At 42.2% G+C, this 132,428-nt stretch overlaps 3 protein-coding genes, 3 long non-coding RNA genes and 1 pseudogene across 27 annotated transcripts; 4 read left to right on the top strand and 3 right to left on the bottom strand.

The window, feature by feature from the left end:
• Positions 1 to 11,022: 11,022 nt before the first annotated feature.
• LOC109877082 (uncharacterized) lies at positions 11,023 to 17,984 on the top strand. 2 transcript variants are annotated; one of them, XR_004211238.1, is made up of 4 exons: positions 11,023 to 11,309; positions 11,466 to 11,599; positions 11,900 to 12,167; positions 16,576 to 17,984. It is a non-coding gene; the product is annotated as an uncharacterized LOC109877082 (long non-coding RNA). The 2 variants fall into 2 exon arrangements; XR_004211237.1 differs by having other exon boundaries at positions 11,023 to 11,599.
• Positions 17,985 to 24,144: 6,160 nt separating this feature from the next.
• On the top strand, positions 24,145 to 63,628 carry LOC109876955 (zinc finger protein 501-like). 5 transcript variants are annotated; one of them, XR_004211226.1, is made up of 4 exons: positions 37,478 to 39,342; positions 40,396 to 40,567; positions 41,549 to 43,198; positions 63,388 to 63,628. XR_004211226.1 is itself a non-coding variant. In XM_031833641.1 (3 exons), the coding sequence occupies exons 1-3, from the start codon at positions 24,231 to 24,233 to the stop codon at positions 30,518 to 30,520; spliced, it is 1,662 nt and encodes a 553-aa protein (XP_031689501.1). In that variant the 5' UTR covers positions 24,145 to 24,230; the 3' UTR covers positions 30,521 to 30,962. The 5 variants fall into 5 exon arrangements, 4 of the variants coding, with proteins under 4 accessions (XP_031689501.1, XP_031689521.1, XP_031689510.1 ...); XM_031833641.1 differs by lacking the exons at positions 37,478 to 39,342; positions 40,396 to 40,567; positions 41,549 to 43,198; positions 63,388 to 63,628 and adding exons at positions 24,145 to 24,239; positions 27,547 to 27,847; positions 29,169 to 30,962; XM_031833661.1 differs by lacking the exons at positions 37,478 to 39,342; positions 63,388 to 63,628 and adding an exon at positions 37,227 to 37,271 and having other exon boundaries at positions 41,549 to 43,461.
• Positions 40,357 to 40,818, bottom strand: LOC116375829 (uncharacterized). The gene is made up of 2 exons (XR_004211240.1): positions 40,644 to 40,818; positions 40,357 to 40,510 (listed from the first exon to the last, which is right to left on the bottom strand). It is a non-coding gene; the product is annotated as an uncharacterized LOC116375829 (long non-coding RNA).
• Positions 57,766 to 63,381, top strand: LOC116375823 (zinc finger protein 883-like; annotated as a pseudogene).
• Positions 63,629 to 68,530: 4,902 nt separating the features above from the next.
• On the bottom strand, positions 68,531 to 75,425 carry LOC116375813 (zinc finger protein 883-like). 3 transcript variants are annotated; one of them, XR_004211206.1, is made up of 3 exons: positions 75,236 to 75,425; positions 72,739 to 72,892; positions 68,531 to 71,104 (listed from the first exon to the last, which is right to left on the bottom strand). XR_004211206.1 is itself a non-coding variant. In XM_031833553.1 (3 exons), exons 1-3 carry the CDS (start codon positions 73,805 to 73,807, stop codon positions 69,492 to 69,494), a joined length of 1,788 nt encoding a protein of 595 aa, XP_031689413.1. In that variant the 5' UTR covers positions 73,808 to 74,019; the 3' UTR covers positions 68,531 to 69,491. The 3 variants fall into 3 exon arrangements, 2 of the variants coding, with proteins under 2 accessions (XP_031689413.1, XP_031689416.1); XM_031833553.1 differs by lacking the exon at positions 75,236 to 75,425 and adding an exon at positions 73,799 to 74,019 and having other exon boundaries at positions 72,727 to 72,892; XM_031833556.1 differs by lacking the exon at positions 75,236 to 75,425 and adding an exon at positions 73,799 to 74,018.
• On the top strand, positions 74,155 to 83,318 carry LOC116375821 (uncharacterized). 3 transcript variants are annotated; one of them, XR_004211220.1, is made up of 4 exons: positions 74,155 to 74,306; positions 75,111 to 75,170; positions 75,335 to 75,525; positions 82,268 to 83,318. It is a non-coding gene; the product is annotated as an uncharacterized LOC116375821 (long non-coding RNA). The 3 variants fall into 3 exon arrangements; XR_004211223.1 differs by lacking the exon at positions 82,268 to 83,318 and adding an exon at positions 77,265 to 77,316; XR_004211221.1 differs by lacking the exon at positions 82,268 to 83,318 and adding an exon at positions 76,422 to 76,471.
• A 4,701-nt stretch (positions 83,319 to 88,019) lies between these two features.
• Positions 88,020 to 129,000, bottom strand: LOC116375810 (zinc finger protein 271-like). 13 transcript variants are annotated; one of them, XM_031833463.1, is made up of 6 exons: positions 128,761 to 129,000; positions 127,986 to 128,044; positions 125,362 to 125,521; positions 119,266 to 120,663; positions 104,203 to 104,454; positions 88,022 to 88,654 (listed from the first exon to the last, which is right to left on the bottom strand). In XM_031833463.1, exons 2-6 carry the CDS (start codon positions 127,992 to 127,994, stop codon positions 88,176 to 88,178), a joined length of 2,298 nt encoding a protein of 765 aa, XP_031689323.1. In that variant the 5' UTR covers positions 127,995 to 128,044; positions 128,761 to 129,000; the 3' UTR covers positions 88,022 to 88,175. The 13 variants fall into 13 exon arrangements, with proteins under 13 accessions (XP_031689376.1, XP_031689380.1, XP_031689374.1 ...); XM_031833493.1 differs by having other exon boundaries at positions 104,371 to 104,454; XM_031833516.1 differs by lacking the exons at positions 104,203 to 104,454; positions 119,266 to 120,663; positions 125,362 to 125,521; positions 127,986 to 128,044; positions 128,761 to 129,000 and adding exons at positions 88,907 to 90,136; positions 107,690 to 107,846; positions 111,470 to 111,528; positions 112,245 to 112,485 and having other exon boundaries at positions 88,020 to 88,570.
• Positions 129,001 to 132,428: the final 3,428 nt, after the last annotated feature.

The following is a 132,428-nucleotide window of genomic DNA, read 5'->3' as shown; positions in this document are numbered from 1 at the left end:
CCCCTGGTTACACCTCCACACCTGGTGACATTAATATACTACATCACTACACCTGGTTACACCTCCACACCTGGTGACATTAATATACTACATCACTACACCCTGGTTACACCTCCACACCTGGTGACATTAATACACTACACCCTGGTTACACCTCCACACCTGGTGACATTAATATACTACATCACTACACCCTGGTTACACCTCCACACCTAGTGACATTAATATACTACACCCTGGTTACACCTCCACACCTGTGACATTAATATACTACATCACTACACCCTGGTTACACCTCCACACCTGGTGACATAATATATACATCACTACACCCTGGTTACACCTCCACACCTGGTGACATTAATATACTACATCACTACACCCTGGTTACACCTCCACACCTAGTGACATTAATATACATACCACCCTGGTTACACCTCCACACCTGGTGACATTAATATACTACATCACTACACCCTGGTTACACCTCCACACCTAGTGACATTAATATACTACATCACTACACCCTGGTTACACCTCCACACCTAGTGACATTAATATACTACATCACTACACCCTGGTTACACCTCCACACCTAGTGACATTAATATACTACATCACTACACCCTGGTTACACCTCCACACCTAGTGACATTAATATACTACACACTACACCTGGTTACACCTCCACACCTAGTGACATTAATATACTACATCACTACACCCTGGTTACACCTCCACACCTAGTGACATTAATATACTACATCACTACACCTGGTTACACCTCCACACCTGGTGACATTAATATACTACATCACTACACCCTGGTTACACCTCCACACCTAGTGACATTAATATACTACATCACTACACCTGGTTACACCTCCACACCTAGTGACATTAATATACTACATCACTACACCCTGGTTACACCTCCACACCTAGTGACATTAATATACTACATCACTACACCCTGGTTACACCTCCACACCTAGTGACATTAATATACTACATCACTACACCCTGGTTACACCTCCACACCTAGTGACATTAATATACTACATCACTACACCCTGGTTACACCTCCACACCTAGTGACATTAATATACTACATCACTACACCCTGGTTACACCTCCACACCTAGTGACATTAATATACTACATCACTACACCCTGGTTACACCTCCACACTAGTGACATTAATATACTACATCACTACACCCTGGTTACACCTCCACACCTAGTGACATTAATATACTACATCACTACACCCTGGTTACACCTCCACACCTAGTGACATTAATATACTACATCACTACACCCTGGTACACCTCCACACCTAGTGACATTAATATACTACATCACTACACCCTGGTTACACCTCCACACCTGGTGACATTAATATACTACATCACTACACCCTGGTTACACCTCCACACCTAGTGACATAATATACTACATCACTACACCCTGGTTACACCTCCACCCTAGTGACATTAATATACTACATCACTACACCTGGTTACACCTCCACACCTGGTGACATTAATATACTACATCACTACACCCTGGTTACACCTCCACACCTGTGACATTAATATACTACATCACTACACCCTGGTTACACCACACCTAGTGACATTAATATACTACATCACTACACCCTGGTTACACCTCCACACCTGGTGACATTAATATACTACACACCCTGGTTACACCTCCACACCTGGTGACATTAATATACTACATCACTACACCCTGGTTACACCTCCACACCTAGTGACATTAATATACTACATCACTACACCTGGTTACACCTCCACACCTAGTGACATTAATATACTACATCACTACACCTGGTTACACCTCCACACCTAGTGACATTAATATACTACATCACTACACCCTGGTTACACCTCCACACCTGGTGACATTAATATACTACATCACTACACCCTGGTTACACCTCCACACCTGGTGACATTAATATACTACATCACTACACCCTGGTTACACCTCCACACCTAGTGACATTAATATACTACATCACTACACCCTGGTTACACCTCCACACCTAGTGACATTAATATACTACATCACTACACCCTGGTTACACCTCCACACCTAGTGACATTAATATACTACATCACTACACCCTGGTTACACCTCCACACCTAGTGACATTAATATACTACATCACTACACCCTGGTTACACCTCCACACCTAGTGACATTAATATACTACATCACTACACCCTGGTTACACCTCCACACCTGGTGACATTAATATACTACACCCTGGTTACACCTCCACACCTGGTGACATTAATATACTACATCACTACACCCTGGTTACACCTCCACACCTAGTGACATTAATATACTACATCACTACACCTGGTTACACCTCCACACCTGGTGACATTAATATACTACATCACTACACCCTGGTTACACCTCCACACCTGGTGACATTAATATACTACATCACTACACCCTGGTTACACCTCCACACCTAGTGACATTAATATACTACATCACTACACCCTGGTTACACCTCCACACCTAGTGACAAATTATATTACACCCTGGTTACACCTCCACACCTGGTGACATTAATATACTACACCCTGGTTACACCTCCACCCTAGTGACATTAATATACTACATCACTACACCCTGGTTACACCTCCACACCTGGTGACATTAATATACTACATCACTACACCCTGGTTACACCTCCACACCTGGTGACATTAATATACTACATCACTACACCCTGGTTACACCTCCACACTAGGTGACATTAATATACTACATCACTACACCCTGGTTCACCTCACACCTGGTGACATTAATATACTACATCACTACACCCTGGTTTACACCTCCACACCTGGTGACATAATATACTACAACCCTGGTTACACCTCCACACCTGGTGACATTAATATACTACATCACTACACCCTGGTTACACCTCCACACCTAGTGACATTAATATACTACACCCTGGTTACACCTCCACACCTGGTGTACATTAATATACTACATCACTACACCCTGGTTACACCTCCACACTGGTGACATTAATATACTACATCAACTACACCCTGGTTACACCTCCACACTAGTGACATTAATATACTACCATCACTACACCCTGGTTACACCTCACACCTAGTGACATTAATATACTACACCCTGGTTACACCTCCACACCTGGTGACATTAATATACTACATCACTACACCCTGGTTACACCTCCACACCTAGTGACATTAATATACTACAGCACTACACCCTGGTTACACCTCCACAACTAGTGACATTAATATACTACTCACTACACCCTGGTTACACCTCCACACTAGTGACATTAATATACTACATCACTACACCCTGGTTACACCTCCACACCTAGTGGACATTAATATACTACATCACTACACCCTGGTTACACCTCCACACTAGTGACATTAATATACTACATCCACTACACCCTGGTACACCTCCACACCTAGTGACATTAATATACTACATCACTACACCCTGGTTACACCTCCACACCTGGTGACATTAATATACTACATCACTACCACCCTGGTTACACCTCCACACCTAGTGACATTAATATACTACATCACTACACCCTGGTTACACATCCACACCTAGTGACATTAATATACTACATCACTACACCTGGTTACACCTCCACACCTAGTGACATTAATATACTACATCACTACACCCTGGTTACACCTCCACAACCTAGTGACATTAATATACTACATCACTACACCCTGGTTACACCTCCACACCTAGTGACATTAATATACTACATCACTACACCCTGGTTACACCTCCACACCTAGTGACATTAATATACTACATCACTACACCCTGGTTACACCTCCACACCTAGTGACATTAATATACTACATCACTACACCCTGGTTACACCTCCACACCTAGTGACATTAAATATACTACATCACTACACCCTGGTTACACCTCCACACCTAGTGACATTAATATACTACATCACTACACCCTGGTTACACCTCCACACCTAGTGACGATTAATATACTACATCACTACACCCTGGTTACACCTCCACCACCTAGTGACATTAATATACTACATCACTACACCCTGGTTACACCTCCACACCTAGGTGACATTAATATACTACAATCACTACACCCTGGTTACACCTCCACACCTAGTGACATTAATATACTACATCACTACACCCTGGTTACACCTCCACACCTAGTGACATTAATATACTACATCACTACCACCCTGGTTACACCTCCACACCTAGTGACATTAAATACTACATCCACGTACACCCTGGTTACACCTCCACACCTAGTGACATAATATACTACATCACTACACCCTGGTTACACCTCCACACCTAGTGACATTAATATACTACATCACTACACCCTGGTTACACCTCCACACCTAGTGACATTAATATACTACATCACTAACACCCTGGTTACAACCTCCACACCCTAGTGACGATTTAATATACCCTACATCACTACACCTGGTTACACCTCCACACCTAGGACATTTAATATACTACATCCACTACACACTGGTAAACCCTACCACACCTAGTGACATAATATACTACATCCACTACACACCCTGGTACACCTCCACACCTAGTGACATAATATACTACCACCCTGGGTTACACACTCCACACCTACAGTGACATAAATATACTACATCACATACACCCTGGTTACACCTCCACACCTAGTGACATATAATACTACATTCACTACACCCTGGCTTACACCTCCACCACCTGGTGACATTAATATACTACAGTCACTACACCCTGGTTACAACTCCACACCTGAGTGACATTAATATACTACATCCCTACACCTGGTTACACCTCCACACCTAGTGACATCAAATATACTACATTCACTTACCACCTGGTTACACCGTCCACACCTTAGGTGAACATTAATATACTACATCACATACCACCCCCTGGTTGACACCTCCACACCTAGTGACATTAATATACTACATCACTACACCCTGGTTACACCTCCACACCTGGTGACATTAATATACTACATCACTACACCCTGGTTACACCTCCACACCTAGTGACATTAATATACTACATCACTACACCCTGGTTACACCTCCACACCTAGTGACATTAATATACTACATCACTACACCCTGGTTACACCTCCACACCTAGTGACATTAATATACTACATCACTACACCCTGGTTACACCTCCACACCTAGTGACATTAATATACTACATCACTACACCCTGGTTACACCTCCACACCTAGTGACATTAATATACTACATCACTACACCCTGGTTACACCTCCACACCTGGTGACATTAATATACTACATCACTACACCTGGTACACCTCCACACTAGTGACATTAATATACTACATCACTACACCCTGGTTACACCTCCACACCTAGTGACATTAATATACTACACCCTGGTTACACCTCCACACCTAGTGACATTAATATACTACATCACTACACCCTGGTTACACCTCCACACCTAGTGACATTAATATACTACACCCTGGTTACACCTCCACACCTGGTGACATTAATATACTACATCACTACACCCTGGTTACACCTCCACACCTAGTGACATTAATATACTACAGCACTACACCCTGGTTACACCTCCACACCTAGTGACATTAATATACTACATCACTACACCCTGGTTACACCTCCACACCTAGTGACATTAATATACTACATCACTACACCCTGGTTACACCTCCACACCTGGTGACATTAATATACTACATCACTACACCCTGGTTACACCTCCACACTAGTGACATTAATATACTACATCACTACACCCTGGTTACACCTCCACACCTAGTGACATTAATATACTACATCACTACACCCTGGTTACACCTCCACACCTGGTGACATTAATATACTACATCACTACACCCTGGTTACACCTCCACACCTAGTGACATTAATATACTACACCCTGGTTACACCTCCACACCTGGTGACATTAATATACTACATCACTACACCCTGGTTACACCTCCACACCTAGTGACATTAATATACTACACCCTGGTTACACCTCCACACCTGGTGACATTAATATACTACATCACTACACCCTGGTTACACCTCCACACCTGGTGACATTAATATACTACATCACTACACCCTGGTTACACCTCCACACCTAGTGACATTAATATACTACACCCTGGTTACACCTCCACACCTGGTGACATTAATATACTACATCACTACACCCTGGTTACACCTCCACACCTAGTGACATTAATATACTACACCCTGGTTACACCTCCACACCTGGTGACATTAATATACTACATCACTACACCCTGGTTACACCTCCACACCTGGTGACATTAATATACTACATCACTACACCCTGGTTACACCTCCACACCTGGTGACATTAATATACTACATCACTACACCCTGGTTACACCTCCACACCTGGTGACATTAATATACTACACCACTACACCCTGGTTACACCTCCACACCTAGTGACATTAATATACTACAACCCTGGTTACACCTCCACACCTGGTGACATTAATATACTACATCACTACACCCTGGTTACACCTCCACACCTGGTGACATTAATATACTACATCACTACACCCTGGTTACACCTCCACACCTGGTGACATTAATATACTACATCACTACACCCTGGTTACACCTCCACACCTAGTGACATTAATATACTACACCACTACACCCTGGTTACACCTCCACACCTAGTGACATTAATATACTACATCACTACACCCTGGTTACACCTCCACACCTAGTGACATTAATATACTACATCACTACACCCTGGTTACACCTCCACACCTGGTGACATTAATATACTACATCACTACACCCTGGTTACACCTCCACACCTGGTAACATTAATATACTACATCACTACACCCTGGTTACACCTCCACACCTGGTGACATTAATATACTACATCACTACACCCTGGTTACACCTCCACACCTGGTGACATTAATATACTACACCACTACACCCTGGTTACACCTCCACACCTAGTGACATTAATATACTACATCACTACACCCTGGTTACACCTCCACACCTGGTGACATTAATATACTACATCACTACACCCTGGTTACACCTCCACACCTGGTGACATTAATATACTACATCACTACACCCTGGTTACACCTCCACACCTGGTGACATTAATATACTACACCACTACACCCTGGTTACACCTCCACACCTGGTGACATTAATATACTACATCACTACACCCTGGTTACACCTCCACACCTGGTGACATTAATATACTACACCACTACACCCTGGTTACACCTCCACACCTGGTGACATGAATATACTACATCACTACACCCTGGTTACACCTCCACACCTAGTGACATTAACTTACTACATCACTACACCCTGGTTACACCTCCACACCTAGTGACATTAACTTACTACATCACTACACCCTGGTTACACCTCCACACCTGGTGACATTAATATACTACATCACTACACCCTGGTTACACCTCCACACCTAGTGACATTAACTTACTACATCACTACACCCTGGTTACACCTCCACACCTAGTGACATTAACTTACTACATCACTACACCCTGGTTACACCTCCCCACCTGATGACGTTGTGAACTGATGGAAAGGATGATCAGGGAGAGAGAATTCACCATCAGAGTAGGAGTGCTGATCTGGGATCAGGTCGACTCTGTCCATATAAACACTTGTATTCATTAGTATCTGACCTTTGGTAAATTCTTAGTCTGGATTGTTGTCTTGTGTCAAAATGGACCCTGTACATTCATGAAATATGCTTAATAAATGAGGGCTCACCTGCTACCACTGTAGTAGTACCAATACATATAGAATACTTGTACCAGCTGTTATATATATGCACATTTTATCATGATGAGCTCTTACATTTTCTCCAGTATTAAAGTTGCCTTCCAGTGGCCACCACTCCTCCAGCCACATCTGGAAGTCCAAGACAGACAGAGAAACACACACAGAGTCTGAGAGCTGGGAAAATAGACAAATGTAAAACAAATGTTGCTTATTCATAGGTTGCACCTCAATCAGTGGGTAGCGTCATGTCATTGTTATGAATGTTCTCCAAGCCTCCCCCTGCTGTCGGTGCCATAGACGTGCACAAAAGTTGAAATGGATCGAGGCTCATGACAATATAATAACAAAGGTTTTTCTGTTTTTTAATTTTTGTATCCAACCACAGGAGCTCACTCTCAATTTTCAAAATACATCAGAGAGCATCATTTAGCCACAGAGGATCAATAGTTTCAAAAAATAACTGTGGATTAAGTTTACATTTTATCACAAGCAAATACAGGTAACTGCCGAGCCCTTTCTCAACAATGCAGAGTTAAAACGTTTTTTTGAAATGCTTTGGAAAATAGTAACACTAAACAATAATAACGAAGCTATATACAAGGAGTACCAAGTCAATGTGAAGGAGTACAAGGTCGTTTAGGTAATTGTGGTAGTATGTACATGTAGGTAGGGGTAAAAGTGACTAGGCAATCAGCATGTGTGTAATGTTGAGATGGAATTGTCAATCCTTAAAGCAGAAGCCAAACGGTTAATAAGAACTGTGGTTAAAAACAAATGGCAAGAGTTGTGGAACAAGGAGAGAAAGGGAAGACACCTGGATGAGATCCAGGAACAGGGAGAGAAAGGGAAGACACCTGGATGAGATCCAGGAACAGAGAGAGAAAGGGAAGACACCTGGATGAGATTCAGGAACAGGGAGAGAAAGGGAAGACACCTGGATGAGATCCAGGAACAGGGAGAGAAAGGGAAGACACCTGTATGAGATCCAGGAACAGGGAGAGAAAGGGAAGACACCTGGATGAGATCCAGGAACAGGGAGAAAAAGGGAAGACACCTGGATGAGATCCAGGAACAGGGAGAGAAAGGGAAGACACCTGTATGAGATCCAGGAACAGGGAGAGAAAGGGAAGACACCTGGATGAGATCCAGGAACAGGGAGAGAAAGGGAAGACACCTGGATGAGATCCAGGAACAGGGAGAGAAAGGGAAGACACCTGGATGAGATCCAGGAACAGGGAGAGAAAGGGAAGACACCTGTATGAGATCTGTTAGAGTTGCGTCAATTCGAATCTGGTATCAGGATAAATATGACAATGAGTCACCGATTGTATACTATGTATTTTTTATTAGCTAAGCAATAAGTGGTAAATGCAATTTTCGTATATACGGCCTCTCTGTCCCACCTCGCAGGGCAAACCAGAGAACTGACAAGATGTATGTAAACAGTATTCTTTATACTGTGATAGACAGTTCCAACCCGTCTGTTTGCCTATCACAGTAGAGACTGGGCGTGGTTTAAACTTGCTCAGCCTATTGCAGGCGCTCAGACGGGTCCCCGCCTCTTGGCGCTTCTGCTGATAGATGTAACTGTTGCTGCGAAGAACATCCATGCGCTCATACTGTTATCTCGCACCTGGCTCCTGTTATCTAACAAAAGACCGCTTGTTCTCACAACATCCCGCTCTGAATGTGCCCCCCTCCCAACTCATTGAACAGTTCCTGTCTTCATGCTACTTTTCCATCATGAGAAAGGCCCATGGCCTTGAAACTTTTAACAATGTTTCAAGTCAGCTATGTTGCATAACACATACATACATCCACACAAGCCAACAGCAGATAATATTCAATGATATATATGGTAATGGCTATAGTGTAAAACACAGAAACCTCATAGATCCAGGAACAGGGAGAGAAAGGGAAGACACCTGGATGAGATCCAGGAACAGGGAGAGAAAGGGAAGACACCTGTATGTGATCCAGGAAAAGGTGGGGGCAGCGGGGTCCTCAGGCCGAGAGAGACGGGAGGAAAGTGTTGTCACAAGGCTGAGAAACACAAGGCTCAATAGTACATTGAAATTGGTGGGGAGACATCTGACTGGGAGGTGTGATCATTTTCAGAAATATGTGAGGGAAAGGGAGCGATTGTTATTAGTTTTGAGGAGTAATGGGGTTGATGAGCCAGGATTAAGTGAACTGCTGGAGAAATCTTCAGGGGATGAAGAAGGAAAAAGAGAGCAAACTAGAAGTTATTAGGCCCTAGACAGAGAGGACACAGTGGCAGAATACCTGACCTCTGAGACTGACCCAGAATGAAGGAAATCTTTGACTATGTACAGACTCAGTGAGCATAGAGAAGAGAAGACAGGCCAAGTGCACACTGCCCACAAAATGAGGTGGAAACTGAGCTGCACTTCCTAACTTCTTAATTAACATCCTGCCAAATGTATGACCATATTAGAGACACATATTTCCCTCAGATTAAACAAACCCACAAAGAATTTTAAAGCAAATACAATTTTGATAAACTCACATATCTATTAGGTGAAATACCACAGTGTGCAATCCCAGCAGCAAGATTTGTGACCTGTTGCCACAAGAAAAGGCCAACCAGTGAAGAACAAACACCATTGTAAATACAACCTATATTAATGTTGATTTATTTTCCCATTTGTGCTTTAACTATTTGCACATCATTACAACACTGTATATAGACATAATATGACATTTGAATTGTCTTCATTCATTTTGAACTTTTTTGAGTGTAAAATTGACTTCATTTTTGTATTGTTTATTTCACTTTGTTTATTAACCATTTCACTCGTAAACATGTGTTTCCCATGCCAATAAAGCACCTTAAATTGAAATTGAGAGAGAAAGAGAGAGGGAAAGAAAAGAGAGCAGGGTTGTACACTGAGGTTAGATGGGAATTCAATACGTAAATTCCAAAATGGTGACAAATACTGACATTTAATCAATTACAAATTAAATGACCCTCCCCTGGACTAAACTTTAAAAAACACAAAACCCTCCCCCTGACTGAAATTGAAATAGCATGACCCTCCCCCGTTTTCCTCCGTGAAATGCAGTAATTGCATACATTTCTGCCTGTCTCTAAAGCATAAATGGATTTATACTATAGTATTGGTGCAGTAATGCAAGATATTGGATTACATATGTCAGAAAACGAACTAGTAGCCAGTTGTTGTTGCCCATGGTGAAATAATATCAAACCCACAGACTCCTGAAGCACATATGTCCCACACGAACTCCCGAGTCTAGTTAGCATTTCGCTACCTAGCTAGGCTGTTTTATGACAAAACGGATGATCTGAATCAAACACTAACGTTAGTTAGCCATCCTCGGCGACAATGTTATTGTGGCGCAGGAAATTCATATTTGTGTTTTAACTTTATGTTAACTGTCATTGAAGTTGATGCTTACTATTAGGTTTCAGATTCGAAGTAAGATCAATTGCCCGTTATGTTTTGTGTTTCGTTAAGGACTCAGAGTGCCCTTCTTACGGAAGGAAATGTCGACTCCCGGAACACTTAAAACAAAGTAACTGTACTACTGTAGCCAACACTCTTATTTTCTAAGACAAGTGAAGAAACGCGTAGTTTCCACAATGGATCCGGTAAGTCTGGTTATTTTAACAGTATAGGCATGCATGCATGCTCCGGTCTTTTGAATGCACATGTTCACAAATGCACAAGAGACAAGCACAAGTTATATCGTCACTGATTTACTGTTGCATTGCTGTTTATATGAATATATATTCATGTGAATGGGAATCATGTTCCGAGTGCAACTTTGCAAGGCTAGCCCAGCTACCGTTAGCCTTGTTGCGGGAGAGGGTCTCTTTCAGGTGCAGACATCTTGAGTTTTCTGGTGATTTTCTCACGGGCATTCTGCACTGTCTTTTGTCTTTTATCAGGCAAATATACTTGTAATGGAGTCCAGACGGCAGCATTAACATTTGCCTTGTATTTGTATCCATTCCATGCAGTCATTACTAGAGAGACAACCGGCAGAATTGTGTCCAGAGCCTCGTCTCCCACCTACACCTTACAAGAACACAATGCAGAACGGTACCAGTGCAGAGCCGGTTACATTGGTGCCGTGATCCGGATCAACGTGGATCATTATGAATCGCCGTTGATCAACACCTTCTTGGTCACCGGGAGTTGCTATGCTATAAATAGGTTGGAAGTGAAATCTCTTAAACACACCAAAAAATAGCTAATGGTTTGTTTGGTATATCTCTTAGATTAACTGATACATTTGAAATTGTTGTTACATATATTCCATTTTATTTGTGTATTTTGATAGTGAATATGACTTCAAGTTGAAGTCGGACGTTTACGTACACTTAGGTTGGAGTCATTAAAACTCGTCTTTCAACCACTCCACAAATTTCTTGTTAACAAACTATAGTTTTGGCAAGTCTGTTAGGACATCTACTTTGTGCATGACAAGTCATTTTTCCAACAATTGTATAGACATATTATTTCATTGTCACTATTCCCATGGGTCAGAAGTTTATGTACACTAAGTTTACTGCCTTTAAACAGTTTGGAAAGTTCCAGAAAATGATGTCATGGCTTTAGAAGCTTCTGTTAGGCTAATTGACATCATTTGAGTCAATTGGAGGTGTACATGTGGATGTATTTCAAGGCCTACCTTCAAACTCAGTGCTTCTTTCCTTGACATTATGGGAAAATCAAAAGAAATCAGCCAAGACCTCAGAAGAAAAATTGTAGACCTCCACAAGTCTGGTTCATCCTTGGGAGCGATTTCCGAATGCCTTAAGGTACCACGGTCATCTGTACAAACAATAGTATTCAAGTATAAACACCATGGGACTACACAGCCGTCATACCGCTCAGGAAGGAGACTCGTTCTGTCTCCTAGAGATGAACTTACTTTGGTGCGAAAAGTGCAAATCAATCCCAGAACAACAGCAAAGGACCTTGTGAAGATGCTGGAGGAAACAGGTACAAAAGTATCTATATCCACAGTAAAACGAGTCCTATATCGACATAACCTGAAAGGCCGCTCAGCAAAGAAGAAGCCACTGCTCCAAAACCGCCATTAAAAAAGCCAGACAACGGTTTGCAACTGCACATGGGGACAAAGATCGTACTTTTTGGAGAAATGTCCTCTGGTCTAATGAAACAAAAACAACTGTTTGGCCATAATGACCATCATTATGGTTGGAGGAAAAAGGGATCGGCTTGCAAGCCGAAGAACACCATCCCAACCGTGAAGCACAAGGGTGGCAGCATCATGTTGTGGGGGTGCTTTGCTGCAGGAGGGACTGGTGCACTTCTCAAAATAGATGGCATCATGATGAGGAAACTTATGTGGATATATTGAAGCAATATCAGTCAGGATGTTAAAGCTTGGTTTTTAAATGGGTCTTCCAAATGGACAATGACTCCAAGTATACTTCCAAAGTTGTGGCAAAATGGCTTAAGGACAACAAAGTCAAGGTATTGGGAGTGGCCATCACAAAGCCTTGACCTCAATCCTATAGAAAATTTGTGGGCAGAACTGAAAAAGCATGTGTGAGCAAGGAGGCCTACAAACCTGACTCAGTTACACCAGGTCTGTCAGGAGGAATGGGCCAAAATTCACCCAACTTATTGTGGGAAGCTTGTGGAAGGCTACCCAAAATGTTTGGCCCAAGTTAAACAATTTAAAGGCAATTCTACCAAATACTAATTGAGTGTACGTGAACTTCTGACCCACTGGAAATGTGATGAAACAAAAAAGCTGAAATAAATCATTCTCTACCATTATTCTGACATTTCACATTCTTAAAATAAAGTGGTGATCCTGACTGACCAAAGACAGGGATTTTTTTACTAGGATTAAATGTCAGGAAATGTGAAACTTGAGTTTAAATGTATTTTGCTAAGGTGTATGTAAACTTCCGACTTCAACTGTATATTGTTGAAAAAGGAGACCGTGTTTTCAGTGATGAGCTTCAACTGGGTCTTGGGAGAGGGATGTTTTTCAGGGAGTTGCCTCAGACCCCAGCTAGAACTATAGATGTTGTCGATTCACCACATTTTTGCTCCACTCGGGTGCCTAACGACACACCCTCAGCTCCTTTCATTATGCTTAGTGACACTCAGATACAGTGCCTTGCGAAAGTATTCGGCCCCCTTGAACATTGCGACCTTTTGCCACATTTCAGGCTTCAAACATAAAGATATAAAACTGTATTGTTTTGTGAAGAATCAACAACAAGTGGGACACAATCATGAAGTGGAACGACATTTATTGGATATTTCAAACTTTTTTAACAAATCAAAAACTGAAAAATTGGGCGTGCAAAATTATTCAGCCCCTTTACTTTCAGTGCAGCAAACTCTCTCCAGAAGTTCAGTGAGGATCTCTGAATGATCCAATGTTGACCTAAATGACTAATGATGATAAATACAATCCACCTGTGTGTAATCAAGTCTCCGTATAAATGCACCTGCACTGTGATAGTCTCAGAGGTCCGTTAAAAGCGCAGAGAGCATCATGAAGAACAAGGAACACACCAGGCAGGTCCGAGATACTGTTGTGAAGAAGTTTAAAGCTGGATTTGGATACAAAAATATTTCCCAAGCTTTAAACATCCCAAGGAGCACTGTGCAAGCGATAATATTGAAATGGAAGGAGTATCAGACCACTGCAAATCTACCAAGACCTGGCCGTCCCTCTAAACTTTCAGCTCATACAAGGAGAAGACTGATCAGAGATGCAGCCAAGAGGCCCATGATCACTCTGGATGAACTGCAGAGATCTACAGCTGACGTGGGAGACTCTGTCCATAGGACAACAATCAGTCGTATATTGCACAAATCTGGCCTTTATGGAAGAGTGGCAAGAAGAAAGCCATTTCTTAAAGATATCCATAAAAAGTGTTCTTTAAAGTTTGCCACAAGCCACCTGGGAGACACACCAAACATGTGGAAGAAGGTGCTCTGGTCAGATGAAACCAAAATTGAACTTTTTGGCAACAATGCAAAACGTTATGTTTGGCGTAAAAGCAACACAGCTCATCACCCTGACCACACCATCCCCACTGTCAAACATGGTGGTGGCAGCATCATGGTTTGGGCCTGCTTTTCTTCAGCAGGGACAGGGAAGATGGTTAAAAAAAAACCTTCATAAACCTGGAGACCAAGGGATGGCGCCCCACTGGCCTGTCTATCCACCACACATGGCAGGCAGATATAGCGGCCAAATACCCTCAGTGTAGAGGCTGCTAAGCCCTCATCCAAGCGAGGCTGCAGGTATTGGAGGACATACTGCACCCCGCGTGATCTCAGTAGCATAGTCGCGTTGGTAAGGCGGTCAAGAGAGCAGAGGTACCTATATGTGGCTTTCAAGTCCACATCCAAGATCCTGGGGGGTCCCGGCTTCTGTCGCGGGTTCCGCTCTATAATCTCCTGGTCCGGGAGGACCATGGCAGCTATCATGGTGTGGTACTCCCAGAGGCAGAGGGACAGTACGCCCGCAACAACTCCATGGTCCAGTCTCTGCTGTGAGTCAGAGAGCCCCCTGGAGAGACCCAGCTCTCCTGCAAGGCCTTGCGGAACTCAGCAGAGATGGGGACAGATGGAAAGTCATCACTGGCCACCAGTTTGATGTCCAGTGCAGTGGCTACCTGAGTGAATAGGCTTCGTGATGAAGCCCTGCTGAAGGCTTCTGATGGCCTGTCAGCCTGGTAGCCCTGCCCACTGTGGTTAGGAGTACCAGCATCGTCGTCCAGGAACAGCCTATCACTGGCCAAAAGGTAAAAGCTGTCGTCGCCATCGACGCTATCAACCTCCTGACGCAGGGCATTCACCCTCTGTTCAAGGTGGCCCCAGTGGTCCGACTCCTGCCCCCATCCAGGCCTGGCAGCAGATGGGCACTGCCTGCGGTGGCTCCGGCCACACTTCCTGTGAGGGTTACTGGACCCAGTAGAGGGACTAACAGCTCGCTGGCACACCACTCCTGAGGGAGCTCGTCCCCAGCCTGAGCCCGAGCCTGGCCGACGCACTCGTGCATGTCCTCCAATCGCGCCAGGCGTAGGTGTTCTGAGAACACACAAAACAGGCACCCAGTAGGGTGCTCCACCGCCCTCTCCTTGTGGCTCAAACCCAGGTAGTGCATATACTAGTGCTCCTACAATGAGTGTGTTTACATGCACACTTATCATTTGACGTTAAACTAGTTGTGGCAGTAGGCCGAGTATGGCATTAGTCACCTAAACACCTTACTCTGCTTATCTTAATTGGCTTAAGTTGACAATCGAAGTGACGCTGTTCAAAACACCTGGTTTTCTGAGCAATTTTTCAATATATTAGGCCACGTAAAGGCCTTCATCAGATTCATAGAGGCATATTTAATCTGCACATGTTCTAGTACAAGCAGTTCAGGGAAACTGAAAGTATACATCTTAGAAATAGTTTTCACATACAAACTTAATATGTCTGAAATCAGAATCAAATATGGTAATCAAAAATAACATGGACGCTGTGGTAGTACGTTTATTTTGATGGGACATTGATAAATGCATAAATTTGCCTATCAGTTAACCTGCTATTCATTATCTTTGTTTCACAGCGGTCAGCTCTACCTGTAGCTCTCTCAGTGGGAGGGGCTTATCATAAGGGGAGCCTCAACAACAACATGATGCTGACAAGTCGTCTCTCCAGAAGAGTCTCTCCAGATCAGAACGTCTCAATGAACACCAGCAAAGACTTATAGGAAGAAACCTCACCACCGCTGCTCTGACTGTGGGAAAAGTTTTGCTAAACAGAGAAAATTGGTCATTTACCAGTGGATTCATGCTGGAGGGAAGCCTTATAGTTGTGATCAGTGTGGGAAGAGTTTTGCTTGAGATTTCACCGTGACCAAACACCGACTTATACACACAGGAGAGAGGCCTTATAGCTGTAATCAGTGTGGGAAGAGCTTTAATCAATCAGCAGCCCTGAGCACACACCAACGCATACACACTGGAGAGAGACAGGAGTAAGGTGTATGTGGAAAGAGCTTTGCTCAATTGGGGTCACTGAAAAAAACACCAGAAAGCACAAACATGTTTTCTTTCATCCCTCCTCTTAGGCACCTGTTCAATATATCTAAATACAGTTTGAACAGAAAACATATTGGAAAGAGTCAGCTCTGGAACCATATGTAATCAAGCTTCTTGGAGTAGGAGTGGTGTGTGTGTGTGTGGTGGGGTGGGGATGTTCAGAGCTGTATCTTACTTCAATAACTCCTATTATCTATTAATGAATTGTATAATGTTTCAACAATACAAGGTGTGTATTCATGTATTCAATAGATCAATAAATATATTCCATTATCTGCTCAACAACGTCTGCTTATGACATTAATTATGTGTTTTAAAAAAATCGAATAATCCATTTTTAAAAGGACCATAGTCTTCTTGTATAATTAGTTTGCTCCTAAAAGATGTTCACATATTTATTTTAAAACCTTTCACCAGGTTTTAGTGTAGCTGATGGGACACATAGAAGTACAGAAGATATAGGACTATTAGTGTTGTCAAATTAAGTTGTTGAATTTATTTTAAAGGATTTAATTTGTGATATCTTTGAACTTTCCTTATTGTGTATTAAGTGTGCTCCAGAAAGATGTTCACACATTTTATTGTGAATCGAATGATGTGTTGGTTGTTAGGAAGAGGCATCATGGGGGCAGGAAGCCAGCTCTGCCCATCAGTACCTGTAGGTCAACCACAGACCTCACACTCTTCTGTTTCCTCGCGGCCAGTAAGGTCTCCTACCAAACCTCTCTCTCTTCACACTGGAAATACACTTGATAATATCTTATACCTCACCATTCTACTGTTTATTGGTGATTTGTTATGTGGAACGAATGCTTGCATGTAAATGTCATTGTAAAACATACATATGAATGTGGTTTCATGTTTTCTTTTACATTGCTGATTGGATATACATTTTTTTTTTAAATGTTTAGTTGAATTCTGTAGAAGAGACCAGGATATGTTGTTACCCTGTGTCCCAATACTCAGTGTTGTAGTCCTGGTCCTGAGAATAGAGACCAGGATATGTTGTTACCCTGTGTCCCAATACTCAGTGTTATAGTCCTGGTCCTGAGAATAGAGACCAGGATATGTTGTTACCCTGTGTCCCAATACTCAGTGTTATAGTCCTGGTCCTGAGAATAGAGACCAGGATATGTTGTTACCCTGTGTCCCAATACTCAGTGTTATAGTCCTGGTCCTGAGAATAGAGACCAGGATATGTTGTTACCCTGTGTCCCAATACTCAGTGTTATAGTCCTGGTCCTGAGAATAGAGACCAGGATATGTTGTTACCCTGTGTCCCAATACTCAGTGTTATAGTCCTGGTCCTGAGAATAGAGACCAGGATATGTTGTTACCCTGTGTCCCAATACTCAGTGTTATAGTCCTGGTCCTGAGAATAGAGACCAGAATATGTTGTTACCCTGTGTCCCAATACTCAGTGTTATAGTCCTGGTCCTGAGAATAGAGACCAGGATATGTTGTTACCCTGTGTCCCAATACTCAGTGTTATAGTCCTGGTCCTGAGAATAGAGACCAGGATATGTTGTTACCCTGTGTCCCAATACTCAGTGTTATAGTCCTGGTCCTGAGAATAGAGACCAGGATATGTTGTTACCCTGTGTCCCAATACTCAGTGTTATAGTCCTGGTCCTGAGAATAGAGACCAGGATATGTTGTTACCCTGTGTCCCAATACTCAGTGTTATAGTCCTGGTACTGAGAATAGAGACCAGGATATGTTGTTACCCTGTGTCCCAATACTCAGTGTTATAGTCCTGGTCCTGAGAATAGAGACCAGGATATGTTGTTACCCTGTGTCCCAATACTCAGTGTTATAGTCCTGGTCCTGAGAATAGAGACCAGGATATGTTGTTACCCTGTGTCCCAATACTCAGTGTTATAGTCCTGGTCCTGAGAATAGAGACCAGGATATGTTGTTACCCTGTGTCCCAATACTCAGTGTTATAGTCCTGGTCCTGAGAATAGAGACCAGGATATGTTGTTACCCTGTGTCCCAATACTCAGTGTTATAGTCCTGGTCCTGAGAATAGAGACCAGGATATGTTGTTACCCTGTGTCCCAATACTCAGTGTTATAGTCCTGGTACTGAGAATAGAGACCAGGATATGTTGTTACCCTGTGTCCCAATACTCAGTGTTATAGTCCTGGTCCTGAGAATAGAGACCAGGATATGTTGTTACCCTGTGTCCCAATACTCAGTGTTATAGTCCTGGTCCTGAGAATAGAGACCAGGATATGTTGTTACCCTGTGTCCCAATACTCAGTGTTATAGTCCTGGTCCTGAGAATAGAGACCAGGATATGTTGTTACCCTGTGTCCCAATACTCAGTGTTATAGTCCTGGTCCTGAGAATAGAGACCAGGATATGTTGTTACCCTGTGTCCCAATACTCAGTGTTATAGTCCTGGTCCTGAGAATAGAGACCAGGATATGTTGTTACCCTGTGTCCCAATACTCAGTGTTATAGTCCTGGTCCTGAGAATAGAGACCAGGATATGTTGTTACCCTGTGTCCCAATACTCAGTGTTATGGTCCTGGTCCTGAGAATAGAGACCAGGATATGTTGTTACCCTGTGTCCCAATACTCAGTGTTATAGTCCTGGTCCTGAGAATAGAGACCAGGATATGTTGTTACCCTGTGTCCCAATACTCAGTGTTATAGTCCTGGTCCTGAGAATAGAGACCAGGATATGTTGTTACCCTGTGTCCCAATACTCAGTGTTATAGTCCTGGTCCTGAGAATAGAGACCAGGATATGTTGTTACCCTGTGTCCCAATACTCAGTGTTGTAGTCCTGGTCCTGAGAATAGAGACCAGGATATGTTGTTACCCTGTGTCCCAATACTCAGTGTTGTAGTCATGGTCCTGAGAATAGAGACCAGGATATGTTGTTACCCTGTGTCCCAATACTCAGTGTTATAGTCATGGTCCTGAGAATAGAGACCAGGATATGTTGTTACCCTGTGTCCCAATACTCAGTGTTGTAGTCATGGTCCTGAGAATAGAGACCAGGATATGTTGTTACCCTGTGTCCCAATACTCAGTGTTATAGTCCTGGTCCTGAGAATAGAGACCAGGATATGTTGTTGGCCTGGATCCCAATACTCAATGTTATAGTCCTGGTCCTGAGAATAAAACAGGTTTAAAACAACAACAGAGAAACACGTGTCTTACAGTGCTCCACATCTGTTATGATAGAGACTTTTTCCTGCTTAATGGAAGTATCAGGTGTAGTTTTTCACCAGTTATAAAGTGTGTTTGTTGTCTCTCTTTATGATTCCAGGCTGCATGGAGGGAGATGCAACAACAGCCTTGAGAACATCTGGACTCAAATAGAACTCTGTCCCAAGTGGCTGCCAGGTAAAAGCAGACGATAGCAGACAACAGGATTCTTAGTGAAAGGGGTGTTGTTGAACATTTTCTTGACTTTACTCGACTTTTATTGATCACGTAAAATGTTATCCAGGAACTTTCTGAAGTAATACTAGGCTACATGAGACGTTTATTTGTTCTAACTTACGTTTGGATATTTAAATAGATGTTTGATTGCTCTGGTCTAGGGGCGCATCAGTTGCAGTCTTGAGAATCGAATTTTCTCTCGGCAACTCATTACTAGCTGTCATTATCCGAACACTGCAACAAAGTTGTCAAACTGTACCCTACAACATTTCATGCCATACAAAGAAACAATGGCTTCCGCAATGGATCAGGTGAATCTGGTTTTAACATATGCCCGCTGTGTTGTATAAAATGTATAGGACTAGTTTTCATCACCTTTTATCCTCCACATTCCCGTGTTCGGTTTAAACTGCTGGACAAAAATAAACATGATTGTAAAACTTGTTAGGATATTTTTTCCCTCAGCAAAGTAACGTTAATCTACAGCTATATCATGTTTGGAAATCTGTCATATTACCTAATGTACTACCTACTTCCTCCCAAAATGTGCACTTGTTCACCTCCACTGATTTGAAAGTCAGATTATCCATTATATGACCAGATACTCACTCTGACAATGAAAATACATATTCTTCTTTGGGGTTTATCGGTGGTTGGCATCCAACTTTATGGTACATTACACCACCTACTGTACTGGAGTGTGGGCCAGCAACTAAATCCTATCAACTTTATGGTACATTACACCACCTACTGTACTGGAGTGTGGGCCAGCAACTAAATCCTATCAACTTTATGGTACATTACACCACCTACTGTACTGGAGTGTGGGCCAGCAACTAAATCCTATCAACTTTATGGTACATTACACCACCTACTGTACTGGAGTGTGGGCCAGCAACTAAATCCTATCAACTTTATGGTACATTACACCACCTACTGTACTGGAGTGTGGGCCAGCAACTAAATCCTATCAACTTTATGGTACATTACACCACCTACTGTACTGGAGTGTGGGCCAGCAACTAAATCCTATCAACTTTATGGTACATTACACCACCTACTGTACTGGAGTGTGGGCCAGCAACTAAATCCTATCAACTTTATGGTACATTACACCACCTACTGTACTGGAGGGTGGGCCAGCAACTAAATCCTATCAACGTTATGGTACATTACACCACCTACTGTACTGGAGGGTGGGCCAGCAACTAAATCCTATCAACTTTATGGTACATTACACCACCTACTGTACTGGAGGGTGGGCCAGCAACTAAATCCTATCTCCCAGCCCCGTTCTCTTAAAAGTATCAATATTTACGACTGTATCTAACAATGTTCTTCTTATTAAACTCAATTCCTGCTTGCACACGCTGGAGAGAATCCTTACTCCTGTCTTTGTGGTGTCAGAGAAATGCTATAGGAAGAGAGACTTTTCAAACAATATATTTATTGTAAGATATGCAAAAATGAAGCAATCAACCATCACTAAGAATAGTCCGTGTTGAAAACTCAATGAACAGAGCTGTCTTTTGCCTTTTATTGAAAGTACATCCTTTTTTATCTTTGACAGTTAGCAGATGTTCAGAAACAGACACTGGAAACAGATTTGTATGAAGTAATTTAGCTGGTCTGTGTAGATCATGATGGCTGATATCGCCACCACTCACTCTTCCTCCCTGCACTTCCCACATAGCTACATTCCTGCTGATTGTAAACAGCGGAGGTCACATACTGTGGTAGCACCCAAACAGCTCATACATCTGTACGCTCAGAGTTATGACTAAGTCACACAAGACAAGCCTGTATCAGCAAAGAATATTAGCATATAACAATAGACAATTCCCTCAGTAATATAGTAACATATAACAATAGACAATTATCTAAGTAAAAACAGTATAGTATGTCTAATTTAACAGTATAGTAGAATAATATAAAACTATAATATTAAAATGTCCACCACAGTGGAAGGAGTCAGTGATAAAACACCAGAAAGCACACGTGTGTCACAACTTCCGCCGACGTTGGTCCCCTCTTGTTCGGGCGGCGTTTGGCGTTCGACGTCACCGACCTTCTAGCCATCGCCAATCCACTTTTCATTTAGTCTTGTCTTCCATCAGTGATGACTCTTGCACTGAGATGCTGAACCTTAGAACGCTACGCCACTCAGGACCAATCTATTACACCATCCATCCACCAGACTAGAACAGACCTTCAGGACCAATCTATTACACCATCCATCCACCAGACTAGAACAGACCTTCAGGACCAATCTATTACACCATCCATCCACCAGACTAGAATAGACCTACACATAGTCTGTCTGAAATGGCATCCTATTACCTATATACTGTCAGGTGACATTTCAGATGCAGCCATCCTCTCTAACAATTAGAAGTCAAACAAATGATGTCAGGAACTCCAAATGTCATTAAGTCGCTATTGTGGATTGTCCATGTAATGACGTCTCACAAATCATCATCGCCATGGTGATGCTCCATGACATCATTTATTTGGTCGGTTGAAGTGTTGTAGTGGAGTGGGTGTAGCAGTACTACACTCTTAGAAAGAAAGGTGCTATCTAGAACCTGAAAGGGTTCTTCGGCTGTCCCCATAGGAGAACCCTTTGAAGAACCCTTTTGTGTTTCAGTTAGAACCTCTTTGGTTCCAGGTAGAACTCTTTAGGATTCCATGTAGAACCCTTTCAACAGACCAGATGCTTTTTAACTTTCTGTGGAGAAACCGAACCCGTCACATTAGGAAACTGTTGCATTGAACACATGAGTATGGTGGGCTGAATTTTCTGGACATTCCTACCTTAAATAATACTTTTAAGATCAATTTGATAAAACACTACATCATGCCTTTTCTACTTTTGGTGGCCTTAACTTCATGTTGGTTTGCTATTGACAAAGTTCCAGTGAAGCTCTGCTTTTCATCAGCAGGTTTTCTAGTCATGAACCGTCATTTAGAAGCATAATTTCTCTCCACACGTATATTATATCTGGAATAATCAGCACATATTGTGTAAAAATAAATCTTTGTTTTTAGAATATTGGTTCAGAAATAATATCCTATCCTTATCACTTGACAAGATCCCTATTTCGCCTAAAGAGTTTGCAATTGTGTTATTCTCAATTCCCTCAGGTGTTGCTTTATTATTCAGGAACATGTTAAGACCCTCAGAACCTTCCTTCGATTACAGCTGTTGACTCAATAGTAGTAAAGATTCGTTTTTGTTTTGGTCTGTTCAACAACAGAGTGATACTTGCCTTGTATCAACAGGATTTTGTATCTCTCTATCACCCTATGTAATTCCTTATTGGAATTGTTTTATTGATCATATTTGTTGTCTCACACAAACGTACTGACTAACACAATTAAGGACGTTTATTATAAAATGATCAATTTATATTATCCTGCCAACCACTATATGAAGATTTTTTTTTAAAGAAACACATTCAAATTGTACCGTTTGAAATGACCACCCAGAAACCGTGTTGAATCTTTGGCAAGACATCAGTAGATTTATAATGGAACATATTCATGAAGATTTTACACAATTATGGAGAGATGTACTGCATGAATACGTTACCGACGATATAAATCATTTGGATAGATATTTTTCTTCTTCGTTCACTCGCCGTACAGTAGGTGGCGGCAATACTCCAATAGGTGTAGTCTGCCATAAACCCTAAAGAAGAACAAGACAACAGGAAATTGTTGACGAGAACAGCTAGAGTCGAACAGTTCATATCATACAAGAAACAGTAGCTTCCACAATGGATCGGGTAAGTCTGGTTTTAACATTATATGCCCGCTGTGTTGTATAAAATGTCTAGGCCTAGTTTATCATCATATTTGAACCTCCACATTGCTGTGTTCTGTTTGGAGCGGCAGGTAGCCTAGTGGTTAGAGCGTTGGGTCAGTAACCGAATCCCCGAGCTGACCAGATAAACACCTGTCGTTCTGTCCCTGAACAAGGCAGTAGACCCATTGTTTATGGTCCGTCATTGTAAATACTAATTTGTTCTTCACTGACTTGCTTAGTGAAATAAAGGTTACATTAAAAAGTAGCCCACAACTATATACTTTGTATTTATTATGGATCCCCATTAGCTGCCAAGGCAGCAGCTACTCTTCCTGGGGTCCAGCAAAATTAAGGCAGTAAATACAATCATGTTTAGCCAGTTATGGTAAACTGTAGCTAGTGTCGTGGAAATATTTGGGCAATCATATTTCACAAATCCTGGAGCCTGTGAGTTCAAGCAGATTTTTAAAAATTACTTCATAATAAAAGCCGAGCTGGAATCATGAAAACGACTGCCTTCCAATCTTGGCACAGAATATTTATACATTTGTCCTTCTTACGTCACACTCATAGTAACTCCTTAATGGCTTATCACCTGTTGCATTTAGCCACCGTTATTGTGGGATTGTGTTAGGTCAGGGAGAGCGGTTGTTGAAGAACCGGACATATATCCGCCCAGTTGCCCGACTAATTCCTCTCCCTGAGATGACGGGGAGCAATGAGCCTTTTGAGGAGTGTTGAATTTAACACATTTCCGGGGTGGCTGTAGAAAAGGCCCATGGAGTTGGTGGAAAAATCCTTTAATTCATTGCCATTTACTCAGCTGGGCCAGGGGCGCTTTAATTAGGTCAGGTGGAAATGTCAGACAGATCTCAACTCCATAAAAGGAGGAAATTGCATCGCCTGATCTCGCTGCTTTCTCTTCCTTAACTCCATCTGATCCAGAAGTTCTGTGCGTCCATGAATCCACGTAAGTCCACCGGCTCTTACCTTTCATCTGAATTATCTGTGGCGATCGGGAGAGTGGGCCATTCAGTTACTGTTAATAGTTATTACCGCGGAGCGCGGCTTGGAGCGCAGCTTCAAACATATTGTGTAATGTGAATTGTCAATGATCACGGCCCTACGGATCCTCATAGGCCAATTGTGCAATCGATATGGTTCATGTGTATTGAAATTAATTATATGTACACATGAAGACAATTGAAAGAGTGAAATGAGAAACGTCATTGTTTGCTAACTGATTGACTTTGATAATGGGGATTATAGATTGTATCACCATTTACTGTTTGTATTCTTTCATGATTTATGATACATAGTTACGAGCCTAAATGACTCACGGATGATTACTATTAACTTCTTAATGAACTGGACTGTTGAATTCCCTAAATTATGTTAATAATGAATGATATGATTTGATCTTTGATTATGAATTTGATTGGATACATGTTATTTGTTTCCTTTTGTGATGCAGCACAGACTACTCAGTAAATATACCACTTTATGGTTAAAGGAATTCCTGCCTCAGTCTCATCCATTCCTCTGTCACCTGACACGTGACCACCTGTTCACCTTCACTGTCAGTCATCCTACCTGTCCAGCCAACCACACAGATTCCACTAATCTTTCAGTTATCATATTGCCTTCATATTAGGACATGCAACCTGTCGAGTCACACAAATAGTTTCAAACATGTAGGACCACAGCAACAGACCGTGGCTACAGGATTAACCAATACATGACATCCTGCTGGGAAAAACCCAAGCGGTGTAACCATAGTTGGCCATAACAGTTACAAGAATAACCATGTGCTTGTCTAATGGTGTCCAAAGACAGAGAGCACATAGATGCACTAGTTTTGCTGGCTCCTTCTGAAATAAATAATTGCCACATATGTACTGAACAATTCACAATACTAGCTACCTGATAGGAGTGCTGGTGTTTGTTTCAGTATGATATGTTAGATAAAGGAATAAAGACAGACACCAATGTCAGGTTCAATAGCCTTGTTTGTGCATTGTACAAATCCCTACAACTGGAGTCCGGGGAACAGTCCGGCTAGTCGATTACCTATCAACTAGACTCCGTAACAGTGTTGGATTTTCCAGTTCCTATACTGTTTTCTTAGAAGTAGTAAGCAGAATCGATATGGACTTAACCATTAGTATATGTGTAAGCAGAACCAATGTGTATGTGCCAGCTGAGTCAATATGCACCTCTATTATGGGCGGCAGGTAGCCTAGTGGTTACAGCGTTGGGCCAGTAACCGAAAGGTTGCTAGGTCGAATCCACGAGCTGACAAGGTAAAAAATCTGTCATTCTGCACCTGAAAAGGGCAGTTAACCCACTGTTCCATTATAAATAAGAATATGTGACTTGCCTAGTTAAATTAAGATTACATAAAGAAATGGACCAGCTTGGCTTTGTGCCAAGCCATGTAATAAAGTCTATATAAATGTAATGTTCCGGTATGCTCGACGCTAGCTGGGTACGTTAGCTTACTAGGTACATTGATAGCTTTAGGTTGGTTGTTTTTATGTTAAACTTCAAGATTTACACCAAGGACGTTGCCTCTCGGATCATCACTCTCCCTCGCTTGGGCAAGGGACATTTAAGGCACTCGGATGTAAAACGCAATTCAAGGGTTGAGGGTTTAGCCGAAGGCTGTTGAGTTTGAAACGCAGCTGGAAGGCAATCGGGAAGATGCAAGATCAGGTGGGACCATTATAGGCAATGAGAGGGCAGATATGCGTGTTGCCACAAAGTCAAATGTCTATATCGTATTTAAGTTTAGGCATAAAGGTAGTGTTTTCAATGTTAGGGTTAAAATCAATTTTAAAAATATCAGTTGTAGAAATGGGTGTGTTCTATGGCTTTGTTTGTGGTAACTAGTGACGACCAGGCACTACTTCCATACAAAGTGTTTTTTTCCTCAAAGTTGCCTGGATGTGACGTGTCCTACTTTTACCAATACACACCTAACAACCTACTCGTTACGAAAATGTATATATGATCAAATAAGCCAGAAGCCAGATTTTGGGCCCAGTTATCCCTCTTGCTTCTCCTCTTCCGTGCTGTTCGATAGGAAATGACTGCTATAAAGGAATATGGTGGAAACTAGCCCATACCCACCAATCCAATGCTCTTAGATTTGTGGTTTATAGTGAACGATTGAACATTTCAGGTAAAAGGGGATATTCCAGGGATTCACCCAAATCAGAGGTTTAGACTGAATTAATACAATATTTGGTTTAATGATCAACTGTAAAACTTATTGTGGCCAACAGGACAAAGCTAGCCCGTCCCCCTCCACCCTCCAGGAGTCCCCCTCCACCCTCCAGGAGTCCCCCTCCACCCTCCAGGAGTCCCCCTCCACCCTCCAGGAGTCCCCCTCCACCCTCCAGGAGTCCCCCTCCACCCTCCAGGAGTCCCCCTCCACCCCCCAGGAGTCCCCCTCCACCCTCCAGGAGTCCCCAGGTCAATCGCCTCTCCGAACTTTACTGCTGGTTCTGGTCGACTGCAGGAAAACACCAGGGCAGAGTGGAACTGAGAGACTAGAAGAGGAACATGGAGATATGATTTCATTAAGTAAGAACCATGTGGATTAGATTACAGTCTGCTTCTGTAACAATGAATTGATTCATTATGTACTGATGAAAATATCTGGTCGTTCCACCTAATTTTGAGAAGCTCCCCCCAAAACACTTTCAGATTTCACCTAATTTTAACATTCTTTCATGAAGAGCACATGTTCAACTTCATAAAAACATGTTTTCTCCAGAGGTTGTATGAAAATACATACTGTACTAAGTGCCAATGTGCTAAATAAAGTAAAGGGGGACAACTGAAAACAACAAAACCACTAGTTTACATTGGTAGAATAGTCCTTTAAATCAGCCACAAATGTGCTTATGACAGGGCTAATGGAAGCTAGTTTTGTTCCACAGGTGGTGAAAATTGAATACAAGCTTCACAAAAATAATATATTCTACCATATCAATTTATGGGTAAAATGGTTCACTTGCTCAGTTTTCTACAAAAAACACCAGATAATTGATAAAAAGACTAGAACCAGCTTACCTGCCGTGGCTCTATAATTTGACTGTTTGATGTTCGATGTTTCTTTTTCCCCAAAAACGTAAGGAACAGTTTCACCATATTACAACATGGGTTGACCTTAAAATGAGGGACAGATGTAAATGAATCACTAATTAAATGAAATAAATCATGTTCAGAAATGACTGTCAAAGTAACCAAATAACCAGGGCTTTACATGCACACTCATAATTTGCCATTAAACACCTTTCACTGCTGATCTTAATTGGTGTAAGGTCATAACCGAAGTAAGGATACGCCTTTAAAAACACCTGGTTTTCTGAGAATTCTTTAGAATGATTAGGACATGTAAACACTTTAATCAGAGTTATAGAGGTGTATTTAATCTGTGTATGTGCTAACACAAGCAGCGCCAGCTAACTTCTTTTGACCGAGTGCAGTGAGCGTTTATTTAGATCTGTCCATGTAAACAGGATTATTAGGGAAATTGTTCATTCAAAGCATGTCAACGTTTAAATCAAACTCTTATACTAATTGGCTTCAAAATAATCGTATTATTCTGCACTTGTAACTTTACTCAACGATGGTAAAACTTGGAGAAATTATTGTATTAGTTGGGTTAAAATCTTTCTAGATGTGACACAGGGTTGATGGAACTTTTCAAATTCAGAATTGTCACTTTAGCAAGTCTTTATTCATATTATTTAATAACAGATTTAAAATATAATGCTGATGAACAATTTCTTCTGGAATATATGAAAGGGACCCAAAAGGCCTTAATTTCATGGTAGGACCCATCTGTTTATGGACCCATATTTGCAAAACCTAACTATTCAATGCCTTTGTATCACAGGGGACATCCCTCATCGTTGCTCTCTCAGTGGGAGGGGCTTATCATCTGGGGAGCCTCAACAACATCATGATGCTGACAAGAAAGAGAAGAGTCTCTCCAGATCAGAACACCTCAAACACCAGCATAGAGGTACAGGGAAGAAACCTCACCACTGCTCTGACTGTGGGAAGAGTTTTGCTAAACAAGACTTGACTATTCATGAGCAAATTCACACCGGAGAGAAACCGTTCCACTGCTCTCAGTGCGGGAAGAGTTTCACTGCATCTAAAACTTTAAAATCTCATCAGAGAATTCATACAGGTGAGAGGCCTTACCCCTACTTTGGTTGTGAGAAATGCTTCAAACAATCAGGATTCCAGACTACACAAAAACACACAGGACCTCCTTATAGCTGTGATCAGTGTGGGAAGAGCTTCAATCAATTAGTACACCTGACTATACACCAGCGCATACACACAGGAGAGAAGCCTTATAGCTGTGATCAGTGTGGGAAGAGCTTCAATCAATCAGGACACCTATCTAAACACCAACGCATACACACAGGAGAGAAGCCTTATAGCTGTGATCAGTGTGAGAAGAGCTTCAATGAATCGGGAAACCTGACTACACACCAACGCATACACACAGGAGAGAAGCCTTATAGCTGTGATCAGTGTGGGAAGAGCTTCAATGAATCAGGAAACCTGACTAAACACCAACGCATACACACAGGAGAGAAGCCTTATAGCTGTGATCAGTGTGGGAAGAGCTTCAATGAATCAGGAAACCTGACTAGACACCAACGCATACACACAGGAGAGAAGCCTTATAGCTGTGATCAGTGTGGGAAGAGCTTCAGTCGATCAGGAGACCTGACTGAACACCAACGCATACACACAGGAGAGAAGCCTTATAGCTGTGATCAGTGTGGGAAGAGCTTCAGTCGAACTGGAGACCTGACTAGACATCAACGCATACACACAGGAGAGAAGCCTTATAGTTGTGATCAGTGTGGTAAGAGCTTCATGGATTCAGGAAGTCTGACTACACACCAGCGCATACACACAGGAGCAAAGCCTTATAGCTGTGATCAATGCGGGAAGAGTTTTGCTCACTCTGTCACACTGACTGCACACCAACGCATACACACAGGAGAGAAGCCTTATATCTGTGATCAGTGTGGGAAGAGCTTCAATCGTTCAGGAGCCCTGACTACACACCAACGCATACACACTGGAGAGAAACCTTACTCTTGTCTATGTGGAAAGAGCTTTGCTCGTTCAGGGTCACTGAAACAACACCAGAAAGCATCTCCCTCCTACAGCACAGGTTACAGATCTCTAAATAAAGTTACAATAGAAAACATCTTGTAAAGAGTCATCCATCTCCCATTTGCTAACAGTTTACGAAGTCTTATTACCATGGTAACATGTGTAGATAATATGCAGCTCTGGATCCATATGTATCAAGCGTCTTGGAGTAGGAGTGGTGTGTATGGTGGGGTGGGGGGGTTCAGAGCTGTATCTTATTTCATTAATTCCTATTATCCATTAAATAACTGTGTAATGTAGAATGTTTTAACAATACTAGGTATGTATTCAAAAGATCAATAAATGACATCCATTATCTGCTCAACATCTGCTTATCACATTCATTTAATGTTTTTATTATCTATAATAATAACAAATGTATAAGGAGCATAGGACTCCTGTAGAATTAGTTTGCTCCTAAAAGATGTTCATATATTTATTGTAAAACCCTTCACCAGGTCAAATCAAATGTATTTGTCACATACACATGGTTAACAGATGTTAATGCGAGCGTAGCGAAATGCTTGTGCTTCTAGTTCCGACAATGCAGTAATAACCAACAAGTAATCTAACAATTCCAAAACTACTACCTTATACACACACAAGTGTAAAGGGATAAAGAATATGTACATAAAGATATATGAATGAGTGATGGTACAGAGCAGCATAGGCAAGATGCAGTAGTGTAGCTGATGGGACATATGGAAGGACAGAAGACACAGGACTATTAGTGTGGTCTAATTATGTTGTATTTATTGTAAAGGATTTTAATAGTGATATCTTTCAAGTTTCCTTGTTGTGTTTTAAGTGTGCTCCAGAAAGATGTTCACACATTTGGTTGTTAGGATGAGTCGTCATGGGGGCAGGTATGCCAGCTCTGCCCATCAGTACCTGTAGGTCATGTCAACCACAGACCTCACACTCTTCTGTTTTCTCACAGCCAGTAAGTTCTCCTACCAAACCTCTCTCTCTTCACTCTGGAAATAAACTTGATAATATTGTTGTGGAAATTCTACACAGGGTTCACTGGAAGTCAAACTTAAATGAATCATTGTTTATTCACAGTTAACTAGAGAGTTTCCAACCAACTCAATGCACCATAGTACACATCGATCGGGAGCTCTGCTGGGACAGTCCCAGCTGTTGTCCTATATACGGCTAAACTCAAATCTACAGAACATGAATTGGTTCCTGCATGTGACTGGCTGTTATCCTGCAGGCTCAGTTTCCCAGGAAACTGATCAATGTCTCCTATCTTAACATCCAGAACATATGCTGGGTGTTCTGCCAATTGGTCTGAGGGTCACAGTCACCTGCATGAACCAAAACCGAGTGAGAGAAGAGCGAGCACTCTCTTCAGAAATACAATTCCAGCACAATGTCCTGTACATTACCATTCTACTTCTTTTTGGTGAGTTGTTACGTGGAACAAATGCTTGTATGAAAATATTGTAAAACATCTGGAATGTGGTTTCATGTTTCCTTGTTTTGTTTTACATTGCTGATTGCATATTCATATTTTAAATATGTATCTTTTTCAAATTTGTATTGTTTAGTTGTATTCTGTAAAAGAGACCAGGACATGGTGTTGGCCTGGGTCCCAATACTCAGTGTTATAGTCATGGTCCTGAGAATAGAGACCAGGATATGTTGTTGGCCTGGGCCCCAATACTCAGTGTTATAGTCATGGTCCTGAGAATAGAGACCAGGATATGTTGTTGTCCTGGGCCCCAATACTCAATGTTCTAGTCCTGGTCCTGAGAATAGAGACCAGGATATGTTGTTGTCTGGGACCGAGAGACTGAAAAACAGCTTCTATCTCAAGGCCATCAGACTGTTAAACAGCCACCACTAACATTGAGTGGCTACTGCCAACACACTGTCAATGCCACTGACTCTACTCCAGCCACTTTAATCATGGGAATTGATGGGAAATGTAAATATATCACTAGCCACTTTAAACAATGCTACCTTATATAATGTTACTTACCCTACATTATTCATCTCATATGCATACGTAGATACTGTACTCTATATCATCGACTGCATCCTTATGTAATACATGTATCACTAGCCACTTTAACTACGCCACTTGGTTTACATACTTATCTCATATGTATATACTGTACTCGATATCATCTACTGTATCTTGCCTATGCTGCTCTGTACCATCACTCATTCATATATCCTTATGTACATATTCTTTATCCCCTTACATTGTGTATAAGCCAGTAGTTTTTTTTGGAATTGTTAGTTAGATTACTTGTTCGTTATTACTGCATTGTCGGAACTAGAAGCACAAGCATTTCGCTACACTCGCATTAACATCTGCTAACCATGTGTATGTGACAAATAAATTTGATTTGATTTGGATCCCAATACTCAGTGTTATAGTCCTGGTCCTGAGAATAAAACAGGTTTAAAACAACAACAGAGAAACACGTGTCTTACAGTGCTACACATCTGTTATGATAGAGACTTTTTCCTGCTTAATGGAAGTATCAGGTGGAGTTTTTCACCAGTTATAAAGTGTGTTTGTTGTCTCTATGATTCCAGGCTGCATGGAGGGAGATGCAACAACAGCCTTGAGAACATCAGGACTCAAATAGAACTCTGTTCCAAGTTGCTGTCAGGTAAAAGTAGACGATAGCAGACATACAGGATTATTTTTGAAAGGGGTATTGTTGAATGTTCCCTTTTCAGAAAACAACCCCAAAGCATGATTTTCCCACCCCCATGCTTCACAGTAGGTATGGTGTTCTTTGGATGCAACTCAGCATTCTTTGTCCTCCAAACACGTCTTGTATGTCTTCCATTTCCTAATAATTGCTCAGTGACTCAACCCACTCAAGTGACGCACCCCTCCTAGGGACGGCATAGAAAAGCACCAGTAAATCAGTTACTCAGCCCCTGCAATAGGGTTAGAGGCAGAGAATCCCAGTGGAGAGAGGGGAACCGGTCAGGCAGAGGCAGCAAGGGTGGTTCGTTGCTCCAATGCCTTTCCGTTCACCTTCACACTCCTGGGACAGACTACACTCAATCATAGGACCTACTGAAGAGATGAGTCTTCAGTAAAGACTTAAAGGTTGAGACCGAGTCTGCGTCTCTCACATGGGTAGGCAGACCATTCCATAAAAATTGAGCTCTATAGGAGAAAGCCCTGCCTCCAGCTGTTTGCTTTGAAATTCTAGGGACAATTAGGAGGCCTGCATCTTGTGACCGTAGCGTACATGTAAGTATGTACGACAGGACCAAATCAGAAAGATAGGTAGGAGCAAGCCCATGTAATGCTTTGTAGGTTAGCAGTAAAACCTTGAAATCAACCCTTGCATTAACAGGAAGCCAGTGTAGAGAGGCTAGCACTGAAGTAATATGATACATTTTTTGGGGTTCTAGTCAGGATTCTAGCAGCCGTATTTAGCACTAACTGAAGTTTATTTAGTGCTTTATCCGGGTAGCCGGAAAGTAGAGCATTGCAGTAGTCTAACCTAGAAGTAACAAAAGCATGGATTCATTTTTCTGCATAATTTTTGGACAGACAATTTCAGATTTTTGCAATGTTATGAAATGGAAAAAAGCTGTCTTTGAAACAGTCTTTAAGTTCTTCAAAAGAGAGATCAGGGTCCAGAGTAACGCAGAGGTCCTTCACAGTTTTATTTGAGACGACTGTACAACCATCAAGATTAATTGTCAGATTCAACAGAAGATCTCTTTGTTTCTTGGGCCTAGAACAAGCATCTCTGTTTTGTCCGAGTTTAAAAGTAGAAAGTTTGCAGCCATCCACTTATGTCTGAAACACAGGCTTCCAGCGAGGGCAATTTTGGGGGGGGCAACTCTGCCATGTTTCATTGAAATGTACAGCTGTGTGTCATCCGCATAGCAGTAAAAGTTAACATTATGTTTTCGAATGACATCCCCAAAAGGTAAAATTCATAGTGAAAACAATAGTGGTCCTAAAACGTAACCTTGAGGAACACTGAAATTTACAGTTGATTTGTCATAGGAGAAACCATTCAAAGAGACAGATTGATATCTTTCCGACAGATAAGATCTAAACCAGGCCAGAACTTGTCCGTGTAGACCAATTTGGGTTTCCAATCTCTCCAAAAGAATATGGTGATCGATGGTATCAATAGCAGCACTAATGTCTAGGAGCACGAGGACAGATGCAGAGCCTCGGTTTGACGCCATTAAAAGGTAATTTACCACCTTCACAAGTGCAGTCTCAGTGCTATGATGGGGTCTAAAACCCGACTGAAGCATTTCCTATACATTGTTTGTCTTCAGGAAGCCAGTGAGTTGCCGCGCAACAGCTTTTTCCCCAAATAATTGAGAGGAATGGAAGATTCAATATAGGCCGATAGTTTTTTATATTTTCTGGTTTGGCTTTTTCAAGAGAGGCCTTATTACTGCCACTTTTAGTGAGTTTGGTACACATCCGGTGGATAGAGAGCCATTTATTATGTTCAACATAGGAGGGTCAAGAACAGGAAGCAGCTATTTCACGAGTTCAGTTGGAATAGGGTCCAGTATGCAGCTTGAAGTTTTAGAGGCCATGATTATTTTCATCACTGTGTCAAGAGATATAGTACTAAAACACTTGAGTGTCTCCCTTGATCCTATGTCCTGGCAGAGTTGTGCAGACTCAGGACAACTGAGCTTTGGAGGAATACGCAGATTTAAAGAGGAGTCCGTAATTTGCTTTCTAATGATCATGATATTTTTCTCAAAGAAGTTCATGAATTTATTACTGCTGAAGTGAAAGCCACCCCCTCTTGGGGAATGCTGCTTTTTAGTTAGCTTTGCAACAGTACCAAAAATACATTTCTGATTGTTCTTATTTTCCTCAATTAAGTTTGAAAAATAGGATGATCGAGCAACAGTAAGGGCTCTTCGATACTGCACGGTACTGTCTTTCCAAACTAGTCAGAAGACTTCCAGTTTGGTGTGGAATTTTCTGGAAGCTTGCTTCAGAGCTCGGGTATTTTCTGTGTACCAGGGAGCTAGTTTCTTATGACAAATGTTTTTAGGGGTGCAACTGCATCTAGGGTATTGCGCAAGGTTAAACTGAGATCTTCAGTTAGGTGGTTAACTGATTTTTGTCCTCTGACGTCCTTGGGTAGGCAGAGGGAGTCTGGAAGGGCATCAAGGAATCTTTGGGTTGTCTGAGAATTTATAGCACGACTTTTGATGCTCCTTGGTTGGGGTCTGAGCAGATTATTTGTTGCGATTGCAAACGTAATAAAATGGTGGTCCGATAGTCCAGGATTATTAGGAAAAACATTAAGATCCACAACATTTATTCCATGGGACAAAACTAGGTCCAGAGTATGACTGTGGCAGTGAGTAGGTCCGGAGACATGACATGTTGGACAAAACCCACTGAGTCGACGATGGCTCCGAAAGCCTTTTGGAGTGGGTCTGTGGACTTTTCCATATGAATATTAAAGTCACCAAAAATTAGAATATTATCTGCTATGACTACAAGGTCCGATAGGAACTCGGTGAGGAATGCTGTACATGGCCCAGGAGGCCGGTAAACAGTAGCTATAATTCATGATTGAGTAGGCTGCAAAGTTTTCATGGCTAGAAGCTCAAAAGACAAACTTTGTTTGTTTTTTGTAAATTGAAATTTGCTATCGTAAATGTTTGCAATACTTCCACCTTTGCGGGATGCGCGGGGGGATATGGTCACTAGTGTAACCAGGAGGTGAGGCCTCATTTAACACAGTAAATTCCTCAGGCTTAAGCCATGTTTCAGTCAGGTCAATCACGTCAAGATTATGATCAGTGATTAGTTAATTGACTATAACTGTGTTGGAATTGAGGGATCTAACATTAAGTAGCCCTATTTTGAGATGTGAGAGCTCTGTCTATGTTCGTAGATAAGATGAGAGCACCCCTCCAGCTAGGATGGAGTCCATCACTCCTCAACAGGCCAGGCTTGGTCCTGTTTGTGGGTGAGTTCCAGAAAGAGGGCAAATTATCTACAAATTCTATCTTTTGGGAGAGGCAGAAAACAGTTTTCAACCAGCGAGTGAGTTGTGAGACTCTGCTGTAGAGCTCATCACTCCCCCTAACTGGGAGGGGGCCAGAGACAATTACTAAATGCCGACACATCTTTCTAGCTGATTTACACGCTGAAGCTATGTTGCGCTTGGTGATCTCTGACTGTTTCATCCTAACATCGTCGGTGCCGATGTGGATAACAATGGAGGGAGGGAGAACAGTGAGAGTGGTGGGTTGAGCACCTGCAGTGAAGCTGCTGAAGCTTGCTCTGGCTCAACACATCTTGACTAAAAGATTTAGAAATGAGTTTGACATTGCCATAGTTCAACAGCTGGAAAGCCGTCAGTAACATACTCCCAGAGATAGCAATATATTCAGTATTCACTGAATGAAGTAGCCTACCCATCCCCATTTACAATTGTATTCATCAACTAAATAAATTATACTATATCCTTCCTGTTTGGCCCTGTCCGGGGGTGTCCTCGGATGGGGCCACAGTGTCTCCTGACCCCTCCTGTCTCAGCCTTCCTGTATTTATGCTGCAGTAGTTTATGTGTTGGGGGGCTAGGGTCAGTTTGTTATATCTGGAGTCCTTCTCCTGTCCTATTTGGTGTCCTGTGTGAATTTAAGTGTGCTCTCTCTAATTCTCTCTTTCTCTCTTTCTTTCTCTCTCTCGGAGGACCTGTGCCCTAGGACCATGCCTCAGGACTACCTGACATGATGACTCCTTGCTGTCCCAAGTCCACCAGGCCGTGCTGCTGCTCCAGTTTCAACTGTTCTGCCTTATTATTATTGGACCATGCTGGTAATTTATGAACATTTGAACATCTTGGCCATGTTCTGTTATAATCTCCACCCGGCACAGCCAGAAGAGGATTGGCCACCCCACATAGCCTGGTTCCTCTCTAGGTTTCTTCCTAGGTTTTGGCCTTTCTCTGGAGTTTTTCCTAGCCACCGTGCTTCTACACCTGCATTGCTTGCTGTTTGGGGTTTTAGGCTGGGTTTCTGTACAGCACTTTGAGATATCAGCTGATGTACGAAGGGCTTTATAAATACATTTGATTTGATTACTATTGGGGCGTCCTTCGCCTAAACCCTAAACTAACACTAATCTTAACCAATTTACATTTATACTTTATGGAGGTGTGGACATCCCAATGATCCCGAATAGCACAGACCCTCTGGGAAGGTCTATGAACTGCTCTATTTGACTGAAGGGACATCCCAAGTTGTCTGATGTGGAACTGGTAACAACACAGTCTGTGATTGGCTAACAACATTTAGATCTGAATACAGCGACATAAATGACATACCATGCCATGAGGTGCTGAGGGAAAGACAGATAATCTATGATCTTTTCTCTGCCATTAGCGATAACAGGAAATACACAAGCCGTAGGCTCCACTATAGTTCAAGGTGGCTATGCTGGATTGTCTGCTTGCACGGGAAAATGTTTATGTTTCTAACATTTATGGTTGAGATTGAATTAATATAAACTATGCACATTATGACTTTCATTAACACGCGATGCAGGTGTCATGCAGACGTTAGTAGCATGTCATGTAAGTCAGGCGCGTCACGCAGACATTAGTAAGGCGTTGGTATCATGTCATGTCAGGTGGTACGGTTGCCTAGGCTTATACATGTCCCTTATCACCCCCATAGAACTCTGCAGGGCGCTTGCCATCCTCCTGTCTCTCTCAACAGTCACGGGTAAATTTGAAGGAAGGGATCTAGCCTCCAAATGTTCGTTTCTCTCTTTAAAAATCCTTGATTTCCTTTTTCTTTTGGAAAACATTCCTTTCCAGTGTGGTGATCAACCCAGAGTAGCCATTAGCCGTGGTTTCCAGGCTGGTCATGCGGTGGTGATCAACCCAGAGTATCCATTAGCCGTGGTCTCCAGGCCTGTCATGTGGTGGTGATCAACCCAGAGTAGCCATTAGCCGTGGTCTCCAGGCTGGTCATGCGGATGTCCAGTGCCTTGTGGTTGGATCTAGTCTGTTCAGTGGCAGTTTTCAGCTCCTCTCTCAGCTGGCTAGCCTAGTTTCGTAGCTCTGACGACTGTATATCCGTCCATTTTGTCAATTAATTCCTGCTTCATTTCAGTTAATGCCTGTAGAACAGCTTCTTGTCCAGTCGCCTCGGCTGTGCATTGGTCAGTTGTTGGTGTAGATTCATGGTCCTTGGCTAGGCTAGCTGGTCTGTTAGAATTAGCCCTAGGCTGATTCTTGCGGTTGGTGCCTGACATCTTCGACAAAAACGTGACATTAAGCCTTAAAATGGAGTCTCAGGTTGTAGAGGGGTATTTTGATCCAAATTAAAATTGTATTTGATTTTACCAGGCAAGTCAGTTAACAAATTCTTATTTACAACGATCCTGGACGACTCTGGGCCAATTGTGCTCCACCCTTTGGGACTCCTAAACACGGCCAGTTGAGATACATCCTGGAATCAAACCAGGGTCCGTAGTAACGCCTCTAGCACTGAGATGTAGTACCTTAGACCGCTGCGCCACTCGGGAGCCCCGAAATACAATCTGCCCAAATATTTAAATGTTCTGTTGAGGAGCTCAGAAAAGTACATCCTCACATGGCGCCGCTCCCTCATCGCCCCTCAGGGTATTTGGGGATTAACAACATTTTTGTTATTGTATATGATGATGATGGTGGTACTGTATCCTCCCCTCCCGCATTCATTTCCCACAATGGACTTCTCCCCCAGTTCACTACCCGTCCAGTAGGTGGCGGTAATACGCCAATAGGCGTAGTCTGACATTAAACCTTAAAGAAGAAGACAACAAAGTAGCCTAACTGTTCTGTTGTAGCCGACCACATTTCATGTCTTACAAAGAAACAATAGCTTCCACAATGGATCGGGTAAGTCTGGTTTTAACAGTATATGCCTGCTATGTTGTATAAAATGTCTAGGCCTAGTTATCATCTTTGCACCTCCACATTCCTGTTTTCGGTTAAATATCGTTACAAAATAAGACAGTAAAACTTGTTGGGATTTTTTTTTACTTCAACAAAGTAGCCTGTTGAGGAATCTGTGGCTATAACCTAATTATCTCTCCTTTCACAAAGTGTGCACATGTTAACATTCTTTCACTGATTTCGAACACATTATCCATTATTTGACCAGATGCTCAAGTGGCCGCTCTAACAAAGAAAAAAAAATGTAAGGCAATCGTGAAGAGTCAAGATCACGTGGGACCATAATGTGCAATGAGGGCAGATGTGCGTGTTTCCACTAGTTACCACGGCCACAAAGTCAAATGTCTATATCGTGATTTTATTTATTTAGGGTTAGGCATAAAGTTAGAAGTGGCGCAGTCTAAGTCACTGCGTGTCAATGCTAGAGGCGTCACTACAGGCACCCTGGTTCGAATCCCACTGGGCGGCGCACAATTGCCCCAGCGTCATCTGGGTTTGGCCAGTGTAGGCCGTCATTGTAAATAATAATTTGTTCTTAACTGACATGCCTAGTTAAATAAAAAAAACTAGTATGGTTAGGGTTCAAATAAAATGTTAATAAGATCTATTGTAGAAATGGGCGTGGTTTATGACTTCTTTGACTAGTGACTACCAGGCTCTACTCTCATATAAAGTGTTCTACTTTTATCAATACACTCCTCTAACAACCTAATCGTTACGAAATTTATATTCGATCAAATAAGTCAGAAGCCAGATTCTGGGCTTCGCCTCTAAATTGCTGTTTGAAAGGAAATGACTGGTATGAGATATATGGTGGAAACTAGCCCATTCCTCCACCAATCTAATGCTCTTAGATTTGTGGGTTGTAGTGAACGATTGAACATTTCAAGGAACATTAGATTTAAGGGATGCAGTCAAATCAATCAGAGGTTTAGACTAAATTAATACAATATTTGGTTGAAATATACACTTTTTAATACTTCTTGCGGCCAACAGGACAACGCTAGCCCGTTCCCCTGCACCCTCCCGGAGTCCCCGTGTCAAACGCCTCCCAGTTCCGCTTTACTGCGGGGTCTGGTCGACTGCAGGAAAACACCAGGGCAGAGTGGGACTGAGACAGGAGAAAAGAAGGAAGATGGAGAATTAATTTCATTAAGTAAGAACCATGGTGTGTAGATTAGACAACAATCTGCTTCTGAAACAATAGCGAAGGTGCATAAAGATGGCGGCCCGCATGTACTTACCAGAAATTCCTTGTTTTGCAGAGTTCACTGTATTCTACATTGCTCTTTTTTACTGTTTTTTTGTATGGTCATTAGCGCAGTAAACATGATCCCAATTTTTGCTTCAAGACGGCGGCGATTTGAAAAATCAAAAAAGTAGATTGTGCTGATATATTGGAACATTGAACCATGTCGCACACCGTAGTTCCAAAACTAGATAGTGCTAAAACAAAGATCATATTTGAATTCTGCCATCTTTATGAACTTTAGTCATTAATTGAATAATTAAATGTTGATAAAAATATCGGTGTAGTTCCACGCATTTTTAAAAGTAACTTAAAACTAGGTGAAATATATCTATATATATTTAACATTGTCATAAAGACAACATGTTCAATTTCATGAAAACATGTTTTCCCATCTCAAGATATTGAATAAAAATATAACTATACTATGTGCCTATGTACCAAATAAAGTAACAGGGTTGACTGTAAAAGTCTTAAATCAGCCATCAATTCACTTGTGACAGGGAATGGAAGCTTGTTTTTTGCAACAGTTAGTGTTAATTTAATGCAATCCAGAAAATGGAATTGTTCAAAGATTACTAGCATGTCTATGTATGGGTAAATGGGTTGACATGCTCAGTTTTCCACCACAAAACAGCTTAAGTTGACAATTGAAGTAACGCTGTTAAAAACACCTGTTTTTCTGAGCAATATTTCAAATTATTAAGACACGTAAATGCCTTCATCAGATTCATAGAGGCATATTTAATCTGCATATGTCTAGCACGAGCAGTGCAAGTTTCCTTCATGCTTCTCTGTGGTAGTACATTTATTTAGATTGGCAATTTTCAGCATTTATCAAAGTCCCATCAGGTAGCCTGATTTCAGATGGCCATGCTATTCAATATCTTTGTTTCACAGGGGACAGCCCTAACCGTTGCTCTCTCAGTGGGAGGGGCTTATCATCTGCGGAGCCTCGACAACATCATGATGCTGACAAGAAAGAGTCGAGTCTCTCCAGACCAGAACACCTCAAGAAACACCAGCAGAAACCTCACCACTGCTGCTTTGACTGTGGGAAGAGTTCTGCTAAACAGAGGGAATTGGTCATTTACAAGCAGATTAACACTGGGAGGAAAATGTACCACTGCTCTCAGTGTGGGAAGAGTTTTGCTGCATCTAAAACCTTACAATCTCAGAGAAGTCATACAGGGGAGAGGCCTTACCCCTGCTTTGATTGTGGGAAGAGCTTCAGTCAATCAGGAGCCCTGACTACACACCTACGCATACACACAGGAGAGAAGCCTTATAGCTGTGATCAGTGTGGGAAGAGCTTTGCTCTATCCGGAAACCTGAGTACCCACCAGCGTGTACACACAGGAGAGAAGCCTTATAGCTGTGATCAGTGTGGGAAGAGCTTCAACCAATCAGGAAACCTGACTACGCACCAGCGTGTACACACAAGAGAGAAGCCTTATAGCTGTGATCAGTGTGGGAAGAGCTTTGCTCTATCCGGGAACCTGACTAGACACCAGCGCATACACACAGGAGAGAAGCCTTATAGCTGTGATCAGTGTGGGAAGAGTTTCAATCAATCAGGAGAACTGACTAGACACCAACGCATACACACAGGAGAGAAGCCTTATAGCTGTGATCAGTGTTGGAAGAGCTTTGCTCTGTCCGAAGACCTGACTAGACACCAGCGCATACACACAGGAGAGAAGCCTTATAGCTGTGAACAGTGTGGGAAGAGCTTCATGGATTCAGGTAGTCTGACTAGACACCAGCGCATACACACAGGAGAGAAGCCTTATAGCTGTGATCAGTGTGGTAAGAGCTTCATGGATTCAGGAAGTCTGACTAGACACCAGCGCATACACACAGGAGCAAAGCCTTATAGCTGTGATCAATGCGGGAAGAGTTTTGCTCAATATTCCACTCTGACTGCACACCAACGCATACACACAGGAGAGAAGCCTTATATCTGTGATCAGTGTGGGAAGAGCTTCAATCGTTCAGGAGCCCTGACTACACACCAACGCATACACACAGGAGAGAAGCCTTATAGCTGTGATCAGTGTGGGAAGAGCTTCAATCATTCAGGAGCCCTGACTAGACACCAGCTCACACACACTGGAGAGAAACCTTACTCTTGTCTATGTGGGAAGAGCTTTGCTCGTTCAGGGTCACTGAAACAACACCAGAAAGCATCTCCCTCCTACAGCACCGGTTACAGATATCTAAATGAAATTTCAATAGAAAACATATTGTAAAGAGTCATCCATCTCCCATTCGCTAACGGTTTACTAAGTCTGATTACCAAGGTAACCTGTGTAGCATGATATGCAGCTCCGGATCCATATGTATCAAGCGTCTTGGAGTAGGAGTTCTGTATCTTATTTCAATAACTCCTATTGTCCATTAAATCATGTAGAATAATGTTTCAACAATTGTAGGTTCATATTAATGTGTGAGGGAAATGTTGTCTGAAGAAAGAGCCTTGAATTGTACATCTTGTCTCATACAATTATTGGTTCCTGTTGGTGCTGGGTAGAGATGTGAGGGGAGACGGTCATGACCCCTCAGACCTTTTGGCAGAATATGTTCTATAAGTTAAGATTGGAGACAGCGCCAGTCACATGCAGGAACCAAACGTCAATGATGAATTAATTATGAATAATGTAAATCATGCAAATATAACTTGTCTGTGTAAACAGTATATAAGAGAACTAACGGGACTGCCCCGAAAGAGCTCCAGACCGTACTCTGGTGTTTTAAGTTTGTTGGAACCTCTCCAGCTTCCTGATAATAAATAATTATTCATTTAAGTTTTACTTTGAGGCCCTGGTGTTAATTTCCACGACACGTATTCAATACAAAAATACATTAAATCCATTGTTTTACATGAAGGAGATGTCGCACTGCATGAGGCAAATGGTGGTCACACCAGATACTGACTACCTTTTTAAAACGTGTCTGTGACCAACAGAGTCATATCTGTATTCCCAGTCATGTATTCCCAGTCATGTACTCCCAGTCATGTACTCCCAGTCATGTAATCCTAGTCATGGATTCCCAGTCATGGAATCCCAGTCATGGATTCCCAGTCATGGAATCCCAGTCATGGATTCCCAGTCATGGATTCCCAGTCATGGATTCCCAGTCATGGATTCCCAGTCATGGATTCCCAGTCATAGATTCCCAGTCATGGATTCCCAGTCATGGATTCCCAGTCATGGATTCCCAGTCATGGAATCCCAGTCATGGATTCCCAGTCATGGATTCCCAGTCATGGATTCCCAGTCATGGATTCCCAGTCATAGATTCCCAGTCATAGATTCCCAGTCATGGATTCCCAGTCATGGATTCCCAGTCATGGATTCCCAGTCATAGATTCCCAGTCATAGATTCCCAGTCATGGATTCCCAGTCATAGATTCCCAGTCATAGATTCCCAGTCATAGATTCCCAGTCATAGATTCCCAGTCATAGATTCCCAGTCATAGATTAGGGCCTAATTCATTTATAACAATTGACAGATATTTTTGTATGAACTGTAACTCAGTAAAATCTTAGAAATTGTTGTTTATATTTTTGTTGATAATAATAATAGAACTAACTAATTGAATAAATGATTGGGCCTACACTGTTTTAGGTGTTCTGGGTCAGAACTGTTTCAACGTGACTTACATCTATCAGAGTATCTGTGCCTTGAAGGGCTCAACAGTGGAACTGTCCTGCACATATCAACATCCAAGTTATCATGTAGTCTCAGAACCAAACTGGTATATCCAAGAGAAATGTAATGAGGTGCCTAAAATCCTGATCTCAGTGCCAAAGTATGCAGGTTGTGCTGAGTACCTTGGAACTAAAGAGAAAGACTGCACCCTGAGAATCACAGACCTGAAAGTGATTCAGCTGAGTACAAGTTCAGATTTAAAACACAGAATGGGGGTACAGCTTCCCTGGAACAACTCTGACTGACACAGGTAATATATAATATCTAATTCTAATAATTCATTAGAATCATTCAGAGCTGCAGGTGAAGGTGTCTTCCTCCACAGAGGAATAGAAGAGAACACTGACCTGTAGCACCACCTGTCTTCTGACTGACAACCCCAACCTCACCTACATCTAGTACAAGAACGGACAACATCTCCATGACCCTACTTCCCAACAATACTCCTGTAATACTCTAGTGGTCGGGTGTTACTCTACAGACAGTTACTCCTGTGCTGTAAAAGAACATGAGGATGTTCTCACTCCTACAGTGTGTGAGTCTGGACTCACCTATAATAATCATCTTAAGTATCAATCATTAAGGCTTGTGGACCAATAGTAGAACATGTGGGGAAAACAGACAAATCGGTGCACTCTTGGATAGTAACACTAGTAGGAACTATACAGAATAATAGAATAGGTAGAAAATGACTTATGGTATGTTATCTTGTTATATCTTTAGAATTTGTATTTTTTTAAATCCATTTTAGACTATCTGTAACTTAACAATGTGAAAAAGTCAAGAGCTCTGAATACTTTCAGAATGCACTGTGTGTGTCTATATATTTTATTCATTTTAAATTAACCAGTCCAATATATTTAAAACACTTGAAAATAGTCTCATTATCGTTTGAGGAATACATTCAGATACATTTAGTTTCAGGTGTTCATGGTCTGAGCTGTTTGAATGTGACTTACACCAAGAGGATATCTGTGCCTTGAAGGGGTCAACAGTGGACATTACCTGCACGTATAGACATCCCAGCTGGCATAACGTCACAGAAGTATCCTGGTTCAACAAATGGGAGTCTGGAGTTACTGCAGATCTAAGCCAGGACCCAGAGTATGCAGGTAGTGTGAAGTACCATCCAACTACAGACAAGGACTCCACCCTTGGGCACAGAGACTTTGGTGGTCTGCTTCAAACATATTTGTATTACAGACTCGGACAGGGAGAGGTTGAAAATGTCAGTGAAGGCATTTGCCAGTTGGTCAGCGCATGCTTGCAGTACACGTCCTGGTAATCCATCTGGCCCTGCGGCCTTGTGAATGTTGACCTGTTTAAATTGTTTTAATTTTGCTCAGTGTACTGGCGCGACACTGTATATGGACCTTGAAACTTGGCTTGAAAAGGAGAACCAACAATTGGCAGCAGAGCAAGAACCTGGTCACCCGGACTAAAGTGACGAGGCTCAGCTCGGCGATCAAATATGCCCTTCATCCTCTCCTGTGAAGATGATAACTTCTCTTTAGCCATTTCACCAGCGGCGTACAGCCGTCGCCGGAAATCACACACATACGATAACAGGGACTGAGGAGGCTCGGGAGACTTCCAGTCATCCTGGAGAACAGATAAAAGTCCACGCACCCTATGTCCAAACACAAGGTCATTTGAAACCCGTGCTCTCCTGTGAAACCTCCCGAACAGTAACCAAGGCAACCCCTCCTCCCAATCCTTATCCATCTCAGTACAATAAGCTCTCAACAAAGACTTAAGTGTTTGATGGAAACGTTCCAGTGCTCCTTGACTTTGCGCGTGATAGGCGCTAGACAAATTGTGTTTAATATGGAGCTGTTGAAGAACCTGACTAAACAGATTAGAGGTGAAATTAGATCCTTGATCACTCTGAATGACCTTAGGGATTCAATGAGAGAAACTGAGTCAAAGCTTTTAACACAGGTTTAGTCGTGATAGATCGGAGAGGATAGGCAGCAGGAAACCTAGTGGTCTGACACATCACAGTGAACAGGTAACTGCTACCCATTTTAGAATGAGGCAGAGGACCCACACAGTCAATAATCAGATACTCAAAAGGTTGGCTGAGTACAGGAATAGGAAACAATGGTACATGTTTAATAGCTTGATTAGGCTTACCAGTTAATTGACAGGTGTGACAAGTTTTGATAAAATCTGAAACATCCCTCTTTAATCTAGGCCAAAAGAAATGTCTTAATATGCGATTGTAGGTTTTCCTCACCCCCATATGTCCAGCAACGTCGCTGTGGGAAGTTTCCAACACCAACTCACGAAGCTTAACTGGTACAACAACCTGACTAATTGCCTCCCCCAGAAAACAACTATCATGAGACACCCACTTTCTCATCAGGACATCCTCTTGGAGAAAATAGCCATGGGCGACATCTCCCAACTGTTCTACAGGCACAATTTGGTCGCGCAACTCTTCTAACGTGGGGTCATCCCGTTGATCCCGCATTGATTAGATCTGAGCGGGTTACAGATAATGGGATAACAGGGAAAACAGTGACATACTTCTTTGTATTATTATCATTAGTCGGCGCAGTGACCAGTTCGCCACGGCTCATAGAACGTGTCACTGCACACGCAGCAAACACCTCTGGGAAACTCTGTACACTCTCATCCGGAATCCCAACAAATGACGGCTTAGTGGAAACCACTAGAGATGGAAACACGACAGGCCATACACACTCACCAGCCAAGTTATTCCCAAGGATAACGTCGATACCCTCAATAGGCAACGAAGGACGCACCCCTACAACTACTTCACCCTTCACCAGCCCACAATCCAACATCAGTTTATGCAATGGAACTGACAGAGTGTTCAAACCTATTCCCCTAATTAGAACACTATTCCCCGAATCAGTCTCAGCAGAAAAGGGTAACACAGACTCCAACACAAATGACTCAAGAGGCACCTGTGTCTCTCAAGATCTTCACTAGCACTAGGTATTTACTTCCTAACATAGACACAAAACCTTCTGTAATGAAAGGTAAATAGTCTGGATCAATATGGACTTTCACATTCTCTTGGGCCTGAGGAAACGAGTCATGAGTGAACTGATGTGGAACAGGTGCAGCTAACGCGGTAGGCTTAGATTTAGCGTAAGCACCCTTTGACCCGAGAAGTGGACATTCGTTTTTCCAATGACCTGAACCTTGACAGTAGTGACACTCCTGCCCAAAGTCAGGTTTACCATGGGAGTCAGGCTGAACCCTAGTTGAATAGAACTCACCCCGTGAACCAAAGTATCTCGGTGAGCGAAGCCCAAATCTATCCGAACGCCCCCACTCTTTCCGAATACGGGGCTCTGCAAAGACACTTTTGTGAGTCAACACATACTCGTCCGCCAAAACCGCAGCTTCAGTGACATTCGTTACTTTCTGTTCATTAATATACGTGGCAATATGATCAGGAATTGTGTCCTTAAATTGCTCTAACATAATCAGATCACACAGCCCTTGGAAAGTCACAACTGCAGAGGCGGAACACCAGCGATTAAACTGTAAAGATAATTGTCACGCAAACTCAACATGAGTCTGCTTATCATCAAGTTCTAAATCGTTGGCGGTAAGCCTCAGGGACCAGTTCATAAATCTGTAACACAGCTGTTTTAACTTTATCATAATTGGCACTGTCGTGTACACTAAGAGCTGAATATGTTTCCTGCGCTTTACCAGTCAGCACACACTGCAACATTAAAGTGCGGTCAGAATCAGGCCAACTCCTAGCATCAGCAACACGCTCAAACAACGAAAAGAATGTCTCGGGGTCCCTTTCATTAAACTGAGGCAATAACCGTAAGTTCCCAACAATATCAAATGTCTCTGGGGCATGACCAAAAGAGGAACTACCCCTAGGTAAATCTGAGTCACCTTCCCAAAACAAACTCTCCCCTGAGATCTTTCCTTCCCTAACCAACTCTATACGTTCTTGTTGCAACTTGATTTTAGCATGCTCCATATCTTGTTTAAATGCCAATTCCTTTTCATACTTTACATGATCATGCTCTAGCTTCTCACGATCATGCTCTAGCTTCTCACGATCATGCTTTAGCTTCTCACGATCATGCTCCAGCTGTAACAGAAGCAGTTCTTTCTCCTGTTCAAAAAGAAGGCTACTAGGACTAACCGATGGAATGGCCATTTTAACGTTATGGGGAGACGACAAATTCTCAGCAGAGGCTGGCACAGTGGTAACTTCAAGAACACCACTCTCCATCAGCTTGGCCTTCAATATCAACCTAATAGAATTCTTTAGACGTTTATCACTAATCTCAACCTTGTAGTGTTCAGCGACCTTCAACAGCTGTTCTTTAGTACCTAAATCTAACAACTCCTCCGATGGAAAGCGAATGAACTCATCTACATAAGACGCCATAGTCACAAAAAAAATTCTCGCTCTTCCCCTCTGCTGAACACACCAGACCACAACCCGAGAATTGACAATCACCCTGAGCACCACAGAAGAGAGATGAGATATGTAGATTTCCCATGTAGCTGATGACCCTCCCAACTCCGCCCACCAGCATCCTAATAAGGAAACAACAAAGAGAGAATACGGCAGACAGAGTGGGAGGGTCGTCACAACTCTCTCTCTCTCTCTCTCCCTCTCTCAGTGATTGTGTGGTTGGAGACAGGTGTGCTGGAGTCAGAGCAGATCCCCACCAGCTGCAATCTGTTCCATAATCAAGACCTCTACAAATACTCAGTCCTGCCACTTCCACTTACTGTTTATCCTCTCACTGCAGCTTTGCCGCTCTGACTGGTCCATGTCTCCTGTTCCACATCTCACCACCCTGCTACCATGTTCTGGATTCAGCTCACCATCACTCCCTTGGATTTCCCTTTACCCTGTCTCAACCCAGCTCACTCCAACCTCAGCCTCCACATCAGGTTTCCTACAACCACCCGAGCTTCCTATGGCCTGCACTCCATCTCTCTCTGTTTGGCAATAAATATTTTGGGTTATTCATCCAGTTTCCTCGTCTGAGTCTGCTCTTGGGTTCCCCTGTGCCTCTCCACCTAACAGTACGATCTGGCCAAGAGATGAACCCAGCAGACTCCACTACTCTCCACCAAACTCTCGTTGGTCAAGAGGCACTGCTCGAACAACATGATTAAGCCCTGAAAGCCCTTCTCGAGAACATCAAGGAGTTTTCACGGAGCCTGTCTGACCTACGGGCCCGAACCTCCGCCCAGAGATCACAACCAGTCCCAAGTCCTTCTTCTCTGCCCCGGGAGCCTTTCCTGGGCCACTGAGTTGTGGGAGAGACAGTCACCCATCTGCTTCTCCTACGGTAGATTCACAGAGGAGATGAGGAAGGTCTTCGACCACCCGGTCTGTGGTAAGGATGCCACTAAACAACTCCTGTTCCTTCATCAAGGCTCCCAGAATGTGGCTGAAATGGCACGTGAGTTCCGCACCCTCGCCACAGAGAGTGGCTGGAATTAGAAGGCCCTTCAGGGAGCATTCTAGAATGCACTCGCGGAGACCCTCAAAGATGAGTTGGTGTCCAGAGAGGAGCTTGATGGACTTGAAGAACTCATTTCTCCCACTATCCGCATTGACAACCATCTCCGTGAGCGTTGAAGGGAGAGGGTAGGTAGGATTGCATGTCCCATAACATCTGCTTCGGGGCCTTGCTCTCCTCCTCCTCCGACTGCATTGCATCTCCAGGCATGTTCTAATCCTGAACCCTTGCAGCTCGGCCAGACCCGTCTATCTCCAGAGGAGAGGCTAGGAGTATCAGTACTAGGAGCTGACTACATTGTGGCCAGGTTGGTCACCTGGTGGTCTCCACTTGTTCCCTGCGTCCAGCAAAAGAGGGGGCTCAGCAGTAGTGGGGGATATACTGTTGAGCCAAATCGCCTGCCCATCATCTCCCAGACCTTTGCTTGAAGCCAACCTTGTGTGGCAGAGCCAGGCTTTTCCTCTGTCTGCTGTCATCGATTCAGGCGCCGGCGAGAGCTTCCTGGACCAAGGGGTCATTAACCAGTTGGGTCTGGACACTGTTTCACTCGATTCACCTCTCGATGCCAACGCTCTTAATGGAAAGCTAATTTTCTGTGCCTGTGAGAGAACCGTTCCTGTTATCCTGCGTCTCTCTGGAAATCTCCAGGAAAAGATCAGTTTCCACTTAATCGACTGTCCTTACTCTCCCCTGGTTCTGGGTCATTCATGGTTAAAGCTACACAACCCACAGATTCACTGGGCCACCGGGAGGGTAACTATTTAGAGTAAATTTTGTCATTCCAATTGTCTACATTCTGCCCTTCCACCTGCCTTGTCTGCACCCCAGTCCATTCCAGAACCCCCGGACCTGTCTTCTGTTCCTCCAGAGTGTCACGGTCTAGCTCCTGTGTTCACACCCCTTCTCTCCCGCCTCATCGGCCGTACAACTGCGCTATCGAGCTTCAGCCTGGAGCTCCTCTCCCCAGTAGCAGGTTATATAACCTTTTCTTTGTCAAGAAAAAGGATGGGTCACTGAGGCCGTGCTCAACCTTCACCTTTTTTTATTTATTATTTTTTATTATTTTTTTATTTAACCAGGCAAGTCAGTTAAGAACACATTCTTATTTTCAATGACGGCCTGGGAATAGTGGGTTAACTGCCTGTTCAGGGGCAGAACGACAGATTTGGACCTTGTCAGCTCGGGGATTTGAACTCGCAACCTTCCGGTTACTAGTCCAATGCTCTAACCACTAGGCTACGCTGCGTTTGGATCAGAAGCTACATCCATGTGCCTTGTCACGCAAGCTCTCACCTGCAGAGATACATTTTGACATAGGAAACTGGGAACTTCTGGCCGTGAAGCTGGCTCTTGAGAAATGGTTAGAGGGTTTGGTCCTCCCCTTCATTGTGTGGACGGATCACAAAAACCTAGCCTACATCCAGGCCTCCAAATATCTGAACTCTCGGCAGGCCAGGTGGGCATTGTTTTTCGGAAGATTCAACTTCTCACTAAACTGGGATCTAAGAATACCAAGCCTGACGCCCTCTCCCGTCAGTTCACAGCAGACTACACAGGTTCCGAGCCAGAAACTATTATGCCATCCTCCTGCTGTCTCCTGGGAGATTGAGTCCCATGTTTGCCAGTCTCAGTTGAACCAGCCTGATCCAGGAAACGGTCTGTGTAAGGCTCTGTTTGTGCCAGATTCAGTTCGCTCTGAAGTTCTTCAGTGGGCCCATTCTACTCACCTCACCTGTCACCCTGGCGTGAATCGGACTATCGCCTTCTTGCGTCAGCGATTTTGGTGGCCCACCATGGAGAGAGACACTCGGGAATTCATCTCAGCCTGCTCGGTCTGTGCCCGGAACAAAACCTCCAGCAAACCTACGTCCGGTCTGCTTCGCCCTCTTCCCATGCCCAGTTGCCCCTGGTCACACATAGCTCTGGACTTCGTCACTGGTCATCCCCCATCTAACGGTAACTCAGTCATCCTCACTATTATTGACAGATTTTCCAAAGCGGCTCACTTCATTCCCCTCTCTAAGCTTCCTTCCTCCAGGGAAACTGCGGACCTGCTGGTATCCCATGTGCTGCGGCTGCATGGCATCCCTATTGACATAATTTCTGACAGGGGACCCCAGTTTACTTCCCAAGTATGGAGAGACTTCTACACAGAAATTGGTATTAATGTTAGCCTTTCATCTGGATATCACCCCCAGACTAACGGCCAGACCGAGCGGGCCAACCAGGAGTTGGAGACTGCCCTACGCTGTGTGACTTCCTCCTGCTAACCCTTCTTCCTGGAGTGCCCAGCTACCCTGGGTGGAATATGCCCACAACACCCTCATCAACGCCTCATCAGGTATGTCACCCTTTGAGTGTGCTCTGGGTTACCAACCCTTGTTCCCTGCCCAAGAGGTCGAAGTAGCGGTGCCCTCAGTCCAGGACCACATGCGCCGTTGTCATCGCAACTGGAGGAGGGCACGGGCGGCTTTTTTTCGTGCCTCCGCCAGGACCCAATCCCAAGCTAACCGTCGCCGTGCTTCAGTCCCAGTCCACACTCCAGGCCAAAAGGTATGGCTTTCATCTAAGGATTTGCCCTTGAATGTGGTTTCCAAAAAACTAGCCCCCCGATTCATTGGTCCCTTTGAGATTGATCATGTCATAAACCCTTCTGCTGTGCATCTGAAACTCCCAGACTCTCTCAAAATCCACCCCACCTCCCATGTGTCCTTAATTAAACCAGTCTGCTCCAGTCCTCTGTCCCCTCTTGCAGCAGCTCCTCCACCTCCTCGGCTTATCGACGACCATCCTGCCTAATAACTACATGTACATACAACTGTCACATCTGCTCCTGCTATGCCCTCTTGTGTTCATCCGGTGTGTTCTTGACCTGCAGCCACTCCCCCAGTACACTCTCTCTCTCTCCCTCTCTGTGTGGTTGGAGACAGCTGTGCTGGAGTCAGAGCAGATCCCAACCAACTGCAACCCGTTCCATAATCAAGACCTCTACAAATACTCAGTCCTGCCACTTCCACTCTGCCAGATCGTAATCTCTTCTAGCTATTTATGATTATTCAAGATCCTGTTATCCTGCTGTGCCTGTATCCCTGCCTGACACTGTTTATCCTCTCACTGCAGCTTTGCCGCTCTGACTGGTCCATGTCTCCTGTTCCACATCTCACCACCCTGCTACCCTGTTCTAGACTCAGCTCACTATCACTCCCTTGGATTCCCCTCCAGACCTGTTTACCCTGTCTCACTCCAACCTCAGCCTCCACATCTGGTTTCCTACAACCACCTGAGCTTCCTCTGGTCTGCACTCTCTCCCTGTTTGGCAATAAATATTTTGGTTTATTTATCCAGTTTCCTCGTCTGAGTCTGCTCTTGGGTTCCCCTGTGCCGCTCCACCTAACAACAACCTCAACTAACCGGTGCCTCGCAAATTGATTCTTTATCAGTACCCCCCTGTATATAGTCTCGCTATTGCAATTTTACTGCTGCTCTTTAATTACTTGTAACTTTGCTCGCAAAACCTCCCATTTATTTTCCAGCGATTGAATGTTAGCTAGCAGGATGGAAGGCAAAGGCAGATTAGCCACTTGTCGCCTGATCCTCACAAGGCACCCTGATCTTTTTCCGCAAAATCTCAGTTTCCTTCTCCAGCGAATGACGGGAATCTGGGCCTGGTCGGGCAGTATATCCCTCCCGTCCAGCTCATTGAAAAAAAACTCTGTCTAATCTGAGGTGAGTAATCGCAGTTCTGATGTCCAGAAGCTCTTTTCGGTCATAAGAGACGGTAGCAGCAACATTATGTACAAAACAAGTTAGGAACAATGAGAAAAAAACTATAAAATAGCATGGTTGGTAAAGAGCTAGTAAGACGGCAGCCATCCCCTCCGGCGACATCACTTCATTTGGATGCAGCACTCCATCACTCTTGTTATTGGTCAAATAGTCCTGATACAGCCTGGAGGTGTGTTTTAGGTTATTGTCCTGTTGAAAAACAAATGATAGTCCCACTAAGCGCAAGACAGCTGGGTTGGCGTATCGCTGCAGAATGCTGTGGTAGCCATGCTGGTTAAGTGTACCTAATTCGAAATAAATTACCGACAGTGTCACCAGCAAAGCACCCCCACACCTTCTCCTCCATGCTTCATGCTGGGAACCACACATGGAGCGATCATCCGTTCACCAACTCTGTGTCTCACAAAGACACGGCGGTTGGAACCATCTCAAATGTGGACTCATCAGACCAAAGGACAGATTTCCACCTGTCTAATGTCCATTGCTCGTGTTTCTTGGCCCAAGCAAGTCTCCTCTTCTTATTGGTGTGCTTTAGTAGTGGTTTCTTTGCAGCAATTTGACCATGAAGGCCTGATTCCTCTGAACAGTTGATGTTGAGATATGTCTGTTAGTTGAACCCTGTGAAGCATGTATTTGGGCTGCAATCTGAGGTGCAGTTAACTCTAATGAACTTACCCTCTTCATGTAACTCTGGGTCCTCCTTTCCTGTGGGGGTCCTCATGAGAGCCAGTTTCATCATAGAGCTTGATGGTTTTTGCGACTGCACTTGAAGAAACTCAAAGGTTCTTGACATTTTCCGTATTGACTGACCTTCATGACTTAAAGTAATGATGGACTGTTGTTTCTCTTTGCTTATTTGAGCTGTTCTTTCCATAATATGGACTTGGGTCTTTTACCAAATTGGGCTATGTTCTGTATACCACCCCTACCTTGTCAAAACATAACTGGAACCCAAAATGGTTCTACCTGGAACCCAAAAGAGTTCTCCTATGGGGACAGCCAAGAACCCATTTGGAATCCTGTTTTCTAAGAGACTACCCTGCATGTGTCACAGGTGTAACCAAGGTCTTATAATGAGTGACATGATCCTCGCCTCCTCCTTGGCGGCTACCCTGTTGCTCCTGGCAACGGCTCAAAGGTTCTGAGCACGGTCGCTAGGCGACAGTCCAGGGCAGACAGGTGCAGCTCGGAGAGGGGCTATGGAGAATAGATGATCATGGAAAAGAGAGTCCCTCATGACATCACAGACTGTACTGGGGCAGGGAGAGGAGACGCAGACAGACACAGGAGGGTAGAGTGACGGATCCTAGAGAAGGTGAAAGAGAGCGAGAGAAAAATGGAGTGAAAGTTGAGAGAGGAATAAATTTTATTTTTCATTTATCATGTTCTCTCCTCTAGCTGAGTATATATATTCATGATAACACAACTTATTGCACCTTAATGTTTAATCATGTACCATGTTATACCTACAGCACTGCTCCAGAGGTGTCAGGATAGAGGGTTCATCTGTAGAGTGGCCTCCAAACCTGTAGTCAGCACACACACAGGGTCAATGTTATAATCAACTAACGTTAGTTAAACTTGTAGTCAGCACACAGACCGTGTCAATGTTACATTCAACTAACGTTAGTTAAACCTGTAATCAGCATACAGACAGTTGATTGTAACATTGAGACTAAGGTTCGTTAGCTAGCATTCGAGGGCTGACTGTCCTCAATGATTTGTGCAGAGTACAAATAAAATGTTGGTAATTTGTGTAGTCTTACTACTGCAGTAGGCTACTGCTTGTCCATGTGCTAGCTAACAACAAGAAACCCAGACGAGAGAAACGTGAAAGCATTCAGGCAGCAGAGATGCGCTTGTCATTAGCTAGCTAACGTTAGCTTTATTGTAGCTATAAAAGCATTATGTTTATTGTTATTTATTTGATTGTATACAAGTTATATACATAGACAGAAGGGAGTTAGTTATAAATACAATACATTTGGCTGTAGTTTAGTTTAGAAGAAAGACTTACGCAGTGGTATAAAATACTTAAGTAAAAATACTTTAAAATGTTACTTAACTAGTTTTTGGGGAATCTGTACTTTACTTTAGTATTTATATATTTACAACTTACTTTTACTTCACTACATTCCTAAAGAAAATACATTTTCCCTGACACGCAAAAGTACTCGTTACATTTTGAATGCTTAGCTGTACAGAAAATGGTTCGATTCACACACTTATCAAGAGAACATCCCTGGTCCTCCCTACTTCCTCTAATATGGCGGACTCACTAAACACAAATGTTTTTTTTGTCAATTATGTCTGAGTGTTGGAGTGTGTCCCTGCCTATCCGTAAATGTTTAAAAACAAGAAAATGGTGCTGTCTGGGTTGCTTAGTATAAGGACATTTGAATTATTCATACTTTTACTTTTAATACTTAAGTATATTTGAGCAATTACATTTATTTTGATACATAAGTATATTAGAAAACAAATACTTTTAGACTTTTACTCAAGTAGAATTTTACTGGGTGACTAACTTTTACTTGAGTCATTTTCTATTATGGTATCTTTACTTTACTCAGGTATGACAATTGGGTACTTTGTTCACCACTGGACTTACGTTTATTTTTGACCGGATAATTACTTGTGAATTAGGTTTGATGCACCCATTGCAAAGACTTGCATAAACAGCTCTTTGTCCTATCAGTGCTGGTAGTGAACAGCAGCTGCCATTACAGCAGCAGCGAAAGACCAGAAGAAGTCATTCTCAGACACCCCCTCACGAGAGGCCTATTCAGATAAGGAATTCTTATCACTTTACAAGGTCCCTGTAACACCTAAAGATTTTGCAATAGTTTTATATGCCATTCCCTCAGGTGTTGCATTGTTATTCAGGAACGTGTCAAGACCTGGCCCTCAGAGCCTACCCTCCATTAACCCTGTTGACTCATCAGCAGGAAAGATGTGTTTATTTTTTGGTCCATTCAACAACAGAGCGATACGAACCTTGTTTCAGCAGGATGTTGTATCTATACATTATGTCATGCCTTATTGGAATGGATTTATTGATAATATCTGTTGGGAAAAAGTTTGAATGTTGCCACACACCTGTTAACAAAATTAAGTAAGTTTCCTTTTAAATTATTAATAAATATTATCCTGCTAACCACTATATGAAGAAGTTTAAGGAAAACATCAACTCAAATTGCACCTTTTGTAATGACCACCCAGAAACAGTGTTGCATCTTTTTTTGGCATTGTATTCATGTAAGAAAACTGTGGCAAGACATCAGTAGATTTATAATTGAACACATTTATGAAGATTTTACCCTGTTGTGGAGAGATGTACTGCTTGGATTCTTTACCTATGATAAAATGGTTTCAGCTTATTTCTATGTAATTAATTTCATTATTCTTTTTGTCCAAATTTCATATTCACAAATGTAAATTTACAAACAAAACACCAAGTTTTATTACCTTACAAAAATAAATTGAACTGTACTTTAAGACAATTAAATACTCTACTAACAAAAAAGCTGTTAGAATAATGAGTGTATGTATGTCCCTTATGGTCCTTGTGTAATGTGATATTGTACCCCCTAGCCCCGCCCCCCAGCCCAATTGTCCTTTGTATGTTATTTATATAAACTTGTTTTCCCATATGTACTTCCTGTATTGATTTGTTGTTAATAAATAAAAAACGTTTTAAAGGCCTATTCAGATACTCCCTCTTTGCCCATGTATTCCAAGTTACTGCCAGGCAAGGGTAGACGATAACAAACTACCGGATTCTTAGCGAGAGGGGGTGTTGAACGTTTTCTTGACTTTACTCGACTTTTATAGATCACGTAAAATGTTATCCAGGAACTTTCTGAAGAAATATTAGGCTTCATGAGACGTTTATTTGTTTGAACTTAATTCCGTTTTGAAATGAAAATAGATGTTTGATTGCTCTGGTCTAGGGGCGCATCAGTTGCAGCCTTGAGAATCGAATTTTCTCTCCGCAACTCCCTAGTCATTATCTCTACACTACAACAAAGTAGTCTACTGTTACTGTAGCCAACAATATTTCATTCCATACAAAGAAATAATAGCTTCCACAATGGATCGGGTAAGTCTGGCTTTAACAGTATAAGTGCTGTGTTGTACAAAATGTCTCGGCCTAGTTTTCATCGTCTTTGATCCTCCACTTCCTGTGCTCGGTTTAAACGGCTCAACAACAACAACAAAAACATCACGGTACAACTTGTTGGAAAATTTTTTCTTCGTCAAAGAAGCCTACTACTATATCATGTTTAGGAATCTGCGACTATGAACTAATTATCTCTCCTTCCTCCCAAAGTGTTCACATTCCTTTTGAACACATTATCCATTATTTGACCAGATACTCAAGTGTCCGTTCTAACAAAGAAAATTAATGTTTTCTTAAATGGAAGTCAATCGGTAAAGAGACAAGATCAGGTGGGAACATAATAGCCAATGAGAGGGCAGACATGCGTGTTTCCACAGCCACAGACGTCTATATCGCATTTTCATTTATTTAAGGTTAGGCATAAAGTCAGAAGTGTTGTTAAGGTTAGGGTTAAAATCACATTTTAATAAGATACATTTTAGAAATGTGCGTGGTTTATGGCTTTGTTTGTGGTAACTAGTAACGTCCAGGCACTACTACCATATTTTCTTTTTATTTAACCAGGTAGGCCAGTTGAGAACAAGTTGTCATTTACAACTGCGACCTGGACAAGATAAAGCAAAGCAGTGCGACAAAAACAACAGAGTTACACGTGGGATAAACAAAGTACAGTAAATACCACAATAGAAAATCTGTATACAGTGTGTGCAGATGAAGTAAGGAGGTAAGGCAATAAATAGGCCATAGTGGCGAAGTCATTTCAATTTAGCAATTAACACTGGAGTGATAGATGTGCAGTTGAGGATGTGCAATTATAAATACTGGAATAAATACTGGTGTGCAAAAGAGCAGAAAAAAAACAAATATGGGGATGAGGTAGGTATTTGGTTGGATGGGCTATTTACAGATTGGCTGTGTACAGCTGCAGCGATCGGTAAGCTGCTCTGACAGCAAATGCTTGAAGTTGGTGAGGGGGATATAAGTCTTCAACTTCAGTGATTTTTGCAATTCGTTCCAGTCATTGGCAGCAGAGAACTGGAAGGAAAGGCGGCCAAAGCAGGTGCTGGCTTTGGGGATGACCAGTGAAATATACCTGCTGGAGTGCATGCTACAGGTGGGTGCTGCTATGGTGACCAGTGATCTGAGATAAGGCAGATCTTTACCTAGCAAAGACTTGTAGATGACCTGGAGCCAGTGGGTTTGGCGATGAATATGTAGCAAGGACCAGCCAACAAGAGCATACAGGTTGCAATGGTGGGTAGTATATGGGGCTTTGATGACAAAACAGACTTAATCCAATTTGCTGAGTAGAGTGTTGGAGGCTATGTTGTAAATGACATCGCCAAAGTCAAGGATCGGCAGGATAGTCAGTTTTACGAGGGTATGTTTGGTAGCATGAGTGAAGGAGGCTTTGTTGCGAAATAGGAAGCCGATTCTAGATTTAACTTTGGATTGGAGATGCTTAATGTGAGTCTGGAAGGAGAGTTTACATTCTAGCCAGACACCTAGAATATGTGGACAACTTTAAATACCTAAGTCAAAACCGTCCAGAGTAGTGATGCTAGGCGGGCGGGCGGGTGTGGGCAGCGATCGGTTGAAGAGCATGCATTTAGCTTTACTAGCGTTTAAGAGCAGTTGGACAGTAGCTGCAGGGGGTGCGGAGCTGTTGGCCAGGGTTGGGGTAGCCAGGTGGAAAGCGTGGCCAGCCGTAAAGAAATGCTTCTTGGATTTATCGGTGGTGACTGTTTCCTAGCCTCAGTGCAGTGGGCAGTTGAGAGGAGGTGCTCTTACTCTCCATGGACTTTACAGTGTCCCAAAACGTTTTGGAGTTTGTGCTGCAGGATGCAAATTTCTGTTTGAAAAAGCTAGCCTTTCCTTTCCTAACTGACAGTGTATATGTAACAGTATAACTTTAGACCGTCCCCTCGACCATACCCGGGCGCGAACCAGGGACCCTCTGCACACATCAACAACAGTCACCCACGAAGCATCGTTACCCATCGCTCCACAAAAGCCGCGGCCCTTGCAGAGCAAGGGGAACTACTACTTCAAGGTCTCAGAGCCAGTGACGTCACCGATTGAAACGCTATTTAGTGCGCACCATCGCTAACTAGCTAGCTATTTCACATCCGTTACATATATTGGTTCCTGACTTCCCTGAAAAGTGTCGTACTTTTACAAATACACTCCTGACTACCTAATCTTTATGAAATGTATATTCGATCAAATAAGGCAGAAGCCAGATTTTGGGCCCAGTTATCCCTCTCGCTTCACCTCTTCCTGGCTGTTTGAAGGGAAATGACTGGTATGAGATATATGGTGGAAACTAGCCCATTCCTCCACCAATCTAATGCTCTTAGATTAGTGGGAAGTAGTGAACGATTGAACATTAAAGGAAAAAGGAGATATTCAAAGTATGCACCCAATAAACTATTTGGTTTAATATTAATCTATGTTGAATACTTCCAACAGGACAAATCTAACCCGTCCCCCTCCACCATCCCAGAGTCCCCTGGTCAATCGCCTCCCTGTACTTTACTGCTGGGTCTGGTCGACTGCAGGAAAACACCGGGGCAGAGTGGAACTGAGAGAGGAGAAGAGGAACATGGAGATGTGATTTCATTAAGTAAGAACCATGGTGTGTGGATGAGACTACAGTCTGCTTCTGTAACAATTAATTGATGAGTTATATATTGATGAAAATATCTGGTTGTTCCACCCAATTTTAAGAAGTGTACCTTGGTAAAACAAATAGTTTGATTTCACATCATTTTAACATTGTCATGTTATAAAGAGCACGTGTTCAACTTAATAAAAAACATGTTTTGCCATCTCAAGAGGCTTAATGAAATATAAATACTATAGTAAGAGCCAATGTGCCAAATAAAGTAACAGGGTTGACCATAACAGGGGACTACTGAAAAAAAAAAACACTACATTGGTAAAATAGTCCTTTAAATCAGCCATGAATCTGCTTGTGACGGGGGGAATGGAAGCTAGTATTGTGCAACAGGAAGTAGTAATTGAATGCAGTCTTCACATATTCTGTGTCTGGATAGAAGGGTTGAGATGCTCAGTTTCCCACCACAAAATAGCAGTAAATTGATAAAAAGGGTAGAACCACCTGCTTTTACTCTGATTTGACAATTAGATGTTCTTTCTTTTGAAAACATTTTTTTTTAAAGAATAGTTTCACCATATTAAAACAAGAGTTCAATTCATGTAACGGGGTAGACCTTTAAAATGAGGGACAGACGTAAATGAAAAATGCAGAAATTTCACTTTAGCAACTGTTTATTCATATTAAAAATCATATTAATTGAATTGTCCATGTGTTCTGTATGTGTTCTGGACTTTATTTCATATAACAGAGATTTAAAATTGAATATTGGTGCACAATTATTACTGGAAAATATCTAAGGAATGCAAAAAGCATTAATTTCATGTAACGCCCCATATGTTTATGGACCCATATTTGCAAAACCTAACTATTCAATGTCTTTGTTTCACAGGGGACATCCCTAATCGTTGCTCTCTCAGTGGGAGGGGCTTATCATCTGGGGAGCCTCAACATCATGATGCTGACAAGAAAGAGAAGAGTCTCTCCAGATCAGAACACCTCAAGAAACACCAGCATAGAGGTATAGGGAAGAAACCTCACTACAGCTGCTCTGACTGTGGGACGAGTTTTGCTAAACAGAAGGATTTGATAATTCACAAACGGATTCACACTGGAGAGAAACCGTACCACTGCTCTCAGTTTGGGAAAAGTTTCGCTGCATCTAAAACCTTAAAAACTCATCAGAGTATTCATATAGGGGAAAGGCCTAACCCATGCTTTGGTTGTGGGAAATGCTTCAATCAGTCAGGAGACCTGACTACACACCAGCTCGTACACAAAGGAGAGAAATCTTATAGCTGTGATCAGTGTGGGAAGAGCTTCAATAAATCAGGAGCCCTGACTAGACATCAACGCATACACACAGGAGAGAAGCCTTATAGCTGTGATCAGTGTGGGAAGAGCTTCAATCAATTAGTACATTTGACCACACACCAACACATACACACAGGAGAGAAGCCTTATAGCTGTGATCAATGTGAGAAAAGCTTCAGTAATTCAGGCGCCATGACTAGACACCAACGCATACACACAGGAGAGAAGCCTTATAGTTGTGATCAGTGTGGGAAGAGTTTTGCTCAAGATTTCTCCCTGACTACACACCAACGTATACACAGAGGAGTGAAGCCTTATAGCTGTGATCAGTGTGGGAAGAATTTCTGGACCTCAGGACACCTGACTACACACCAGCGAATACACACAGGAGAGAAGCCTTATAGCTGTGATCAGTGTGGGAAGAATTTCTATACGTCAGGACACCTAACTACACACCAACGCATACACACAGGGGAGAAGCCTTATAGCTGTGATCAGTGTGGGAAGACCTTCAATCATTCAGGATCCCTGATTATACACCAACGCATACACACAGGAGAGAAGCCTTATAGCTGTGAACAGTGTGGGAAGAGTTTCAATCATTCAGGAGCGCTGACCACACACCAACGCATACACACAGGAGAGAAGCCTTATAGCTGTGATCAGTGTGGGAAGAGCTTCAATTATTCAGGAAATTTGACTGCACACCAACGCATACACACAGGAGAGAAACCTTATAGCTGTGATCAGTGTGGGAAGAGCTTCAGTCGATCAGGAGACCTGATTACACACCAACGCATACACACAGGAGAGAAGCCTTATAGCTGTGATCAGTGTGGGAAGAGCTTCAATCGATCAGGACCCCTGTCTATACACCAACGCATACACACAGGAGAGAAGCCTTATAGCTGTGATCAGTGTGGGAAGAGTTTTGTTCGAGATTCCAATCTGATTGCACACCAACGAGTACACACAGGAGAGAAGCCTTATAGCTGTGATCAGTGTGAGAAGAGCTTCAATCAATCATTAGAACTGACTAGACACCAACGCATACACACAGGAGAGAAACCTTATAGCTGTGAGCATTGTGGGAAGAGCTTCAATCAATCAGGAAACTTGACTAAACACCAACGCATACACACAGGGGAGAAGCCTTATAGCTGTGATCAGTGTGGGAAGAGTTTTGCTCAAGATTTCAATCTGACAACACACCAGCGAATACACACTGGAGAGAAACCTTACTCCTGTCTATGTGGAAAGAGCTTTGCTCATTCAGGGTCACTGAAAAAACACAATGCAGCACAAACATGTTTTCTTTTATCTCCCTCCTCTCGGGCACTGGTTCCAGATCCCTAAATAAAGTTTAAATAGAAAACATATTGTAAAGAGTTATTATCTCCCATTCTCTAAATCTGATTACCATGGTAACCTGTGTTCCTAATATGCAGCTCTGGATCCATATGTATCAAGCGTCTTGGAGTAGGAGTGGTGTGTATGGTGGGGTGTTCAGAGCTGTATGTTATTTCATTAACTCCTGTTATCCATTAAATTATGTAGGATAATGCTTCAACAATGGTAGGTGTATATTCATGTGTGGGGGAAATGTTGTCTGAAGACAGAGTCTTGAATATTACATCTTTCCTCATACAATCATTGGTTCCTGTAGGTAGAGATATGAGGGGAGAAGGTCATGACCCCTCAGACCTTTTGGCAGAATATGTTCTATAAGTTAAGATAGGAGACAGTGCCAGTCACATGCAGGAACCAAACGTCAATGATGAATTAATTATGCAAATATAACTTGTCTGTGTAAACAGTATATAAGAGAACTAACGGGACTGCCCCGAAAGACCTCCAGACCGTACTCTGGTGTTTTAGGTTTGTTGGAACCTCTCCAGCTGGCTGATAATAAATATTTATTTATTTAAGTTTCACTGAGTCCCAGTTAGTAATTTTCAGAACACATGTCTTCAATACAAAAATACATTAAATCTATTGTCTTATGTGAAGGAGATGTCGCACTGCATGAGGCAAATGGTGGTCACACCAGAAACTGACTACCTTTTTTTTAAGGTATCTGTGACCAACAGATCTGTATTCCCAGTCATGTGAAATCTATAGATTAGGGCCTAATTCATTAATTTAAATTGACTGATTTCTTTATATGAACTTTAACTCAGTGAAATCGTACAAATTGTTGCATGTTGCGTTAATATTTTTGTTGAGTGCAATAACAATTGAAGAAACTAATGGAAGATATCATTTCTGCCTCCCAGGTTGCAGATCCAATGGCTTCCACTAGATGTCACTAGATGTCAACAGTTTTTATACAAGGCTTTAGGCTTGTTGTTTTTTTAAATGAAGAAGTATTTGTAGTCTTTCCAAGGTGAGCGCCAATGCAAATATGATCTCTTCAAACATCAGAAAATGTATTTAAAAACTGCATTGTCAGCAGAAGAGCCTTCTTCGTTCTTTTACTTTCCTATTGGACATGGTAATCTCAGTCTGAAATATTATCGTTTTTTTTTTTAGATTAGACATTCTGAGGATTAATAAAAAAACTTTTTTGACTTATTTGGATGTACTTTGCTGGTAACCTTTTGGAATCCTTTGTATGTATGTTGAAGGAGTGGATTATTGAATTCAATGGAGCCAACTAAAACAGCGTTTCTAGGATATAAAGAAGGACTTTATCGAACAAAACGACCATTCATTGTGTAGCTGGGACCCTTGGGATTTCAAACAGAGGATCTTCAAATGTACGTGATTCATTTTATCTTTATTTGTTATTTTGTGATGCCTGTGATAGTTTGGGAAATATGGAAAACATGCTAATGTGAGGCGCTGTCCTCAGACAATCGAATACTATGCAGTTCGATTACCAAGATTCTAAGCTTTTGAACCATGTAAGACACTTGTATTTTCATGAATTTTTAATATTACGATTTTATATTTTGAATTTGGCGCTCTGCAATTTCACCGGATGTCGTCGAATTTGATCCCGCTAGCGGGATCCGTGTGCTAGGAGGTTTTAAACAAGAGAAATGTAATGAGGTGCCTAAAATCCTGACCTCGGTGCCAGAGTATGCACGTTCGTGCTGAGTACCTTGGGACTACTTTGTACATGACACAAGTAATTTTTCCAACAATTGTTTACAGACAGATTATTTACTTATAACTTACTGTATCACAATTCCAGTGGTTCAGAAGTTTACATACACTAAGTTGACTGTGCCTTTAAACAGCTTGGAAAATTCCATAAAATTATGTCATGGCTTTAGAAGGTTCTGATAGGCTAATTGACATCATTTGAGTCAATTGAAGGTGTACCTGTGGACCAAGGCCTACCATCGTTCCAGTCAAGTATAAACACCATGGGACCACGCAGCCGTCATACCGCTCAGGAAGGAGACGCGTTATGTCTCCTAGAGATGAATGTTCTTTGGTGCGAAAAGTGCAAATCAATCCCAGAACAACAGCAAAGGACCTTGTGAAGATGCTGGAGGAAACAGGTCCAAAAGTATCTATATCCACAGTAAAACGAGTCCTATATCGACATAACCTGAAAGGCCACTCAGCAAGGAAGAAGTCACTGCTCCAAAACCACCATAAAAAAACAGACTACGGTTCAAAACTGCACATGGGAACAAATATCGTACTTTTTGGAGATATATCCTCTGGTCTGATGAAACAAAAATAGAACTGTTTGGCCATAATCACCATCGTTATGTTTGGAGGAAAAAGTGGGAGGCTTGCAAGCCGAAGAACACCATCCCAACCGTGAAGCACGGGGGTGGCAGCATCATGTTGTGGGGGTGCTTTGCTGCAGGAGGGACTGGTGCACTTCACAAAATGGATGGCATCTTGAGGAAAGAAAATGATGTGGATATATTGAAGCAACATCTCAGGACATCAGTTAGGAAGTTAAAGCTTTGTTTGCAAATGGGTGTTCTAAAATGACAATGACCCAAGCATACTTCCACACGGACCTCTGACAGTCTCTATGGGTGTGCCACAGGGTTCAATTCTCGGGCCGACTCTCTTTTCTGTATATATCAATGATGTTGCTCTTGCTGCTGGTGATTCTCTGATCCACCTCTACACAGACGACACCATTCTGTATACTTCTGGCCCCTCATTGGGGGTGTTAACTAACCTCCAGACGAGCTTCAATGCCATATACAGCTCTCCTTCCGTGGCCTCCAACTGCTCTTAAACGCAAGTAAAACTAAATGCATGCTATTCAATCGATCACTGCCCGCACCTGCTCGCCCGTCCAGCATCACTACTCTGGACGGCTCTGACTTAGAATACATGGACAACCACAAATGCCTGGGTGTCTGGTTAGACTGTAAACTCTCCTTCCAGACTCACATTAAGCATCTCCAATCCAACATTAAATCTAGAATCGGCTTCCTATATCGCAACAAAGCATCCTTTGCATCCTTTGCCAAACATACCCTCGTAAAACTGACCATCCTACTGATCCTCGACTTCGGTGATGTCATCTATAAAATTGCCTCCAACACTCTACTCAACAAACTGGATGCAGTCTATCACAGTGCCATCCGTTTTGTCACCAAAGCCCCATACACTACCCACCATTGCGACCTGTATGCTCTCGTTGGCTGGCCCTCGCTTCATACTCGTCGCCAAACCCACTGGCTACAGGTTATCTACAAGTCTCTGCTAGGTAAAGCCCCGCCTTATCTCAGCTCACTGGTCACCATAGCAGCATCCACTCGTAGCACGCGCTCCTGCAGGTATATCTCACTGGTCACCCCCAAAGCCAATTCCTCCTTTGGTCGTCTTTCCTTCCAGTTCTCTGCTGCCCATGACTGGAACAAATTGCAAAAATCTCTGAAGCTGGAGACTCACATCTCCCTCACTAGCTTTAAGCACCAGCTATCAGAGCAGCTTACAGATCACTGCACCTGTACAGAGCCCATCTGTAAACAGCCCATCTACCTACCTCATCCCCATACTGGTATTTATTTATTTATTTTGCTCCTTTGCACCCCCAGTATCTCTTCCTGCACATTCATGTTCTGCCGATCTACCATTCCAGTGTTTAATTGCTATATTGTAATTACTTTGCCACCATGGCCTATTTATTTCCTTAACTTACCTCATTTGCACTCACTGTATATAGACTTTTTGTTTTCTTTTGGTCTACTGTATTATTGACTGTATGTTTTGTTTATTCCATGTGTAACTCTGTGTTGTTGTATGTGTCGAATTGCGCTTTATCTTGGCCTGATCGCAGTTGCAAATGAGAACTTGTTCTCAACTAGCCTACCTGGTTAAATAAAGGTGAAAAAAAATGTTGTGGCAAAATGGCTTAAGGACAACAAAGTCAAGGTATTAGAGTGGCCATCACAAACTCCTGACCTCAATCGTATCGAACATTTGTGGGCAGAACTGAAAAAGCGTGTGCGAGCAAGGAGACCTACAAACCTGACTCAGTTACACCAGGTCTGTCAGGAGGAATGGGCCAAAATTCACCCAACTTATTGTGGGAAGCTTGTGGAAGGCTACCCAAAAAGTTTGACCCAAATTAAAAAATGTAAAGGCAATGCTACCAAATACTAATTGAGTGTATGTAAACTTCTGACATACTGGGAATGTGATGAAAGAAAAGCTGAAATAAATAATTCTCTCTACTATTATTCTGACATTTCACATTCTTAAAATAAAGTGGTGATCCTAACTGACCTAAGACAGGGGATTTTTACTAGGATTAAATGTAATGAATTGTGAAAAACTGAGTTTAAATGTATTTGTCTAAGGTGTGTGTAAACTTCCAACGTCAACTGTAATCTTTATATGAAAACCACTCATTTAGAAGGTTAACATCACATGACATCTTTTCACAAATAGTTTCATGTTTAATCACATACGTTTCACAATATATATATATGTAAACCTGACAGCTGGGAAATGTACACATTAAGAGATATAGTTGTGTGTCAAACAACTTCGACAGGATTGTTCTTTAAATGTCCACGGACAATTCCCACATTCTCAAAAATAGAAATTGTTTAGTTCTCCCATTTTGGGGATTAGGAGTTTTGAACAAAGAGAAGCTCTTTGCTCTTGTAGACTCTCCCTCAATACTGCATGGGAGTTTCTACCAGGTATTTATGACAGTTGTAAAACCTGACGAGAGAGAGAGAGAGAGGAGGAGCAACAATCTACACCCAAAGGGCCACATCGTGACAGTGAGAGTCTCTACAGGAGAGAGGAGATCCTCATGGCCGTTTACAGCACAGGAGTATCTGTCTGTATCCTTACTGCTGACTGGGTCTAGGTAGTTATTTTGGTATTTGGGTTGGTGAGACGTTGTCAGAAGACAGGTGGTGCAACAGGTCAGTGTTCTCTTCTTTTCCTCTGTGGAGGAAGACACCTTCACCTGCAGCTCTGAATGATTCTAATGAATAATTAGAATTAGATATTATATATTACCTGTAGATATTCCCAGTAGATATTATATATTACCTGTAGATATTATATATTACCTATATATATTATATATTACCTGTAGATATTTTATATTACCTATATATATTATATATTACCTGTATATATTATATATTACCTGTAGATATTTTATATTACCTATATATATTATATATTACCTATATATATTATATATTACCTGTAGATATTTTATATTACCTATATATATTATATATTACCTGTATATATTATATATTACCTGTAGATATTATATATTACCTGTGACATTAAATTGTTCCAGGGCACAGATACTCTGATGGGTGTAAGTCACGTTGAAAGAGTTCTGACCCTAAAACACCTAAAACAGTAGGAGGCCCATTCATTTATTCAATTAGTTTCTTCTATAATTATTACACTGAAACAACAGAAACACAACATGCAACAATTTGTACGATTTGACTGAGTCACAGTTCATATAAAGAAATCAGTCAACTGTTCTAAATGAATGAGGCCCTAATCTATGGATTTCACATGACTGGGAATACAGATATGCATCTGTTGGTCATAGATCCCTTAAAAAAAGGTAGTCAGTATCAGTGCCAGTCAGTGCCTCAGTATCAGTCAGTGCCTCATGCAGCGCGACACATCTCATACACATAATTTGTTTTTGTATTGAATACGTGTCATGGAAATTACCACCAGGGCCTCAAAGTAAAACTGAAATGAATCATTCTTTATTATCAGCAAGCTGGAGAGATTCCAACAAACTTAATGCACCATAGTACACGTCGGTCAGGAGCTCTTTCGGGGCAGTCCCGTTAGTCCTCTTATATACTGTTTACACAGACAAGTTATATTTGCATGATTTACATTATTCATCATTAACGTTTGGATCCTGCATGTGACTGGAACCGTCTCCGATCTTAACATATAGAACATATACTGGGCCTTCTGCCAAAAGGTCTGAGGGGGTCATGACCTTCTCCCCCTCATATCTCTACCCATCACCTACAGGAACCAATGTTTGTATGAGACATGATGTACAATTCAAGGCTCTCTCTTCAGACAACATTTCCATCACACATGAATATGCACATACCATTTTTGAAACATTATTCTACATTATTTAATGGATAGTAGGAGTTAATGAAATAGATACAGCTCTGAACACCCCACCACACACACACCACTCCTACTTCAAGACGCTTGATACAGATTGATCCAGAGCTGCATATCATGCTACACAGGTTACCATGGTAATCAGACTTAGTAAACTGTTAGAGAAGGGGAGATGGATGACTCTTCACAAGATGTTGTCTGTTGAAACTGTATTTAGGGATCTGGAACCGGTGCCAGAGAGGAAGGAGATGAAAGAAAACATGTTTGTGCTTTCTGGTGTTTTATCAGTGACCCTGAATGAGCAAACCACTTTCCACAAAGACAGGAGTAAGATTTCTCTCCAGTGTGTATTCGCTGGTGTCTAGTCAGCTCTACTGATTGAATGAAGCTCTTCCCACACTGATCACAGCTATAAGGCTTCTCTCCTGTGTGTATGCGTTGGTGTATAGTCAGGTGTCCTGACTGATTGAAGCTCTTCCCACACCGATCACAGCTATATGGCTTCTCTCCTGTGTGTAGGCGTTGGTGTGTAGTCAGGTCTCCGGATTGATTGAAGCTCTTCCCACACTGATCACAGCTATATGGCTTCTCTCCTGTGTGTATGCGTTTGTGTGTAGTCAGTGATCCTGAATGATTGAAGCTCTTCCCACACCGATCACAGCTATAAGGCTTCTCTCCTGTGTGTATGCGTTGGTGTTCAGTCAGGGATCCTGAATGATTGAAGCTTTTCCCACACTGATCACAGCTATAAGGCTTCTCTCCTGTGTGTATGCGTTGGTGTATAATCAGGGATCCTGAATGATTGAAGCTCTTCCCACACTGGTCACAGCTGTAAGGCTTCTCTCCTGTGTGTATGCGTTGGTGTGTCGTCAGGGTGGAATCTCGAGCAAAGCTCTTCCCACACTGATCACAGCTATAAGGCTTATCTCCTCTGTGTGTTCGCTGGTGTGTAGTCAGAGTGAAATCTCGAGCAAAGCTCTTCCCACACTGATCACAGCTATAAGGCTTCTCTCCTGTGTGTATGCGTTGGTGTAAAGTCAGGTGTCCTGACTGATTGAAGCTCTTCCCACACTGATCACAGCTGTAAGGCTTCTCTCCTGTGTGTAGGCGTTTGTGTGTAGTCAGGTCTCCTGATCGAATGAAGCTCTTCCCACACTGATCACAGCTATAAGGCTTCTCTCCTGTGTGTATGCGTTGGTGTGTAGTCAGTTGTCCTGAATTATTGAAGCTCTTCCCACACTGATCACAGCGATAAGGCTTCTCTCCTGTGTGTATGCGTTGGTGTCTAGTCAGGTCTCCTGATCGACTGAAGCTCTTCCCACACCGATCACAGCTATAAGGCTTCTCTCCTGTGTGTATGCGTTGGTGTATAGTCAGGTGTCCTGATTTATTAAAGCTCTTCCCACACTGATCACAGCTATAAGGTTTCTCTCTTGAGTATACGTGTTTGTGTGTTGTCTGTGCTCCTGATTGATTGAGGTATTTCCCACAATCAAAGCAGGGGTACGGTATCTCCCCTGTATGAATTTTCTGATGAGAATTTAAGGTTTTAGAATCAGCTAAACTCTTCCCACACTGAGAGCAGTGGTACAGTTTCTCACCGTTGTGAATCCGCTCATGAATGATCAATTCCTTCTGTTTAGCAAAACTCTTCCCACAGTCAAAGCAGCAGTGGTGAGGTTTCTTCCCTAAAAGTCTTTGCTGGTGTTTCTTGAGGTGTTCTGATCTGGAGAGACTCTGCTCTTTCTTGTCAGCATCATGATGTTGTCGAGGCTCCCCAGATGATAAGCCCCTCCCACTGAGAGAGCAACGATGAGGGATGTCTCCTGTGAAACAAAGACATTTAATCATTAAGTTCTGCAAATATGGGTCCATAAACAGATCGGTATTTCCATTAAATGAATGCCTTTTGCGTCCTTCTGATATTTTTCCAGTAATAATTGTGCACCAATATTCCATTTTAAATCTCTGTTATATTAAATAAAGTGTCATTTAATACAGAACACATGGATGGAGTATTTGATTAATTGGATTTTTTTATATGAGTAAAGACTTGCTAAAGTGACACAATTCAGCATTTTGACAGGTCCCTCCATCAAAACTTCTAGTAAGATTTTAACCCACCTAATACAATAATTACTCGTAGGTTTACCATCATTGAGTACGGTTACAAGCACAGAATAATATGACTATTGTGAATAATCAATTAGTATAGGAGTTTGATTTAAACATTGACAAGCTTGGAAAGAAGAACAATTTCCCTACTAAACCTGTTTACATGGACACATCTGAAATCAGGCTGCCTGACGGGACTTTGATAAATGCAAAAAATAGGCGATCAAAATAAACTTTCTACAACAGCGAACATGTTATTTTAAGCATATTTGATTGAGTTCAGATTAATAAAGCAGCATACTTTCAGTTTTTCCTGAACTCACTGCACTCGGTCAAAAGAAGTTAGCTGGCGCTGCTTGTGTTAGCACATACACAGATTAAATACACCTCTATAACTCTGATTAAAGTGTTTACATGTCCTAATCATTCTAAAGAATTCTCAGAAAACCAGGTGTTTATAAAGGCGTATCCTTACTTCGGTTATGACCTTACACCAATTAAGATCAGCAGAGTAAGATGTTTACATGACTAATGACATACTCATCCTACTGCCATAATCAGTTTAATAGGAAATGATTAGTGTGCATGTAAAGTCCTAGTTATTTGGTTACTTTGACAGTCATTTCTGAACATGATTTATTTCATGTGATTAGTAATTAATTTACGTCTGTCCCTCATTTTAAGGTCTACCCTGTTACATGAACTGAACTCTCTTTTTAATATGGTTAAACTATTCTTTAAATTTTTGGGGGGAGAATTATAGATTATTTTTTATTTTTTTTTGCATAAGAAACATTGAACATCTAATAGTCAAATCAGCGTAAAAGCAGGTGAGCTGGTTCTACTCTTTATCAATTTACTGCTGTTTTGTGGTGGAAAACTGAACAAGTCAACCCTTTTACCCAGACATGCTAGAAACGTTTTAACAATAACTTTATTGCTGAAGACTGCATTCAATTGCTACTCCCTGTTGCACAATACTAGATCCATTCCTCATGTCACAAGCAGATTCATGGCCGATTTAAAGGCCTATTTTAGCCATGTAATCCAGCGGTTTTGTTGTTTTCAGTCGTCCCCTGTTAAGTCAACCCGGTTACTTTATTTGGCACCTACTATAGTATTTATTTCTATGTAACCTCTTGAGATGAGAAACTTGTTTTGTATTTAGTTGAGCACTTGCTCTTTATGACAGAATGTTAAAATGTGAAATCAAACGTTTTTTTGTGTTTTTTTTTACCAAGTTACACTTCTTAAAATCGACCAGATATTTGTATCAATATATGCTTAAATCAATTATTTGTTACTGAAGCAGACTGTAGTCTCATCCACACACCATGGTTCTTACGTAATGAAATCACATCTCCATGTTCCTCTTCTCCTGTCTCAGTTCCACTCTGCCCCGGTGTTTTCCTGCAGTCGACCAGACCCAGCAGTAAAGTACAGGGAGACATTAAACCTGGGGACTCCAGGGGGGTGAAGTGGGGCGGGCAAGCTTTGTCCTGTTGGCCACAATAAGTATCCTATATTGATTAACATTAAACCAAATATTTTATTAATTTATTCCAAACCTCTGATTTTGGGTGCATCCCTAGGATATCTCCTTTTTCCTCAAATGCTGAATCGTTCACTACTTCCCACTAATCGAAGAGCATTAGATTGGTGGAGGCATGGGCTAGTTTCCACCATATATCTCATACCAGTCATTTCCTTTCAAACAGCGATGAAGAGGTGAAGCGAGAGGGATAACTGGGCCCAGAATCTGGCTTCTGCCTCATTTGATCGAATATACATTTCATAAAGATTAGGTAGTCAGGAGTGTATTGATAAAAGTAGGACACTTTATATGGTAGTAGTGACTTGTCGTCACTAGTTACCGCAAACAAAGCCATAAACCACGCCCATTTCTACCATTGTCCTTATTAACATGTGATTTTAACCCTAACCTTAACAACACTTCTAGCGTTATGCCTAATCCTACATAAATGTAAATGCTAAATAGAAGTTAGACTCTGTGGCAACACGCATGTCTGCCCTCTCGTTGGCTATAATGGTCCCACCTGATCTGGCCTTTTTCCGATTTCCTTCCATTTTTAAAAGACATTTCTTTTCTTTGTTTGAGCGGCCACTTGAGTATCTGGTCAAATAATGGACAATGTGTTCGAAATCAGTGAAGGAATGTGAACACTTTGGGAGGAAGGAGAGATAATTAGGTCAGTCACAGATTCCTAAACATGATATAGTAGTAGTAGTAGGCTACTTTGTTGAAGAAGAAAAAAATCCCAACAAGTTTTTCCGTCATGTTTTTTTGTCCAGCCGTTTAAACCCAACACATGAATGTGGAGGATCCAAGATGATGAAAACTAGGCCTAGACATTTTGTACAACACAGCAGGCATATAGACTTACCCGATCCATTGTGGAAGCTATTGTTTATTTGTATGACATGACATGTTGTAGGGTACAGTACAGTTGAACTACTTTGTTGTAGTGTTCAGATAATGACTAGGGAGTTGCTGAGAAAAAAATCGATTCTCAAGGCTGCGAATGATGCGCCCCTAGACCAGAGCAATCAAACATCTATTTAAATATCAAAACGTAAATAAGTTAGAACAAATAAACGTCTCATGTAGCCTAATATTACTTCAGAAAGTTCCTGGATAAAATTTGACGTGATCTATAAAAGTGAAGAAAACGTTCAACACCCCCTTTCCCTAAGAATCCGGTTGTCTGATATCGTCTACTTTTACCTGACAGCCACTTGTAACACATGCGCAAAGAGGGAGGATCTCAACAGGCTTCTCTCTCGCGAGGGAGTGTCTGGTTCTCGAACAACATTGTCCTTGTCCGCCAATTAGGTCATATTAGTGGGAATCTATTTACACGGAGAGGAATTATGGAAAGATACAACTTTGAGGTAATTGTTCAAATATAAGTATGAATAATTAAAATGTTCTTATACTAAGCAAACCAGGCGGCACAATTTTCTTGTTTTTTCAAATGTACGGATAGCCGGATAGTCAGACAGCATTTACAAACAAATAATTTCTGTTTATTGAGTCTGCCAGAGCAGAGTTAGTAGGGATGACCAGGGATGTTCTCTTGATAAGTGTGCGCATTGAACCATTTTCGGTCCTGCTAAGAATTCAAAATGTAATTTGGACTTTTGGGCTTTAGGGAAAATTACATTATTTTCTTGTGGGATGTAGTGAAGTGAAAGTTGTCAAATATATACATAGTAAAGTAAAGTACAGATACACCCAAAAACTACTAAAGTAGTACTTTAAAGTATTTGTACTTAAGTACTTTACACCCCTGCGTAAGTCTTTCTTCTAAACTACAGTCAAATATACTGTATTTATAACTAACTCCCTTCTGTCTATGTATATAACTTGTATACAATAAATAAACAATAAAGATCCAATTTCAAAATAACAAACAAAGCTATATTGTAGCTATAAAGCAAACGTTCGCTAGCTAATGACAAGCTCATCTCTGCTGCCTGAATGCTTTCACGTTTCTCTCGTAGCTAGCACATGGACAAGCAGTAGCCTACTGCAGTAGTAAGACTACACAAATTATCAACATTTTATTTTTACTCTGCACAAATAGAGAACAGTCAGCCCTCGAATGTTAGCTAACGAACGGTCTGTGTGCTGACTACAGGTTTAACTAACGTTAGTTGATTGTAACATTGACACTGTGTGTGTGCTGACTACAGGTTTGGACGTCACTCTACAGATGAACCCTCTATCCTGACACCTCTGGAGCAGTGCTGCAGGTATAACATGGTACATGATTAAAAATTAAGACATAAGTTGTGTTATCATGAATATATATACTCACCTAGAGGAGAGAACATGATAAATGAAATATAATTTATTCCTCTTCTTTCTCAACTTTCACTTCATTTCTCTCTCTCTCGCTCTCTTTCTCCTTCTCTAGGATCCGTCACTCTACCCTCCTGTGTCTGTCTGCGTCTCCTCTCCCTGCCCCAGTACAGTCTGATGTCATGAGGGACTTTTTCATGATCCTCTATTCCTGTGGCCCCTCTCCACCCTGGACCATCGCCTAGCAACCGTGCTCAGAACCTTTGAGCCGTTGCCAGGATCAACAGTGTAGCCTCCATGGACGAGGTGAGGATTATGTCACTCATTATAAGACCTTGGTTACACCTGTGACACATGCAGGGTAGTCTCTTAGAAAACAGGATTCCAAATGGGTTCTTCAGCTGTCCCCATAGGAGAACTCTTTTGGGTTCCAGTTGTGTTAAGGTAGGGATGGTATACAGAACATAGCTCTATTTGGTAAAAGACCAAGTCCATATTATGGCAAGAACAGCTCAAATAAGCAAAGAGAAATGACAGTCCATCATTACTTTAAGACATGAAGGTCAGTCAAAATGTCAAGAACTATGAAAGTTTCTGCAGGTGCAGTCGCAAAAACTATCAAGCGCTATGATGAAACTGGCTCACATCAGGACCCCCACAGGAAAGGAAGACCCAGAGTTACCTTTGCTGCAGAGGATAAGTTCATTAGAGTTAACTGCACCTCAGATTGCCGCCCAAATACATGCTTTGGAGAGTTCAATTTACAGACAAATCTTAACGTAAACAGTTCAGAGGAGACTGCGTGAATCAGGCCTTCATGGTCGAATTGCTACAAAGAAACCACTACCAAAGGACACCAATAAGAAGAGGAGACTTGCTTGGGCCAAGAAACACGAGCAATGGACATTAGACCGTTGGAAATTTGTCCTTTGGTCTGAGGAGTCCACATTTGAGATGTTTGGTTCCAACCGCCGTGTCTTTGTGAGACACAGTTGGTGAACAGATGATCTCCACATATGTGCTTCCCAACATGAAGCATGGAGGAGGAGGAGGTGGTGTGGGGGTGCTTTCCAGGCGATACTATCGGTAATTTATTTAGAATTCAAGATACACTTAACCAGCATGGCTACCACAGCATTCTGCAGCGATACGCCATGCCATCTGGTTTGTGCTTAGTGGGACTATCATTTGTTTTTCAACAGGACAATGACCCAACACACCTCCAGGTTGTATCAGGGCTATTTGACCAATAAGAAGAGTGATGGAGTGCTGCATCAGATGACCGGGCCTCTACAATCATCCAACCTCAACCCAATTGAGATGGTTTGGGATGAGCTGGACCGCAGAGTGAAGGAAAATCAGCCAACAAGTGCTCAGCATATATAGGAATCCTTCAAAACTGTTGGCATTCTCTCCAGCTTCATGAGGAATGAATCACTCTGTCATTCCTCATGAAGCTGGTTGAGAGAATGCCAAGAGTGTGCAAAGCAGTCTTTAAGGCAAAGGGTGGCTACTTTGAAGAATCAAAAATATACTTTGATTTGTTTAACACTTTTTTGCTCACTATATGATTCCATGTGTTATTTCATAGTTATGTATTCACTACTATTCCACAATGTAGAAAATAGTAAAAAATAAAGAAAAACCATTGAATGAGTAGGTGTTCTAATACTTTTGACTGGTACTGTATATTTTGACACATTATTAAGATATTAACATGCATGATGCATGATCTTTTTGATGCATGGCAACTAATGATGTCACACATGTCACATAGGCCTACAGATCAGTGCCCCCTTTAATAGAGTACAGTCATTGCCAAAAGTTTTGAGAATGACAAATATTAATTTTCACAAAGTCTGCTGCCTCAGTTTGTGTGATGGCAATTTGCATATACTCCAGAATGTTATGAAGAGTGATCAGATGAATTGCAAAGTCCCTCTTTGCCATGCAAATGAACTGAATCCCCAAAAACATTTCCACTGCATTTCAGCCCTGCCACAAACGGACCAGCTGACATGTCAGTGATTCTTTCGTTAACACAGGTGTGAGTGTTGACGAGGACAAGGCTGGAGATCACTGTCATGCTGATTGAGTTTGAATAACAGACTGGAAGCTTCAGGAGGGTGGTGCTTGGAACCATTGCCAGTAAGATTGTACCTAAATCAACCATTTATCGGATCACCAAGAACTTCAAGGAGAGCAGTTCAATTGTTGTGAAGAAGGCTTCAGGGCGCCCAAGAAAGTCCAGCAAGCGCCAGGACCGTCTCCTAATGTTGATTCAGCTGCGGGGTCGGGGCACCACCAGCACAGAGCTTGCTCAGGAATGGCAGCAGGCAGGTGTGAGTGCATCTGCATGTACAGTGAGGCAAAGAAGCCATTTTCTCTCCAGGAAAAACATCAGGGACAGACTGATATTCTGCAAAAGGTACAGGGATTGGACTGCTGAGGACTGGGGTAAAGTCATCTTCTCTGATGAATCCTCTTTCCGATTGTTTGGGGCATCCGGAAAAAAGCTTGTACGGAGAAGACAAGGTGAGCGCTACCATCAGTCCTGTGTCATGCCAACAGTAAAGCATCCTGAGACCATTCATGTGTGGGGTTGCTTCTCAGCCAAGGGAGTGGGCTCACTCACAATTTTGCCTAAGAACACAGCCATGAATAAAGAATGGTACCAACACATCCTCCGAGAGCAACTTCTCAGTGACGAACAATGCCTTTTCCAGCATGATGGAGCACCTTGTCATAAGGCAAAAGTGATAACTAAGTGGCTCGGGGAACAAAATGTCGATATTTTGGTTCCATGGCCAGGAAACTCCCCAGACCATATTCCCATTTAGAACTTGTGGTCAATCCTCAAGAGGCGGATGGACAAACAAATACCCACAAATTCTGACAAACTCCAAGCATTGATTATGCCAGAATGGATGTGGCCCAGAAGTTAATTGACAGCATGCCAGGGCGGATTGCAGAGGTCTTGAAAAAGAAGGGTCAACACTGCAAATATTGACTCTTTGCATCAACCTCATGTAATTGTCAACATAAGCCTTTGACACTTATGAAATGCTTGTAGTTTTAGTTTTACTTCAGTTTTCCATATTAAACATCTGACAAAAATATCTAAAGACACTGAAGCAGCAAACTTTATGGAAATTCATATTTGTGTCATTCTCAAAACGTTTGGCCACGACTGTAGATGGTTAATATTATGTAGATTACACGTCATACTGCAACTAAGCACGGGAGGGGCGGGTGGTCACTTATTGTAGCAAATGTGTCGCTCCTGTAAGACATGTTTCTCCATCAATTGTTTCAAACTTATTTTATTCTCATTATCATGACTATAGCATTGTTGTTTTGGAACTCAGGCACACAATATATCCTGGTCTCTTCTACGTAATTCAACTAAACATAATTCAACTCAACATAACAAAATAAATTACACCACACTACAGATGTCTATTTTACATTTGGATTTACATGCAAGCTTTCATTCTGCAGAACAAATCACCAATAAAAAGTTGAACGGTAGGGTATAAGTTATTATCAAGTGTACTTACAGAGTGAAGAGAGAGCGAGAGTTTTGATAGAATACCTTATTGGATGTGTGAAACAAAGTCTGAGGTCTGTGGTTGACACCATCCAGATGTACAGAGGCTAAAATGGTGATGAAGAGCTGTCTTCCTGTCATGTCTTCTCCTGACAACCAACATGTCAGTAAAGGGCTTTTCAACGAATCTATTAACTTCTTATGGAGCACTTATTATACAAGAGGCCTATGTTCCTTCTAGAAGCCAAGGGTTTAAGTCAGTCAAGCTATTCTACAAGAAGGAGCGTTGTAAAATATCCCTATTAAAATCCTACGATATAATTGGACCACAGTGCTCTCTACTGGCATCTCAACACAACAGCCGTCAACAGCTGACTCAAACCATAGAGGTAGGTAGAGGGAGCACTTGGACCAAAGCCTATTTTAGCATGGACAGCAGCATTGAGGGTTTTCACCATTTTGAAGTAGTCGACTAGGTGGGACTTGAGTTCAGGAAGGATTAAAAAAAGTATATCCAGGTCAGCATGAAGGGTCTGCTAATGAATTATACTCCTGAGCAAACATTCCATGACTGCAGGTGGCAGGAAATCACCAACCTTGACTTTGCACCTGTTCAGACGATACAGACTCCAGCACAGATGACGGCAGTATGCACCTTTTTAATTTATTTTCAAAACTGCCAATACACACATAGAAGAACCCAACCTATTTCTGGGGTTGAGGCAGTTGGACGATGGAATATAGAGGCACTTCCTGGTTTCTGTGGTGAATACTGATGTTGTGAACATCATCCTGATCATCTGTGTCTGCTGTCTGTGCTGCAGAAGGGGTCATGGCCATGTCTGAGCCGTTGACATAAATTGGACTAGCGTCTCGCTGATGGGGAAAGAAGACATAACATTACGGTTGAAAAATACAGTAACGCCACAGTCATTGGCATAGAAAGATGCCTGAGCAGAGCGCACACTACCGTTTGTCAGCACACTTCCGTTTGTCAGCACACTACCGTTTGTCAGCACACTACCGTTTGTCAGCACACTTCCGTTTGTCAGCACACTTCCGTTTTTCAGCACACTTCCGTCTTTCAGCACACTTCCGTTTTTCAAAAGAAACGGTAGTTAGGTTGAAAATGCTTTATCCCTGAAAACCAGAAAAATCCACTTTCTGCCAAGCAGCTATGGGTGATTCACACATACCGTGGTCAGTCAGCTGATTCCAACAGACTCACAAGTCCATTCTCTGCTGTGTCTCTTCTGTCAGAGGTGGATTTGGAGGCCTTCTCCCTGTTTTTGCAAATGATGGAAAGAATAAATAAATGAACAGATGATTGGATTAATTAATTAATCAATTAAAATCAAGTTTAATATTGAGATCAATGATTATAAAACAGAATATGAAAAGGGGTTAATTCCTCTCACTCACCTGAACCACATAAAGCCAGAGGATGAGAATCAGAACATACACTATGATTCCTACAGCTGCTTCCTTCAAAGACAATTGTTCCCCCACAGACAACACAGGAAAGTTGAGATTATTGTAGCCTTCTACTGTACAGGAGTTTCTGCCTGTATCCTCAGTGCTGACTGGGTCGAGGATCAAACGTACCACCACAGCGACCGTGTAATTTTTATAAAAGCATATTTAATTCTGAGTTTGGAGAAAAAAGTTTGTGAAAACAATTTCTAAACTGTATACTTTTAGTTTTTCCTGAACTCAGTCAAAAGAAGTTAGCTGGCGCTGCTTGTGTTAGCACATACACAGATTAAATACACCTCTATAACTCTGATTAAAGTGTTTACATGTCCTAATCATTCTAAAGAATTCTCAGAAAACCAGGTGTTTTTAAAGGCGTATCCTTACTTCGGTTATGACCTTACACCAATTAAGATCAGCAGAGTAAGATGTTTACATGACTAATGCCATACTTGGCCTTCTGCCATAATCAGTTTAATAGGAAATGATTAGTGTGCATGTAAAGCCCTAGTTATTTGGTTACCAGTGGTGTGAAGTACTGAAGTAAAAATACTTAAAGCACTACATAAGTCGTTTTCTTGTGTATCTGTACTTTACTATTCATATTTTTGACAACTTTTACTTCACTACATCGCTAAAGAAAATAATGACCTTTTTACTCCATACATTTTCCTGACACCCAAAAGTACTCATTACATTTTGAATGCTTAGCAGGACAGGAAAATTGTCCAATTCACATATTTATCAAGAGAACATGCCTGGTCGTCCCTACTGCCTCCGATCTGGTGGACTGACTAGACACAAATGCTTTGTTTGTAAATGATGTCTGAGTGTTGGATTGAGCCCCTGGCTATCTGTAAATTAAAAAAATGGTACTGTCTGCTTTGCCTAATATAAGGAATTTAAAATGAGTCTTAACCTCGGGTTTGGGTGCATCCCTCGAATATCTTTTGTTCCTTTAATGTTCACTCGTTCAAAACGACCCGCAAATCTAAGAGCATTGGCTGGTAGGGCATGCGCTAGTTTTCACCATATTTCATATACCAGTCATTTCCTATCAAACAGCGCAGAAGAGGAGAAGCAAGAGGGATAACTGGGCCCAAAATCTGGCTTCTGGCTTATTTGATCAATATACATTTCGTAACGAGTTGGTTGTTAGGAGTGTATTGGTAAAAGTAGGACACGTGACATCCCGACAACTTTTGAGGGTTGATATACAGAAGACAGTCCTATTTGGTAAAATACCAAGTCTATATTATGGCAAGAACAGCTCAAATAAGCAAAGAGAAACGACAGTCCATCATGACTTTAAGACATGAAGGTCATTCAATCCAGAAAGTGCAATCACAAAAACCATTGAGCGCTATGATGAAACTTGCACTCTTGAGGACCGCCACAGGAAAGAGTTACCTCTGCTGCAGAGGATAAGTTCATTAGAGGTACCAGACTCAGAAATCGGTAATTAACTGCACCTCAAATTGCAGCCCAAATAAATGCTTCAGAGTTCAAGTAACAGACACATCTCAACATCAACTGTTCAGAGGAGACTGTGTGAATCAGACCTTCATGGTCCAATTGCAGGCAAGAAACCACTACTAAAGGACACCAATAAGAATTAGAGACTTGCTTGGGCCAAGAAACACGAGCAATGGACATTAGACCGGTGGAAATCTGTTCTTTGGTCTGATGAGTCCAGATTTTGATTTTTGGTTCCAAACATCATTGTGAGACGCAGAATAAGGGGGATACCTAGTCAGTTGTCCAACAGAATGTATTCAACTGAAATGTGTCTTCTACATTTAACCCAACCCCTCTGAATAGGTGAACAGATGATCTCTGCATGTGTGGATCCCACCGTGAAACAGGGAGGTGTTACGGTGTGGTGGTGCTTTGCTGGTGACACTGTCTGTGATTTATTTAGAATTCAAGGTGCACACTTAACCAGTATGGCTACCACAGCATTCTGCAGCAATACGCCATCCCATCTGGTTTGCGCTTAGTGGGACTATCATTGTTTTTCAACAGGACAATGACCCAAAACACACCTCCAGGCTGTGTAAGGGCTATTTGACCAAGAATGAGAGTGATGGAGTGCTGCATCAGATGACCTGGCATCTACAATCACCAGATCTCAAACCAATTGAGATGGTTTGGGATGAGCTGGACCGCAGAGTGAAGGAAAAGCTGCCAAAAAGGGCTCAGCATATGTGGGAACTCTGTGGGAGCAAGATGTACATATAGGAAGAAACATAATACTGTACCACAAGAGAAAGATACACTTACGAGTGCATTTGCCATTCTGGTAAAATGCATTGTCTTTTGTATAGGACAGGAAGCCAAAGTAAGGCCATGAGAGCATAGGACAGCTGGACATACCAAGGTCAGAGGGACATACAAAGGAGGGGGTCAGCCAAATGACCAACTGATGGACTATAGACATAGGGCATATATTTTTAGGACATGAACAGAAGAGACACAAAGTCTACTAGTCCTAATAAGGACAAGCCAAACATAAGGGGGCCATAGGATAAGATGGGCATGTATTATTTTTGTGACATGAAGAGGTCCTGTCACCATTATAACTTGACTGAAAGCAGATATGGGCGTTATCGAGCTGAACAAGCAGGATGCACAGATTGGGATATAATGGTGGCAGATGGACTGAGGGAAGTAACTCCATTTGCATGTGGGATGGACTCATATGTTGTATGTGTATAAATCAGCCAGTGCTCTGGAAAAGTGTGTGTTCCGCGGACCATCTAGGCTTCTGATATGTTTGTATTAAAAGCCTATATTTAATTCACAAGTTGTTGCAAGTGTTATATTTTGTAACGATCCTCCACGACATCTCCTTCAAGAATGTTGGAAAAGCATTCCAGGTCACTACCTCATGAAGTTGGTTGAGATTATACCAAGAGTGTGCAAAGCTGTCATCAAGGCACAGGGTGGCTACCTTGAAAAATTGAACATATATTTTGCTTACAACATTATTCCATATGTGTTATTCCATAGTTTTGATGTCTTCACTATTATCCTACAATGTAGAAAACAGTCAAATAAAGAAAAGCCCTGTAATGATTAAGGACAAACGTTTGACTGGTTCTGTACAACAAGGAAAGTTGAAAGATATACCCATTAAAATCATTGAAAACAAATGCAACAACATCATTTGACCACACTAATAGTACTTTTGACCACACTTCCTTATGTCTCATAAGCGACAGTAAAACCTGATTCCGGGAGGGTGGAGGGGAACGGAATAGCTTTGTCCTGTTGGCCACAATAAATATTAAACAGTATCATTAAACCAAATATTTTATTAATTTAGTCCACACCTCTAATTTGGGTCCATTAAAATCATTGAAAACAAATGCAACAACATCATTTATAGTATTTTTGACCACACTTCCTTATGTCTCATAAGCGCCAGTAAAACCTGATGAAGGGTTTTAAAAAGAAATGTTAACATCTTTAGGACCAACAAAAATTATACAAGAGGCCTATGCTCCTTAAAATCTATAATAATTCATTTTTTATAAAAGTACATTTTAAAATTAATGTGATAAGCAGAAGTTGATCAGATAATGGTTTTAATTATTAATCTATTGAATACATGAATACACAGAGTATTGTTGAAACATTATTTTTTATTTATTTATTTTTTTATTTCACCTTTATTTAACCAGGTAGGCTAGTTGAGAACAAGTTCTCATTTGCAACTGCGACCTGGCCAAGATAAAGCATAGCAGTGTGAGCATACAACAAAGAGTTACACATGGAGTAAACAATTAACAAGTCAATAACACAGTAGAAAACGAAGGGGGGGTCTATATACAATGTGTGCAAAAGGCATGAGGAGGTAGGCAAATAATTACAATTTTGCAGATTAACACTGGAGTGATAAAAGATCAGATGGTCATGTACAGGTAGAGATATTGGTGTGCAGAAGAGCAGAAAAGTAAATAAATAAAAACAGTACGGGGATGAGGTAGGTGAAAAGGGTGGGCTATTTACCAATAGACTATGTACAGCTGCAGCGATCGGTTAGCTGCTCAGATAGCTGATGTTTGAAGTTGGTGAGGGAGATGAAAGTCTCCAACTTCAGCGATTTTTGCAATTCGTTCCAGTCACAGGCAGCAGAGTACTGGAACGAAAGGCGGCCAAATGAGGTGTTGGCTTTAGGGATGATCAGTGAGATACACCTGCTGGAGCGCGTGCTACGGATGGGTGTTGCCATCGTGACCAGTGAGCTGAGATAAGGCGGAGCTTTACCTAGCATAGACTTGTAGATGACCTGGAGCCAGTGGGTCTGGCGACGAATATGTAGCGAGGGCCAGCCGACTAGAGCATACAAGTCGCAGTGGTGGGTAGTATAAGGTGCTTTAGTGACAAAACGGATGGCACTGTGATAGACTGCATCCAGTTTGCTGAGTAGAGTGTTGGAAGCCATTTTGTAGATGACATCGCCGAAGTCGAGGATCGGTAGGATAGTCAGTTTTACTAGGGTAAGCTTGGCGGCTTGAGTGAAGGAGGCTTTGTTGCGGAATAGAAAGCCGACTCTTGATTTGATTTTCGATTGGAGATGTTTGATATGAGTCTGGAAGGAGAGTTTGCAGTCTAGCCAGACACCTAGGTACTTATAGACGTCCACATATTCTAGGTCGGAACCATCCAGGGTGGTGATGCTAGTCGGGCATGCAGGTGCAGGCAGCGACCGGTTGAAAAGCATGCATTTGGTTTTACTAGCGTTTAAGAGCAGTTGGAGGCCACGGAAGGAGTGTTGTATGGCATTGAAGCTTGTTTGGAGGTTAGATAGCACAGTGTCCAAAGACGGGCCGAAAGTATATAGAATGGTGTCGTCTGCGTAGAGGTGGATCAGGGAATCGCCCGCAGCAAGAGCAACATCATTGATATACACAGAGAAAAGAGTCGGCCCGAGAATTGAACCCTGTGGCACCCCCATAGAGACTGCCAGAGGACCGGACAGCATGCCCTCCGATTTGACACACTGAACTCTGTCTGCAAAGTAATTGGTGAACCAGGCAAGGCAGTCATCCGAAAAACCGAGGCTACTGAGTCTGCCGATAAGAATATGGTGATTGACAGAGTCGAAAGCCTTGGCGAGGTCGATGAAGACGGCTGCACAGTACTGTCTTTTATCGATGGCGGTTATGATGTCGTTTAGTACCTTGAGTGTGGCTGAGGTGCACCCATGACCGGCTCGGAAACCAGATTGCACAGCGGAGAAGGTACGGTGGGATTCGAGATGGTCAGTGACCTGTTTGTTGACTTGGCTTTCGAAGACCTTAGATAGGCAGGGCAGGATGGATATAGGTCTGTAACAGTTTGGGTCCAGGGTGTCTCCCCCTTTGAAGAGGGGGATGACTGCGGCAGCTTTCCAATCCTTGGGGATCTCAGACGAGATGAAAGAGAGGTTGAACAGGCTGGTAATAGGGGTTGCGACAATGGTGGCAGATAGTTTCAGAAATAGAGGGTCCAGATTGTCAAGCCCAGCTGATTTGTACGGGTCCAGGTTTTGCAGCTCTTTCAGAACATCTGCTATCTGGATTTGGGTAAAGGAGAACCTGGAGAGGCTTGGGCGAGGAGCTGCGGGGGGGGCGGAGCTGTTGGCCGAGGTTGAAGTAGCCAGGCGGAAGGCATGGCCAGCTGTTGAGAAATGCTTATTGAAGTTTTCGATAATCATGGATTTATCAGTGGTGACCGTGTTACCTAGCCTCAGTGCAGTGGGCAGCTGGGAGGAGGTGCTCTTGTTCTCCATGGACTTCACAGTGTCCCAGAACTTTTTGGAGTTGGAGCTACAGGATGCAAACTTCTGCCTGAAGAAGCTGGCCTTAGCTTTCCTGACTGACTGCGTGTATTGGTTCCGGACTTCCCTGAACAGTTGCATATCACGGGGACTATTCGATGCTATTGCAGTCCGCCACAGGATGTTTTTGTGCTGGTCGAGGGCAGTCAGGTCTGGGGTGAACCAAGGGCTGTATCTGTTCTTAGTTCTGCATTTTTTGAACGGAGCATGCTTATCTAAAATGGTGAGGAAGTTACTTTTAAAGAATGACCAGGCATCCTCAACTGACGGGATGAGGTCAATGTCCTTCCAGGATACCCGGGCCAGGTCGATTAGAAAGGCCTGCTCACAGAAGTGTTTTAGGGAGCGTTTGACAGTGATGAGGGGTGGTCGTATGACTGCGGCTCCGTAGCGGATACAGGCAATGAGGCAGTGATCGCTGAGATCCTGGTTGAAGACAGCGGAGGTGTATTTGGAGGGCCAGTTGGTCAGGATGACGTCTATGAGGGTGCCCTTGTTTACAGAGTTAGGGTTGTACCTGGTGGGTTCCTTGATGATTTGTGTGAGATTGAGGGCATCTAGCTTAGATTGTAGGACTGGCGGGGTGTTAAGCATATCCCAGTTTAGGTCACCTAACAGAACAAACTCTGAAGCTAGATGGGGGGCGATCAATTCACAAATGGTGTCCAGGGCACAGCTGGGAGCTGAGGGGGGTCGGTAGCAGGCGGCAACCGTGAGAGACTTATTTCTGGAGAGAGTAATTTTCAAAATTAGTAGTTCGAACTGTTTGGGTATGGACCTGGAAAGTATGACATTACTTTGCAGGCCATCTCTGCAGTAAACTGCAACTCCTCCCCCTTTGGCAGTTCTATCTTGACGGAAGATGTTATAGTTGGGTATGGAAATCTCTGAATTTTTGGTGGCCTTCCTGAGCCAGGATTCAGACACAGCAAGGACATCAGGGTTAGCAGAGTGTGCTAAAGCAGTGAGTAAGACAAACTTAGGGAGGAGGCTTCTGATGTTGACATGCATGAAACCAAGGCTTTTTCGAACACAGAAGTCAACAAATGAGGGTGCCTGGGGACATGCAGGGCCTGGGTTTACCTCCACATCACCCGCGGAACAGAGAAGGAGTAGTATGAGGGTGCGGCTAAAGGCTATCAAAACTGGTCGCCTAGAGCGTTGGGGACAGAGAATAAGAGGAGCAGGTTTCTGGGCATGGTAGAATATATTCAGGGCATAATGCGCAGACAGGGGTATGGTGGGGTGCGGGTACAGCGGAGGTAAGCCCAGGCACTGGGTGATGATGAGAGAGGTTGTATCTCTGGACATGCTGGTAGTAATGGGTGAGGTCACCGCATGTGTGGGAGGTGGGACAAAGGAGTTATCAGGGGTATGAAGAGTGGAACTAGGGGCTCCATTGTGAACTAAAACAATGATAACTAACCTGAACAACAGTATACAAGGCATATTGACATTTGAGAGAGACATACAGCGAGGCATACAGTAATCACAGGTGTTGAATTGGGAAAGCTAGCTAAAACAGTAGGTGAGACAACAGCTAATCAGCTAGCACAACAACAGCAGGTAAAATGGCGTAGACTAGGCAACGGGGCCAACAGATAAAACAAACAAGCAGAATGGAGTACCGTGATTTATGGACAGTCCAGCGTGCATCAGCTATGTAGCCAAGAGATCAGTGTCCAGGGGGCAGCGGTGGATGGGGAAGGGAAGCTGGACTGGCGAGTGTTATCCAGGTTAAAAAAACGAACAATGACTAAATAGCTTGTAGCTAGTTAGCTGGTTAGCTTCTGGAGGTTCTTGAGTGTGTTCTAAAAATAAATAAAAAATAATAGCGATTCCGTATCACATTGGGTGAGGCAGGTTTCCGGAAGGTATAAACAAATTCTACATTATACAGTTATTTAATGGATAACAGGAGTTGATGAAATAAGACACAGCTCTGAACCCCCCCCACCCCACCACTCCTACTCCCCCCACACAGAACTCCTACTCCAAGACGCTTGATACATATTGATCCAGAGCTGCATATTATCTACACATGTTACCATGGTAATCAGACTTAGTTAGAGAATGGGAAATGGATGACTCTTTACAAGATGTTTTCTATTGAAACTTTATAAAGGGATCTGGAACCGGTGCCTGAGAGGAGGGAGATGAAAGAAAACATGTTTGTGATTTCTGGTGTTTTTTCAGTGACCCTGAATGAGCAAAGCTCTTTCCACATAGACAGGAGTAAGGTTTCTCTCCAGTGTGTATTCGCTGGTGTGTTGTCAGATTGAAATCTAGAGCAAAACTCTTCCCACACTGATCACAGCTATAAGGTCTCTCTCCAGTGTGTATTCGTTGGTGTATAGTTAGGGATCCTGATTGATTGAAGCTCTTCCCACACTGATCACAGCTATAAGGCTTCTCTCCTGTGTGTATGCGTTGGTGTGCAGTCAGGGTGGAATCTTGAGCAAAACCCTTCCCACACTGATCACAGCTATAAGGCTTCTCTCCTGTGTGTATTCGTTGGTGTATAGTTAGGTATCCTGATTGATTGAAGCTCTTCCCACACTGATCACAGCTATAAGGCTTCTCTCCTGTGTGTATGCGTTGGTGTTTAGTCAAGACTCCTGATTGATTGAAGCTCTTCCCACACTGATCACAGCTATAAGGCTTCTCTCCTGTGTGTGTGCGCTGGTGTGCAGTCAGGTGTCCTGAGTTCCTGAAGCTCTTCCCACAATGATAACAGCTATAAGGCTTCTCTCCTGTGTGTATGCGTTGGTGTGTAGTCAGGTCTCCTGATTGATTGAAGCTCTTCCCACACTGATCACAGCTATAAGGCTTCTCTCCTGTGTGTATGCGTTGGTGTGTAACCAGGGATCCTGAATGATTGAAGCTCTTCCCACACTGATCACAGCTATAAGGCTTCTCTCCTGTGTGTATGCGTTGGTGTTTAGTCAGGTCTCCTAATTGATTGAAGCTCTTCCCACATTGATCACAGCTATAATACGTCTCTCCTGTGTGTTTGCACTGGTGTTCAGTCAGGTGTCCTGACTTCCTGAAGCTCTTCCCACACTGAATACAGATATAAGGCTTCTCTCCTGTATGTATGCGTTGGTGTGAAGTCAGATTTCCTGAATGATTGAAGCTCTTCCCACACTGATCACAGCTATAAGGCTTCTCTCCTGTGTGTATGTATTGATGTGTAATCAGGGATCCTGAATGATTGAAGCTCTTACCACACTGATCACAGCTATAAGGCTTCTCTCCTGTGTGTATGCGTTTGTGTGTAGTCAGAGTTCCGGACAGTGAAAAGCTCTTCCCACACTCTTCACAGCTATAAGGCTTCTCTCCTGTGTGTATGCGTTTGTGACTAATCAGGTGTCCTGAGTTCTTGAAGCTCTTCCCACACTGATCACAGCTATAAGGCTTCTCTCCTGTGTGTATGCGTTGGTGTGTTGTCAGATCTCCTGATTGATTGAAGCTCTTTCCACACTGATCACAGCTGTAAGGCTTCTCTCCTGTGTGCATGCGTTGGTGTCTAGTCAGGTGTCCTGACTTCTGGAAGCTCTTCCCACACTGATCACAGCTGTAAGGCTTCTCTCCTGTGTGTATGCGTTTGTGTCTAGTCAGGTGTCCTGAGTTCCTGAAGCTCTTCCCACACTGATCACAGCTGTAAGGCTTCTCTCCTGTGTGTATGCGTTGGTGTGTTGTCAGGGCCCTTGATTGACTGAAGGTCATCCCACAATCAAAGCAGGGGTAAGGCCTCTCCCCTGTATGAATTCTATGAGATTTTAAGGTTTTAGATGCAGCTGAACTCTTCCCGCACTGAGAGCAGTGGTACGGTTTCTCTCCAGTGTTACACTGCTGGTAAATGATCAATTCCCTCTGTTTAGCAAAACTCTTCCCCCAGTCAAAGCAGCAGTGGTGAGGTTTCTTCCCTATACCTCTATGCCGGTGTTTATTGAAACGTCCTGATCCGGAGAGACTCTTCTCTGTCTTGTCAGCATCACGATGTTGTCGAGGCTCCCCAGATGACAAGCCTCTCCCGCTGAGAGAGCAACGGTCAGGGCTGTCCCCTGTGAAAGAAAGATATTGAATAGCATGGACATCTGAAATCAGGCTACCTGATGGGACGTTGATAAATGCTGAAAATTGGCAATCAAAATAAATGTACTACCACAGTGACCATATTATCTTTTAGAAGCATATTTGATTCCGATTTCAGACATTAAGTTTGTATGTGAAAACTATTTCTAAGATGTATACTTTCAGTTTTCCCTGAACTCACTGCACTCGAGCAGAAGGAGGACGCTTGCGCTGCTTGTACTAGAACAAAAATTCCTCTATGAATCTGAAGGCCTTTACGTGTCCTAATACATTTTAAAAATTGCTCAGAAAACCAGGTGTTTTTAACAGCGTCACTTCGATTGTCAACTTAAGCCAATTAAGATAAGCAGAGTAAGGTGTTTAGGTGACTAATGCCATACTCGGCCTACTGCCACAACTAGTTTAATGTCAAATTATGATTGTGGATGTGTTGGATTCTTGCTTGAAATATACCTATTCATGTTACCATACTAGAACATGTTGATTACCTTGCATGTAGAAGGAATGTATATGTTGGGGTCAATGGAGGGTGGATAGGAACTAAGTGTATGGGAAGTTATTGAGTGAGACAAGGGGGAGTGCAGAAAGTTAACACTCTCAAAACATGTTATTTCCTAAGGAGAGAGGCAAAGGACAACAGTCTGGTTTCAGTCACTGATAAATTGGACAGCTGTGGATTAGAGAGGAGCGAGGAATTTGGGGGTAGGCCGATGAAGTGAGAAGAAACAGTCCTACTTGACACATATACTTCCACGCCCACCAAGGTTCTAGCATCAGGCAAGGCCATGACAACACCAATGAGAGGAACCAATTAAGTTCCTGCCGAGCAACAGAAATGTATTGGCTGTTTTAGATGTGCAAGGAGTTGACTCCGCCTAGTAGGAGGATATAAATATATGTGCTTGTGTAATCAGGTCTTTGCAGCTGTATGACCCAGTGGGTGAAGAATCTTGGATTGAGCCTTTCCAAGTTATGAGTTTTTACTCTGTTTGTTCAGAACCTAACACATGTAAACATACTCATTGTAAAGCACTAGTTATTTTGTTGCTTTGACAAAGTCCTTTCTGAAGGTTATTATGGATGTGATTAGTAATTAATTTACATCTGTCCTTCATTTTAAAGGTCTACCCTGTTACATGAACTGAACTCTTGTTTTAATAAGGTGAAACTATTCTTAAAAAAAAAAAAAGGTTTTCAAAAGAAACATTGAACATCTAATAGTCAAATCAGAGTAAAAGCAGGTGGTTCTACTCTATCGATTTACTGCTATTTTGTGGTGGGAAACTGAGCATCTGAACCCTTCTATCCAGACACAGACATGATAGAGATGTTTTAACAATAACTTTTTATGTGAAGACTGCATTCAATTACTACTTCCTGTTACACAATACTAGCTTCCATTCCCCCGTCACAAGCAGATTCATGGCTGATTTAAAGGACCGTTTTACCCATGTAATCAGGTGGTTCTGTTGTTTTCAGTCGTCCCCTGTTACGGCCAACCCTGTTACTTTATTTGGCACATTGGCTCTTAGTGTAGTCATATTTTTATTCAATGTCTTGTTTTTTCTGAAGTTGAACATGTGCTCTCTATTACAGAATGGTAAAATTAGGTGAATTTTTTACACATTTAAAAATGGGTGGAATGACCCAGATATTTTCATATATAATTGATCAATTAATGACTAAAGTGCATAAAGATGGCAGGATTCTGATATGACGTCACTGTTTTAGCACTATCCACTGAGTTCTGAAACTACGGTGCGCGACATTGAACAATGTTCCAATAAATCTACAATCTTGAAGCTAAAATTGGGATCATGTTAAATGTGCTAATGTCCATACCAACAAAACAGTAAAGGAGAGCAATGTAGAATACAGTGAACTCAGCAAAAGGAGTAACTGTGCTATCGTTTCAGAAGCAGACTGTAGTCTAATCTACACGCAATGGTTCTTACTTAATGAAATGAAATCTCCATCTTCCTTTTCTTCTTCTCCTCCTCTCTGCCCCGGTGTTTTCCTGCAGTCAACCAGACCCAGCAGTAAAGCGGTCCCGGGAGACGTTTGACCTGGGGACTCCGGGAGGGTGGAGGGGAACGGAATAGCTTTGTCCTGTTGGCCACAATAAATATTAAACAGTATCATTAAACCAAATATTTTATTAATTTAGTCCACACCTCTAATTTGGGTGCATCCCTAGAATATCAACTTTTTGCTTAAATGTTCATTCGTTCACAACTTCCTACTAATCTAATATTGGGCTAGTATTGGGTTGGTGGAGGCATGGGCTAGTTTCCACCATATGTATTATACCAGTCATTACCTTTCAAAACGACTTGTATTTTTTTTCCCATATATATTTTTTTAACCTTTATTTTACTAGGCAAGTCAGTTAAGAACAAATTCTTATTTTCAATGACGGCCTAGGAAGAGTGGGTTAACTGCCTGTTCAGGGGCAGAACGACAGAGTTGTACCTTGTCAAGTCGGGGATTTGAACTTGCAACCGGTTCCGGTTGCTAGTCAAATCAAATCAAATGTTATTTGTCACATACACATGGTTAGCAGATGTTAATGCGAGTGTAGCGAAATGCTTGTGCTTCTAGTTCCGACAATGCAGTAATAACCAACAAGTAATCTAACCTAACAATTCCAAAACTACTGTCTCATACACAGTGTAAGGGGATAAAGAATATGTACATAAGGATATATGAATGAGTTAGAGTCCAACACTAACCACTAGGCTACCCTGTCACCCCAATATACAGATGGATCAAAAGACCCAAGGACAGGTCAGACTGGACCAGCCTTTGTTGAACAGGAAAGTGAGGTGGCTGTCAGGAGACGTATTACAGACCACCTGGCTGTGTACATGGCAGAGCTGATGGCCGTACTGCAGTGGGCAGAAGAAGTCAAACCAGACAGTGTAGTTATATGTTCTGACTCATGTGCTGCATTGATGAGTCTGCAATCATTTAGCTCACATAGCAGACAAGGAGCACTACATGAGGGAATTCAAATTCATGCCCAGGTGAGACAGATACAGTGGGGAGAACAAGTATTTGATAACCTGCAAAATCGGCAGTGTTTCCTACTTACAAAGCATGTAGGTCTGTCATTTGTATCATAGGTTCACTTCAACTGTGAGAGACGAAATCTAAAACAAAAATCCAGAAAATCACATTGTATGATTTTTAAGTAATTCATTTGGATTTTATTGCATGACATAAGTATTTGATACATCAGAAAAGCATAACTTAATATTTGGTACAGAAACCTTTGTTTGCAATTACAGGGATCATACGTTTCCTGTAGTTCTTGACCAGGTTTGCACACACTGCAGCAGGGATTTTGGCCCACTCCTCCATACAGACCTTCTCCAGATCCTTCAGGTTTCGGGGCTGTCGCTGGACAATACAGACTTTCAGCTCCCTCCAAAGATTTTCTATTGGGTTCAGGTCTGGAGACTGGCTAGGCCACTCCAGGACCTTGAGATGCTTCTTACGGAGCCACTCCTTAGTTGCCCTGGCTGTGTGTTTCGGGTCGTTGTCATGCTGGAAGACCCAGCCACGACCCATTCAATGCTCTTACTGAGGGAAGGAGGTTGTTGGCCAATATCTTGCGATACATGGCCCCATCCATCCTCCCCTCAATACGGTGCAGTCGTCCTGTCCCCTTTGCAGAAAAGCATCCCCAAAGAATGATGTTTCCACCTCCATGCTTCACGGTTGGGATGGTGTTCTTGGAGTTGTACTCATCCTTCTTCCTCCAAACACAGCAAGTGGAGTTTAGACCAAAAAGCTCTATTTTTGTCTCATCAGACCACATGACCTTCTCTCATGCCTCCTCTGGATCATCCAGATGGTCATTGGCAAATTTCAGACAGGCCTGGACATGCGCTGGCTTGAGCAGGGGGACCTTGCGTGCGCTGCAGGATTTTAATCCATGACGGCGTAGTGTGTTACTAATGGTTTTCTTTGAGACTGTGGTCCCAGCTCTCTTCAGGTCATTGACCAGTCCTGCCGTGTAGTTCTGGGCTGATCCCTCACCTTCCTCATGATCATTGATGCCCCACGAGGTGAGATCTTGCATGGAGCCCCAGACCGAGGGTGATTGACCGTCATCTTGAACTTCTTCCATTTTCTAATAATTGCGCCAGCAGTTGTTGCCTTCTCACCAAGCTGCTTGCCTATTGTCCTGTAGCCCATTCCAGCCTTGTGCAGGTCTACAATTGTATCCCTGATGTCCTTACACCCTCTCTGGTCTTGGCCACTGTGGAGAGGTTGGAGTCTGTTTGATTGAGTGTGTGGACAGGTGTTTTTTATACAGGTAACGAGTTCAAACAGGTGCAGTTAATACAGGTAATGAGTGGAGAACAGGAGGGCTTCTTAAAGAAAAACTAACAGGTCTGTGAGAGCCGGAATTCTTACTGGTTGGTAGGTGATCAAATACTTATGTCATGCAATAAAATGCAAATTAATGACTTAAAAATCATACAATGTGATTTTATGGATTTTTGTTTTAGATTCCGTCTCTCACAGTTGAAGTGTACCTATGAGAAAAATTCCAGACCTCTACATGCTTTGTAAGTAGGAAAACATGCATAATTGGCAGTATATCAAATACTTGTTATCCCCACTATAGGTGTCCATATAAGCTTTGCTTGGGTCCCGGCCCATGTGGGGGTGGAAGGGAATGAGGAAGTAGATGTGCTAGCTAAACAGGCCCTTAGGAGACAGGAAGTGGAGGTGCCAATGAGCAAAGCAGAGGCTAAGGGAATGATATGGGCAGTGGTGGTGCAGAGATGGCAGGAGCAGTGGAACAGTGACAATAAGGGCAGGCCTCTATTCATTGTTTATATTTTAGTTATTTAGCAGAAACTCTTATCTAGAGCGACTTACAGGAGCAATTAGGGTTAAGTTGCTCAAAGGCACACAGATTTTTTCACCTAGTCGGCTCAGGTTACTGGCCCAACGCTCTAAACCACTAGGCTACCTGCCACCCCTATTCCAGGTACAGAGTAAAGTAGGGGAGGATGGTAGGAATGGACAGAAGAGAGGAGGCTTTCCTTACAAGGCTAAGAGTAGGACACAGCCAGCTGAATAAGTGATTAAATGTGATAGGAAATCATTCAACAGGAAGATGTGATTACTGCCAGGAAACAGAGACAGTGGAGAATGTACTGATACAGTGTGGGCAGTATGATAGGGAAACAGAGACAGTGGAGAATGTACTGATACAGTGTGGGCAGTATGATAGGGAAACAGAGAAAGTGGAGAATGTACTGATACAGTGTGGGCAGTATGATAGGGAAACAGACAGTGGAGAATGTACTGATACAGTGTGGGCAGTATGATAGGGAAACAGAGACAGTGGAGAATGTACTGATACAGTGTGGGCAGTATGATAGGGAAACAGAGACAGTGGAGAATGTACTGATACAGTGTGGGCAGTATGATAGGGAAACAGAGAAAGTGGAGAATGTACTGATACAGTGTGGGCAGTATGATAGGGAAACAGACAGTGGAGAATGTACTGATACAGTGTGGGCAGTATGATAGGGAAACAGAGACAGTGGAGAATGTACTGATACAGTGTGGGCAGTATGATAGGGAAACAGAGAGACTGATCCAGTATGAGGGAGAAAGGGGTACAGGAATTGAGTTTGATACGTGTACTGAGTAAAACATTGTTAGATACAGTTGCAAATATTTATCTTTAAGAGAAACGGGGAAGGCAGATAGGATTTAGTTCCTTGATCCCCGTCACTGGCCCACACTCCAATACAGTAGGTGGCGTAATGCACTATAACGTTGAGTGTCAACTGCCAATAAACCCCACAGGAGATGATGTATTTTCAGTATCTGGTCATATAATGGATAATCTGACTTTCAAATCAGTGATGAACAAGTGCACACTTTGGGAGGAAGGATAAATAATTAAGTAATAAACACAGATTCATACACATGATACATTAGTAGGTTACTTTTCTGAAGGAAAAAAAAAACTAGTTTTATCCTCATGTTTTTTTGTCCAGTTATTTAAGCCAAACACAGAAATGTGGAGGATCAAAGATGATGAAAAATAGGCCTAGACATTTATACAACACAGCAGACCTATACTGTTAAAAGGAAACCAGACTTACCGGATCCATTGTGGAAGCTATTGCTCCTTTATCAGACAACTTGTTATATAAATGATATCCTGAATTGCAAAAAAACAAAAACAAAAAGTCAACAGTAGTATAGTTACTTTGTTTAAGTGTTCACAAGAGGTCTGCCGGAAGGCGTGATTTCCTTCAGCAGTAAGGGGCAATATCATGTATATTCATACCTCTCTACATAAAACCCATTGGGTGACTGGTTGAGTTATCTTAAGTGCTTCACGTTACTGAGGCCTAAACGAAACAAAACATGGCGGACAATTTATCTTACTTCGGATCTGAAACCTAATAGTAAGCATCAACTTTAATGACAGTTAACAAAGTTAAAACACAAATATGAATTTCCTGCGCCACAATAACATTGTCGCCGAGGATGGCTAACTAACGTTAGTGTTTGATTCAGATCATCCGTTTTGTCATAAAACAGCCTAGCTAGGTAGTGAAATGCTAACTAGACTCGGGAGTTCGTGTGGGACATATGTGCTTCAGGAGTCTGTGGGTTTGATATTATTCCACCATGGGCAACAACAACTGGCTACTAGTTCGTTTTCTGACAAATGTTCAACTCAGAGCCAGTTTATCCACTGACCATCGCATTTGAAAGAACAACAGGCTGGCTAGTTAGTATTCTGGCTCACACTGGCCATGCAGTAGCAAAATACACAGCTATCTCGATTTAAGAGTTCCTGGTAGAGATATTTAAAGAAATTAGAATATAGGAACCCCATTCGGTAATGAATGGAGGAACGTATATCGCCTCACCCAGCAGACGGTCGACCAATCTTGTTCACGGTGTCATGCTGGGTCACAAGGTTGCTAAACGAATAGTCACTCAATCCTTTCTCATAGAGAAACCTGCATATTTTCCTCCGCAGTAAATAATGTCCCGATTCCAAATCTATACGATATTACAGAGAACAAGTAAATTATCTCACATGCGGGAAAATATTTGCAATGACCAGATTCGATTTATTCTTCTTCAGTGGGCTTTAATGGTGGGTGGCATCCAATATCTTGCATTACCGCCCCCAACTGGACGTTAGTATAAATCCATTATACTTCAGGGACAGGCAGAAATGTACGCAATTACTGTATTTCTCGTTGGAAAATGGACGAGTGTCATGCTTTTTCAATTTCAGTCTGGGGAGGGATTAGTATTTTATTTATTTAGTCCAGGGGAGAGTCATGTAATGACAGTATTTGTCACCATTTTGGAACTTACGTACTGAATTACCATTCAACTTCGTGGTACAACCCTGCTCTCTCTCTCTCTCTGAATTCAATTTAAGAGTCTTTAATGGCATGGGAAGCATATGATTACATTGCCAAAGTAAGTGAAATAGATCATAAATAAAAGTGAAATAAACAATAAAAAAAATTGACAGTAAACAACTCACATAAGTTTCAAAAGAATAAAGACATTTCAAATGTCATATTAAAATCAAATTGTATTGGCCACATACACGTGTTTAGTAGATGTTATTGCAGGTGTCGAAAAATGCTTGTTATTCTAGCTCTGACAGTGCAGTAATATCTAACAAGTAATATCTAACAATTTCACAACATATACCCAATACACACAAATATAAGTAAGGAATGGAATTAAGAATATATACATATATTGACGAGTGATGTCAGAGCAGATTGGACTAAGATACAATAGAAAAGTATAGAATACTGTATATACATATGAGATGAGTAATGCAAAATATGTAAACATTATCAAAGTGACTAATGATCCATTTCTTAAAGTGGCCAGTGATTTCTAGGCTGTCTATAGGCAGGAGCCTCTAATGTGCTAATGATGGCTGTTTAACATTCTGATGGCCTTGAGATAGAAGCTGTTTTTCAGTCTCTCGGTCCTAGCTTTGATGCACCGGTGCTGACCTTTTCAGTTTGTTAGTGATGTGTACACCAAGTAACTTGAAGGGTTCCACCTTCTCCACTACGGTCCCATCGATGTGGATAGGGGGGTGCACCCTCTACCGGTCCCATCGATGTGGATAGGGGGGTGCACCCTCTACCGGTCCCATCGATGTGGATAGGGGGGTGCACCCTCTACTATTTCCTGAAGTCGACAATCATCTCCTTTGTTTTGTTGACATTGAGTGAGAGATTATTTTCCTGGCCCCACACTCCCAGAGCCCTCACCTCCTCCCTGTAAGCTGTCTCGTCATTGTTGGTAATCAAGCCTACTACTGTTGTGTTGTCTGCAAACTTGATGATTGAGTTGGAGGTGTGCTTGACAGTACTTACTGTACTCTTCTGTCCACAATCATCTCCTTTGTTTTGTTGACATTGAGTGAGAAGTGCAAATAGTTAAAGTAGAAAAAGGGAAAATAAAGAAATATAGGTGTTATTTACAATGGTGTTTGTTCTTTGTGTGTGCCCTTTTCTTGTGGCAACAGGTAACAAATATTGCTACTGTGATTGCACACCGTGGTATTTTACCCAATAGATATGGCAATTTATCAAAATTGGATTTGTTTTCGAATTCGTTGTGGGTCTGTTTAATCTGAGGGAAATATGTGTCTCTATGGTCATACATTGGGCAGGAGGTTAGGAAGTACAGCTCAGTTTCCACCTCATTTTGTGGGCAGTGTGCACAGCATGTTTTTCTCGAGAGCCTGGTCTGCCTACGGCAGCCTTTCTCAATTGCCAGCCTATGCTCACTGAGTCTGTACATAGTCAAAGATTTCCTTAATTTTGGGTCAGTCACAGTGGTCAGGTATTCTGCCACTGTGTACTCTCTGTTTAGGGCCAAATAGCATTCTAGTTTGCATAGTTTTGGAAATTCTTTCCAATATGTCAAGGAAATATATTTTTCTTTTCTCATAATTTGGTTAGGTATAATTGTGTTTCTGTCCTGGGGCTCTGTGGGGCCTGTTTGTGAACAGAGGCCCAGGACCAGCTTGCTTAGGGGGCTCTTCTCCAGATGAATTTCTCTGCAGGTCTGGGAATCGCTTCCTTTTAGGTTGTTGTAGAATTTAATAGGTCTTTACTGGATTTAGATAATTAGCGGTTATTGGCCTAATTCTGCTCTGCAGGCATTATTTGGTGTTTTACATTGTACACAGGGGATATTTTTGCAGAATTCTGCATGCAGAGTCTCAATTTGATGTTTGTGCCATTTAGTGAATTATTGGTTGGTGAGCGGACCCCAGACCTCACAACCATAAAGGGCAAGGGGTTCTAAACAGATCCTAATTGGTATGTCAAAATGTGTGTTCCTTTTGATGGCATAGAAGGCCCTTCTTGCCTTGTCTCTCAGATCATTCACAGCTTTGTGGAAGTTACCTGTAGCGCTGATGTTTAGGCCGAGATATGTATAGTTTTTTGTGTGCTCTAGGGCAATGGTATCTAGATGGAAGTTGTATTAGTGGTCCTGGCAACTGGACCTTTTTTGGAACACCATTATTTTTGTCTTACTGAGATTTACTTTCAGGGTCCGGGTCTGACAGAATCTGTGCAGAAGATCTAGATGCTGCTGTAGTTCCTCCTTGGTTGGGGTCGGAAGCACCAGATCATCAACAAACAGTAGACATTTGACTTCAGATTTTAGTAGGGTGAGGCCAGGTGCTGCAGACTGTTCTAGTGCCCGCGCCAATTTGTTGACATATATGTTGAAGAGGGTGGGGCTTAAGCTGCATCCCTGTCTCACCCCCTGCGGATTAAATACACCTCTATAACTCTGATTAAAGTGTTTACATGTCCTAATAATTCTAAAGAATTCTCAGAAAACCAGGTGTTTTTAAAGGCGTATCCTTACTTCGGTTATGACCTTACACCAATTAAGATCAGCAGAGTAAGATGTTTACATGACTAATGACACACTTAGCCTACTGCCATAATCAGTTTAATAGGAAATGATTAGTGTGCATGTAAAGCCCTAGTTATTTGGTTACCAGTGGTGTGAAGTACTGAAGTAAAAATACTTAAAGCACTACATAAGTCGTTTTCTTGTCTATCTGTACTTTACTATTCATATTTTTTACAACTTTTACTTCACTACATCGCTAAAGAATATAATGTACTTTTTACTCGTTACATTTTCCTGATACCCAAAAGTACTCATTACATTTTGAATGCTTAGCAGGACAGGAAAATTGTCCAATTCACATATTTATCAAGAGAACATGCCTGGTCGTCCCTACTGCCTCCGATCTGGTGGACTGACTAGACACAAATGCTTTGTTTGTAAATGATGTCTGAGTGTTGGATTGAGCCCCTGGCTCTCTGTAAATTAAAAAAATAAGAAAATGGTACTGTCTGCTTTGCCTAATATAAGGAATTTAAAATGAGTCTTAACCTCGGGTTTGGGTGCATCCCTCGAATATCTCTTGTTCCTTTAATGTTCACTCGTTCAAAACGACCCGCAAATCTAAGAGCATTGGCTGGTGGAGGCATGCACTAGTTTCCACCATATTTCATATTTTTTTATTTTACTAGGCAAGTCAGTTAAGAACAAATTCTTATTTTCAATGACGGCCTAGGAACAGTGGGTTAACTGCCTGTTCAGGGGCAGAACGGATTCGAACATGCAACCTTTCGGTTACTAGTCTAACGCTCTAACCACTAGGCTACCCTGCCGCCCAGTCATTTCCTATCAAACAGTGAAGAAGAGGAGAAGCAAGAGGGATAACTGGGCCCAAAATCTGGCTTCTGGCTTATTTGATCATATATACAGTTCGTAACGAGTTGGTTGTTAGGTGTGTATTGGTAAAAGTAGGACACGTGACATCCCGACAACTTTTGAGGGTTGCTATACAGAAGACAGTCCTATTTGGTAAAATACCAAGTCTATATTATGGCAAGAACAGCTCAAATAAGCAAAGAGAAACGATAGTCCATCATGACTTTAAGACATTCAATCCGGAAAGTGCAATCACAAAAACCATTGAGCGCTATGATGAAACTGGCACTCTTGAGGACCGCCACAGGAAAGAGTTACCTCTGCTGCAGAGGATAAGTTCATTAGAGGTACCAGACTCAGAAATCGGTAATTAACTGCACCTCAAATTGCAGCCCAAATAAATGCTTCAGAGTTCAAGTAACAGACACATCTCAACATCAACTGTTCAGAGGAGACTGTGTGAATCAGACCTTCATGGTCGAATTGCAGGCAAGAAACCACTACTAAAGGACACGAATAAGAATTAGAGACTTGCTTGGGCCAAGAAACACGAGCAATGGACATTAGACCGGTGGAAATCTGTTCTTTGGTCTGATGAGTCCAGATTTGGGTTTTTGGTTCCAAACATCATTGTGAGACGTGGAATAAGGGAAAGGGGGATACCTAGTCAGTTGTCCAACAGAATGTATTCAACTGAAATGTGTCTTCTACATTTAACCCAACCCCTCTGAATAGGTAAACAGATGATCTCTGCATGTGTGGATCCCACCGTGAAGCAGGGAGGTGTTATGGTGTGGGGATGCTTTGCTGGTGACACTGTCTGTGATTTATTTAGAATTCAAGGTGCACACTTAACCAGCATGGCTACCACAGCATTCTGCAGCAATACGCCATCCCATCTGGTTTGCGCTTAGTGGGACTATCATTGTTTTTCAACAGGACAATGACCCAAAACACACCTCCAGGCTGTGTAAGGGCTATTTGACCAAGAATGAGAGTGATGGAGTGCTGCATCAGATGACCTGGCATCTACAATCACCAGATCTCAACCCAATTGAGATGGTTTGGGATGAGCTGGACCACAGAGTGAAGGAAAAGCTGCCAAAAAGGGCTCAGCATATGTGGGAACTCTGTGGGAGCAAGATGTACATATAGGAAGAAACATAATACTGTACCACAAGAGAAAGATACACTTACGAGTGCATTTGCCATTCTGGTAAAATGCATTGTCTATTGTATAGGACAGGGGGCCAGAGTAAGGCCATGAGAGCATAGGACAGCTGGACATACCAAGGTCAGAGGGACACACAAAGGAGGGGGTCAGCCAAATGACCAACTGATGGACTATAGACATAGGCCATATATTTTTAGGACATGAACAGAAGAGATAAAAAGTCTACTAGTCCTAATAAGGACAAGCCAAACATAAGGGGGCCATAGGATAAGATGGGCATGTATTATTTTTGTGACATGAAGAGGTCCTGTCACCATTATAACTTGACTGAAAGCAGATATGGGCGTTATCGAGCTGAACAAGCAGGATGCACAGATTGGGATATAATGGTGGCAGATGGACTGAGGGAAATCATTTCATTTGCATGTGGGATGGACTCATATGTTGTATGTGTATAAATCAGAGCTAGAGCTCTGGAAAACGGTGTGTTCCGCGGACCATCTAGGCTTCTGATATGTTTGTATTAAAAGCCTATATTGAATTCACAAGTTGTTGCAAGTGTTATATTTTGTAACGATCCTCCACGACATCTTCTTCAAGAATATTGGAAAAGCATTCCAGGTCACTACCTCATGAAGTTGGTTGAGATTATACCAAGAGTGTGCAAAGCTGTCATCAAGGCACAGGGTGGCTACCTTGAAAAATTTAACTTATATTTTGCTTACAACATTATTCCATATGTGTTATTCCATAGTTTTGATGTCTTCACTATTATCCTACAATGTAGAAAACAGTCAAATAAAGAAAAGCCCTGTAATGATTAAGGACAAACGTTTGACTGGTTCTGTACAACAAGGAAAGTTGAAAGATATACCCATTAAAATCATTGAAAACAAATGCAACAACATCATTTGACCACACTTCCTTATGTCTCATAAGCGACAGTAAAACCTGATTCCGGGAGGGTGGAGGGGAACGGAATAGCTTTGTCCTGTTGGCCACAATAAATATTAAACAGTATCATTAAACCAAATATTTTATTAATTTAGTCCACACCTCTAATTTGGGTCCATTAAAATCATTGAAAACAAATGCAACAACATCATTTGACCACACTAATAGTATTTTTTACCACACTTCCTTATGTCTCATAAGCGACAGTAAAACCTGATGAAGGGTTTTAAAAAGAAATGTTAACATCTTTAGGACCAACAAAAATTATACAAGAGGCCTATGCTCCTTATAAAAAATGAATTATTATAGATTAGTACATTTTAAAATTAATGTGATAAGCAGAAGTTGATCAGATAATGGTTTTAATTATTAATCTATTGAATACATGAATACACAGAGTATTGTTGAAACATTATTCTACATTATACAGTTATTTAATGGATAACAGGAGTTGATGAAATAAGACACAGCTCTGAACCCCCCCCACCCCACCACTCCTACTCCCCCCCACACAGAACTCCTACTCCAAGACGCTTGATACATATTGATCCAGAGCTGCATATTATCTACACATGTTACCATGGTAATCAGACTTAGTTAGAGAATGGGAAATGGATGACTCTTTACAAGATGTTTTCTATTGAAACTTTATAAAGGGATCTGGAACCGGTGCCGGAGAGGAGGGAGATGAAAGAAAACATGTTTGTGATTTCTGGTGTTTTTTCAGTGACCCTGAATGAGCAAAGCTCTTTCCACATAGACAGGAGTAAGGTTTCTCTCCAGTGTGTATTCGCTGGTGTGTTGTCAGATTGAAATCTTGAGCAAAACTCTTCCCACACTGATCACAGCTATAAGGTCTCTCTCCAGTGTGTATTCGTTGGTGTATAGTTAGGGATCCTGATTGATTGAAGCTCTTCCCACACTGATCACAGCTATAAGGCTTCTCTCCTGTGTGTATGCGTTGGTGTGCAGTCAGGGTGGAATCTTGAGCAAAACCCTTCCCACACTGATCACAGCTATAAGGCTTCTCTCCTGTGTGTATTCGTTGGTGTATAGTTAGGTATCCTGATTGATTGAAGCTCTTCCCACACTGATCACAGCTATAAGGCTTCTCTCCTGTGTGTATGCGTTGGTGTGCAGTCAGGGTGGAATCTTGAGCAAAACTCTTCCCACACTGATCACAGCTATAAGGCTTCTCTCCTGTGTGTATTCGTTGGTGTATAGTTAGGTATCCTGATTGATTGAAGCTCTTCCCACACTGATCACAGCTATAAGGCTTCTCTCCTGTGTGTATGCGTTGGTGTGCAGTCAGGGTGGAATCTTGAGCAAAACCCTTCCCACACTGATCACAGCTATAAGGCTTCTCTCCTGTGTGTATGCGTTGGTGTGTAACCAGGGATGCTGAATGATTGAAGCTCTTCCCACACTGATCACAGCTATAAGGCTTCTCTCCTGTGTGTATGCGTTGGTGTTTAGTCAGGTCTCCTAATTGATTGAAGCTCTTCCCACACTGATCACAGCTATAATACGTCTCTCCTGTGTGTTTGCACTGGTGTTCAGTCAGGTGTCCTGACTTCCTGAAGCTCTTCCCACACTGAATACAGATATAAGGCTTCTCTCCTGTATGTATGCGTTGGTGTGAAGTCAGATTTCCTGAATGATTGAAGCTCTTCCCACACTGATCACAGCGATAAGGCTTCTCTCCTGTGTGTATGTATTGATGTGTAATCAGGGAACCTGAATGATTGAAGCTCTTCCCACACTGATCACAGCTATAAGGCTTCTCTCCTGTGTGTATGCGTTTGTGTGTAGTCAGAGTTCCGGACAGTGAAAAGCTCTTCCCACACTCTTCACAGCTGTAAGGCTTCTCTCCTGTGTGTATGCGTTTGTGTCTAGTCAGGTGTCCTGAGTTCTTGAAGCTCTTCCCACACTGATCACAGCTATAATGCTTCTCTCCTGTGTGTATGCGTTGGTGTCTTGTCAGATCTCCTGATTGATTGAAGCTCTTTCCACACTGATCACAGCTGTAAGGCTTCTCTCCTGTGTGCATGCGTTGGTGTCTAGTCAGGTGTCCTGACTTCTGGAAGCTCTTCCCACACTGATCACAGCTGTAAGGCTTCTCTCCTGTGTGTATGTGTTTGTGTCTAGTCAGGTGTCCTGAGTTCCTGAAGCTCTTCCCACACTGATCACAGCTGTAAGGCTTCTCTCCTGTGTGTATGCGTTGGTGTGTTGTCAGGGCCCTTGATTGACTGAAGGTCATCCCACAATCAAAGCAGGGGTAAGGCCTCTCCCCTGTATGAATTCTCTGAGATTTTAAGGTTTTAGATGCAGCAGAACTCTTCCCGCACTGAGAACAGTGGTACGGTTTCTCTCCAGTGTTACACTGCTGGTAAATGAACAATTCCCTCTGTTTAGCAAAACTCTTCCCCCAGTCAAAGCAGCAGTGGTGAGGTTTCTTCCCTATACCTCTATGCCGGTGTTTATTGAAACGTCCTGATCTGGAGAGACTCTTCTCTGTCTTGTCAGCATCACGATGTTGTCGAGGCTCCCCAGATGACAAGCCTCTCCCGCTGAGAGAGCAACGGTTAGGGCTGTCCCCTGTGAAAGAAAGATATTGAATAGCATGGACATCTGAAATCAGGCTACCTGATGGGACGTTGATAAATGCTGAAAATTGGCAATCAAAATAAATGTACTACCACAGTGACCATATTATCTTTTAGAAGCATATTTGATTCCGATTTCGGACATATTAAGTTTGTATGTGAAAACAATTTCTAAGATGTGTACTTTCAGTTTTCCCTGAACTCACTGCACTCGAGCAGAAGGAGGACGCTTGCGCTGCTTGTGCTAGAACATATGCAGATTAAATATGCCTCTATGAATCTGATGAAGGCCTTTACGTGGCCTAATAAATTTAAAAAATTGCTCAGAAAACCAGGTGTTTTTAACAGCGTCACTTTGATTGTCAACTTAAGCCAATTAAGATAAGCAGAGTAAGGTGTTTAGGTGACTAATGCCATACTCGGCCTACTGCCACAACTAGTTTAATGTCAAATTATGATTGTGGATGTGTTGGATTCTTGCTTGAAATATACCTATTCATGTTACCATACTAGAACTTGTTGATTACCTTGCATGTAGAAAGAATGTATATGTTGGGGTCAATGGAGGGTGGATAGGAACTAAGTGTATGGGAAGTTATTGAGTGAGACAAGGGGGAGTGCAGAAAGTTAACACTCTCTGTTATTTCCTAAGGAGAGAGGCAAAGGGCAACAGTCTGGTTTCAGTCACTGATAAATTGGACAGCTGTGGATTAGAGAGGAGCGAGGAATTTGGGGGTAGGCCGATGAAGTGAGAAGAAACAGTCCTACTTGACACATATACTTCCACGCCCACCAAGGTTCTAGCATCAGGCAAGGCCATGACAACACCAATGAGAGGAACCAATTAAGTTCCTGCCGAGCAACAGAAATGTATTGGCTGTTTTAGATGTGCAAGGAGTTGACTCCGCCTAGTAGGAGGATATAAATATATGTGCTTGTGTAATCAGGTCTTTGCAGCTGTATGACCCAGTGGGTGAAGAATCTTGGATTGAGCCTTTCCAAGTTATGAGTTTTTACTCTGTTTGTTCAGAACCTAACACATGTAAACATACTCATTGTAAAGCACTAGTTATTTTGTTGCTTTGACAAAGTCCTTTCTGAAGGTTATTATGGATGTGATTAGTAATTCACTTACATCTGTCCCTCATTTTAAAGGTCTACCCTGTTACATGAACTGAACTCTTGTTTTAATATGGTGAAACTATTCTTAAAAAAAAAAAAAGGTTTTCAAAAGAAACATTGAACATCTAATAGTCAAATCAGAGTAAAAGCAGGTGGTTCTACTCTATCGATTTACTGCTATTTTGTGGTGGGAAACTGAGCATCTGAACCCTTCTATCCAGACACAGACATGATAGAGATGTTTTAACAATAACTTTTTATGTGAAGACTGCATTCAATTACTACTTCCTGTTGCACAATACTAGCTTCCATTCCCCCGTCACAAGCAGATTCATGGCTGATTTAAAGGACCGTTTTACCCATGTAATCAGGTGGTTCTGTTGTTTTCAGTCGTCCCCTGTTACGGCCAACCCTGTTACTTTATTTGGCACATTGGCTCTTAGTGTAGTCATATTTTTATTCAATGTCTTGTTTTTTCTGAAGTTGAACATGTGCTCTCTATTACAGAATGGTAAAATTAGGTGAATTTTTTACACATTTAAAAATGGGTGGAATGACCCAGATATTTTCATATATAATTGATCAATTAATGACTAAAGTGCATAAAGATGGCAGGATTCTGATATGACGTCACTGTTTTAGCACTATCCACTGAGTTCTGAAACTACGGTGCGCGACATTGAACAATGTTCCAATAAATCTACAATCACCGCCATCTTGAAGCTAAAATTGGGATCATGTTAAATGTGCTAATGTCCATACCAACAAAACAGTAAAGGAGAGCAATGTAGAATACAGTGAACTCAGCAAAAGGAGTAACTGTGCTATCGTTTCAGAAGCAGACTGTAGTCTAATCTACACACAATGGTTCTTACTTAATGAAATGAAATCTCCATCTTCCTTCTCTTCTTCTTCTCCTCCTCTCTGCCCCGGGGGTTTCCTGCAGTCAACCAGACCCAGCAGTAAAGCGGTCCCGGAAGACGTTTGACCTGGGGACTCCGGGAGGGTGGAGGGGAACGGAATAGCTTTGTCCTGTTGGCCACAATAAATATTAAACAGTATCATTAAACCAAATATTTTATTAATTTAGTCCACACCTCTAATTTGGGTGCATCCCTAGAATATCAACTTTTTGCTTAAATGTTCATTCGTTCACAACTTCCTACTAATCTAATATTGGGCTAGTATTGGGTTGGTGGAGGCATGGGCTAGTTTCCACCATATGTATTATACCAGTCATTACCTTTCAAAACGACTTGTATTTTTTTTCCCATATATATTTTTTTAACCTTTATTTTACTAGGCAAGTCAGTTAAGAACAAATTCTTATTTTCAATGACGGCCTAGGAAGTGTGGGTTAACTGCCTGTTCAGGGGCAGAACGACAGAGTTGTACCTTGTCAAGTCGGGGATTTGAACTTGCAACCGGTTCCGGTTGCTAGTCAAATCAAATCAAATTTTATTTGTCACATACACATGGTTAGCAGATGTTAATGCGAGTGTAGCGAAATGCTTGTGCTTCTAGTTCCGACAATGCAGTAATAACCAACAAGTAATCTAACCTAACAATTCCAAAACTACTGTCTCATACACAGTGTAAGGGGATAAAGAATATGTACATAAGGATATATGAATGAGTTAGAGTCCAACACTAACCACTAGGCTACCCTGTCACCCCAATATACAGATGGATCAAAAGACCCAAGGACAGGTCAGACTGGACCAGCCTTTGTTGAACAGGAAAGTGAGGTGGCTGTCAGGAGACGTATTACAGACCACCTGGCTGTGTACATGGCAGAGCTGATGGCCGTACTGCAGTGGGCAGAAGAAGTCAAACCAGACAGTGTAGTTATATGTTCTGACTCATGTGCTGCATCGATGAGTCTGCAATCATTTAGACAAGCAGACAAGGAGCACTACATGAGGGAATTCAAATTCATGCCCAGGTGAGACAGATACAGTGGGGAGAACAAGTATTTGATAACCTGCAAAATCGGCAGTGTTTCCTACTTACAAAGCATGTAGGTCTGTCATTTGTATCATAGGTTCACTTCAACTGTGAGAGACGAAATCTAAAACAAAAATCCAGAAAATCACATTGTATGATTTTTAAGTAATTCATTTGGATTTTATTGCATGACATAAGTATTTGATACATCAGAAAAGCATAACTTAATATTTGGTACAGAAACCTTTGTTTGCAATTACAGGGATCATACGTTTCCTGTAGTTCTTGACCAGGTTTGCACACACTGCAGCAGGGATTTTGGCCCACTCCTCCATACAGACCTTCTCCAGATCCTTCAGGTTTCGGGGCTGTCGCTGGACAATATGGACTTTCAGCTCCCTCCAAAGATTTTCTATTGGGTTCAGGTCTGGAGACTGGCTAGGCCACTCCAGGACCTTGAGATGCTTCTTACGGAGCCACTCCTTAGTTGCCCTGGCTGTGTGTTTCGGGTCGTTGTCATGCTGGAAGACCCAGCCACGACCCATTCAATGCTCTTACTGAGGGAAGGAGGTTGTTGGCCAATATCTTGCGATACATGGCCCCATCCATCCTCCCCTCAATACGGTGCAGTCGTCCTGTCCCCTTTGCAGAAAAGCATCCCCAAAGAATGATGTTTCCACCTCCATGCTTCACGGTTGGGATGGTGTTCTTGGAGTTGTACTCATCCTTCTTCCTCCAAACACAGCAAGTGGAGTTTAGACCAAAAAGCTCTATTTTTGTCTCATCAGACCACATGACCTTCTCTCATGCCTCCTCTGGATCATCCAGATGGTCATTGGCAAATTTCAGACAGGCCTGGACATGCGCTGGCTTGAGCAGGGGGACCTTGCGTGCGCTGCAGGATTTTAATCCATGACGGCGTAGTGTGTTACTAATGGTTTTCTTTGAGACTGTGGTCCCAGCTCTCTTCAGGTCATTGACCAGTCCTGCCGTGTAGTTCTGGGCTGATCCCTCACCTTCCTCATGATCATTGATGCCCCACGAGGTGAGATCTTGCATGGAGCCCCAGACCGAGGGTGATTGACCGTCATCTTGAACTTCTTCCATTTTCTAATAATTGCGCCAGCAGTTGTTGCCTTCTCACCAAGCTGCTTGCCTATTGTCCTGTAGCCCATTCCAGCCTTGTGCAGGTCTACAATTGTATCCCTGATGTCCTTACACCCTCTCTGGTCTTAGCCACTGTGGAGAGGTTGGAGTCTGTTTGATTGAGTGTGTGGACAGGTGTTTTTTATACAGGTAACGAGTTCAAACAGGTGCAGTTAATACAGGTAATGAGTGGAGAACAGGAGGGCTTCTTAAAGAAAAACTAACAGGTCTGTGAGAGCCGGAATTCTTACTGGTTGGTAGGTGATCAAATACTTATGTCATGCAATAAAATGCAAATTAATTACTTAAAAATCATACAATGTGATTTTATGGATTTTTGTTTTAGATTCCGTCTCTCACAGTTGAAGTGTACCTATGAGAAAAATTCCAGACCTCTACATGCTTTGTAAGTAGGAAAACATGCATAATTGGCAGTATATCAAATACTTGTTATCCCCACTATAGGTGTCCATATAAGCTTTGCTTGGGTCCCGGCCCATGTGGGGGTGGAAGGGAATGAGGAAGTAGATGTGCTAGCTAAACAGGCCCTTAGGAGACAGGAAGTGGAGGTGCCAATGAGCAAAGCAGAGGCTAAGGGAATGATATGGGCAGTGGTGGTGCAGAGATGGCAGGAGCAGTGGAACAGTGACAATAAGGGCAGGCCTCTATTCATTGTTTATATTTTAGTTATTTAGCAGAAACTCTTATCTAGAGCGACTTACAGGAGCAATTAGGGTTAAGTTGCTCAAAGGCACACAGATTTTTTCACCTAGTCGGCTCAGGTTACTGGCCCAACGCTCTAAACCACTAGGCTACCTGCCACCCCTATTCCAGGTACAGAGTAAAGTAGGGGAGGATGGTAGGAATGGACAGAAGAGAGGAGGCTTTCCTTACAAGGCTAAGAGTAGGACACAGCCAGCTGAATAAGTGATTAAATGTGATAGGAAATCATTCAACAGGAAGATGTGATTACTGCCAGGAAACAGAGACAGTGGAGAATGTACTGATACAGTGTGGGCAGTATGATAGGGAAACAGAGAGACTGATCCAGTATGAGGGAGAAAGGGGTACAGGAATTGAGTTTGATACGTGTACTGAGTAAAACATTGTTAGATACAGTTGCAAATATTTATCTTTAAGAGAAACGGGGAAGGCAGATAGGATTTAGTTCCTTGATCCCCGTCACTGGCCCACACTCCAATACAGTAGGTGGCGTAATGCACTATAACGTTGAGTGTCAACTGCCAATAAACCCCACAGGAGATTATGTATTTTCAGTATCTGGTCATATAATGGATAATCTGACTTTCAAATCAGTGATGAACAAGTGCACACTTTGGGAGGAAGGATAAATAATTAAGTAATAAACACAGATTCCTACACATGATACATTAGTAGGTTACTTTTCTGAAGAAAAAAAAAAACTTGTTTTATCCTCATGTTTTTTTGTCCAGTTATTTAAGCCAAACACAGAAATGTGGAGGATCAAAGATGATGAAAAATAGGCCTAGACATTTATACAACACAGCAGACCTATACTGTTAAAAGGAAACCAGACTTACCGGATCCATTGAGGAAGCTATTGCTCCTTTATCAGACAACTTGTTATATAAATGATATCCTGAATTGCAAAAAAAAAAAAGTCAACAGTAGTATAGTTACTTTGTTTAAGTGTTCACAAGAGGTCTGCCGGAAGGCGTGATTTCCTTCAGCAGTAAGGGGCAATATCATGTATATTCATACCTCTCTACATAAAACCCATTGGGTGACTGGTTGAGTTATCTTAAGTGCTTCACGTTACTGAGGCCTAAACGAAACAAAACATGGCGGACAATTTATCTTACTTCGGATCTGAAACCTAATAGTAAGCATCAACTTTAATGACAGTTAACATAAAGTTAAAACACAAATATGAATTTCCTGCGCCACAATAACATTGTCGCCGAGGATGGCTAACTAACGTTAGTGTTTGATTCAGATCATCCGTTTTGTCATAAAACAGCCTAGCTAGGTAGCGAAATGCTAACTAGACTCGGGAGTTCGTGTGGGACATGTGTGCTTCAGGAGTCTGTGGGTTTGATATTATTCCACCATGGGCAACAACAACTGGCTACTAGTTCGTTTTCTGACAAATGTTCAACTCAGAGCCAGTTTATCCACTGACCATCACATTTGAAAGAACAACAGGCTGGCTAGTTAGTATTCTGGCTCACACTGGCCATGCAGTAGCAAAATACACAGCTATCTCGATTTAAGAGTTCCTGGTAGAGATATTTAAAGAAATTAGAATATAGGAACCCCATTCGGTAATGAATGGAGGAACGTATATCGCCTCACCCAGCAGACGGTCGACCAATCTTGTTCACGGTGTCATGCTGGGTCACAAGGTTGCTAAACGAATAGTCACTCAATCCTTTCTCATAGTCAGGGTATGAGTCGAGAAACCTGCATATTTTCCTCCGCAGTAAATAATGTCCCGATTCCAAATCTATACGATATTACAGAGAACAAGTAAATTATCTCACATGCGGGAAAATATTTGCAATGACCAGATTCGATTTATTCTTCTTCAGTGGGCTTTAATGGTGGGTGGCATCCAATATCTTGCATTACCGCCCCCAACTGGACGTTAGTATAAATCCATTATACTTCAGGGACAGGCAGAAATGTACGCAATTACTGTATTTCTCGTTGGAAAATGGACGAGTGTCATGCTTTTTCAATTTCAGTCTGGGGAGGGATTAGTATTTTATTTATTTAGTCCAGGGGAGAGTCATGTAATGACAGTATTTGTCACCATTTTGGAACTTACGTACTGAATTACCATTCAACTTCGTGGTACAACCCTGCTCTCTCTCTCTCTCTCTCTCTGAATTCAATTTAAGAGTCTTTAATGGCATGGGAAGCATATGATTACATTGCCAAAGTAAGTGAAATAGATCATAAATAAAAGTGAAATAAACAATCAAAAAAATTGACAGTAAACAACTCACATAAGTTTCAAAAGAATAAAGACATTTCAAATGTCATATTAAAATCAAATTGTATTGGTCACATACACGTGTTTAGTAGATGTTATTGCAGGTGTCGAAAAATGCTTGTTATTCTAGCTCTGACAGTGCAGTAATATCTAACAAGTAATATCTAACAATTTCACAACATATACCCAATACACACAAATATAAGTAAGGAATGGAATTAAGAATATATACATATATTGACGAGTGATGTCAGAGCAGATTGAACTAAGATACAATAGAAAAGTATAGAATACTGTATATACATATGAGATGAGTAATGCAAAATATGTAAACATTATCAAAGTGACTAATGATCCATTTCTTAAAGTGGCCAGTGATTTCTAGGCTGTCTATAGGCAGGAGCCTCTAATGTGCTAATGATGGCTGTTTAACATTCTGATGGCCTTGAGATAGAAGCTGTTTTTCAGTCTCTCGGTCCTAGCTTTGATGCACCGGTGCTGACCTTTTCAGTTTGTTAGTGATGTGTACACCAAGTAACTTGAAGGGTTCCACCTTCTCCACTACGGTCCCATCGATGTGGATAGGGGGGTGCACCCTCTACCGGTCCCATCGATGTGGATAGGGGGGTGCACCCTCTACCGGTCCCATCGATGTGGATAGGGGGGTGCACCCTCTACTATTTCCTGAAGTCGACAATCATCTCCTTTGTTTTGTTGACATTGAGTGAGAGGTTATTTTCCTGGCCCCACACTGCCAGAGCCCTCACCTCCTCCCTGTAAGCTGTCTCGTCATTGTTGGTAATCAAGCCTACTACTGTTGTGTTGTCTGCAAACTTGATGATTGAGTTGGAGGTGTGCTTGACAGTACTTACTGTACTCTTCTGTCCACAATCATCTCCTTTGTTTTGTTGACATTGAGTGAGAAGTGCAAATAGTTAAAGTAGAAAAAGGGAAAATAAAGAAAGATAGGTGTTATTTACAATGGTGTTTGTTCTACGTTTGTGCCCTTTTCTTGTGGCAACAGGTAACAAATATTGCTACTGTGATTGCACACCGTGGTATTTTACCCAATAGATATGGCAATTTATCAAAATTGGATTTGTTTTCGAATTCGTTGTGGGTCTGTTTAATCTGAGGGAAATATGTGTCTATATGGTCATACATTGGGCAGGAGGTTAGGAAGTACAGCTCAGTTTCCACCTCATTTTGTGGGCAGTGTACACAGCATGTTTTTCTCGAGAGCCTGGTCTGCCTACGGCAGCCTTTCTCAATTGCCAGCCTATGCTCACTGAGGCTGTACATAGTCAAAGATTTCCTTAATTTTGGGTCAGTCACAGTGGTCAGGTATTCTGCCACTGTGTACTCTCTGTTTAGGGCCAAATAGCATTCTAGTTTGCATAGTTTTGGAAATTCTTTCCAATATGTCAAGGAAATATATTTTTCTTTTCTCATAATTTGGTTAGGTATAATTGTGTTTCTGTCCTGGGGCTCTGTGGGGCCTGTTTGTGAACAGAGGCCCAGGACCAGCTTGCTTAGGGGGCTCTTCTCCAGATGAATTTCTCTGCAGGTCTGGGAATCGCTTCCTTTTAGGTTGTTGTAGAATTTAATAGGTCTTTACTGGATTTAGATCATTAGCGGTTATTGGCCTAATTCTGCTCTGCAGGCATTATTTGGTGTTTTACATTGTACACAGGGGATATTTTTGCAGAATTCTGCATGCAGAGTCACAATTTGATGTTTGTGCCATTTTGTGAATTATTGGTTGGTGAGCGGACCCCAGACCTCACAACCATAAAGGGCAAGGGGTTCTAAACAGATCCTAATTGGTATGTCAAAATGTGTGTTCCTTTTGATGGCATAGAAGGCCCTTCTTGCCTTGTCTCTCAGATCATTCACAGCTTTGTGGAAGTTACCTGTAGCGCTGATGTTTAGGCCGAGATATGTATAGTTTTTTGTGTGCTCTAGGGCAATGGTATCTAGATGGAAGTTGTATTAGTGGTCCTGGCAACTGGACCTTTTTTGGAACACCATTACTTTTGTCTTACTGAGACTTACTTTCAGGGTCCGGGTCTGACAGAATCTGTGCAGAAGATCTAGATGCTGCTGTAGTTCCTCCTTGGTTGGGGTCGGAAGCACCAGATCATCAACGAACAGTAGACATTTGACTTCAGATTTTAGTAGGGTGAGGCCAGGTGCTGCAGACTGTTCTAGTGCCCGCGCCAATTTGTTGACATATATGTTGAAGAGGGTGGGGCTTAAGCTGCATCCCTGTCTCACCCCCTGCGGATTAAATACACCTCTATAACTCTGATTAAAGTGTTTACATGTCCTAATAATTCTAAAGAATTCTCAGAAAACCAGGTGTTTTTAAAGGCGTATCCTTACTTCGGTTATGACCTTACTCTGCTGATCTTAATTGGTGTAAGATGTTTACATGACTAATGACACACTTAGCCTACTGCCATAATCAGTTTAATAGGAAATGATTAGTGTGCATGTAAAGCCCTAGTTATTTGGTTACCAGTGGTGTGAAGTACTGAAGTAAAAATACTTAAAGCACTACATAAGTCGTTTTCTTGTGTATCTGTACTTTACTATTCATATTTTTTACAACTTTTACTTCACTACATCGCTAAAGAATATAATGTACTTTTTACTCGTTACATTTTCCTGACACCCAAAAGTACTCATTACATTTTGAATGCTTAGCAGGACAGGAAAATTGTCCAATTCACATATTTATCAAGAGAACATGCCTGGTCGTCCCTACTGCCTCCGATCTGGTGGACTGACTAGACACAAATGCTTTGTTTGTAAATTATGTCTGAGTGTTGGATTGAGCCCCTGGCTCTCTGTAAATTAAAAAAATAAGAAAATGGTACTGTCTGCTTTGCCTAATATAAGGAATTTAAAATGAGTCTTAACCTCGGGTTTGGGTGCATCCCTCGAATATCTCGTTCCTTTAATGTTCACTCGTTCAAAACGACCCGCAAATCTAAGAGCATTGGCTGGTGGAGGCATGCACTAGTTTCCACCATATTTAATATTTTTTTATTTTACTAGGCAAGTCAGTTAAGAACAAATTCTTATTTTCAATGACGGCCTAGGAACAGTGGGTTAACTGCCTGTTCAGGGGCAGAACGGATTCGAACATGCAACCTTTCGGTTACTAGTCCAACGCTCTAACCACTAGGCTACCCTGCCGCCCAGTCATTTCCTATCAAACAGTGAAGAAGAGGAGAAGCAAGAGGGATAACTGGGCCCAAAATCTGGCTTCTGGCTTATTTGATCATATATACAGTTCGTAACGAGTTGGTTGTTAGGTGTGTATTGGTAAAAGTAGGACACGTGACATCCCGACAACTTTTGAGGGTTGCTATACAGAAGACAGTCCTATTTGGTAAAATACCAAGCAGATATTATGGCAAGAACAGCTCAAATAAGCAAAGAGAAACGATAGTCCATCATGACTTTAAGACATTCAATCCGGAAAGTGCAATCACAAAAACCATTGAGCGCTATGATGAAACTGGCACTCTTGAGGACCGCCACAGGAAAGAGTTACCTCTGCTGCAGAGGATAAGTTCATTAGAGGTACCAGACTCAGAAATCGGTAATTAACTGCACCTCAAATTGCAGCCCAAATAAATGCTTCAGAGTTCAAGTAACAGACACATCTCAACATCAACTGTTCAGAGGAGACTGTGTGAATCAGACCTTCATGGTCGAATTGCAGGCAAGAAACCACTACTAAAGGACACGAATAAGAATTAGAGACTTGCTTGGGCCAAGAAACACGAGCAATGGACATTAGACCGGTGGAAATCTGTTCTTTGGTCTGATGAGTCCAGATTTGGGTTTTTGGTTCCAAACATCATTGTGAGACGTGGAATAAGGGAAAGGGGGATACCTAGTCAGTTGTCCAACAGAATGTATTCAACTGAAATGTGTCTTCTACATTTAACCCAACCCCTCTGAATAGGTGAACAGATGATCTCTGCATGTGTGGATCCCACCGTGAAACAGGGAGGTGTTATGGTGTGGGGATGCTTTGCTGGTGACACTGTCTGTGATTTATTTAGAATTCAAGGTGCACACTTAACCAGCATGGCTACCACAGCATTCTGCAGCAATACGCCATCCCATCTGGTTTGCGCTTAGTGGGACTATCATTGTTTTTCAACAGGACAATGACCCAAAACACACCTCCAGGCTGTGTAAGGGCTATTTGACCAAGAATGAGAGTGATGGAGTGCTGCATCAGATGACCTGGCATCTACAATCACCAGATCTCAACCCAATTGAGATGGTTTGGGATGAGCTGGACCACAGAGTGAAGGAAAAGCTGCCAAAAAGGGCTCAGCATATGTGGGAACTCTGTGGGAGCAAGATGTACATATAGGAAGAAACATAATACTGTACCACAAGAGAAAGATACACTTACGAGTGCATTTGCCATTCTGGTAAAATGCATTGTCTATTGTATAGGACAGGAGGCCAGAGTAAGGCCATGAGAGCATAGGACAGCTGGACATACCAAGGTCAGAGGGACACACAAAGGAGGGGGTCAGCCAAATGACCAACTGATGGACTATAGACATAGGCCATATATTTTTAGGACATGAACAGAAGAGACAAAGTCTACTAGTCCTAATAAGGACAAGCCAAACATAGGGGGGCCATAGGATAAGATGGGCATGTATTATTTTTGTGACATGAAGAGGTCCTGTCACCATTATAACTTGACTGAAAGCAGATATGGGCGTTATCGAGCTGAACAAGCAGGATGCACAGATTGGGATATAATGGTGGCAGATGGACTGAGGGAAATCATTTCATTTGCATGTGGGATGGACTCATATGTTGTATGTGTATAAATCAGAGCCAGTGCTCTGGACAAGTGTGTGTTCCGCGGACCATCTAGGCTTCTGATATGTTTGTATTAAAAGCCTATATTGAATTCACAAGTTGTTGCAAGTGTTATATTTTGTAACGATCCTCCACGACATCTTCTTCAAGAATATTGGAAAAGCATTCCAGGTCACTACCTCATGAAGTTGGTTGAGATTATACCAAGAGTGTGCAAAGCTGTCATCAAGGCACAGGGTGGCTACCTTGAAAAATTGAACTTATATTTTGCTTACAACATTATTCCATATGTGTTATTCCATAGTTTTGATGTCTTCACTATTATCCTACAATGTAGAAAACAGTCAAATAAAGAAAAGCCCTGTAATGATTAAGGACAAACGTTTGACTGGTTCTGTACAACAAGGAAAGTTGAAAGACATACCCATTAAAATCATTGAAAACAAATGCAACAACATCATTTGACCACACTAATAGTATTTTTGACCACACTTCCTTATGTCTCATAAGCGACAGTAAAACCTGATGAAGGGTTTTAAAAAGAAATGTTAACATCTTTAGGACCAACAAAAATTATACAAGAGGCCTATGCTCCTTATAAAAAATGAATTATTATAGATTAGTACATTTTAAAATTAATGTGATAAGCAGAAGTTGATCAGATAATGGATTTAATTATTAATCTATTGAATACATGAATACACAGAGTATTGTTGAAACATTATTCTACATTATACAGTTATTTAATGGATAACAGGAGTTGATGAAATAAGACACAGCCCTGAACCCCCCCCACCCCACCACTCCTACTCCCCCCCACACAGAACTCCTACTCCAAGACGCTTGATACATATTGATCCAGAGCTGCATATTATCTACACATGTTACCATGGTAATCAGACTTAGTTAGAGAATGGGAAATGGATGACTCTTTACAAGATGTTTTCTATTGAAACTTTATAAAGGGATCTGGAACCGGTGCCGGAGAGGAGGGAGATGAAAGAAAACATGTTTGTGATTTCTGGTGTTTTTTCAGTGACCCTGAATGAGCAAAGCTCTTTCCACATAGACAGGAGTAAGGTTTCTCTCCAGTGTGTATTCGCTGGTGTGTTGTCAGATTGAAATCTTGAGCAAAACTCTTCCCACACTGATCACAGCTATAAGGTCTCTCTCCAGTGTGTATTCGTTGGTGTATAGTTAGGGATCCTGATTGATTGAAGCTCTTCCCACACTGATCACAGCTATAAGGCTTCTCTCCTGTGTGTATGCGTTGGTGTGCAGTCAGGGTGGAATCTTGAGCAAAACCCTTCCCACACTGATCACAGCTATAAGGCTTCTCTCCTGTGTGTATTCGTTGGTGTATAGTTAGGTATCCTGATTGATTGAAGCTCTTCCCACACTGATCACAGCTATAAGCCTTCTCTCCTGTGTGTATGCGTTGGTGTGCAGTCAGGGTGGAATCTTGAGCAAAACTCTTCCCACACTGATCACAGCTATAAGGCTTCTCTCCTGTGTGTATTCGTTGGTGTATAGTTAGGTATCCTGATTGATTGAAGCTCTTCCCACACTGATCACAGCTATAAGGCTTCTCTCCTGTGTGTATGCGTTGGTGTGCAGTCAGGGTGGAATCTTGAGCAAAACCCTTCCCACACTGATCACAGCTATAAGGCTTCTCTCCTGTGTGTATGCGTTGGTGTGTAACCAGGGATCCTGAATGATTGAAGCTCTTCCCACACTGATCACAGCTATAAGGCTTCTCTCCTGTGTGTATGCGTTGGTGTTTAGTCAGGTCTCCTAATTGATTGAAGCTCTTCCCACACTGATCACAGCTATAATACGTCTCTCCTGTGTGTTTGCACTGGTGTTCAGTCAGGTGTCCTGACTTCCTGAAGCTCTTCCCACACTGAATACAGATATAAGGCTTCTCTCCTGTATGTATGCGTTGGTGTGAAGTCAGATTTCCTGAATGATTGAAGCTCTTCCCACACTGATCACAGCGATAAGGCTTCTCTCCTGTGTGTATGTATTGATGTGTAATCAGGGAACCTGAATGATTGAAGCTCTTCCCACACTGATCACAGCTATAAGGCTTCTCTCCTGTGTGTATGCGTTTGTGTGTAGTCAGAGTTCCGGACAGTGAAAAGCTCTTCCCACACTCTTCACAGCTGTAAGGCTTCTCTCCTGTGTGTATGCGTTTGTGTCTAGTCAGGTGTCCTGAGTTCTTGAAGCTCTTCCCACACTGATCACAGCTATAATGCTTCTCTCCTGTGTGTATGCGTTGGTGTCTTGTCAGATCTCCTGATTGATTGAAGCTCTTTCCACACTGATCACAGCTGTAAGGCTTCTCTCCTGTGTGCATGCGTTGGTGTCTAGTCAGGTGTCCTGACTTCTGGAAGCTCTTCCCACACTGATCACAGCTGTAAGGCTTCTCTCCTGTGTGTATGTGTTTGTGTCTAGTCAGGTGTCCTGAGTTCCTGAAGCTCTTCCCACACTGATCACAGCTGTAAGGCTTCTCTCCTGTGTGTATGCGTTGGTGTGTTGTCAGGGCCCTTGATTGACTGAAGGTCATCCCACAATCAAAGCAGGGGTAAGGCCTCTCCCCTGTATGAATTCTCTGAGATTTTAAGGTTTTAGATGCAGCAGAACTCTTCCCGCACTGAGAACAGTGGTACGGTTTCTCTCCAGTGTTACACTGCTGGTAAATGATCAATTCCCTCTGTTTAGCAAAACTCTTCCCCCAGTCAAAGCAGCAGTGGTGAGGTTTCTTCCCTATACCTCTATGCCGGTGTTTATTGAAACGTCCTGATCTGGAGAGACTCTTCTCTGTCTTGTCAGCATCACGATGTTGTCGAGGCTCCCCAGATGACAAGCCTCTCCCGCTGAGAGAGCAACGGTCAGGGCTGTCCCCTGTGAAAGAAAGATATTGAATAGCATGGACATCTGAAATCAGGCTACCTGATGGGACTTTGATAAATGCTGAAAATTGGCAATCAAAATAAATGTACTACCACAGTGACCATATTATCTTTTAGAAGCATATTTGATTCCGATTTCGGACATATTAAGTTTGTATGTGAAAACAATTTCTAAGATGTATACTTTCAGTTTTCCCTGAACTCACTGCACTCGAGCAGAAGGAGGACGCTTGCGCTGCTTGTGCTAGAACATATGCAGATTAAATATGCCTCTATGAATCTGATGAAGGCCTTTACGTGGCCTAATACATTTTAAAAATTGCTCAGAAAACCAGGTGTTTTTAACAGCGTCACTTTGATTGTCAACTTAAGCCAATTAAGATAAGCAGAGTAAGGTGTTTAGGTGACTAATGCCATACTCTGCCTACTGCCACAACTAGTTTAATGTCAAATTATGATTGTGGATGTGTTGGATTCTTGCTTGAAATATACCTATTCATGTTACCATACTAGAACTTGTTGATTACCTTGCATGTAGAAAGAATGTATATGTTGGGGTCAATGGAGGGTGGATAGGAACTAAGTGTATGGGAAGTTATTGAGTGAGACAAGGGGGAGTGCAGAAAGTTAACACTCTCTGTTATTTCCTAAGGAGAGAGGCAAAGGGCAACAGTCTGGTTTCAGTCACTGATAAATTGGACAGCTGTGGATTAGAGAGGAGCGAGGAATTTGGGGGTAGGCCGATGAAGTGAGAAGAAACAGTCCTACTTGACACATATACTTCCACGCCCACCAAGGTTCTAGCATCAGGCAAGGCCATGACAACACCAATTAGAGGAACCAATTAAGTTCCTGCCGAGCAACAGAAATGTCTTGGCTGTTTTAGATGTGCAAGGAGTTATTTATTTATTTATTTACCTTTATTTAACCAGGTAGGCAAGTTGAGAACAAGTTCTCATTTACAATTGCGACCTGGCCAAGATAAAGCAAAGCAGTTCGACAGATAAAACGACACAGAGTTACACATGGAGTAAAAACAAACATACAGTCAATAATGCAGTATAAACAAGTCTATATACAATGTGAGCAAATGAGGTGAGAAGGGAGGTAAAGGCAAAAAAGGCCAAGATGGCAAAGTAAATACAATATAGCAAGTAAAATACTGGAATAGTGGTTTTGCAATGGAAGAATGTGCAAAGTAGAAATAAAAAAATAATGGGGTGCAAAGGAGCTAAATAAATAAATAAATTAAAATTAAATACAGTTGGGAAAGAGGTAGTTGTTTGGGCTAAATTATAGGTGGGCTATGTACAGGTGCAGTAATCTGTGAGCTGCTCTGACAGTTGGTGCTTAAAGCTAGTGAGGGAGATAAGTGTTTCCAGTTTCAGAGATTTTTGTAGTTCGTTCCAGTCATTGGCAGCAGAGAACTGGAAGGAGAGGCGGCCAAAGAAAGAATTGGTTTTGGGGGTGACTAGAGAGATATACCTGCTGGAGCGTGTGCTACAGGTGGGAGATGCTATGGTGACCAGCGAGCTGAGATAAGGGGGGACTTTACCTAGCAGGGTCTTGTAGATGACATGGAGCCAGTGGGTTTGGCGACGAGTATGAAGCGAGGGCCAGCCAACGAGAGCGTACAGGTCGCAATGGTGGGTAGTATATGGGGCTTTGGTGATAAAACGGATTGCACTGTGATAGACTGCATCCAATTTGTTGAGTAGGGTATTGGAGGCTATTTTGTAAATGACATCGCCAAAGTCGAGGATTGGTAGGATGGTCAGTTTTACAAGGGTATGTTTGGCAGCATGAGTGAAGGATGCTTTGTTGCGAAATAGGAAGCCAATTCTAGATTTAACTTTGGATTGGAGATGTTTGATATGGGTCTGGAAGGAGAGTTTACAATCTAACCAGACACCTAAGTATTTGTAGTTGTCCACGTATTCTAAGTCAGAGCCGTCCAGAGTAGTGATGTTGGACAGGCGGGTAGGTGCAGGCAGCGATCGGTTGAAGAGCATGCATTTAGTTTTACTTGCATTCAAGAGCAATTGGAGGCCACGGAAGGAGAGTTGTATGGCATTGAAGCTTGCCTGGAGGGTTGTTAACACAGTGTCCAGAGAAGGGCCGGAAGTATACAGAATGGTGTCGTCTGCGTAGAGGTGGATCAGGGACTCACCAGCAGCAAGAGCGACCTCATTGATGTATACAGAGAAGAGAGTCGGTCCAAGAATTGAACCCTGTGGCACCCCCATAGAGACTGCCAGAGGTCCGGACAGCAGACCCTCCGATTTGACACACTGAACTCTATCAGAGAAGTAGTTGGTGAACCAGGCGAGGCAATCATTTGAGAAACCAAGGCTGTCGAGTCTGCCGATGAGGATATGGTGATTGACAGAGTCGAAAGCCTTGGCCAGATCAATGAATACGGCTGCACAGTAATGTTTCTTATCGATGGCGGTTAAGATATCGTTTAGGACCTTGAGCGTGGCTGAGGTGCACCCATGACCAGCTCTGAAACCAGATTGCATAGCAGAGAAGGTATGGTGAGATTCGAAATGGTCGGTAATCTGTTTGTTGACTTGGCTTTCGAAGACCTTAGAAAGGCACGGTAGGATAGATATAGGTCTGTAGCAGTTTGGGTCAAGAGTGTCCCCCCCTTTGAAGAGGGGGATGACCGCAGCTGCTTTCCAATCTTTGGGAATCTCAGACGACACGAAAGAGAGGTTGAACAGGCTAGTAATAGGGGTGGCAACAATTTCGGCAGATAATTTTAGAAAGAAAGGGTCCAGATTGTCTAGCCCGGCTGATTTGTAGGGGTCCAGATATTGCAGCTCTTTCAGAACATCAGCTGAATGGATTTGGGAGAAGGAGAAATGGGGAAGGCTTGGGCGAGTTGCTGTTGGGGGTGCAGTGCTGTTGTCCGGGGTAGGAGTAGCCAGGTGGAAAGCATGGCCAGCCGTAGAAAAATGCTTATTGAAATTCTCAATTATGGTGGATTTATCAGTGGTGACAGTGTTTCCTATCTTCAGTGCAGTGGGCAGCTGGGAGGAGGTGTTCTTATTCTCCATGGACTTTACAGTGTCCCAGAACTTTTTTGAGTTAGTGTTGCAGGAAGCAAATTTCTGCTTGAAAAAGCTAGCCTTGGCTTTTCTAACTGCCTGTGTATAATGATTTCTAGCTTCCCTGAACAGCTGCATATCACGGGGGCTGTTCGATGCTAATGCAGAACGCCATAGGATGTTTTTGTGTTGGTTAAGGGCAGTCAGGTCTGGGGAGAACCAAGGGCTATATCTGTTCCTGGTTCTAAATTTTTTCGAATGGGGCATGTTTATTTAGGATGGTTAGGAAGGCATTTTTAAAAAATATCCAGGCATCCTCTACTGACGGGATGAGATCAATATCCTTCCAGGATACCCCGGCCAGGTCGATTAGAAAGGCCTGCTCGCAGAAGTGTTTCAGGGAGCGTTTTACAGTGATGAGTGGCGGTCGTTTGACCGCTGACCCATTACGGATGCAGGCAATGAGGCAGTGATCGCTGAGATCTTGGTTGAAGACAGCAGAGGTGTATTTAGAGGGGAAGTTGGTTAGGATGATAAGTTGACTCCGCCTAGTAGGAGGATATAAATATATGTGCTTGTGTAATCAGGTCTTTGCAGCTGTATGACCCAGTGGGTGAAGAATCTTGGATTGAGCCTTTCCAAGTTATGAGTTTTTACTCTGTTTGTTCAGAACCTAACACATGTAAACATACTCATTGTAAAGCACTAGTTATTTTGTTGCTTTGACAAAGTCCTTCCTGAAGGTTATTATGGATGTGATTAGTAATTCATTTACATCTGTCCCTCATTTTAAAGGTCTACCCTGTTACATGAACTGAACTCTTGTTTTAATATGGTGAAACTATTCTTAAAAAAAAAAAAGGTTTTCAAAAGAAACATTGAACATCTAATAGTCAAATCAGAGTAAAAGCAGGTGGTTCTACTCTATCGATTTACTGCTATTTTGTGGTGGGAAACTGAGCATCTCAACCCTTCTATCCAGACACAGACATGATAGAGATGTTTTAACAATAACTTTTTATGTGAAGACTGCATTCAATTACTACTTCCTGTTGCACAATACTAGCTTCCATTCCCCCCGTCACAAGCAGATTCATGGCTGATTTAAAGGACCGTTTTACCCATGTAATCAGGTGGTTCTGTTGTTTTCAGTCGTCCCCTGTTACGGCCAACCCTGTTACTTTATTTGGCACATTGGCTCTTAGTGTAGTCATATTTTTATTCAATGTCTTGTTTTTTCTGAAGTTGAACATGTGCTCTCTATTACAGAATGGTAAAATTAGGTGAATTTTTTACACATTTAAAAATGGGTGGAATGACCCAGATATTTTCATATATAATTGATCAATTAATGACTAAAGTGCATAAAGATGGCAGGATTCTGATATGACGTCATTGTTTTAGCACTATCCACTGAGTTCTGAAACTACGGTGCGCGACATTGAACAATGTTCCAATAAATCTACAATCACCGCCATCTTGAAGCTAAAATTGGGATCATGTTAAATGTGCTAATGTCCATACCAACAAAACAGTAAAGGAGAGCAATGTAGAATACAGTGAACTCAGCAAAAGGAGTAACTGTGCTATCGTTTCAGAAGCAGACTGTAGTCTAATCTACACACAATGGTTCTTACTTAATGAAATGAAATCTCCATCTTCCTTCTCTTCTTCTTCTCCTCCTCCTCTCTGCCCCGGTGTTTTCCTGCAGTCAACCAGACCCAGCAGTAAAGCGGTCCCGGGAGACGTTTGACCTGGGGACTCCGGGAGGGTGGAGGGGAACGGAATAGCTTTGTCCTGTTGGCCACAATAAATATTAAACAGTATCATTAAACCAAATATTTTATTAATTTAGTCCACACCTCTAATTTCGGTGCATCTCTAGAATATCAACTTTTTGCTTAAATGTTCAATCGTTCACAACTTCCTACTAATCTAATAGTATTGGGTTGGTGGAGGCATGGGCTAGTTTCCACCATATGTATTATATTGGATTTTTTTCCCCATATATTTGTTTTTAACCTTTATTTAACCAGGCAAGTCAGTTAAGAACAAATTATTATTTTCAATGACGGCCTAGGAACAGTGGGTTAACTGCCTGTTCAGGGGCAGAACGACAGAGTTGTACCTTGTCAAGTCAGGGATTTGAACTTGCAACCGGTTCCGGTTGCTAGTCCAACACTAACCACTAGGCTACCCTGTCGCCCCAATATACAGATGGATCAAAAGACCCAAGGACAGGTCAGACTGGACCAGCCTTTGTTGAACAGGAAAGTGAGGTGGCTGTCAGGAGACGTATTACAGACCACCTGGCTGTGTACATGGCAGAGCTGATGGCCGTACTGCAGTGGGCAGAAGAAGTCAAACCAGACAGTGTAGTCATATGTTCTGACTCATGTGCTGCATTGATGAGTCTGCAATCATTTAGACAAGCAGACAAGGAGCACTACATGAGGGAATTCAAATTCATGCCCAGGTGAGACAGATACAGCGGGGAGAATTCAAATGAATTACTTAAAAATCATACAATGTGATTTTCTTGATTTTTGTTCAAGATTCCGTCTCTCACAGTTGAAGTGTACCTATGATAAATATTCCAGACCTCTACATGCTTTGTAAGTAGGAAAACATGCTTATTGACAGTATATCAAATACTTGTTCTCCCCACTATAGGTGTCCATATAAGCTTTGCTTGGAAGGGAATGAGGAAGTAGATGTGCTAGCTAAACAGGCCCATAGGAGACAGGAAGTGGAGGTGCCATGAGAAAAGCAGAGGCTGAGGGAATGATATGGGCAGTGGTGGTGCAGAGATGGCAGGAGCAGTGACAATAAGGGCAGGCCTCTATTCATTGTTTATATTTTAGTCATTTAGCAGACACTGATCTAGAGCGACTTACAGGAGCAATTAGGGTTAAGTTGCTCAAAGGCACACAAACAGATTTTTTCACCTAGTCGGCTCAGGTTACTGACCCAACGCTATAAACCACTAGGCTACCTGCCACCCCTACTCCAGGTACAGAGTAAAGTAGGGGAGGATGGTAGGAATGGACATAAGAGAGGAGGCTTTCCTTACAAGGCTAAGAGTAGGACACAGCCAGCTGCATAAGTTATTAAATGTGATAGGAAATCATTCAACAGGAAGATGTGATTACTGCCAGGAAACAGAGACAGTGGAGAATGTACTGATACAGTGTGGGCAGTATGATAGGGAAACAGAGACAGTGGAGAATGTACTGATACAGTGTGGGCAGTATGATAGGGAAACAGAGACAGTGGAGAATATACTGATACAGTGTGGGCAGTATGATAGGGAAACAGAGACAGTGGAGAATGTACTGATACAGTGTGGGCAGTATGATAGGGAAACAGAGACTGTGGAGAATGTACTGATACAGTGTGGGCAGTATGATAGGGAAACAGAGACTGTGGAGAATGTACTGATACAGTGTGGGCAGTATGATAGGGAAACAGAGACAGTGGAGAATATACTGATACAGTGTGGGCAGTATGATAGGGAAACAGAGACTGTGGAGAATGTACTGATACAGTGTGGGCAGTATGATAGGGAAACAGAGACTGTGGAGAATGTACTGATACAGTGTGGGCAGTATGATAGGGAAACAGAGACTGTGGAGAATGTACTGATACAGTGTGGGCAGTATGATAGGGAAAACAGAGACTGTGGAGAATGTACTGATACAGTGTGGGCAGTATGATAGGGAAACAGAGACAGTGGAGAATGTACTGATACAGTGTGGGCAGTATGATAGGGAAACAGAGACTGATCCAGTATGAGGGAGAAAGGGGTACAGGAATTGAGTTTGATACGTGTACTGAGTAAAACATTGTTAGATACAGTTGCAAATATTTATCTTTAAGAGAAACGGGGAAGGCAGATAGGATTTAGTTCCTTGATCCCCGTCACTGGCCCACACTCCAATACAGTAGGTGGCGTAATGCACTATAACGTTGAGTGTCAACCGCCAATAAACCCCACAGGAGATTATGTATTTTCAGTATCTGGTCATTTAATGGATAATCTGACTTTCAAAATCAGTGATGAACAAGTGCACACTTTGGGAGGAAGGATAATTAAGTAATAAACACAGATTCCTACACATGATACATTAGTAGGTTACTTTTCTGAAGGAAAAAAAAAAAGCCAAACACAGAAATGTGGAGGATCAAAGATGATGAAAACTAGGCCTAGACATTTATACAACACAGCAGACCTATACTGTTAAAAGGAAACCAGACTTACCGGATCCATTGAGGAAGCTATTGCTCCTTTATCAGACAACTTGTTATATAAATGATATCCTGAATTGCAAAAAAACAAAAACAAAAAGTCAACAGTAGTATAGTTACTTTGTTTAAGTGTTCACAAGAGGTCTGCCGGAAGGCGTGATTTCCTTCAGCAGTAAGGGGCAATATCATGTATATTCATACCCCTCTACATAAAACCCATTGGGTGACTGGTTGAGTTATCTTAAGTGCTTCACGTTACTGAGGCCTAAACGAAACAAAACATGGCGGACAATTTATCTTACTTCGGATCTGAAACCTAATAGTAAGCATCAACTTCAATGACAATTAACATAAAGTTAAAACACGAATCTTACATTCCTGCCCCACAATAACATTGTCGCCGAGGATGGCTAACTAACGTTAGTGTTTGATTCAGATCATCCGTTTTGTCATAAAACAGCCTAGCTAGGTAGCGAAATGCTAACTAGACTCGGGAGTTCGTGTGGGTTCTTCAGGAGTCTGTGGGTTTGATATTATTCCACCATGGGCAACAACAACTGGCTACTAGTTCGTTTTCTGACAAATGTTCAACTCAGAGCCAGTTTATCCACTGACCACCGCATTTGAAAGAACAACAGGCTGGCTAGTTAGTATTCTGGCTCACACTGGCCATGCAGTAGCAAAATACACAGCTATCTCGATTTAAGAGTTCCTGGTAGAGATATTTAAAGAAATTTGAATATAGGAACCCCATTCGGTAATGAATGGAGGAACGTATATCGCCTCACCCAGCAGACGGTCGACCAATCTTGTTCACGGTGTCATGCTGGGTCACAAGGTTGCTAAACGAATCGTCACTCAATCCTTTCTCATAGTCAGGGAATGAGTCGAGAAACCTGCATATTTTCCTCCGAAGTAAATAATGTCCCGATTCCAAATCTATACGATATTACAGAGAACAAGTAAATTATCTCACATGCGGGAAAAGATTTGCAATGACCAGATTCGATTTATTCTTCTTCGGTGGGCTTTAATGGTGGGTGGCATTCAATATCTTGCATTACCGCCCCCAACTGGACGTTAGTATAAATCCATTATACTTCAGGGACAGGCAGAAATGTACGCAATTACTGTATTTCTCGGTGGAAAATGGACGAGTGTCATGCTTTTTCAATTTCAGTCTGGGGAGGGATTAGTATTTTATTTATTTAGTCCAGGGGAGAGTCATGTAATGACAGTATTTGCCACCATTTTGGAACTTACGTACTGAATTACCATTCAACTTCGTGGTACAACCCTGCTCTCTCTCTCTCTCTCTCTCTCTCTGAATTCAATTTAAGAGTCTTTAATGGCATGGGAAGCATATGATTACTTTGCCAAAGTAAGTGAAATAGATCATAAATAAAAGTGAAATAAACAATTAAAAAAATTGACAGTAAACAACTCACATAAGTTTCAAAAGAATAAAGACATTTCAAATGTCATATTAAAATCAAATTGTATTGGCCACATACACGTGTTTAGTAGATGTTATTGCAGGTGTCGAAAAATGCTTGTTATTCTAGCTCTGACAGTGCAGTAATATCTAACAAGTAATATCTAACAATTTCACAACATATACCCAATACACACAAATATAAGTAAGGAATGGAATTAAGAATATATACATATATTGACGAGTGATGTCAGAGCAGATTGGACTAAGATACAATAGAAAAGTATAGAATACTGTATATACATATGAGATGAGTAATGCAAAATATGTAAACATTATCAAAGTGACTAATGATCCATTTCTTAAAGTGGCCAGTGATTTCTAGGCTGTCTATAGGCAGGAGCCTCTAATGTGCTAATGATGGCTGTTTAACATTCTGATGGCCTTGAGATAGAAGCTGTTTTTCAGTCTCTCGGTCCTAGCTTTGATGCACCAGGGGCCTGTTGCACAAAACTAGGATAAGGGATTAAGCCAGGATATCTTGGTGATCCTGGCTCAATTGATCCGTAATCCGGTTGCACTAAAGATGGATAGGGGGCAGGAGGATATGTTATGGTATAAATTACCATGGAGATTTATTCTGTGGAGCTAGCCTGCTCCAGACCAGGCTAAATTCCAGGATCTATTTAATCTCATCCCTAATGTCAGTCAGCAGTCACCACAAATGGAAATCAATATTTATTTCACTGCTCACTATACATTGTTAGCACATATAACTAGACCCACTGTTATTATTTAAACGTTTGTGATCATTAATTTCAATGATTTTGGATAAAAAATGATTTTTAGATGATGTTGCTATCATTAGATAATTTACAGTTTCCCATAGACTACAAGGCTATATATAAAATGATAGAATATTAGGGCCACAGAGGGGAAAAAAAACACAAGTCATAATATTGTAACCAGTTGTTTTAAAGGAGGACAGTTGTTAAAATGACAGATGTGGGGCATTTCGTGAAATTGTACTTCAGTATGGTTTCATAAACAAAGACATGCTGATGTGCCAGAATATTAAGTATCACATTGTCATAAGTATCAAAACTGTAAAAACAATATGTAGCTTTTCTGCAGAAAGAACCAGCCTCATAAATTTATGACTTTATCCTTTTTCTTCAGTGTGGCCCTAGTACTCTGTCATATAAACAAATACACATTCCATATGAATATAAAAACACAATGTGTAACATTATGTTCCTTTATTGAATAAGGACAAAACAAAGCAGGTAAACCATCAGCTCCTTTCGAAACTGAAGTCACAGTGACTCTACAAGATGGAAAGCACAGAATCCAAGCATATTATACAAAATGATACATACACATTCAAAGGTCTGTATATAACACACCCTGCATGTCTGCACACTCAAATAAATGCAGGACAAATCCATACACATCAACTGAACAGACAAATGAATGGATGCAGTAGCCTCCCTGCAGCCTTGTATTACACACAGTATACCGCACAAACATCATAAGAGGCCAAATTCGTCAAAAAACGAGCCCAAAAAAAACCAAATTCCTCTGCCACCGCAGGACATATTTAACCAAAATTGAAAGCACACATACTAACTAAAATAATTCAACACATATTGGTCCCTCAGCAGCCGACCACTGTCGTCATCAGGGAAGATTGCCGGATTGTCCCAGTCCATGGCTGGTGGCACACTGGGGGCCCTCTCCTTCCTCAGGCAGGCCACATTGTGGAGGACAGCACAAGCCACAGTAATATCACATGCCCTAACAGGGCTGACCCTTAATTTGTGAAGGCAGTGAAAGCGTGCCTTCAGGAGGCCAAAGGTCATTTCAACTTTGGCCCTGGTCCTGGCATGGGCATGGTTGTAGGCCTGCTGTGCTTCCTGGGGGTCTGTGAAAGGTGTCAGGAGAAAAGGCTGGCAGCCATACCCCCTGTCTCCCAGCAACACACCAGAGAATTCACCTGTCAACACAAAATCTCATCATTACTACCTCATAAACACAGTGATATTCTTGACACAGCCATGATGGTTATAAATAGGGGTTGTGTGGCTTACCTTGTGATAGGCACTGATAGATTTCAGAGGCCCGAAAGATTCTGGAGTCATGGACTGAGCCAGGCCATTTTGCCACAACATTGCTGATCACACAGTCAGCATTGCAGACCATCTGAAATCATAAGATGAGGAATATTACACCAATCAATGCACATCACTGGCAATGCAGAGTGTTCGTCAATGGACAATATCAAAAAGTTATGTTCACCTGAACATTAATGCTGTGAAAGGATTTCCCATTCACAAAATCGGCCTCATGGGCACCTGAGGGGGCTTTTATCCTTATGTGTGTGCAGTCCACTGCACCAATGACATTGGGGAAACATGTCACACAAAGTAATGAGTATCCTACTATGTGTTAACAGTTGTCCTGTAATTTGTAGATCCTCTTACCTGCAATCCTATAGAACTCCTCTTTGATGTCACAGAGTCTTCTGTGGCCAGGGAAGGAGATGAAGACATCTGCTAATGCTTTGATAGCCAGACACACACTCCTTATTGTGCGGCAAATTGTGGCCTTGTTCAGCATCCCCCACTGAGTACAGGAAGGCTCCACTAGCAAAAAAGCGCAAGGCCACACAAACCATTTGCTCCACACTCAGTGCATGGCTCCGTGCAGTGCGGTGCTTAATCCTGGGACCCAGTAGTCTGCATAGATACCTGATGCCATCTGCAGAAAACCTGTATCTTTCATATAGATGGTCATCAGGGAAGGCCAGTGGGTCCAACCGGTCCCTGAAGACCCTTTCTCGCCTGAAGGCTCTCCTCAGCACAAGTGCTTCTTCATCCACCACATCTCGCACGAATGGGCATGCCATTGTCAGAGCAGAAAGGAACACACAATTTTGGGCCTTCATATAGGCTAGTGGCCACACCTGGTGCTGGGGGGGTGGGCAAAAGAGGGCGATGCCTTATAACGATGACTTGGTTG

The sequence above is a fragment of the Oncorhynchus kisutch genome, linkage group LG1 (genome assembly GCF_002021735.2).
Source record: "Oncorhynchus kisutch isolate 150728-3 linkage group LG1, Okis_V2, whole genome shotgun sequence".
Classification (NCBI taxonomy): Eukaryota; Metazoa; Chordata; class Actinopteri; order Salmoniformes; family Salmonidae; genus Oncorhynchus; species Oncorhynchus kisutch.
Note: the sequence above shows the minus strand (reverse complement) of the source record. Positions and strands in the feature narration are given on the sequence as shown.

Excerpts from the sequence above, each read along its gene's own strand:
- LOC109876955 (XM_031833641.1), top strand. Across the intron at positions 27,848-29,168 it reads TGGAGATATGATTTCATTAA|GGGACATCCCTCATCGTTGC; the intron begins GTAAGAACCATG and ends TTTGTATCACAG.
- LOC116375813 (XM_031833553.1), bottom strand. Across the intron at positions 71,105-72,726 it reads TTCATTACGTAAGAACCATG|GAGACATCCCTCATCGTTGC; the intron begins GTGTGTGGATGA and ends TTTGTTTCACAG.
- LOC116375810 (XM_031833463.1), bottom strand. Across the intron at positions 104,455-119,265 it reads ACACCAACGAATACACACAG|GAGAGAAGCCTTATAGCTGT; the intron begins GAGAGAAGCCTT and ends GCATACACACAG. Across the intron at positions 88,655-104,202 it reads ACACCAACGCATACACACAG|GAGAGAAGCCTTATAGCTGT; the intron begins GAGAGAAGCCTT and ends GCATACACACAG.